This window comes from Budorcas taxicolor, chromosome 14 (genome assembly GCF_023091745.1).
Source record: "Budorcas taxicolor isolate Tak-1 chromosome 14, Takin1.1, whole genome shotgun sequence".
Lineage (NCBI taxonomy): Eukaryota > Metazoa > Chordata > Mammalia > Artiodactyla > Bovidae > Budorcas > Budorcas taxicolor.
The window spans coordinates 11,170,363-11,314,541 of NC_068923.1; the positions used below are offsets into that span (position 1 = coordinate 11,170,363).

Consider the following 144,179-nt stretch of genomic DNA (forward strand, 5'->3'; position numbering starts at 1 on the left):
CAACCTAGGGGTTGAACTCAGGCCTCCCACATTGCAGATGGATTCTTCACCAGCTGAGCCACAAGGGAAGCCCCGAAATCACAGTCAATTCTGGGGCCTGGAAAGACTTTGTGCAAGTGTTAGGTGCATTTAGACTCAGAGTGCTTAGAGCAGGACCTGGAGTGAAATTGTAGACTTTCTCTAACCCACAAGAAACCCCTCAACACAGGACAGACGCCTCACTGCCATAAGGGCGTTAAACACAACTTCTAAAGAAACGCTGACTGAACAGTTAGCTACTTTATCTCAGAGGTGACTCTTAAAGGAGCCAAACTTCAGAATAAAAGAACACTTATCCTCATCAATCTGGAAGACTGGGCCTAAGGCCCAAGGTGGCACCCTCCAAGGAGCCCTCAGAGAGAGAATCTCTGAGCTAATGATCTCTGAATGTGAGCCAAAAGTACTTAACTTCCCTGAGTTTCCAAATCACAAACACACTCAACAGTAAAAAGGTAAAAATCTAACTAGCTAAGAAGACTTAAGCACATTGTTTTCCCTCCAAAATTGTGCATGCCTTATCCTTACATCCCAGAGACAATCTCTAGGTAGCTCAGCTAAAAGATAATAGCAAGCAGAAAACAACATGAGCAGGTACATCACTGCAGAGAAAATATATTTCACATAATTAATTTAAGCAAATCACCAAACAATTGCATCACCAGGCAGATAGGAATAATAGAGGTGGGATATATATTGAGGAGTTACAACATACTATCTAAGTCATCCAAATTACAGCCACAAATATAAGAGATGTAAAGACAATAAAGAAGTTACCCATATACAGGAAAAAAAAAAAACAACAATGGAAGCAGATGGTGGGTTAAGCCCACAAAGACTTCAAAACAGCTATTATAAATCTCTTCAAAGACTAATGAAACCAACATTAAATAATTCAAGAAAGACATGATGACAATTTTTCACCAAACAGAGAATATCAATGAGAGATAGATACTATAAAAAAAGACTCAATGGGAATTCTGTAGCTGTAAAGCTTAATGATTGGAATGAAAAATTCGCTAGAGAGTTTGAACAGTACTGACACAGGATGCAATATGGCTCAGTCCTGAAACCATGAAGCTACATGTGAGAGAAAAGTCGCAACACCACATAGTGTGATTTCATTTATCTGAACTATCCAGAACAAGCAGATGCATAGAGGCAGAAAGTAGATTAGTGGTTGCCTAGGACTTTGATGTGTGTAATTGAATTTTTCCTTCCCAAACTTCAAATTTCACTTCTAAATCCTAACCCTTGGTATTTCAGAATGTGCCCTTGTTTGGAAACAAGGCAGAGTAGCATTCTCGGTGGGATACTAAGAAGGGCATTAGGTAAATACTAAGTAAAACTGAATAAGATATGAATTTTAACAATAATGCATTAATATTATTTCATTGGCTGAGATATGAGGAAACTGGCTGTGGGTGTACATATGAACTCAACTATTTTTACAACTTTTCAGTAATTCTAAAAATATTCAGAAATTAAATTTTATTTTAAAAATGGGTTTGGGATGGAAATGGTGGTAGATAAACCTGAACATTTGGGGGGTATGTAAAGAAATTTAAGGGCTTCTGGGTGGTGCTAGTGATAAAGATCTCTCCTGCTAATGCAGGAGACATAAGAGACACAGGTTCAATCCCTGGGTGGGTAAGATCCCCTGGCATAGGAAATGGCAACCCACTTCAGTACTCTTGCCTGGAGAATACCATGGACAGAAGAGCCTAGAGGGCTACAGTCCATAAGGTTGCAACAAGTAAGGATGACGGAAGTGATTTAGGATACATATACACACAGGAATTTAAACTTTAAGAAATTTGGAAAATAAAAAGATTAAATTGTAATAAAGTAACATAATCAGTTTTTAGCTCACTCATCCAGAGAGGGGATATCCATGGTATATAGGAACATAAATAAATAAAATCTCTCCAGAAATTATTTTAAAAATGAGAGGGTGATATGTATGGAAAGAGTAACATGAAAACTTACAGTACCATATGTAAAATAGATAGCCAATGGGAATGTGCTGTATGGCTCAGAAACTCAAACAAAGGCTCTGTATCAACCTAGAGGGGTGAGATGGGGAGGGAGATGGGGAGAGGTTCAAAAGGGAGGGGATATTTGTATACCTGTGGCTAATTCATATTGAGGTTTGACAGAAAGCAGAAAAATTCTGTAAAGCAATTATCCTTCAATAATAAATAAATAAATTTAAAAAATATCATAACTGCTAACTTTAAGGAAAACAAAGTTATTTGACACCACAAATCAAAATACAGCAAATTAAAATGTCACCATTTCAATGATTAATATGAGTGTCCGAAAAAAAAAAAAAAAAAGTAATTGAAACAAGGTGAAGTTTATGTTAGACTACCTGGACTAAAATCAAGTTGTCCCATTCACTGGAAGCATGCATTAAAACTTCACCTGTCAGCAGTATTAAAGCAATCCCCTGTGGATGTATCAGTTATCCTCTTCTTGCAGAAACTGCTTAGGATTTCACATCTTTATTCAAACAAGAGAAACAGATTTGGACTATTTCAGTAATAATATGGGCTTCCCTGGTAGATCAGATGATAAAGAATCTGTCTGCAATGCAAGAGACCCTAGTTCGATCCCTGGGTGGGGAGGATCTCCTGGAGAAGAGAATGGCAGCTTACTCCAGTGTTCTTCCCTGGAAAATCCCATGAAATGAGGAGCCTGCAGGGCTACAGGCCAGGCAGTGGCAAAGGGTTGGCCATGACTGAGTGAAAAACACACACAGTGATACTATAACTCCTCTTCATGAATCTTCTACCCATCTATGCAAAAATGGTAGTTTCAAGGCACAATTTTTACTATTTTTCTTGCCTGTTTTTCCTTCTAGTCTATGATGTAGACATTTATTTACATTTTGAATTTAGCTCAGGTACTCACTTACCTCTTAAGCCTTTATTCATTGCTTGTCCTACTAATAAATGTAATTTATTATATTTAACTGATTTATGTTTTTAAAGAATTGGATAAGAGCAAAAACAAATCAGGCACATTTTGAAATATTCATACGTAGAAATCTTAACAGTTGCTATAGGAAGTGAAAAATATTCCAACGTGTATTATATAACTCAGGCTGCCATAACAAAATACAGCAGGTTGGGTGCCTTGAACAAAAGGAACTCACATCTTTGAAGTCCTGGGAGGTGGAAATCTGAGATCGAAGAACCAGCACAGCTTGGCTGTGGTGAGAGCTCTCTTCCTGGCCTATAGCCCCATGCCTTGCTTTATGTCCTTACCTGGACTTTCATGAGAGAGAGAGAGCTCTTCTTTTTCCCTCTTTTTCTAAGGCCAGAAATCCTATTGGATTAATGCCACAACTTTGTGTTTATTTTCATCTTAGGTAATTCCTAAAAGCCTTACCTCCAAATACTGTCTTAGTGGGGTGAGTTAGGGCTTCAGCATATTAATTTGAGGAGGGGAAATTTCAGTCTGTAACTCATTTTACATATTAGATTTTGTGGTCTTCTACATCTTCCTTGTGTTTTTGCCTTTTCCTTTCACTGCAAAGCATGCAGGATCTTAGTTCACTAACCTGGGGGTAGAAACTGGTGCCCCTTGCAGTAAAAGTATGGATTCTTAACCACTAGATCACCAGGTCCTCCCTTCCTGTTTCTAAATCAGCAGCATGCTATGATTGCTTTTATACCGGGACTAATTAACACTTCTCCATCTGATCACTACTTGCTTTGCCTGTCTTGTGACTCAAGTTGGTGAACTTATAACACATGATTTCATCTGCCTAGGCTTCCTCAGAGGCCAGGTTACTCTTTGATTTAGCTTCTCCTACTCACTTGATCTATAATGTGTTCCTCTGTCAGACACTTCTTATTTGCCTACTCGAAGTTCTGCAGAAGGGTCACCTTGTCCCAAAATGAAAGACAAGTCTTTTTGACAAGTCTTCTGGTTCTGTCATAGACAACTCTGCTCACTATACTGAAAAGAACCACCCCCATTTCTGTTTTATTGTTCTGAGCATTCTGTCAATATATATTGGTCTGCTTAAAACCTCACAGTTAATTTCTCCAATAGTGTGATCACTGCTTTGTTTTTATGCATTTGAGGTTTAATACCATCCTTCTATGCTTTTGGCTGAAATATACAATGTTGGAGGCACAGACAGAGTGTTTTGGCAGGGTTTTTTTTAAAAGATTATGAAACCTCTCCTATATTGTTAGTAATATTTCAATGAATTTTACACTTCATATATTAAATATACTTAGTCATTTTTATGTCTGGTGTTTCTTAATTCACAAGCAATAGTTATCAAGTGGCACAATGGCAAATAATTCACCTGTCAATGCAGAAGGTAAGAGATGAGGATTAAACCCCTGAGCTGAGATGATACCCTGAAGTAGGAGATGAGAACCCATTCCAATATTCCTGCTTGGAGAATGTCATGGACAGAGACCAGGGGGCTCCAGTCCATGGGGTGGCAAAGAGTTGGACATGACTGATAGACTGAGAAAACACACAAAATATAACTTTATTTTAAGCTATCATTATCTCGTAGAAATATTTTTTAAATCAAGAATTCTTCCTGGATTTACTATACTAGAAACCATCTTTGCTTATCTAGTGACTTTGTTACCCATTTTTTTTTTAAATAAAAAAGTTCACAATAAAGATTTATGTTTTAATTTGGAGTAAATTTATAATTTATATTTAGTTCTAGATTTGTATTTTATTTCATATTTGTTATGATGAGCAATTTTACATGTCAAATTAGCTGGACTATAACGACCAGATTTAGTCAGATATTATTCTTTCTTTTTTGATGTTTTTAGATGAGTATTTGTTTTTTTTTTAATTTAAATTTATTTATTTTAATTGGAGGCTAGTTACTTTACAATATTGTATTGGTTCTGGCACACATCAACATGAATCTGCCATGGTCGTACATGTGTTCCCCATCATGAACTCCCCTTCCACAGCCCTCCCCGAACCATCCCTCCGGGTCATCCCAGTGCACGAACCCCAAGGATCCTGTATTCAAACTGGACCAGTGATTGGTTTCTTAAATGATATTATACATGTTTCCATGCCATTCCCCCAAATCATCCCACCTTTTCCCTCTCCCATAGAGTCCAAAAGACTGTTCTATACATCTGTGTCTCTTTTGCTGTCTTGCATACAGGGTTATCATTACCATCTTTCTAAATTCCATAAATATGAGTTCAGTTCAGTTCAGTTCAGTTCAGTCACTCAGTGGTGTCTAATCCTTTTTGACCCCATTAATTGCAGCATGCCAGGCCTCCCTGTCCATCACCATCTCGTGGAGTTCACTCAAATTCACGTCCATCGAGTCAGTGATGCCATCCAACCATCTCATTCTCTGTCACCCTGTTCTCTTCCTGCCCCCAATCCCTCCCAGCATCAGAGTCTTTTCCAATGAGTCAACTCGTTGCATGAGGTGGCCAAAATACTGGAGTTTCAGCTTTAGCGTAATTCCTTCCAAAGAACACCCAGGGCTGATCTCCTTTAGAATGGACTGGTTGGATCTCCTTGTAGTCCAAGGGACTCTCAAGAGTCTTCTCCAACACTGCAGTTCAAAAGCCTCAATTCTTTGGTGCTCAGGTTTTTCACAGTCCAACTCTTGCATCCATACATGACCACTGGAAAAACTAAAGCTTTGACTAGATGAACATTTGTTGGCAGAGTAATGTCTCTGCTTTTCAATATGCTATCTAAGTTGGTCATAACTTTTCTTCCAAGGAGTAAGCGTCTTATAATTTCATGGCTGCAGTCATCATATATGCGTTAGTATACTGTATTGATGTTTTTCTTTCTGGCTTACTTCACTCTGTATAATAGGCTCCAGTTTCATCCACCTCATTAGAAATGATTCAAAAGTATTATTTTTAATGGCTGAGTAATATACCACTGCTTTCTTATCCATTCATCTGCTGATGGACATCTAGGTTGCTTCTGTGTTCTGGCTATTATAAACAGTGCAGCGATGAACATTGGGGTACACATGTCTCTTTCAATTCTTGTTTCCTCAGTGTGTATGCCCAGCAGTGGGACTGCTGGGTCATAAGGTAATTCTATTTCCAGTTTTTTAAGGAATCTCCACACTGTTCTCCATAGTGGCTGTACCAGTTGGCATTCCCACCAACAGTGTAAGAGGGTTCCCACTTCTGTACACCCTTTCCAGAATTTATTGCTTGTAGACTTTTGGATAGCAGCATTTCTGACTGGCGTGAAATCGTACCTCATTGTGGTTTTGATTTGCATTTCTTTGATAATGAGTGATACTGAGCCTCTTTTCATGTGTTTGTTAGCCATCTGTATGTCTTCTTTGGAGAAATGTCTGTTCAGTTCTTTGGCCCATTTTTGATTGGGTCGTTTATTTTTCTGGAATTGAGCTGCATGAGTTGCTTGTATATTTTTGAGATTAGTTCTTTGTCAATGGCTACATTTGCTATTATTTTCTCCCATTCTGAAGACTCACTTTTCACCTTTCTTATAGTTTCCTTTGTTGTGCAGAAGCTTTTAATTTTAATAAGGTCACATTTATTTATTTTTTTTATTTTATTTCCAATATTCTGGGAGGTGGGTCATAAAGGATCCTGCTGTGATTTATGTCGGAGAGAGTTTTGTCGATATTCTCCTCTAAGAGTTTTATAGTTTCTGGTCTTACGTTTAGATCTTTAATCCATTTTGAGTTTATTTTTGTGTACGTTGTTAGAAAATGTCCTTGTTTCATTCTTGTACAAGTGTTTGATCAGTTTTCCCAGCACCACTTGTTAAAGAGTTTGTGTTTAATCCATTGTATATTCTTGCATCCTTTGTCAAAGATAAGGTGTCCATAGGTGCATGGATTTATCTCTGGGATTTATACTTTGTTTCACTGATCCATATTTCTGTCTGTGTGCCAGTACCATACTGTGTTGATGACTGTGGCTTTGTATATATCCTGAAGTCAGGCAGGTTGATTCTTCCAGTTCCATTCTTCTTTCTCAAGATTGCTTTGGCTATTCGAGGTTTTTTGTATTTCCATACAAATTGTGAAATTATTTGTTCTAGCTCTGCAAAAAAAACCGTTCGTAGCTTGATAGGGAATGCATTGAATATATAGGTTGCTTTGGGTATTATATTCATTTTCAATATATTGACTCTTCCAATCCATGAACATGGTATATTTCTCCATCTATTAGTGTTCTTGTTCTCTTTGATTACTTTCACCAGGGTTTTATATTTTTCTATATATAGGTCTTTAGTTTCTTTAGGTAGATATGTTCCTAAGTATTTTATTCTTTTCGTTGCATTGGTGAATGGAAATATTTCCTTAATTTATCTTTCTATTTTCTCATTATTAGTGTATAAGAATACAAAGGATTTCTGTGTGTATATTTTATATCCTGCAACTTTACTATATTCATGGATTAGCTCTAGTAATTTTCTGGTGGAGTCTTTAGGGTTTTCTATGTAGAGGATCATGTCATCTGCAAACAGTGAGAGTTTTACTTCTTCTTTTTCAATTTGGATTCTTTTTATTTCTTTTTCTGCTCTGATTGCTGTGGCCAAAAACTTCCAAACCTGTGTTGAATAGTAGTAGTGAAAGTGGGCACCCTTGTCTTGTTCCTGACTTTAGGGGAAATACTTTCAATTTTTCACCATTGAGGATAATGTTTGCTGTGGATTTGTCATATATTGCTTTTATTATGTTGAGGTATTTTCCTTCTATACCTGCTTTCTGGAGAGTATTTATTATAAATGGATGTTTAATTTTGTCAAAGGCTTTCTCTGCATTTATTGAGATAATCATACCACTTTTATTTTTCAATTTGTTAATGTAGTATATTACTTTGATTTGTGGATATTGAAGAATCCTTGCATCCCTGGGATAAAGCCCACTTGGTCATGGTGTATGATCTTTTTAATATGCTGTTGGATTCTGTTTGCTAGAATTTTGTTAAGGATTTTTGCATCTATGTTCGTCAGTGATATTGGCCTGTAGTTTTCTTTTTTTTTTTTTTTTTTGTGGCATCTTTGTCAGGTTGTGGTATTAGGGTGATGGTGGCCTCGTAAAATGTGTTTGGAAGTTTACCTTCCTCTGAAATTTTCTGGAAGTGTTTGAGTAGGATAGGTTTTAGCTCTTCTCTAAATTTTTGGTAGAATTAAGCTGTGAAGCCGTCTGGACCTGGGCTTTTGTTTGCTGGAAGATTTCTGATTACAGTTTCAATTTCCGTGCTTGTGATGGGTTTGTTAAGATTTTCTATTTCTTCCTGGTTCAGTTTTGAAAACTTGTACTTTTAGAAGAATTTGTCCATTTCTTCCATGTTGTCCATTTTATTGGCACATAATTACTAACAGTAATCTCTAATGATCCTTTGTATTTCTGTGTTGTCTGTTGTGATATCTCCATTTTCATTTCTAATTTTATTCATTTAATTTTTCTCCCTTTGTTTCTTGATGAGTCTGGCTAATGGTTTGTTAATTTTATTTATCCTTTCAAAGAAACAGCTTTTGGCTTTGTTAATTTTTGCTATGGTCTCTTTTATTTCTTTTGCATTGATTTCTGCCTTAATTTTTAAGATTTATTTCCTTCTACTAACCCTGGGGTTCTTCATTTCTTCCTTTTCTAGTTGCTTTAGGTGTAGAGTTGTGTTATTTATTTTACTTTTTTCTTGTTTCTTGAGGTATGCCTGTATTGCTATGAACTTTCCTCTTAGCACTGCTTTTACAGTATCCCATAGGCTTTGGGTTGTTTTGTTCTCATTTTCTTTTGCCTCTATGCATATTTCGATTTCTTCTGCGATTTGTTGGTTATTCAGCAGCGTGTTATTCAACCTCCATATGTTGCAATTTTTAATAGTTTTTCTCATGTAATTGAGTTCTAATATTACTGCATTGTGGTCAGAAAAGATACTTGGAATGATTTCAGTTGTTTTGAATTTACCAAGGCTAGATTTATGGCCCAGGATGTGATCCATCCTGGAGAAGGTTCCATGTGTGCTTGAGAAAAAGGTGAAATTTACTGTTTTTTGGTGAAATGTCCTATAGATATCAGTTAGTTCTAGCTGGTTTATTGTATCATTTAAAGTATGTGTTTCCTTGTTAATTTTCTGTTTAGTTGATCTATCTATAGGTGTGAGTGAGGTATTAAAATATCCCACTATTATTGTGTTATTGTTAATTTCCCCTTTCATACTCGTTAGCATTTGTCTTACATATTGTGGTGTTCCTATGTTGGGTGAATATATATTTATAATTGTTGATCTTGGGTGAATATATATTTATAATTGTTGATCTTGAATTGATCCTTTCATCAATATGTAGTGTTCTTCTTCGTCTCTTTTCATAGCCTTTGTTTTAAAGTCTATTTTATCTGATATGAGTATTACTGCTTCTGCTTTCTTTTGGTCTCTATTTGCATGGAATATCTTTTTCAAGCCCTTCACTTTCAGTCTGTATGTGTCCCCTGTTTTGAGGTGCATATCTTGTAGACAACGTATATAAGGGTCTTGTTTTTGCATCCATTCAGCCAGTCTTCGTCTTTTGGTTGGGGTATTCAATCCATTTACATTTAAGGTAATTATTAATAAGTATGATCCTGTTGCCATTTACTTTATTGTTTTGGGTTCTGGTTTATACACCCTTTCTGTGTTTCCTGTCTAGAGAAGATCCTTTAGCATTTGTTGGAGAGCTGATTTGATGGTGCTGAATTCTCTCAGCTTTTGCTTGTCTGTAAAGCTTTTGATTTCTCCTTCATATTTGTATGAGATCCTTGCTGGGTACAGTGATCTGGGCTGTAGGTTGTTTTCTTTCATCACTTTATGTCCTGCTATTCCCTCCTGGCCTGAAGAGTTTCCATTGAAAAATCAGCTGTTATTCTTATAGGAATCCTCTTGTGTGTTATTTGTTGTTTTCCCCTTGCTGATTTTAATATTTGTTCTCTGTGTTTGATCTTTGTTAATTTGATTAATATGTGTCTTGGGGTGTTTTGCCTTGGGTTTATCTTTTTTGGACTCTCTGGATTTCTTGGACTTGGGTGATTATTCCCTTCCCCATTTTAGAGAAGTTTTCAATTATTATCTCCTCAAGTATTTTTTCATGGTCTTTCTTTTTGTCTTCTTCTTCTGGGAATCCTATGATTCGAATGTTGGGGCATTTAATATTGTTCTGGAGATCTCTGAGATTATCCTCATTTACGTCAATTCATTTTTCTTTTTTCCTCTCTGATTCATTTATTTTTACCATTCTGTCTTCTACTTCACTAGTCCTATCTTCTGGCTCCATTCTATTTGTTGTCTTCAGAATGTTTTTGATCTCATTCTTTGCATTATTCATTATATATTGACTCTTTTTTATTTCTTTTAGGTCCTTGTTAAACCTTTCTTGCATCTTCTCAATCCTTGTCTCCAGGCTATTTATCTGTGATTCCATTTTGGTTTCAAGAATTTGGATCATTTTCACTATCATTATCCCTATTTCTTTATCAGTAGATTTCTTATCTCTTCCTCTTTTGTTTGATTTGGTGGGCATTTATGCTTTTCCTTTACCTGCTGTGTATTCCTCTGTCTTGTTTATATTGCTGGGTTAGGGGTGGCCTTTCTGTATTCTGGCAGTTTGTGGAGTTCTCTTTAGAGTGGAGTTTCCTCATGGTGGGTGGGGTTGTACAAGTGGTTTGTCAAGGTTTCCTGGTTAGGGAAGCTTGTGTCCCTGTTCTGGTGGGTGGAGCTGGATTTCTGATCTCTGGAGTGAGCTAGAGGCAAAGGGCAGCAGCTGGGAGGAGACACCCACACCTGAGGCCAGGGCCAGCAGCCAATAGGAGCATCCCTGGGAGCAGTGGTTGGGCAGGCACAGGAAGGCCTAGAGGAGCTATCCCACAAAGAAGGTCAGGACAGCAGTGGTAAGGAGATACCCCTCATCGAAGGTAAGGAGCAGTGACTGTGCTTTGCTGGAGCAGCTATGAAGAGACACCACATGCCCAAGGTAACAGAAACGCAAGTAAGATGGTAGGTGTTGCAAGAAGATATCAGAGGGCAGACACACTGAAACCATACTCACAGAAAACTAGTCAATCTAATCACACTAGGACCACAGCCTTGTATAACTCAATGAAACCAAGCCATGTCTGCATGGCAAAACAAGACGGGCAGTTCATGGTGGAGAGGTCTGACAGAATGTGGTCCACTGGAGAAGGGAATGGCAAGACACTTCAGTATTTTTTCCGTGAGAACACCATGAACAGTATGAGAAGGCAAAATGATAGGATACCAAAAGAGGAACTCTCCAGGTCATTAGGTGCCCAATATGCTACTGGAGATCAGTGGAGAAATAACTCCAGAAAGAATGAAGGGATGGAGCCAAAGCAAAAACAATACCCAGTTGAGGATGTGACTGGTGATAGAAGCAAGATCCGATGCTGTAAAGATCAATATTCCATAGGAACATGGAATTTCAGGTCCATGAATCAAGGCAAATTGGAAGTGGTCAAACAAGCGATGGCAAGGTTGAACGTTGACTTTCTAGGAATCCCTGAACTAAAATAAACTGGAATGGGGAATTTAACTCAGATGACCATTATATCTACTACTGTGGGCAGGAATCCATCAGAAGAAACGGAGTGGCCATTATGGTCAACAAGAGTCCAAAATGCAGTACTTGGATGCAATCTCAAAAACGACGGAATGATCTCTGTTTGTCTCCAAGGCAAATCATTCAATATTACAGTTATCAAAGTCTATGCCCCAACAAGTAATGCTGAAGAAACTGAAGTTGAACGGTTCTATGAAGACCAACAAGACCTTTTAGAACTAACACCCAAAAAAGATGTCCTTTTCATTATAGGGGACTGGAATGCAAAAGTAGGAAGTCAAGAAACACCTGCGGTAACAGGGAAATTTGGCCTTGGAATGTGGATTGAAGCAGAGCAAAGACTAATAGAATTTTGCCAAGAAAATGCACTGGTCATAGCAAACACCCTCTTCCAACAACACAAGAGAAGACTCTCCACATGGACATCACCAGGTGGTCAACACTGAAATCAGATTGATGATATTCTTTGCAGCCAAAGATGGAGAAGCTCTATACAGTCAACAAAAACAAGACCAGGAGCTGACTTGGTTCAGATCATGAACACTTTATTGCCAAATTCAGACTTAAATTGAAGAAAGTAGGGAAAACCACTAGACCATTCAGGTATGACTTATATCAAATCCCTAATGATTATACAGTGCAAGTGAGAAATAGATTTAAGGGCCTAGATCTGATAGATAGAGTGCCTGGTGAACTATGGAATGAGGTTCGTGACATTGTACAATAGACAGGGATCAAGACCATCCCCATGGAAAAGAAATGCAAAAAAGCAACATGGTTGTCTGTGGAGGCCTTGAAAACAGCTGTGAAAAGAAGAGAGGTGAAAAGCAAAGAGAAACGGAAAGATATAAGCATCTGAATGCAGAGTTCCACAGAATAGCAAGAAGAGATAAGAAAGCCTTCTTCAGCCATCAATGCAAAGAAATAGAGGAAAACAACAGAATGGGAAAGACTAGAGATCTCGTCAAGAAAATTAGAGATACCAAGGGAACATTTCATGCAAAGATGGGCTCAATAAAGGACATGCATGGTATGGATCTAACAGAAGCAGAAGATATTAAGAAGAGGTGGCAAGAATACACAGAAAAACTGTACAAAAAAGATGTTCAGGACCCAGATAATCATGATGATGTGATTACTAATCTAGAGCCAGACATCTTGGAAAGTGAAGTCAAGTGGGCCTTAGAAAGCATCACTATGAACAAAGCTAGTGGAGGTGATGGAATTCCAGTTGGGCTGTTTCAAATCCTGGAAGATGATGCTGTGAAAGTGCTGCACTCAATATGCCAGCAATTTTGGAAAGCTCAGCATTGGCCACAGGATTGGAAAGATCAGTTTTCATCCCAATTCCAAAGGCAATGCCAAAGAATGCTCAAACTACCGCACAATTGCACTCATCTCACATGCTAGTAAAGTAATGCTCAAAATTCTCCAAGCCAGGCTTCAGCAATATGTGAACCGTGAACTCCCTGATGTTCGAGCTGGTTTTAGAAAAGGCAGAGAAACCAGAGATCAAATTGCCAACATCCATTGGATCATGTAAAAAGCAAAAGAGTTCCAGAAAACTTCTATTTCTGCTTTATTGACTATGCCAAAGCCTTTGACTGTGTGGATCACAATAAACTGTGGAAAATTCTTCAAGAGATGGGGATACCACACCACCTAACCTGCCTCTTGAGAAATCTGTATGCAGGTCAGGAAGCAACAGTTAGAACTGGAGATGGAACAACAGACTGGTTCCAAATAGGAAAAGGAGTATGTCAAGGCTGTATATTGTCACCCTGCTTATTTAACTTCTGTGCAGAGTACATCATGAGAAACGATGGACTGGAAGAAACACAAGCTGGAATCAAGATTGCCAGAAGAAATATCAATAACCACAGATATGCAGATGACACCGCCCTTATGGCAGAAAGTGAAGAGGAGCTAAAAAGTCTCTTGATGAAAGTGAAAGAGAAGAGTCAAAAAGTTGGCTTAAAACTCAACATTCAGAAAACGAACATCATGGCATCTGGTGCCATCACTTCATGGGACATAGATGGGGAAACAGTGGAAACAGTGTCAGACTTTGTTTTTTGGGGCTCCAAAATCACTGCAGATTATGATTGCAGCCATGAAATTAAAGACGCTTACTTCTTGGAAGAAAAGTGATGACCAACCTAGATAGCATATTCAAAAGCAGAATGATTACTTTGCCAACTAAGGTCCGTCTAGTCAAGGCTACGGGTTTTCCTGTGGTCATGTACGGATGTGAGAGTTGGACTGTGAAGAAGGCTGAGCACAGAAGAATTGATGCTTTTGAACTGTGGTGTTGGAGAAGACTCTTGAGAGTCCCTTGGACTGCAAGGGGATCCAACCCGTCCATTCTGAAGGAGATCTGCCCTGGGATTTCTTTGGAAGAAATGATGCTAAAGCTAAAAGTCCAGTACTTTGGCCACCTCATGCGAAGAGTGGAGTCATTGGAAAAGACTTTGATGCTGCGAGGGATTGAGGGCAGGAGGAGAAGAGGACGACTGAGGATGAAATGGCTTGATGGCATCACAGACTCGATGGAAGTGAGTCTGAGTGAACTCTGGGAGATGGTGATGAACAGGGAGGCCTGGCATGCTGGGATTCATGGGGTTGCAAAGAGTCAGACACGACTGAGAGACTGAACTGAACTGAACTGAACTGAACTGGAGTGCAACGAAGTGTCCAGTAATGAGTCATGAGATGTCAATGATTTGGAGTAACTTTGGGCAGCCTGTATATTGAAGCTCAGAGCTGTGTTCCTGTGTTGCTGGGGAATTTGTGTCGTTTTTCTTGCTCTGGAACTTGTTGGCCCTTGGGTGGTCCTTGGTTTCAGTGTAGGTATGGATGCATTTGATGAGCTCCTGTTGATTAATGTTCCCTGGAGTCAGGAGTTCTCTGGTGTTCTCAGGATTTGTACGTAAGCCACCTGCTTCTGGTTTTCAGTCTTATTTTTACAGTAGTCTCAAGACTTCTCCATCTATACAGCAACATTGATAGAAAATCTAGGTTAAAGATGGAAAGTTTCTCCACAGTGAGGGGCACCCAGAGAGGTACACAGAGTTACATGGAGAAGAGAAGAGGGAGAATGGTGTTAGAGATGACCTGAATGAGATGAGGTGGAATCAAAAGAGGAGAGAGCAAGCTAGCCAGTAATCACTTCCTTATGTTCACTCCACAGTCTGGACTGCTCAGAGATGTTCACAGATTTATGCAGAGAAGAGAAGAGGGAAGAATGAGACTGAGGTTGCCAGGAGGATAAAGGAGGGAATCAAAAGGAGAGAGACTGATCCAGCTAATAATCAGTTCCTTAAGTGTTCTCCATCATCTGGAACACACAGAGATTCACAGAGTTGGGTAGAGAATAGAAGATGGAGGGAGGAGATTGAGGCAACCTGGTGGAGAAAAGGAGAATCCAAAGGGGGAGAGAGCAGTCAAGTCAGTAATCTCACTCCCAGGTAAAACTGGGTACTGAAGATTGGATTCTTAAAGGTACAAAATTGATAACAAATACCAAAAAGCAAAGATTAAAAATCTACAGTAGAGGTTGGATTTTCAAAAATACAATATTAAAGAAAAAAAAAAAAAGTCACAAAAATTATATGTATATATATATATATATATATATATATATATATATGAAGTTTTCTTTAAAAAATAGGGTCACTTTTTTTTGCAAAGTAATAGTAGGTTATAAAAATGAAAATTAAAAGAGTAATAGAGGACTTAAAATTAAAAAAAAAAGAATGATAGCAAAAATAGTAAAAATATATCTAGGACTTTCTCTGGTGTTGTTGTGGGCAGTGTGGGGTCAGTTCATTTTTGGACAGTTCCTTGGCCAGGCTTATATTTCTCAAGATCTGTAGGCCCCTTCCTATGTAGTCGGTACTAAATACATGGTTTTAATCTATTGCACCTATCTCTTCCAAGGCAGTTCCCTCTGTTTCTGCTTCTTCTGTTTTCTGGTCTCTTCAGTGTCTGATTTCTGCCCTGAAACATGGGGGTGGTGGTGGACACTTTTTTAGGCTCACTTGTTCAGTAGCGCAATGGGGAGGGAGGGACACTGCAAACAAATAACACTGGCATGTGCTCAAAGTGTCTGAGCCACATTAGGCCTGCCCCCGCTCATGGCACGAGTGCCCTCCCTGCCCACACTGCCCAGGCTCTAGGTTGCTCCACCAGGAACTATCTGAGGCCGGCCCTGGGCTGCATGCACCTCCCAGGTCTAAGCCACTCATGTTCAGGCACTCAGGTAGTTCGCAGAGGTGCAAATTCGGTTGGGCCTGCGTTTTGTGACCTTCCCAGGTCCGAGCAGCTCAGGTGATGATGTGTTTGGCGAGCACAGTCGCTGCGACTTATGCCCTCCCCTGTCCCTCCCGCTCGGTTTTCTGGGTGTACAACCAGTGCACCTTCTCAGGTGGATGTTGACCATCCAGAACCCCAAGAAGTCTTATTTAGCAAAGAAGCCTGCTTGCAGTTTGGTAGATAATGTCTCTCTGGGGCTGTGATTGCCCCCTTCTGGCTCTGGCTACCTGTCACCAGAGGGCGATGGTCTGCAGTGGGCTAGCTCTGTTCAGTCCTTTGTTCTGTGAGCAGGCCTGGAGGTGTCTTAGGTTAGGGCTTTTTGTGTGGGAACTATCCCACAGTCTGGTTTGCTAGCCCAGGTTAATTCCCTCAGATTGCCCTTGGGGCATTCAGGCCCGGTCCCTACTCTAAGCAGTGCAGCCCGCGTCTCCCTGCTCAGCCCCTGCTTGCTAGTGGCGGGTGCAGGTGTCTGCCCTGTTTCTCTGTGAGGGAGTTACCGTTGGGCACGTAATCTGTCAGGTTTAATTGTTTATTTATTTTCCCTCCCAGTTATGTTGCCCTCTGTGGTTCCAAGGCTTGCCACAGACTCGGCAGTGAAAGTTTCTTGGTGTTTGAAAACTTCTCTCTTGTTAAGACTTCCTTTCCATGATGGAGCTCAGTCTCTACCTCCTTTGTCTCTTTTTTTTGTCTTTTATATTTTTTCCTAACTCCTTTCAAAGACACTGGGCTGCTTTTCTGGGTGGCTGATGTCCTCTGCTGGCATTCAGAAGTTGTTTTGTGGAATTTACTCAGCGTTTAAATGTTCTTTTGATGAATTTGTGAGGGAGAAAGTGGTCTCCCCATCCTATTCCTCTAGCATCTTAGGACCGCCTCCCTAGATGAGTAGCTTTTCTATGAGTGAATTATAATTGATGTGTCCTTCTGATGGAATAAACATTGATTAGCAATAACTATGCATAAACTGCCTATTCTTTCATTAACACTTATGAATGTTAATTATTAGCTCTATCTATACTTCCAAAATAAATAATTATAAATTTTATATAAATGATACATACATATAAAATACATATTTTAGGATATAACTGGGTAATTAATAATACTTAAAAATATGGCAGTATATTATATGCTAGAGCTTTCCTGGTGGCAAAGTGATAAAAGAATTCGCCTGCCAATGCATGAGACAGAAGAGATGTGGGTTCAACCACTGGGTTGGAAGATCCCCTGGAGAAGAGCATGGCAATACACTCCAGTATTCTTGCCTGTAGAATCCCATGAACTGAGGGTCCTGGCAGGCTATGGTCCATAGCATCACAAAGAATCCTATACGACTGAAGGAGCTTAGAATGCACTGCACACATGTGCTTCATTTTAACAAAGGGTATTAGAGACATCAGATTTTACTTCCATAAGCCATTGCATCCACAACATGGCATTGTTTTTGCTTTGGCTCAGCCTCTTCATTCCTTCTGGAGCTATTTCTCTGCTGTTTTTAGTAGGTCATCGGGCAGCTACCGACCTAAGGAGTTTATCTTTCAGTGTCATATTTTTTGCCTTTCATACGATTCATGGGGTTCTCAAGGCAAGAATATTGAAGTGGTTTGCCATTCCCTTCTCCAGTGAACCATGTTTTGTCAGAGCTCTCCACCATGCCTTGTCCATCTTGGATGGCCCTACACGTCATGACTCATAGTTTCACTGAGTTAAAACAAGGCTGTGATTCACATGATCAGTTTGGTTAATTTTCTGTGATTGTGGTGTTCATTCTGTCTCCCCTCTGATGGAGAAGGACAAGCAGTTTGTGTAAGCTTTCTGATGGGAGGGACTGGCTGTGGAGGAATTGGTCTTGATCAGATGGGCGGGCTATGCCCAGTAAATCTTTAATCCAATTTTCTGTTGATGGGTGGGCTGTATTTCTTCCCTGTAGTTTGGCCTCAGGTCAAACTATGGTAGGGGTAATGGTGGAAATGGTGACCTTCAAAAGGACTGTTGTAGGCAGTGCCTGATCCCACAGCAACACACTGTCAATCCAAGCCTCTGCCAGAGATTTCTGGACCAGTCTGTCTCAATCTCTTGTGGAGTAACTGTTCCTTTCTCCTGTGTCCTGGTGCCCACAAATTTTTGTTTGTGTCATCCAAACGTCTGGTTTCCAGTCCTGCAGAAGTTCTGTAATCAAATCCCACTGGCCTTCAAAGTCAAATTCACTGGAGGTTCTCAGTCCCTTTGCCAGATATCCAGGTTGGGGAATCTGTTGTGGGTCCTAGAACTTTTGCAACAGTGTGAGAACTTCTTCGATAGAATTGTTCTCCAGTTTGTGGTTTGTCTTCTCTGCAGCTCTATGGTGATCTCCTCAAGGAGGATTTATGTCGCATGCCACACTTCCTAGGTCTGCTGCAGCCAGAGCACCTGTGCCTGCAGTAGGCCACTGCAGAAGCATGCCTCCACTGGAGACACTGAGACACTCAAAGGCAGGTCTCACTTAGTCTCTGCAGGGTCTCTGTGTCCTGGCGCACACAGGGATTTGTTTGAGCCCTCTGGGCATCTCTGGCAGATATGGGGTTTGATTCTAAATGTGATTTCACCCCTCCTACAGTATTTTTGGAACTTGTCCTTTGCTCTTGGAGTGGGGTATCTTTTTTTGGTAAGATACAGCATTCTCCTGTTGATGGTGGTTTAGCAGAGAGTTGCAATTTTGGAGTTCTCACAGGAAAAGATGAGCACACATCCTTCTACTCTGCTATCTTGATATGAATAGAAAAAACATCTACTTCTGCTTTATTGACTACAACAAAGTCTTTGACAGCATGGATCACAAAAACCGGTGGAAAATTTTTAGAGATGGGAATACCAGATTATCTCACCTGCTTCTTGAGAAATCTATCTGCCAGTCAAGAAGCAACAGTTAGAACCAGATATGGAACAATGAACTGGTTCAAAACTGGGAAAGGAGTGGATAAAGGTGTATATTGTCACCCTGCTTATTTAACTTATATGCATAGTACATCATGTGAAATGCAGGGCTGGATGAAGCACAAGTTGGAATCAAGATTTTTGAGAGAAATATCAATAACCTCAGATATGCAGATAGCACCCTTATGGCAGAAAGTGAAGACGAACTAAAGAGTCTCTTGATGAAAGTGAAAGAGGTGAGTGAAACGCTGTCTTAAAACTCAACATTAGAAAAACTATGATCATGATATATAGCCAAATCATTTCATGGCAAATATATTGGAAAACAATGGAAACAATGAGAGAGTTCTTTCTTTTATTTGTTTTTGCTCCAAATTCACTGAAGATGGTGATTGATGGCAGCAATGAAATTAAAAGATGGTTGCTCCTTGGAAGAAAAGCTATGACCAACCAACATCAGTTCAGTTCAGTTCAGTTCAGTCGCTCAGTCGTGTCCGACTCCTTGCAACCCCATGAATCGCAGCAAGCCAGGCTCCCTGTCCATCACCATCTCTCGGAGTTCACACCAGACTCACGTCCATCGAGTCCATGATACCATCAGGTCATCTCATCCTCTGTTGTCCCCTTCTCATTCTGCCTCCAATTCCTTCCAGCATCAGAGTCTTTTCCAGTGAGTCAACTCTTTGCATGAGGTGGCCAAAGTACTGGAGTTTCAGCTTTAGCATTATTCCTTCCAAAGAAATCTCAGGGCTGATCTCTTTCAGAATGGACTGGTTGGATCTCCTTGCAGGCCAAGGGACTCTCAAGATTCGTCTCCAACACCACAGTTCAAAAGCATCAATTCTTCAGCGCTCAGCCTTCTTCACAGTCCAACTCTCACATCCATACATGACCACTGGAAAAACCATAGCCTTGAGTAGAAGGACCTTTGTCGGCAAAGTAATGTCTCTACTTTTGAATATACTATCTAGATTGGTCATAACTTTTCTTCCAAGGAGTAAGCGTCTTTTAATTTCGTGGCTGCAGTCACCATCTGCAGTGATTTTGGAGCCCAAAACAATAAAGTCTTACACTATTTCTATGGTTTCCCCATCTATTTTCCATGAAGTGATGGCACCGGATGCCATGATCTTCATTTTCTAAATGTTGAGCTTTAAGCCAACTTTTTGACTCTTCTCTTTCACTTTCATCAACAGACTTTTTTAGCTCCTCTTCACTTTCTGCCATAAGGGTGGTGTCATCTGCATATCTGAGGTTATTGATATTTCTCCTGGCAATCTTGATTCCAGCTTGTGCTTCTTCCAGCCCAGCGTCTCTCATGATGTACTCTGCATAGAAGTTAAATAAGCAGGGTGACAATATACAGCCTTGACATACTCCTTTTCCTATTTGGAACCAGTCTGTTGTTCCATCTCCAGTTCTAACTGTTGCTTCCTGACCTGCATACAGATTTCTCAAGAGGCAGGTTAGGTGGTTTGGTATTCCCATCTCTTGAAGAATTTTCCACAGTTTATTGTGATCCACACAGTCAAAGGCTTTGGCATAGTCAATAAAGCAGAAATAGATGTTTTTCTGGAACTCTCTTGCTTTTTCCATGATTCAGCGGATATTGACAATTTGATCTCTGGTTTCTCTGCCTTTTCTAAAACCAGCTTGAACATCGGGGAGTTCACGGTTCACGTATTGCTGAAGCCTGGCTTGGAGAATTTTGAGCATTACTTTACTAGCATGTGAGATGAGTGCAATTGTGCGGTACTTTCAGCCTTCTTTGGCATTGCCATTCTTTGGAATTGGAATGAAAACTGACCTCTTCCAATCCTGTGGCCACTGCTGAGTTTTCCAATTTTGCTGGCATATTGAGTGCAGCACTTTCACAGCATCATCTTTTAGTATTTGAAACAGCTCAACTGGATTTCTATCACCTCCACTAGCTTTGTTCATAGTGATGCTTTCTAAGGCCCACTTGACTTCACTTTCCAAGATATCTGGCTCTAGATTAGAGATCACATTATCATGATTATCAGGGTCATGAAGATCTTTTTTGTAAAATTCTTCTGTGTATTATTGCCACCTCTTCTTAATATCTTCTGCTTCTGTTAGATCCATACCATGCATGTCCTTTATTGAGCCCATCTTTGCATGAAATGTTCCCTTGGTATCTGTAATTTTCTTGACGAGATCTCTAGTCTTTCCGATTCTGTTCTTTTCCTCAATTTTGTTGCGTTGGTGGCTGAGTAAGGCTTTCTTATCTCTTCTTACTATTCTTTGGAACTCTGCATTCAAACACTTATATCTTTCCTTTTCTCCTTTGCTTTTCCTCTCTCTTTTCACAGCTATTTGTAAGGACTCCACAGATAGCCATTTAGCTTTTTTTCATTTCTATTCCGTGGGGATGGTCTTGATCCCGGTCTCCTGTACAATATCAAGAACCTCATTCCATAGTTCATCAGGCACTCTATCTCTCAGATCTAAGCCCTTAAATCTATTTCTCACTCCCACTGTATAATCATAAGGGATTTGATTTAGGTCATACCTGAATGGTCTAGCAGTTTTCCCTACTTTCTTCAATTTGAGTCTAAATTTAGTAATAAGGAGTTCATGATCTGAACCACAGTCAGTTCCTGGCCTTATTTTTGTTGAGTTTATATAGCTTTTCCATCTTTGGCTGCAAAGAATATAATCAGTCTGATTTCCGTGTTGACCATCTGGTGATGTCCATGTGTAGACTCTTCCCGAGTGTGGTTTCTTGACAAAACTCTATTAGTTTTTGCCCTGCTTTATTCCGCATACCAAGGCCAAATTTGTCTGTTACTCCAGGTGTTTCTTGACTTCCTACTTTTGCATTCCAGTCCCCTATAATGAAAAGGACATCTCTTTTTGGGTGTTAGTTTTAAAAGGTCTTGTAGGTCTTCATAAAACCGTTCAACTACAGTTTCTTCAGCGTTACTGGTTGGGTCACAGACTTGGATTATTGTGATGTTGAATGGTTTACCTTGGAGACGAACAGAGATCATTCTGTCATTTTTGAGATTGCATCCAAGTACTGCATTTTGGACTCTCCTGTTGACCTAGATTGTCACTCCATTTCTTCTGAGGGATTCCTGCCCACAGTAGTAGACATAATGGTCATCTGAGTTAAATTTACCCATTCCAGTCCATTTTAGTTTACTGATTCCTAGAAAGTCAACGTTCACCCTTGCCATCTCTTGTTTGACCACTTCCAATTTGCCTTGATTCATGGACCTAACATTCCAGGTTCCTATGCAATATTGCTCTTTACAGCATCAGGTCTTTCTTCTATCAGCAGTCACATCCACAACTGGGTATTGTTTTTGCTTTGACTCCATCCTTTTATTCTTTCTGTAGTTATTTCTCCACTGATCTCCAGTAGCATATTGGGCACCTAATGACCTGGAGAGTTCCTCTTTTGGTATCCTATAATTTTGCCTTTTCATACTGTTCATGGGGTTCTCAAGGCAAGAATACCAAAGTGGCTTTCCATTCCCTTCTCCAGGGAATCACATTCTGTCAGACCTCTCCACCATGACCTGCCTGTCTTGGGTTGCCCCACAGGCATGGCTTGGTTTCATTGAGTTAAACAAGGCTGTGGTCCTGGTGTGATTAGATTGACTAGTTTTCTGTGACTATGGTTTCAGTGTGTCTGCTCTCTGATATCCTCTTGCAACACCTACCATCTTACTTGGGTTTCTGTTACCTTGGGCATGTGGTATCTCTTCACAGCTGCTCCAGCAAAGCACAGCCACTGCTCCTTACCTTGGATGAAGGGTATATCCCTACTGCCTCTGTTTCTGACCTTCAATGTGGGATAGATCCTCCTGGCCCTCCTGTGCCTGCGCAGCCACCACTCGTCTGGTTGCTCCTCCTGGCCGCTGCCCATGGCCTCGGGCTCGGGGTGGCTCCTCAGGGTCACCACCCCTGATCTTGGACATGGAGTTTCTCCTCCCGGCCACCACTGACCTGCGAGCCGGTGTACTAAGTACAGGCGGCTGTGAGATGGCACACTAAGCGAGCCAGCAACCTACATATTATATTGAAAATAAATAAATAAATGAAAAGCAGAGATGTTACATTGCTAACATATGTCTGTATAATTAAAGTTATCGTTTTCCTGGAAGCATGTATGGTTGTGAGAGGTGGACCATAAAGAAAGCTGAACACTGAAGAATTGCTGCTTTTGTTCTGTGGTGTTGGAGAAGACTCTTGAAAGTCTCTTGGACTACAAGGAGATCAAACCAGTAAATCGTCAAGGAAATCAGTTCTGAATTTGTGTTGGAAGGACTGATGCTGAAGCTGAATCTCCAATACTTTAGCCCATTAATGCAAAGAAATGACATATTGAAAAAGACCCTGATTCTAATAAAGATTGAAGACAGGAGGGGAAATGGATGACAATGGATTCGATGGTAGGATGGCATCACCAACTTTATAGACATGAGTTTGAACAAACTCTGGTTATTAGTGATGTTAAAAGAAGCCTGGTGTGCTGCAGTTCATGGAGTTTCAGAGAGTCAGACACAACTGAACAACTCAACTGATCAAACTACCACCATATTTTTCACAGAACTAGAATAAGTGATTTCACAGTTAGTATGGAATCAAAAAAAAAAAAAAAAAAACAACTAAAAACTAAATAGCCAAAGCAGTCTTGAGAAAAAATAATGGAACTAGAGGAAAAAAACTTCCTGACATCAGACTATACTACAAAGCCACAGTCATTAAGACAGTATGGCTTGACACAAAGACAGAAATATAGATCAGTGGTACAAAAGAGAAAGTCTGGAGATAAATCCATACATGTACGGACACCGTATCTTTGACAAAAATATACAGTGGTAGAAAGACGATCTCTTCCAACAAGTGGTGCTGATAAATTTCATCAACTAAACTAGAACACTCAGTCATGTCTGACTCTTTGTGACCCCATGGACTGTAGTCCACAGGCTGGCTGTTCTGTCCATGGAATTATCCAGGCAAGAATACTTGAGTGGGTTGCCATTTTCTTCTCCCATGGATTTTTCCTGACCCAGGGATTGAATCTGGTTTCCCATATTGCAGGCAGATTCTCTACCATCTGAGCCACCAGGGAAGCTCAAAAATAAAATAAAAATGGATTAAAGGCTTAAATGTAAGACCAGAAAATATAAACTCTTAGAAGAAAACATAGGCAGACATGTCTGACATAAATCACAGCAAGATTCTCTATAACCTACTTCCCAGAGTAATGGAAATAAAACACAAATAAACAAATGGGACCAAATTAAATTTAAACACTTTTGTACAATGAAGAAAAGTATAAGCAAGGGGAAAAGACAGCCTTCAGAATGGGATAATATTATAATAGCAAATGAAATAAATGACAAATAATTAATCTCCAAAATATACAAACAGTTCATACAGCTCAATACCAGAAAAATGAATATCATTTAAAAAAAAAAAACAAAACAGATGTATAGAACAGTCTTCTGGACACTGTGAGAGAAGGCAAGGGTGGGAAGATCTGAGAGAACAGCAATGAAACATTTTTATATATGAAACATTTTCATATTTTCATATATGAATCAGATCACCAGTCCAGGTTTGATGCAAGAGGTAGGGTGCTCAGGGCTGGTGCACTGGGATGGTCCAGAGGGATAAGATGGGGAGGCAGGTGGGAGGGAACTTCAGAATGGGGAACACATGTAAACCCATGGCTGATTCATATCAAAGTATGGCAAAAACCACTAAAATGTTGTAAAGTAATTGCCCTCCAACTAAAATTAAAAAAAAAAAAAATGTGGGCAGAATATCTAGACATCTAGACAGACATTTCTCCAAAGGAGACATGCTGCTGCTGCTGCTGCTAAGTCACTTCAGTTATGTCCGAGTCTGTGTGACCCTGTAGACAGCAGCCCACCAGGCTTCCCCGTCCCTGGGATTCTCCAGGCAAGAACACTGGAGAGGGTTGTAATTTCCTTCTCCAAAGGAGACATACAGATGGCTAATAAACACATAAAAAGATGCTCAACATCACTCATTATTAGAGAAATACAAGTCAAAACCACAATGAAGTATCATCTGATACTAGTCAGAATAGCCATTGTCAAAAAATCTTGAAACAATAAATGCTGGAGAGGGTATGGAGAAAAGGGAACCCTCTTACACTGTTGGTGAAAGTGCAAGCTGAAACAACCACTATGGAGAACAGTACGGAGATTCATTAAAAAATGAGGAAAGCTTCCATATGACCCTGCAGTCCCACTACTGGTTATATATCGTGAGGACACTTGAATTCAAAAATTCATGTACCCCACTGTTCATTGCATCACCATTCACAATAGCTAGGACATGGAAGCAGTCTAGATGTCCACTGGCAGTTGAATGGATAAAGAAGTTGTGGTACATATACACGTTGGAACATTACTTATCTTTAGAAAGAAACACATTTGAGTCAGTCCTACTGAGGTGGATGAACCTAAAGTCTATTATACAAAGAGAAGTAAAAACAAACAACAAAAAAAGAAAGACAAATACAATCTATTAATGCATGTATATGGAATCTAGAAAGAAGATGATGATGATCCTACATGAAAGGCATCAAAAGAGACACAGATGTAAAGAACAGACTTTTGAACTCAGTGGGAGGAGAGGATGGGATGATTTGAGGGAATAGCATTGAAACCTGTATATTACAATATGTGAAATAAGCAGTGCAGGTTTAATGTCCGAAGCAGGGCACCCATAGCTGGTACTCTGTGACAACCTGGAGGGGTAGGGTGGGAAGGAGTTGGATTCAGGATGCAGAGGATAAATGTATGCCTATGGCTGATATGTATTGATGTATGGCAAAAATTATCATAATATTGTAAAGTAATTATTCTCCAATTAAAATAAATTAAGAAAAATAAAAGAACAAAGCAAGGTGACAAGATACAACCTTCATGTACTACTTTCCCAATTTTTAACCAGTCCATTGTTTCATGTCAGGTTCTAACTGTTGCTTCTTGGCCTTCATACACGTTTCTCAGGAGACAGGTAACTTGGCCTGATATTCCCATTTCTTTGAGAATTTTCCACAGTTTGTTGTGATTCACATAGTAAGAGGCTTTAACATAATCAATGAAGCAGAAATAGATGAATTTCTGGAATTCCTTTGCTTTTTCTGTTGTCCAACAAATGTTGGCAACTTGATATCTAGGTCTTCTACCTTTTCTAAACCCAGCTTGTACATCTGGAAGTTCTTGTTTCATGTACTGCTAAAGCCTACCTTTAAGGATTTTCAGCATTACCTTGATAACATGTGAAATGAGCACAATTGCATGGTAGTTTGAACATTGCTTGACATTGCTCTTCTTTGGGATTGGAATGAAAACTGACCTGTTCCAGTCTTTTGGTTACTGCTGAGATTTCCAAATTTGCTGACATATTGAGTGCAGCCCTTTAACAGCATCATCTTTTAGAATTGGAAATAGCTCGTCTGGAATTTCATCACCTCCACTAACATTGTTCATAGTAATGCTTATTAACATCCACTGGACTTTACAGTTCAGGATGTCTGGCTCTAGGTGAGTGACCACACCATCATTTGTATATGGGTCATTAAGGCTTTATATATATAGAGATAGATAGATAGACAGATATAGATATATAGTTTTTCCATGTATTCTTGCTATCTCTTCTTAATATCTCATGCTTCTGTTGGGTCCTTACGGTTTCTGTCCTTTATTGTGCCCATCCTTGCGTGAAATGTCCCTTTGATAACTTAAATTTTCTCAAAGAGGTTTCTAGGGTTTGCAATTCTATTGTTTTTTCTCTGTTTCTTAGCTTTATTTACTTAAGAAAAATTTCTTATCTCTCCTTGCTAATTTTTGATACTCTGCGTTCAGTTGGGTATAATTTTTCTTTTCTCTTTTGCCTTTTCATTTTTCTTTTCTCAGTCTTTTATAAGGCCTCCTCAGAAAACCACTTTGCATTTTTCCATTTCCTTTTCTTTGGGACGGTTTTGGGCACAACCTCCTGTTTAATATTATGAACCTCTGTCCATAGTTCTTCAGGCTCTCTGTTAACCAGATCGAATCCTTTGAATCTACTCATCACTTCCACTACATAATCATAAGATTTGATTCAGGTCATACCTTAATGGTCTTGCGTTTTTCCCTATTTTCTTCAATTTAAGTCTGAATTTTACAATAAGGAGATCATGACTTAAGCCACAATCAGCTCCACGTCTCCTTTTTACTAACTACATAAAATTACTCCATTTTCAGCTGCAAAGAATGTAATCAATCTGGTTTGCATATTGACCATTTAATGATGGTCATGTGTAGAGCTATCTCTTGTGGCACTGGAAAACAGTGTTTGCCATGATGAAGTGCTTTCTTCACAAAACCCTGTTATCCTTCCCCTGCTTCTTTTTGTACTCCAAGGATAAACTTGCCTGTTACTCCAGGTATCTCTTGACTTATTTCTGCATTCCAATTCTCTATGATGAAACAGACATATTTTTTGGTGCTATTTCTAGAAGGTCTTTAAGGTCTTCATAGAACTGGTTTACTTTAACTTCTTTGGCATTAAGTATTGGGGCATAGACTTGGACTACTGTGATTTTGGATGGTTTGCCTTAGGAAAAAAAAGAAAAAGATATTCTGCCAATTTTAGAGATTGTACCCAAGTGCACTTCAGACTTTTGTTAACTATGAGGGCCACTCCATTGCCTCTAAGGGGTATTCTTGCCCACAGTAGTAGATATAATGGTCATCTGAATTAAATTTTCCCATTCCCGTCACTTTTAGTTCACTGATTCCTAAGATGTCAATATTCACTCTTGCAATCTCATCATTAATCACAACAAATTTACCTTGATTCATGAACTAACATTCCAGATTCTTATGCAATATTGTTCTTTAAAGCATCAGACTTTACTTTTATCATCAGATACATCCAAAATTGAGCATCATTTCTGCTTTTGCCCAGACACTTCATTCTTTTTGGAGCTATTCTTAATCACTTTCTACTTTTCCTGAATAGCATATTGAATATCTCTCTGGCCTGGGGTGTTAATCTTCTGATGTCTTTTTTTTTTTTTTTTCCCCATTCATACTGTTCATGGGGTTCTTGTGGCAAGGATACTGGTGTGGTTTGCCATTCCCTCTTCCAGTGCACCACATTTTGTCTGAACTCTCCACTATGATCCATTCATCTGGAGTGACCCTGCATGGCATGGCTCATAGCTTCATTGAGTTATGCAGGCCCCTTCACCACAACAAGGCTGTGATCTATGAAGGGGGGAAACATGACTAATTGGAATAGTAAGTTTATCTTATTAAATGGTTGCTAAATCCATGTAGATTATTTTTGTTATTTAGCTTTGTTATTCACCAAATATTTGTATTTTTCCATTTTGGCTTTAAAATCTATCCAAATATGGAACAAGATACAGGAGCACAATGAAATTAATCTAGGAGAAAATTATATGAGATTAATGCAAAGGAAAGAACTGTGACTCATTCTGTCAAGAAACTGATCACTTAATTTGTCTCAATTAGATCACTTATTTAGATTGCTTCTATTGTGTTATGAGAAGAACAGATGTTTAAACTGCAAGTAACCTATGATGCATTCTACCCCTTATTACTCAAATGACTGGTATACAAATATTCTCTTTTCATAGTTCATTGACCCCCATTTTTCCAACCAACTCATCAACCTTTCCTTTATTCTCATTTCTCCTCATGACTTAGACTACATGATTGATGATTTTAAGAATACTCCTCTAAGACTCTTTGATAATTTACATATGTGTCTCAGATCTCTGGCAAATTCCAACTGTCTAGTTTTTTTCTGTGCCTTCAACTGGAAACTTATATAAGCTTTATTATTTCAGAATAAAGTAGAATTCTCTTAGAATAAATTTATGATTCTCAATATAAAATGGACCTGACAAACTACTAGGATAACATACTAGACTTCTTAGATTTACTAGTCAGTTTCTAAAATAATTCTGTTCACTTTTCGATACTTTCCTCTAATTTCTGCTATTTGTCACCCAGCTCCAATCTTAGAAAGAAAGGAAAACCATTGTCCGTTAATTGTTTCCTCTTTTTTCCATCAGGGTATATATTATAATATCTACCTCCACAATAAGGTGATTGGAGCAGTTATGATTCAGGCCAAGGATTGTTTTCCAGGTTATTCCATGTTTCTTTCATTTAAGAACCAATGAATACCCAGACATTTTCTTAAGGCAAATGGAAGAAACAAAAAAATGTTGAGTTGTAGTACTTAAAGCTTCTTAAGACCTGAACTCAGAACTGGCACTTGTCATCTCCATTCATATTTTGTTTGGTAAAACAAGCCATATGCCCAAATTCCAAATCATCCATTTCATAATTAAACTCTTACCTCAGTGGTATCAGTAAATTAGGGAAAGAGAGAATATGAGTATCAAAAATGTCTCATGTCATCTATATGTCAATATAAAAAAGTATTTTCCTCCCATTTATTTCTTTAAGGGTAAGTTTCACAGATCACATTTGATACTTCTCAGTAATTATTTTATCAGATAAACACGCGATGCCAGAAATAAAACAATGATGCTTCACCACTATCTCATATTTTTGCTTGCATTTATCCTGTTAGTTCAGTTCAGTCGCTCAGTTATGTCTGACTCTTTGTGACCCCATGAACCGCAGCACGCCAGGCCTCCCTGTCCATCACGAACTCCCGGAGTCCACCCAAACCCATGTCCATCGAGTTGGTGATGCCATCCAACCATCTCATCCTCTGTCGTCCCTTTTTCCTCCTGCCTTCTCCTCCTCCTCTTCCTTCTGTTAGTACATTTATATTTTTTCACTCAAAAACTGAAGGACAAAAACAAAGGAATTTTATCAATGCATTTTTCTTACTGTTTTAAGTACCAATAAATATTTTCAACACCTGCTTCTAAAACCTAGTTTATTGTTTTAAAATTTGCTCTCATGCTATTAATTTTCTCCAATTTATCTTTCATTGTTAAGGGTGCCAATATCTCTCAACTGAGACAATGAAATTTATCTCACAGCTGATCTCCATGCTTCCAATCATCCCAGATCATCCATCGTCCATATAAGAGTCAAAGTATTCTTAATGTGTATTTAAATCAGATTAAGTTATTAAACTAGGGGGAACTCAGTACTTCTGCATGGCATCTAGACATCCTACCATGGTCCACAAAATTCTAAGTGTTCTTTCCTTGGCTTATTTTCCAGCTTAGCTTTATTTCTCTGTCTACCCTTCACCCACTTGTTAATGAAGATCATTTACATTCTTTACTCTAAAGCACAGAAGACGTTTGCGTAATCATTTTCATGTGCTTTCTTGCTCATTAGCTAGCTGATAACTGAATTATCATATTCTCAAAAATACCTTCTAGGACTTTCCTAACTAAAGGAGCCCCCTTCCTTTGAGGTTGCTACTGTATATTACATCACCAAGTCCCAGGTCTGCTTTGATCACCACCAAAAATAAACAATTAGAGGCAGTTGTTGTAAATAATTATGACATTTAAAAATAATTATCTTAATAATATTTCATGTTATTAAATACATGAAAGAAACATATATGTACATATATATCTATATATATATATATATATATAGTTTTTCTCACATTTGGCAATTTTATAGTAAAACATTTAAAACATTATTAATAGTTATAGTACAAATTTTAACATTTTAGATTTACCACATTTTTTTAAAGAGACTTTGCTTTCCATGATATCCCTATATTCACGGAATGAAATGACAATGCTGTTGTTCAGCCACTAAGTCAGGTCTGACTCTTTGAGACCCCATGGACTGTAGCACACTAGGCTTTCTGTCCTTCACTATCTCCCAGAATTTGCTCAAACTCAAATCCATCGAGTTGATGATGTCAATCATCTCCTCCTCTGTTACCCCTTTCTTCTCTTGCTCTCAAACTTTCTGAGCATCAGGGACTTTTCCAATGAATTGGGTCTTCCCAACCAGTGGCCAAATTACTGGAGCTTCAATTTTAGCATCAATACTTACAATGAATATTCAGGATTGACTGAACATCTAGGATTGACTGAACGTCTAGGATTGACTGGTTTGATCTCCTTTCTGTCCAAGGAACTCAAGAGTTTTCTTCAGTACCACAATTTGAAAGCATAAATTGTTCAGCACTCAGCCTTCTTTATGGCCCAACTCTCACATCCTTGCATGACTACTGGAAAAGCCATAGCTTTGATTATATGGAGCTTTTTCAACAAAGTGATATCTGCTTTTTAATACACTATCTGCTATCTAGATTTGTCAGATATTAGATTTAAACAGTTGTTTAAAATTGATGCAGTCAATTTATGCATGTAAAAATGATCAAGAAATTAAAACATGTCTACTTTAGATTCTAGATGACCATCACAAGGGCACAACATACTGTGAGATGGACCCCAGATAATCTCCTATTTCTCTTGTGTATTTGTGTGTGTGTGTGTGTGTGTGTGTGTGTATGTTGGGGGGGAGGGGTGTGTTAGTCGCTCAGTCATGTTCTACTCTTGGTGACTCCATGGACTGTAGCCCACCAGGCTCCCCTGTCCATGAAATTCTCCACACAAGAATGTTGGAGTGGGTTGCCATTTCCCTCTCTAGGGGAATCTTCCCAACCCAGAGATTGAGCCCAGGCCTCCTGCATTGCAGGTAGATTCTTTACCAAATGAAGTAATAGGGAAGCCCCCTATTCCTCCTAATTATATGAAATATTAAGTCATTTTGATTGCCTTGCTAATCTAGTTCTGCTTCAGTTCAGTCAGTTCAGTTGCTCAGTCATGTATGACTCCTTACAACCCATTGACTACGCAACACCAGGCTTCCTTGTCCATCACCAACTCTCAGAGATTGCTCAAATGCATGTCCATCACTCGATGGTGATGCCATCCAACTATCTCATCCTCTGTTGTCCCCATCTCCTCCCAAATTCAATCTTTGCATGCATCACTGTCTTTTTCACATCTGGTGGCTAAAGTTAAGTATTAAGCAGCATTTCTGAGGGTCATACACTCAATTAACCAAAGATTGATTGGTTGATTAATTGATTTTGTGATCCAGCAATTAGTTTGTAAATGTAAATTAAATTTAAATAAGAATTTGCTTACAATGCAGGAGACCTGAGTTTGATCCCTGGGTAGGGAAGATCCTCTGGAGAAGGAAATGGCAACCCACTCCAGTACTCTTGCCTGGAAAATCCCATGGACAGAGGAGCATGGTGGGCTACAGTCCACGGGGTCACAAAAAGTCAGACATGACTAAGCGACTTCACTTCACTAATTTTGAGATAAATAGATAGATATACTGAATCCTAGGCAAATTGGAAAATTATTTTGTCCTTTATTTGTCATAACATAGAGTCTATAAAAATGTCATCAAAAATAAATTATTAGAAAAAATCTTGATAATTATAATTAATATATGTGTTAGGATTATAGAATATATTAGAGTCAAAAATTTTTGCAGTTAAAAATATATTTTGTATTATATATTTACTGAGTACTATTGAGTATTGATCATAAAATAGCTTTGACACTCCTGGTTTTGTGTTTTATATTGAATTTCATAACACTTGTTTATACTATGTACTTATTCCATTTTTGACATTGTATTATTTTTAGTTAAAATATTTTAATATTAAAAAATGCCTTCATGACTATAACAGAGTGATAGTTATATTATATTTTGAAGTTTACACAAAACAAAACAAATGTTACTTAACTTTGACCTATGTTTGCTGGCAAATTTAATGTATTTGTCTATATTAATTTTACATGTTAATAAAACAATTTATATGGGATTACCTGGTAGCCAAGACTGTAAAGAATTCCCCTGAAGGGCAGAAGACCCAGGTTCAATCCCCGAATCTGAAAGATTCCCTGGTGAAGGGAATGGCGACCCACTCCAGTATTCTTGCCTAGGGAATCCCATGGACAAGCAGGGTCTGCTGGGTTATAGTACATGAGGTTGCAGAGTCAGACACAACTGAGCAACTAAGCATGACACCCAACACAATTTATATTCCTTTTGCAGAATTTTATAATTTTATGCAAATTATTATTTCATGATACAAACACATATTAACACTTTATGATGGGTTTCCTAGGTGACTCAGTGCATGAGACACATATTCAGTCCTGGAGTTGGGAAGATTCTATAGAGGAGGAAATGAAAAATCACTCCAGTATTCTTGCCTGAAAATCCTTTGGACAGTGGAGTCTGGTGGGCTATAATATATAAACTCACAAAGAGTTGGACAGGACTGAGTTACTGAGAAGTCACATCTTTATATTAATACTAACAATTTGTACATATGAGTGATGTATTTGTCTATATTATGTACATATGTATGTACATATGATGTATTTTGATGTTTTAGTGCCTAGATACATGTGAAGAGATATACACTCTTCATTTGTATAAATGTGTTCTACTTATTTAAACCAAACTTCTTAATAAATTACTGCATAATATAAAACATATATAAAAGTAAACATAAACTAAAAATTTAATATAAGTATATAATCTTTGGGGCTTCCCTAGTGGCTCAGACAGTAAAGAATCCCCTGAAATGCAGGAAACTGAGGTTTGGTCCTGGGTCATGAAGATCATGAGATGAAAATGTATACCTACTCCATGTTCTTGCCTGGAGCATCTCATGAACAGAGGAGACTGGCAAGCTATAGTCCCTGAGGATGCAAAGAGTTGGACAGGTTTGAGCACGCACATGCACACACCATATCTTTTGGCCTTTTCATACTGTTCATGGGGTTCTCAAGGCAAGAATGCTGAAATGGTTCACCATGTGTTTTGTCAGAACTCTCCACCAAGATGGGCTCATCTTGGGTGGCCCTATATGGCATGGCTTATTAACTTACACAAAGCTGTGATCCATGTGGTCATTTTGCTTAGTTTTCTGTGATTGTGGTTTTCATTCTGTCTGTGCTCTGATGGATGAGGATAAGAGGCTTATGCAAGCTTCCTGATGGGAGGGGCTGGCTATGGGAAATACTGGGTCTTGCTCTGGTGGGCAAGGTCATGTTCAGTAAATCTTTAATCCAATTTTCTGCTGAGGAGTCGGGCTGTGTTCCCTCTCTGTAGTTTCAACTCCAGCCAAACTACAGTAGGGGTAATTGTGACCTCCTCCAAAAGGACTTATGCCAGCAAGCCTCACCTCCCAGGACTGCTGCTGTCAGCAGGACCATGTCCCTGACCCTACCGCAGGCCACTGTAAACCCATGCCTCAGCTAGAGACTCCCAAATACTCACAGGTGAATCTAGCTTAAAACTCAACATTCAAAAAAACTAAGATAATGACATCCAATCTCATCCCAAATAGATGGAGAATAAATGGAAACTGACAGACTTTGTTTTATTGGATTCCAAAATCACTGCAGGCAGTGACTGCAGCCATGAAATTAAAAGATGCTTGTTCCTTGGAAGAAAATCCATGACAAACCTAGGCAGCATATTAAAAAGCAGCAGCATCACATTGCTGACAAAAGTCTATATAGTCAAGGCTATGGTTTTTCCAGTAGTCATGTTCAAATGCGAGAGTTGGACCATAAAGAAGCCTGGGCTTCAAATAATTGATGCTTATGAACTGTGGTGTTGGAGAAGACTCTTGAGAGTCCCTTGGACAGCAAGGAGATAAAAGCAGTCATTCCTAAGGAAAACTGATGCTGAAGCTGAAACTCCAATGATTTGGCCACCTGATGCAAAGAACTTACTCAGTGGAAAAGATCTTGACTGCTGGTAAACATTGAAGGCAGGAGGACAAAGGGGCAACAGAAGATGAAATTGTTGGATTACATCACTGATTCAATGGACATGAGTTTGACCAAACTCTGGAAGATAGTGAAGGATAGGGAAACCTGATATGCTGCAGTCCATGGACTTGTAAAGAGCTGGATGTGACCGAGCAACTGAACAACAACAGGGACTATCATATGACAAACTTCATAAGATATAAAAGAGTAGGATGAAATGTTTTGAGTTTTTTTAGCTGTAATTAAAATGCTGCATTGAGTTGTATAGATTCAAAATGCTATTTTCTTCTTAAACAAAAGTGTCTTTTGATTATTTCTTCCCTTTCAATTCTTACTTTAAATTCGTCCTGTAAATAACTTATAACTCACTTTTACCTGCATGTGTTTTTTTTCCAAATATCATCTTATCACACATCACTTATGCTGAGTTTTTGGATACAACTCAAATTTTCCACATAATGGATAAAATGTCCTATCTACAATTTAATAGCATCATATTGCAATATCATCCCCATTTTTTCCTACTGTATCTTTCTGTTCCATTGCAGATATTTGTTGATATTTTTATTCTTAATCTGTCATAGAAATATTTTCCTCCAGGAGTCTTCATGACTAGGTTACCTCTTCCTTGATTTTTAATAAACCCAGTGGTTGATTTACTACTCTCTTGTCCATAAACAAGGCACCAGTATCCACCATGACTTGATCGTAGCCAAAGACTGCACATGCTAATGATATTTTAGCCTTTTCTGAGTTTCCACTGAGTGATAATTGAGGCTATTATCATATAGACTAGGAAATAGATTAATACCCAGTGCTCCTAGCCAAGTTTTCTGGAAAACCAAGCATTCATTTAAATGTAGTTCTCTATATTGTGCAAGACCTAACTCCTTCCAGAATCTATGCTTTAGTGGCATGGGATACACACATAAAATCACAATCCCATGTTTGAATTGCTATCTGGGCTATTCTTGCCTCTTCTTTTCCTACATACATCCATATCTGTTTGTGTTTACAAGTACACAATTCTTAACAGCAAGCCATACTCCACTTTCCCGTCACTCTAATTTCTGGTCGTTTCCCTACCTAAATGGATATGGTTAAATGTAAAAGTATTTGGGTGAGATTAAGATCATAAAGTCTATAAAAACAGTTTTCTGTGCCTATAAGTGTAATGGGACAGTCAGAACAACCTAAAGTCTCTAGGATATATATATATATATATTTTTTTTCATTAAAAATTCCCCTTCAGTTAAGTTCAGTTCAGTTACTCAGTCATGTCTGACTCTTTACGACCCCATGAATCACAGCACGCCAGGCCTCCCTGTCCATCACCAACTCCCGGAGTTCACTCAGACTCATGTCCACCGAGTCCGTTATGCCATCCAGCCATCTCATCCTCTATTGTCCCCTTCTCCTCATGCCCCCAATCCCTCCCAGCATCAGAGTCTTTTCCAATGAGTCAACTCTTTGCATGAGGTGGCCAAAGTACTGGAGTTTCAGCTTCAGCAGCATCATTCCTTCCAAAGAAATCCCAGGGCAGATCTCCTTCAGAATGGACTGGTTGGATCTCCTTGCAGACCAAGGGACTCTCAAGCGTTTTCTCCAACATCATAATTCAAAAGCATCAATTCTTTGGCGCTCAGCTTTCTTCACAGTCCAACACTCACATCCATACATGACCACTGGAAAAACCAGAGCCTTCGCTAGATGGACCTTTGTTGGCAAAGTAATGTCTCTGCTTTTAAATATGCTACCTAGGTTGGTGATAACTTTTCTTCTTAGGAGTAAGCGTCTTTTAATTTCACAGCTGCAGTCACCATCTGCAGTGATTTGGGAGGCCAATAAATAAAGTCTGACACTGTTCCCACGGTTTCCCCATCTATTTCCCATGAAGTGATGGGACCAGATGCCATGACCATTGTTTTCTGAATGTTGAGCTTTAAGTCAACTTTTTCACTCTCCTCTTACACTTTCATCAAGAGGATTTTCAGTTCCTCTTCACTTTCTGCCATAAGGGTGGTGTCTTCTGCGTATCTGAGGTTATTGATATTTCTCCCAGCAATCTTGATTCCAGCTTGTGTTTCTTCTAGCCCAGAGTTTCTCATGATGTACTCTGCATAGAAGTTAAATAAGCAGGGTGACAATATACAGCCTTGTCATACTCCTTTTCTTATTTGGAACCAGTCTGTTGTTCCATGTCCAGTTCTAAGTGTTTTTTCCTTACCTGCATATAGGCTTCTCAAGAGGCAGGTCAGGTGGTCTGGTATTCCTATCTCTTTCAAAACTTTCCATAGTTTATTGTGATCCACACAGTCAAAGGCTTTGGCATAGTCAATAAATCAGAAATATATTGCCAATAAGTTGTATTCCAGTGTTTTGTCTGTAACTTCTCAGAAACAAGATCAGTTTTATAGACCTTTTCTTTGATTGTTGTGGGGCTTTGTAAGCTGCATTTTCTAGATTACTTTACTAATAGATATTCTATTAGTATCTAGAAATAAACAGAATACTCAAAGGTACCAGCTGAAGCTACTCAAGCCCTCCCCTTGAGGTCTGACTATTTATTATTCTATGAGATTCTTCTGTGATTTAAAATTCTGGTAATCACACAGGTTTCTCATGTTCCCCTCTCCTTAGGATTAGTAACTACTCTTAAAGATACTACCATTATTTAACCTCAGGGTTACATTATTCTTTAGTCTCTCTGAAATCTGTGTAACAGATTCCCAAGTTCAAATTCACTTGGGATGACCTAGTGTAGTGTCTGTATTCCCAATTAGTCATTGATTGATATAGTTACCTCTCAGACTTCAGGGATCCTCTGTGCTTTGTGGTGTATGTGTGTGTATTTGAGTTTCCTACAAGACTATAGGAAAAACTAAGTTTAGGGCTTGTTAGGCAATGCCTTTGTAATCAAGAAGTACAAACTGTTTTAAAATACATACTTAAAAGGATGATTTGGGAGAATGGCATTGAAACATGCATAATATCATATGTGAAATAAATCACCAGTCCAGGTTCGATGCATGATACAGGGGCTGATGAACTGGGATGACCCAGAGGGATGGTATGGAGAGGGAGGTGGGAGGGGGGTTCAGGATGTGGAACAGTGTACACCTGTGGAGGATTCATGTTGATCTATGGCAAAACCAATATAATATTATAAAGTAGTTTCCAATTAAAATAAATAAATTTATATTAAAAAAAGAGACATGATTAAAGGGTTGCCTTTTGAACCACTGGGGGGAAAAACCCTCTTTTGATAAATACAAACTCTCATTGAAATATGCAAGAAAAATTTTACCAAAATTTATATTGTTCATTCTACAAATAATTTTCCATTTTCACAACTGTCAGTTATATTTAAATTTGTATACATTGTTAGCTTTTTACTCATGCTTCCTTTCACATGTTTTTTCTTCTGCCAAACACTGTTATTTATTGTCTCTGCTTCCATATATTTACAAACCGGCTTACTTCTTCATGTTTCCTATATCTGAGATCCATGCCTATTGATTTTATGAAAGCATTCTCCAGTGTACTCATAACTGCAGTTTCTCTTTATATTAAAAAAAATCCTCTAGATCTTAAGTTAAATTATTAAATGTGATCATTAAATATAATTAATTACACCAGATATTAGGTCTATGTACATAAATAGAAAGATAATTTAGTTACTATGTCACATTTCCTGTATTCTCTTATTATTTAAAAACCTTTAAAGGAGAAGAGACAAGTAGGATTCCAAAGGGAAAATTCACATAAAATCACTCCAAATAAACATTTTGTTCCGCAAGGACCTGGAACAGTATGCCAATGAAACTTTCATGAGAGTAGGTGAGAGATTATGCATATAATTATTAGTATTACCTCATTTGTCAATTCTAAAGCACTTACAAAATTTAGGAACTCAATCCGGCGCCTGTGTTTATATTCTTATGTTTGAAATATTTATTATTTGGTAGCATATCTTACTCTGCTGTATTTTCAGTTGTCATTAGCCTTATTCCTCCCTCTATTAATTTAGGGTTTGGTTTCTCAAATCCAAAGTCCCTACTAAAGTTTACAGTGGCCCAAGTGCTTTGAGCACTTACTTTCTGCTCTTCCTGTTTGCTCATTGTGTTCAAATCTTACTGGCTTTCTCACTTTCCCTACATCTTCATGTGGCTGCTTCCTTTAACTTTATTCCATTCTCTGCTCAATTACTAGCTCTCCAGAAATGTGACCCCTGACCACAGTGTACATAATTCTCTAGTCCTTTCCTTGCATGTATCTCTACCAAAAGGTAGAATATGTTATATGTTTTGGATTCTGTGTCATCTTCACTAGCATGTAAACTCCATCAGGCAGGTTCAAAACTTTTTCTATCCAATTACCACTGTATGCCCCATACCTGAAATGCAATCGAAATTAGGTAAATCAATATTGATGGGTTAATAAATACGTAGCATTTAATAAGGTCAGCAACCAAGCTTAGGACTCTGGGCAATAAAAGTAAATGGGACTTTTCCTGTCTTCTCCCATACCTCTCTTCTATATTAGAGAAGCAGTGTTGTTGGCAAGGGTGGTGTGGTGGGTGGTGGTGGCTGTTATGAGGAAAAGGAGAAGGATAATATGAACAAAACCTAAATGATTAGAGCAAGCATCAATGTCTGTTTCATTTTCACAAGCCCTGTTATCTAACTCTGGTGAAATCTGGGGGTATTTTTCAGTATTATTCTTGGCTTAATTTACTGAGAATCAAGTAATAAATGGAGCTAAGGAAGTAAAAATTAAGAAGAAAATCTCTACACATTGAGTTTTGCTGCTTATGACAACCTCCTTACTATTCACTGATTCATTTCACATAAGCTCCTCCTGAAAAAAAAACAAAATTATTATTCATTATTTACAGATTAAAAATCAAATCTTACATGGGATAAGTTACCAATGGAAATGAAAGTAAGGCCTCATTTCAGAAGCCCTGATGCACTTTAGTAAGACATTGACCCACAACTTAATTGTGGGTCATTATCTTATTTGTAAATATTTCCAGCCTGTTGGTGCTAATGTTTTACTTTTAAGTCCTACCTTTCTGAGGTATTGTGAATAATTTATCTGACACTAGGAATTAGCTAACTACTGAAAACTGACCAAAATATTTCAAGTTAGCAGTTATGAGTCAACACAGAGCACAGACCAAGAGTCAGAGCCTTTCTTTATCACACTGTATCCTTGGACACATGTGTTTCTTATTGAAGACTGAGTTAACAAATCAGTCTACACTGTTATTTGCCTATAGACAGCCCTTTGTCATTCAGAGCACCAGCCCATCAGCCAGAGATGTATTCAAACTGATTCTCTTTTGGCAAGTCACACTTTTATCTCTCTCCCAATGCTCTGATGCATGCGTAACTTTTATTGTGGTTTAGTTGATTGCCTGAAATTATTTTCCATTTTATGTAAATTTCCAAATGTCTTTGTGTGATTGGTGTTCACAGTTGAAAGAACATAAATTATTCCCATTTCAGAAGGTGATATGTGAACATATTTCCCTGAGTTCCTTGAAACAAAGGCAGTTTTTGGGAAATCAAGTAATTGCTATCTATGTTTCTAGAGGTAGGTTTTACTGTGGTCTAAAATATCAACCTCATTTTGTGTATACTTGCATAACAAAACCTGTCGTCATTAGGTCAAATTATGTTTAACCTATTTGATATTCTTATCATATTTTAGAATTTTCCTAGGAGGTAAGTGTTAGTTTGGTAAGCTTAAGCATATACACTTAACATAAATTCAGATGGTCAGTTTAATTCAGAAAAAGTGAGGCAGGAATTGTAAGAAACCAAAATTATGGATTATTTAAGAAAAATGCTTAGCTTGCTGCATTGTTTCAGTATGAAGTCTAATTTTTCAGGATTTTCCAGTTTAACTAACTTATCTATGCCATGGCACACTGATGGAGAATTTTACTAAGTTCAATGTTCCCGAGTCACTTCTATCAGGGAAACTGTGTAGAGCACATATGAGCTGTCATTTACCATTATCAGTTCTTCGTTTATACCTTACAAGATGATGTGGCAGTTTTGGAATTTTTCTATGAGTGATGTTCCTGCACACATGTGTTATTGTGCATGCCTTGGCTTGACTAATAGTGTCATTTCCATTGTTCACTTATCTTGTTGAGAAATGATACATGCAAATTATATAATATTTTCATTTAATACTCATTATTTTCAATATAATTGAAGACACTGTAAATAAAATAGGAAAATAGACTTCATAGCATTCATCGTTATCTTAGTGCTTATATTCATTAATAAATAATTCTGAGTCCATTCATACTGTGAATTTTAATTGATTAGTTTTCTTGCCTGGAGAATCCAATGGACGGAGGAACCTGGTGAGCCACAGCTCATAGGGATGCACAGAGTCAGACACAACTGCAATTTCTTAGCACAGCACATTAATAGTTATGAATACCAGGGATAATTTTTCCACCAGATATAGTAAGTGTAGTTGCCTAAAGCTCACCCATGATAATTTTATGAGCTTGTGAAAACGTTTTAATTTTAAACTATTTTTAGAAAACAAAGGAAAATATACATGATAATAATGAATAATAGTATTACAAATGTGTATAGCCTGGATTATATTATGTAATGTACATTATCTATGAGTTGCTATCTATATGTATATGTATCTATATCTATCTATCCAGCTATCTAGATAGAGAGAAGCAGAGAGACCCACAAAGGCAAAAGTATCTGGATCAATAATAGACCTAATATGACAAAAAGCCACTATTTTTAGAACATTAATACTTACTTCATTTATTTTCATCCCCATCGTTACAGCTGCTTTGGATATCGTGGCCCTTCGTTTACATTATGTGCACATGATTTTATTGTATTCACCTGCCTTTTCCCCTTAAACTGGAACTTTAGTAAAAGATCATGCAACATACTAAGGAATATCATCCTGACAAAGTTGGCAATAATAGTGCAGTCCATCTGCATATGGGCATCTCCCACATGACTCCTGTTACCATTGACAGAAACACATTCACCATCTCATTCAAATTTGCTAAGATGCTCTCAAGTAAATGCATCACCAAAAGCAGAAATAGTTCTTACCACTTCTATACAAAAATATCTTGAGTTGTCTATATAAGGAACCCCATGTGCCCAAAACTGTCCCATGAACCATTTTCACCTCTGAATGCAGGAGCTGTGGCCTCTGATGTCAGCTGTCCCAGTGCGTCTGGTCCTTGTGTTTTGGAATAACAGGGGCTACTGTATCTGGCCTGAATGAAAGTAGCACAGGGATTTTTTTGGTTTTTTTTTTTTTTTTTTTTTTTTTTTTAAAACTCGTCTGCAGCTACTTTCAACTTGTCCTTTCTATGCTTTGGTTGCTGGTTTGTTTTTTGGTTTTTTTTTACTTTCATGGTAAACATTCACTTTCCTTCAAAGAGTCATGAAAAATAACATGTTTTTAATCATTATACGTATTCATCCAAATTTTTTGGCTCCTAGTTCTCTTCTTTCATGCTTCAAGCCAAAAATGGTGAGTTTGTACACTGCATCACTCTGACCTCCTCTTCGGTTTCCTTCCACTTTTGGGGAGTGATTATATTGAATCTTTAGTTAATCCAGGATAGTACAATTCAATCAAGATCATTTGGTTAGGCCTTTAATTTTATCTAAATCCTCTTTGTCCTTTATATTCATATGTATTTAATTTACATGTTCTGGAGGTTAGTATGTAACCATTTATGTTTGAAGGCCACTATTCTGACTACAATAGAGATGCATTGTAAAGTGTTTTCCTTGGATGAACTAAGGCTACTGAGTACTTCAATTAAACATATATTTTGGATAATACCCTTTATTTTGTTTACAGTACAAAACTGTTTTTATGGAAATAGAAGAGAGATGAATAAAGTGACTTTTAACTTTTAAAAACTAATATCATAGATACTATAATACATGAAGATTTTATGAATCAATATTATGCTTCAATTACATTAAATTATATAGTTTATATCACGATGGGCAGATAACTAACATTTTTCCCAGTGAAGATTATTATCTTCCAATACAACTGAGAGCAGAAACAAACAACAACAACAACAAAATTCCTAGAACTAAGTTCATGTGAATTGAGGAACCTGTGATATATTTGATGGGCCTTCTATAGTGTTTCAAATAAGATTGATACACATCTACTTAAATTAAATATTTACTAGGATTAATTTTCAGAATTGTGAAAGCATCTATTTTGAGTACAAAGTAGAGGTAGTAGGAAAGATAGGACTTCTTGAAGAAAAGTTCTAGAAGAAAACACAGACACTGCATTATATGACATCAGTCTCAGCAATAGATTTTCAGAACTGTGTCTGTAGGCAAAGGCAACAGAAACAAAAGTAAACAAATAAGACTATATTATACCAAAAGGCTTTTGAACAGTGAAGGAAACTATCAACAAAAGAAAACACAGCCTGCTGGTTGATAAAACATTTGCAAGCAATATAGGAATTAACATTGTTATAATAGTAGATTTTAATGTTCAAAATATGCAAAGTACTCATATAATTCAATATCAAAAGAACAAATAACTCAGTGGAAAAGTGGACAAAAGAAGACGTCCCAGGTGGCTCAGTGGCTAAAACTCCACATATCTTATGCAGGGGATGTCGGTTCAATATCTGGTCAAAGAAATAAGATCCCACATTCCATGGAGTGTAGCAAAAATAAAAGTTGGCAAAGGATCTGAATATTTTACCAAAGATGACATACAGATGGCCAGCAGGTACATGAAAAGATGCTCAACATCACTGATCATCAGGGAGTGCAAATCAAGGTCAGAATATAATATCACCTGACACCTGTCACAATGACTATTATCAAAAAGACCACAAATAACAAAAGTTAGAATGGATGTAGACAAAAGAGAGCACTCATACACTGTTGAAATTTAAATTGCTACAGCAACTATGGTGTACAATATGTAGGTACGTCAAAAGTTAAAAATAGAATTGCTGTATGATTCAGCAATTCCACTCTTGGATATTTATCTGAAGAAAATGAAAACATTAATTTGAAAATATATATACAACCCAATATTTGTGGCACCACTATTTACAAGAGTCATGATATAGAAGCTACTAGACAAATGGATAAAGATGGTGATAAATGATGATGATGATGATGATGTATGTGTGTCCACACACACAAAAGAATATTACTCAGGCATAAAGGAAATGAAAATTTGCCATTTGCAACAAGATGAGTGAATATAGGGCATATTGTATTAGGTAAAATAAGTCAAACAGAGGTAGACAGATACTCTATGGCTTGCATATATGTGGCTCTAAAAAATCCAAACAAATAAGTGGTAATAAAAAAACAGAAAAAGAGTCATGGGTGATACATGGAATAAATAAGTGGTTGTCAGAGAGAAGAGCGATGGACTGATGAGAGAAATCGGTAAAGGAGATTGAGGAACAAACTTTTAGTACAAAATAGATGAATCACAGGTATGAAATCTTCAATGTGGGGAATATAGTCAATAACAGTGTAATTTATTTGTATGCTAACATATAGTAACTAGAATTATTGTGATGATAATTATGAAATGTATAGAAGTACTGAATTATTATTCCATGTAATAGGAACTAAAGTGTTGTAGATAAGTTGCATTTCAAAAAGAAACAAATAAAAAAATTCACAGGAAAATATTCAGATTTGTGGTCAGCAGAGGTGGGAGTTTGGGGAAAGTGGATTGGATGTAGACAATCAAAAGATAAAAAAGTACAGTTATAAGATAAATGAATACTGGGGATGTAATGGAAAAAATTATAAATATAATTAAAAATATTGTATGTTACATATAAAAAATGTTGAGAGTAAATCCTAAGCTTTCTTTAAAAAAAGAAAAAAAATCTTTTTGAACTCTGAAAAACTAGAGTATGACATTAAAATTGATATGATTTTACATGAAGTTTAAAATAAAAAAAGATAGATTTCTGTTGAGAAGAAAAATATTTTAATTTCTTAAGATTAAATATGTGCAGGATAAAATTCAATTTAACCCTGAAAATAAATACAAAAATTATTTGTTACACATAAGAATAGTAAATCAGAAGATAGAACATGTGGTTTTATTCACTTTCAAGTGTTTTTAGATAAACGTCAAAGCCAAAAATTAATTTGTGAAAAATAAAATCTGCAATATCTTTACAAGAATGCACTCATTTCCAACAGATTTTCAAAATAAATGGTAGTCATCATTATCAAATGGATTTTTAAGTTTGGAAAAGCTCTTCCTCACTAGACATATCTCTTGACTATGGAGATTTTTTTCTTTCAAACTGATTTTGTCTTATTCTTTTTACCCAGGCTTCAAAGTACAGGACGTTGCATTTGTTTAACCTACTTAACTGACAATATTGTATAAAATACATAGCAAGCACAAAACAGCAACTGAATAAGACATTACCACACAACAGAATTGAAAACTGCATAAAAGAGTTGGAATTATTCATATTTTGGCAAGAAATGTCTGTCACTCTGCCTATACTATTATTTTCTTTCCTATTCTATACCTTTAAAATGACATGTTGACATGAGTTATTTTTACCAGTAACAACTGAAGCTAGAACGTATTGGAAAACATTTTGTATGTTATTTTAATACTTGACATAAAAACTGTAAGTTGAAATCATGAAATTGTTGTATTACCTCTATCTTTTGATCCTACCCTCCCCTCATCCATTTGGGATTGCTTTATTCCTTATTTGAAGGTCCCAAGCTATCATATGCATTCTATTTGTAAATTGAATATTGCATGGGATTTCGTATTGCTCAGAATAAATGCAATGCAGTTCTAATTTATAAAAAAATATATATTTAAATGACACTTTAAAAGAATCCAAATATGTAATGTGGCCGTACTGCTGACTTTTAAACATTAGTATACAATCTCAAATAGTGTCCCCACTTAGAGCCTGTTTGAATCTGTTCAACCCTGAAGGTGATATACTCTTACTGTAAAAATGAAGGTAGCTTTTTAGATATGAAAATTTAAAAAAAAAGAAAAAAGGGCTACTTCTTCCTCAGTATACTTTCAATAGAACTAAAAGTTTGGTTTGGGGAGAAAAATGTGACTAATTGATCTGATATCATTAAGAAGTGTAAGACTATGTCAAAATTTAAAGTTTCATGAGACAAACTAACACCCTCAGTACACATTTTTTTTGCCCATTTGGTAAAAAATGCTGTCAGGAACCCTGATGTTATACTATAATCACACAGTTGAGACCCTATCCTGAATTGTCTTAACAACAGTCTCTTAGAGGAGGTAAATGATTTCCATGAGACTCCATGTTTTTAAGTAGATAGCTGTGAATCCCTCTGTCCATGGGAGTTCCTGGCAAGAATACTGGAGTGTATTGTTATTTCCTTCTCCATGGGATCTTCCCAACCCAAAGATCAAACCACCGTCTCCTGCATTGGCAAGCAGATTCTTTACCACTAAGATCACTGAGAAGCCCTATGAACTTTACTGATCTTTAATTTTTAATGAATGCTGTCACCTTACTTCCAAAGTGTCTTTGTCAGCACGATTTCATCTATGTCATCATTTTATTTGGAATTCCTTCTCTCCTGTACAGTATTGTGTGCAGAGTTCATTCCCCGATGTAATGAACTGGACTCAGTAGACTTAGTTACAACTATGAATTCAAAAGCAACCCAAGTACAGAGTAAAATCAACCAGTCTCCTAAGACATAACATAACCTTCCAGTTATTATCCTAACATACTGATACCTTGTTCTGATTTCTGCATATGTGAAGAGTATTTTGTTTCTCTCAAGAAATTGTGCAACAAAATAATATAGTGTATCCCCATGTGAATTGTGATTCTTCTCATATTTTACTTTCAAAAATTGCCAGGAACACAGCACACATCTCTAAAAAGCACCACAAAGTTTCCTATGATATTTATTGAAATAAATTTCACTAAAAAGAATTTGATGATTGAAGTTGATAGATATTAAGTTACCTAAGGCATCTCTAACAAGCAATAAACTTTAACCATCAAGATAAAAATGCAATTAATTACCTGTCATACCAGAAAGCAAGCTAGTTCCTTAGAGGTTTACTTACATAGAAGTTTCTTCTATAGGAATTGTAAAGCACTGACACAGAAGGGGAAATAATGTGTGAGGAGTATGTGTGTGCTTAGTCACTCAGAAAATACTATATTTCCTTCAAATTACTTTGAAATAGTAAGGGCTATACTTTCAAACATTTGTATGAATATGCTGAAGTTACAAATAAAATTCTAAGAAAGTACATTGGGAATTGAAGAACTTCAAATCAAATTATAAAATAAATAGTTTAAAAGTTTTGGAGATAAAAGGATAATATATCACACAAATCATATAATACTTAATGAAAATTATTCAGTATAAATTCATTTATTTTAATTGGAGGATAATTACTTTACAATATTGTATTGGTTTTGCCATAGATCAACATGAATCCGCCACAGGTATACACGTGTTCCCCATCCTGAACCCCCTTCCCACCTCCCACCCCATACCGTCCCTCTGGATCATCAGAATGCACCAGCCCCAAGCATCCTGTTTCATGAATCAAACCTGAACTGGAGATTCATTTCACATATGATATTATACATGTTTCAATGCCATTCTCACAAATCATTGCACCCTAGCCCTCTCCCACAGAGTCCAAAGGATTGTTCTATATATCTGTGTTTCTTTTGCTGTCTCAAATACAGGGTTATCATTACCATCTTTCTAAATTCCATATATATGCGTTCAGTTCAGTTCAGTTGCTCAGTCATGTCCGACTCTTTGTGACCCCATGAATTGCAGCACGCCAGGTCTCCCTGTACACACCAACTCCTGGAGTTCACTCAAACTTGTGTCCATTGAGATGGTGAGCCATCCAGCCATCTCATCCTCTGTCGTCCCCTTTTACTCCTGCCCCCAATTCCTCCAAGTATCAGAGATTTTTCCAATGAGTCAACCTTGCCATGAGGTGGCCAAAGTACTGGAGATTCAGCTTTAGCAGCATTCCTTCCAAAGAAAACCCAGGACAGATCTCCTTCAGAATGGACTGGTTGGATCTCCTTGCAGTCCAAGGGACTCTGAAGAGTCTTCTTCAACAGCACTGTTTAAAAGCATCTGTTCTTTGGCACTCAGCTTTCTTCACAGTCCAACTCTCACATCCATACACGACCACTGGGAAGTCCAGAGCTTTGACTAGATGGACCTTTGTTGTCAAAGTAATTTCTCTGCTTTGAATATGCTATCTAGGTTGGTCATAACTTTCCATCTAATGAATAAGTGTCTTTTAATTTCATGGCTGCAGTCACCATCTGCAGTGATTTTTGAGCCCCCCAAAATAAAGTCTGACAATGTTTCCACTGTTTCCCCATCTATTTACTATGAAGAGATGGGACCAGATGCCATGATCTTCGTTTTCTAAATGTTGAGCTTTAAGCCAACTTTTTTCCTCTCCTCTTTCACTTTCATCAAGAAGCTTTTGAGTTCCTTTTCACTTTCTGCCATAAGTATGGTGTCATCTACGTATATGAGGTAACTGATATTTCTCCCGGCAATCTTGATTCCAGCTTGTGCTTCTTCCAGCCCAGCATTTGCATGATGTACTCTGCATATATGTTAAATAAGCAGGGTGACAATATACACACGGTCAACCCCAAAATCGGATTGATTATATTTTTTCCAGCCAAAGATGGAGAAGCTCTATACAGTCAGCAGAAACAAGACCGGGAGCTGACTGTGGCTCAGATCATGAACTCCTCACTGCCAAATTCAGACTTAAATTGAAGAAAGTAGGGAAAACTGCTAGACCATTCAGGTATGACCTAAATCAAATCTTTATGACTATACAGTGGAAATGGGAAATCGATTTAAAGGACTAGATCTGAAAGATACGGTGCCTGATGAACTATGGACTGAAATTCATGACATTATACAAGAGACAGGGATCAAGACTATCCCCATGGAACAGAAATGCAAAAAAGCAAAATGGCTGTCTAGGGAGGCCTTACAAATAGCTGTGAAAATAAGAGAAACAAAAAGCAAAAGAGAAAAGGAAAGATATAAGCATCTGAATGCAGAGTTCCAAAGAATAGCAAGGAGAGGTAAGAAAACCTTCCTCAGTGATCAATGCAATGAAATAGAGGCAAACAACAGAATGGGAAAGACTAGAGATCTCTTCAACAAAATTAGAGGTACCAAGGGACCACTTCATGGAAAGATGGGCTTGATAAACGACAGAAATTGTATAGACCTAACAGAAGCAGAAGATATTAAGAAGAAGTGGCAAAAATACACATAACTGTGCAAAAAGATCTTCACCACCAAGATAACCAAAAAGGTGTGATCACTCTCCTAGAGCCATACATCCTGGAATGTGAAGTTAAGTGGGCCTTAGAAACCATCACTATGAAGAAAGTTAGTGGATGTGATGAAATTCCAGTTGAGCTATCTCTTTTTTTTAACATAAATTTATTTATTTTAACTGGAGGTTAATTACTTTACAATATTGTATTGGTTTTGCCATACATCAACATGAATCCTCCACAGGTATACACGTGTTCCCCATCCTGAACCCCCCTCCCTCCTCCCTCCCTGTACCGTCCCTCTGGGTTGTCCCAGTGCACCAGCCCCAAGCATCCAGTATCATGCACCAAACCTGGACTGGCGATTCTATTTCAAATCCTGAAAGATGATGCTGTGAAAGTGCTGCACTCAATATGCCAGCAAATTTAGAAACCTCAGCAGTGGCCACAGGACTGGAAAAGGTCCGTTTTCATCCCAATCCCAAAGAAAGGCAATGCCAAAGAATGCTCAAACTACCACACAATTGCACTCATCTCACATGCTAGTAAAGTAATGCTCAAAATTCTCCAAGCCAGGCTTCAGTAATACATGAACCGTGAACTTCCAGATGTTCAAGATAGTTTTAGAAGAGGCAGAGGAACCAGAGATCAAATTGCCAACATCTGCTGGATCATGGAAAAAGCAAGAGAGTTCCAGAAAACTTCTTTTTCTGCTTTAGTGAGTATGCCAAAGCCTTTGACTGTGTGGATCACAATAAACTGTGGAAAATTCTGAAAGAGATGGGCATACCAGACCACCTGACTTGCCTCTTGCGAAACCTATGTGCAGGTCAGGAAGCAACAGTTAGAACTGGAGATGGAACAACAGACTGGTTCCAAATAGGAAAAGGAGTACATCAAGGCTGTATATATATATATATGTGTGTGTGTTAATATACTGTACTGGTGTTTTTCTTTCTGGCTTTCTTCACTCTGTATAATAGGCTCCAGTTTCATCCACCTTAATGAGATTGTTTAAACATAATAAATTCACAATACAATGAACATATAAAAATATTATATGAAATTTGATATCTCAGAAACATGCTCAAAATAAGAAAATATCATATTACAATAAGGAGATAAGACACAACTCTTCAATACATTTTCATGGAACAACTGAGTATATAGAAAAATATTATGCTTCATCTCCCAACATTTAGACATTAAATTGTTAAATGATTCAAATTTTAAATATAAATGAAACAATAAAATACGTAAAATATTGAATAGTTAGTGATCTGAGATTTATCAAGGAAAGTTGCTTACAAACCATAAAAGCAGGAGAAGCTAGAAAAGATGGATATAACTGACTATACAAAATTACGATATATATCTATCACAAAAAGAGAACCACAAACAAAACTGGGACTCACAGATACTTAAGATGGCATCTAAAACACAAAAGAGTGTATGTTTTCATAATGTACAGGAAAACTATTCTAAACATGCTGTAAAGTGCAAAATCAGTGAAGGAAAAGTGTGCTAAGGCAATTACCTAAAACAAAACATCTGTATGGAAATACATTAAAATTCAAAATATATATTCATTAATAGGCAAATTAAAGCCAATAAACAATATCACTTGGATGAATTTTCAACTTTTACAAGATAATTTCTTAATCATTTATTCACTTAATTCTCAAGATCTTTGCAATAGTAATTACTAGTCCCCAGTCTGTAGATGAAACACTGAGGACCAAGTTGCTGAAATAACTTCTTTAATTTTCACACAGTAAGCAAGAGGTAAAGAAACTTAATCCAGGATTTTATCTGGAAAAAAACTGTAAGCTGACATAGACAAAGCTCTTCTTTTGGGTAATAAATATATGGGTTATCATTTCAATATATTGTTTTAAAATCTTAAATAAAATATTACATAAAATAAAAAAAAATATTTTGAATCTTGGCACTTTTCACTAAACCATTTTGCCATTTCTGTTACAATCTCTTATTTTCACCTGGGTAGTCAACATATAGTTACTCAACATAGAGGAGTTTTCCCGGGGGCTCAGAGGGTGAAGAATCTACCCAGAGTGCAGAAGACCTGGCTTTGATCCCTGGGTCAGAAAGATCCCCTAGAGAAAGGAATGGACAGAGGAGCCTGGCAGGCTACAGTCAAAGGAATCAAAAAGATTCAGGCATGTCTGAGTGACAAACATACACAGTCAACATAAATTGCCTATTCCATTTAATAAACTTTTCAGGAAAATGGTTGCAAGGAGCAGAGTCGCTCCTCCAATCATACAAGACTCTACAGCCTTCAAGTTTAGAGGTGAGGTGTACTATAACCAGGACAACTGGCTTTGAACAGTCTTTAGTAACCAGCACATGTAGCTCAGGTGCACTTGTTCTGTGTGTAAGTTCACAAATTCTGTAAAGGTTACAGTATGTGTCTGTTGACTCAACTCAGTCTGTCCATTTTAATAAATAAGGGTGCTTTCTCACACACAATTTTCCCTTCCAAGTCATTCTTCATCATTGAAGCTGTTTCATCACACATAAATTATGTTAAAGTTTCCTGATCATAATCTTCAGCTTCATATATAATTTGAAATTCAAGTATCTGACACCTGATCAGCCATATTTGCTTCTTATTTGCAGTTTCAGTGAGAAATCCATTACTGATTCACCTTCTAGCCATTCACAACCATGAATAATGTTCTCATTCTTTATTTTTTTTTCATTTTTTTTTTTATTCTTTTTTAGACCACGATTGATTACAGTGTTCTCTAACCATTCTCTTGTTCCTCATATCACTTAAATATAAGATCTGCTCAAATGTCCTTCCTTACCCTTTTTCTATTTCTCCATTTTTGTCTTACCTACTTACCTTACCTATTTTGCAAATCTAACTATGACCTTTACAGTGTATACACTTTAGAAATGCAAAACCAATACAATATTGTAATTAGCTTCCAATTAAAATAAATAAATAAATTTAAATTTAAAAAAAGAAAAAATAAACCTTTAAAATGACACACACACAAAAAAAACGAAATGCAAAATACTATTGCATTTCTAAATGGTAGATAACAACAGGTAACAATGTTCTATCAATGCTTCATATTTAGAATAGGCAAATTCAGTCAATGTCTTATATTCAGTTCAGTTCAGTCCCTCAGTCATGTCTGAGTGACACCATGAAAAGTAGCACGCCAGGCCTCTCTGTACATCACCATCTTCCAGAGTTCATTCAAACCCATGTCCATCGAGTCGGTGATGCCATCCAGCCATCTCATCCTCTGTTGTACACTTTTCCTCCTGCCCCCAATCCCTCCCAGCATCAGAGTCTTTTCCAATGAGTCAGCTCTTCACAAGAGGTGGCCAAAGTACTGGAGTTTCAGCTTTAGCATCATTCCTTCCAAAGAAATCCCAGGGCTGATCTCTTTCAGAATGGACTGGTTGGATCTCCTTGAAGACCAAGGGACTCTCAAGAGTCTTCTCCAACACCACAGTTCAAAAGCATCAATTCTTCGGCGCTCAGCCTTCTTCACAGTCCAACGCTCACATCCATACATGACCACAGGATAAACCATAACCTTGACTAGACGGACCTTAGTTGGCAAAGTAATGTCTCTGCTTTTGAATACACTATCTAGGTTGGTCATAACTTTCCTGCCAAGGAGTATGTGTCTTTTAATTTCATGGCTGGAATCACCATCTGCAGTGATTTTGGAGCCCCCCAAAATAAAGTCTGACACTGTTTCTACTGTTTCCCCATCTATTTCCCATGAAATGATGGGACCAGAGGCCATGATCTTCGTTTTCTGAATGTTGAGCTTTAAGCCAACTTTTTCAAGCTCCATTTTCTCTTTCACTTTCAAGAGACTTTTTAGTTCCTCTTCACTTTCTGCCATAAGGGTGGTGTCTTCTGCGTATCTGAGATTATTGATATTTCTCCCAGCAATCTTGATTCCAGCTTGTGTTTCTTCCAGTCCAGCATTTCTCATGATGTGCTCTGTATATAAGTTAAATAAGCAGGGTGACAATATACTGCCTTGACGTACTCCTTTTCCTATTTGGAACCAGTCTATTCTTCCATGTCCAGTTCTAACTGTTGCTTCCAGTACGGCCAATAAATATTTCAAAAAATGAAACACTGGCTACAGTCAGGCATTATTCCAGATGCAGGCACTGCTGCAATCAAGGAGGCATATATGGCTTTGCCTGCATGGGATTTGCAATCTGGTGGGGAAAAACAGCTGTAAACAAATAACGCCGCTGGGCATTGTGTGCTGTGAAACAAGCACAGGATGCTGTGGAAACAAAGCACTCTGTTCTTAACCTGGTCTGGAATGACAGCAGGATTTAGCTGAGTAAATGGTGGTGACTTAAAAATAGTCACAACCTAAAAAAATTGAGTTACGTTTTATTTGGTGGGAATTTTTACAGCTTCAGGCCTGGGAGACAGCATCTTAAGCGACCCTGAAAGAACTGCTCCAAGGATGCGGGGATTAGGAGAAAGAATCAGGTTATATTGAAGTTTGCAACAAAGGGCAGTTAGTCTGAGCATCAAAAGCATTTTTGTAGGGCTTCTCTGGTGGCTCAATAATAAAGAATCTGCCTGCCAATGCAGGAGACACAGGCTCTGTCTCTGATCCGGGAAGATCCCACATGTCGCAGAGCAACTAAGATGGTGCACCACAACTACTCAGCCTGTGCTCTAGAGCCCGAGAGCCATGACTACTGAGTCCACAGGCTGCAACGACTGAAGTCAATGCTCCTAGGGTCTGTGCTCTGCAACAAGAGAAGCTACCGCAGTGAGTAACCCTTGCACCACAACTAGAAAGTCAATTCAGTTCAGTCGCTAAGTGGTGTCTGACTCTTTGCGACCCCATGGACGACCACAGGCCTCCCTGTCCATCACCAGGTCCCGGAGTTTACTCAAACTCATGTCCATTGAGTGGGTGATACCATCCAACTGTCTCATTCTCTGTTGTCCCCTTCTCCTCCCACCTTCAATCTTTCCCAGCATCAGGATCTTTTCCAATGATTCACCTGTTTGCATCAGGTGGCCAAAATATTGGAGTTTCACCTTCAACATCAGTCCTTCCAATGAACATTCAGGACTGGTTTCCTTTAGGATGGACTGGTTGGGTCTCCTTGCAGTCCAAGGAACTCTGAAGAGTCTTCTCCAACTCAACAGTTCAAAAGCATCATTTCTTCAGCGTTCAGTTTTCTTTATAGTCCTACTATCACATCCTTACATGACTACTGAAAAAAAATCATAGCCTTGATTAGACACACCTTTGTTGGCAAAGAATTGTCTCTAGTTTTTAATATGCTGTCTTTGTTAGTCATATTTTTTCTTCCAAGGAGCAAGCACCTTTTAATTTCATGGCTGCAATCACCATCTGCAGTGATTTGAGAGCCCCAAAATTAGTTTTCAAAACTCCTTTCCTTAGTAGTCTTTTAATTGTGCTGTTTGGCTTTTTTAAAACTAATCAAACTCTTCATAAAGATAAATTTTACAGTTGTTGTTTATTTAGATTTCAACACTTGAAGGGGGGAAAAAAAACACAAAACTTAAGAAAAAAGATATATTATTGATATTAACTAGTATTTAACTTTAAAATTTCCGAAATTGAATAAAATATCTTGTCACTGTTAAGTTGCAAATAGGATATCTATAATACATTTCTGTAGATGTCAAAATAAATTTTCACTCTTTATGCATTTTAATTGCTCCACTTAAACGGGTTGAAACAATTTTATGTATTAGTCAAGACTACAGAATTTAGGGAAAAAAATGTTTGCAAGGAAGAAAATCAGTTCTTTTCTCTGTCTTTTATATTCATCAGATGAAACTTTGAAACATCAAATTTTAATTTGTCTTTTGACAGATTTTGTTATTTGTCTGATCCACAACACTTTTCAAATTATGTTGACATATTACTCTAGATAGCGTATTGAAAAGCAGAGACATTACTTTGCTAACAAAGGTCCCTCTAGTCAAGGTTATGGTTTTTCCAGTGGTCAAGTATGGATGCCAGAGTTGGATTGTGAAGAAACCTGAGCTTGGAAGAATTGATGCTTTTTGAACTGTGGTGTTGGAGAAGACTCTTGAGATCCCTTGGACTCAAGGAGATCCAACCAGTCCATTTTGAAGATCAGCCCTGGAATTTACCATCTGTCTGTTTGAGGTAGGTTTTAGCATCTAAAATTCACCCAAACTTTGTTCCCATAATAGTGGTTTTGTTTTGCAGCTTTTATTGTTTCGTACAGTGTGTGGGTGTGTCCTCTTTCCCATATTATTATCCAATCTCTGTGAAGTGAGGATTCATGTGTTATCCTTAAAAAGAGTGTTTTAAATTCATTGTAACTGAAGTATATAGTTAAGATATGGATGAAATTTTAGTTATAATATTTTTATGTGTCAACATTATTACAGCACATTATTTCAAGCTTTGGCCTTGTGGAACTGAATCTTAACTATTACTTTGATTGCAATATAATTAATTCAAGAATGGAATACAAAAGTTTTCTTCTTGCAAATTTATTATATATAATTTTGTCAATAGAAACTTAAGCTTTATTTCATGTCAGCCAATGTTAAATCTGCGGGCAATATTCATTAATGTCTTTAACAAAATTTTAAAAAGCTAACCAAAATTGTTTATTTTCTCATACAAAAAATGAAAAAAGATAATTTTATGACTTATCAAAGTATTTTATAATAATTGCTTGAAACAGATTTTTTATATAAAATATTTCAGAGCATATAATATTTTAACAAATATAATACCAGTATTATAAGTCAGAGAAGAATTACAGATGTTAAATAGTATATGATATTTTTGTAACACTTGATTTGATGTATCTCCTGCTCTATCTTGGTGTGTATTCTATTCTTCTGATTTATATTTTGGAATCAGTAGTAGATTTACAGTGAAGGAACAAGAAGTTCTCCCTGTCTCATTCACTGCCGCTAAATATTTTACAGTTCTACAAAACATAATCTATAAACCATCATCTTTTTCAGGAAGCATGTTCCAAAAGAACCAAAGACATGAGAAAATCAATGAAGTTTAACATTTTCTATAACATAACAAGCAGTATGTCTCACAGCATCAAAGTATTTTAAAATAGGATGAAATTATCTATTCTAGCCTATAAATCAGCATGATAAAATCTATGAGAACATTTGCAAGTGAATTTCTCTGTTCTCCTTTATTATTCCCATCATAAAGGTGTAAATTTCTGTGGGGTAAATTTCAATTCAAATCAATTTCCCTTATACAAAGCTATGGCTCAGATGGTAAAGGATCTTCATGAAATGTGGGAGAATCATATTCAACCCTAGGGTCAGGGAAATCCCCTGGAGAAGGGGATGATGACCCACTCCAGTATTCTTACCTGGAGAATTCCATGGACAGAGGAGCCTGGTGGGCTACACTCTATGGGTTCTCAAAGAGTGAGATATGACTGAGTGTGTGTGTGTGTGTGTGCGTGCGTTTTGGCTTTCTTGCTGTGCATTGCTCAGTCATGTCTGACTCTTTGCAACCCATGGACTGTAGCACACCAGGCTTCCCTGTCCTTCTGCATCTCTGGGAGTTTACTCAAACTCTTGTCCATTGAGTCAGTGATGCCACTGAACCACCTCATCTTCTGTCATCCTTCTCCTCCTGCTTTCTATCTTTCTCTGTATCTGGGTCTTTTCCAATGAGTCAGCTCTTCACACCAGATGGCCAAAGTATTGGAGCTTCAGCTTCAGCTTCAGCATCAGTCCTTTCATTGAATATTCAGGGCTGATTTCCTTTAGGACTGACTGGTTTGATTTCCTTGAAGTCTAAAAAACCCTCAAGAGTCTTCTTCAACATCACAGTTCAAAGGCATCAATTCCTCCAAACACAGACTTTTTATGGTCCATTTCTCACTGACTACTGGAAAAACCACAGCTTTGACTATAGGGATCATTGTAAGCAAATAATGTCTCTGCTTTTTAATATGCTCTGTAGATTTGTTATAGCTTTTCTTACAGGGATAAACCATCTTTTGGTTTCATGGTTGCAGTCACCATCCTCAGTGTTCTGGACTTATATTATTTTCTTAAACAAAGTGAAAATGTTAGTTGCTCAGTCGTGTCTGACTCTTGCAATTCCATTGACTGTAGCCTACCAGGATCCTCTGTCCATGGAATTCTCCAGGCAAGCATACTGGACTTGGCTTTCATTCCCTTCTCCAGGGGATCTTCCTGACCCAGGCATCAAGCTGATGTCACACACATTGCAGGCAGATTATTTACTGACGTAGCCAAATTTAATTCTTTGACCTCATTGTATTAATACTTTTTCTTATGTTCTCATGGCATATATAATACATTCTATGTCTTGAAAATCATCATGGTGATATTAAAGACATTATACACTTTTAATTTAAGTTCATACATTTATTTATTTATTTTTATTTTCTAGCCACATCACAAGACTTGCAGGATCTTAGTTCCCTGACAAGAGATCGAATCCAAGATTGGCAATGAAAACCTGAAATCCTAAACACTGGAAGGCCAGGGAACCATGTTTAGCATACTTTTAAGATTTTTTTTTTTTCTGAAGGTCACTATTACCTACTTTACACATACGTTTATTTAATTTGTCCTGAATAAATTATTAAAGACCAAAATTGGAAGCTATAGTCAAAGTAGTGTGACTTACATTGTTGGCAACAGAAAATTAGTCTTCTCAATAATAACTAGGTTCAAATCAGTTCAGTTCAATAGCTCAATTGTGTCCGACTCTTTGCAAGCCCATGAACTGAAGCACTCCAGGCCTCCCTGTCCATCACCAACTCCCGGAGTTCACTCAAGCTCACGTCCATCGAGTTCGTGATGCCATCCAGCCATCTCATCCTCTGTCGTCCCGTTCTACTCCTGCCCCAAATCCCTCCCAGCATCAGAGTATTTTCCTATGAGTTTTCTCTTCACATGAGGTGGCCAAAGTACTGGAGTTTCAGCTTTTGCACCATTCCTTCCAAAGAATATGCAGGACTTATCTCCTTGAGAATGGACTGGTTGGATCTCCTTGCAGTCCATGGGACTCTCAAGGGTCTTCTCCAACACCACAGTTCAAAAGCATGAACTCTTCAGCGCTCAGCCTTCTTCACAGTCCAACTCTCACATCCATACATGACTACTGGAAAAAATATAGCTTTGACTAGATGGACTTTGGTGGCAAAGTAATGTCTCTGCTTTTGAATATGCTATCTAAGTTGGTCAAAACTTTTCATCCAAGGAGTAAGAGTATTTTAATTTCATGGTTGCAATCACATTTGCCATGATTTTGGAGCCCCCCAAAATAATGTCTGACACTGTTTCCCCATCTGTTTCCCATGAAGTGATGGCACCAGATGCCATAATCATAGTTTATTGAATATTGAGGTTTAAGCCAAATTTTTCACTATCTACTTTCATTTTCATCAAGAGGCTTTTTAGTTTCTCTTCATTTTCTGCCATAAGGGTGGTGTCATCTGCATATCTGAGGTTATTGATATTTCTCCCTCCAAACTTAATTCCAACATGTGCTTCTTCCAGCCCAGCATTTCTCATGATGTACTCTGTATATAAGTTAAATAAGGAGGGTGACAATATACAGCCTTGACATATTCCTTTTCCTATTTGGAACCAGTCTGTAGTTCCATGTCAAGTTCTAACTGTTGCTTCCTGACCTGCATATAAGTTTCTCCAGAGGCAGGTCAGGTGGTCTGGTATTCCAATTGCTTTCAGAATTTTCCACAGTTGATTGTGATCGACACAGTCAAAGGCTTTGGTATAGTCAATAAAGCAGAAATAGAAGTTTTTCTGGAACTCTCTTGCTTTTTCCATGATCCTGTGGATGTTGGTAATTTGATGTCTGGTTCCTCTGCCTTTTTTAAAACCAGCTTGAACATCTGGAAACTTATGGATCACTTATGGCTGAAGCCTCGCTTGGAGAATTTTGAGCATTACATTACTGGCGTGTGAGATGAGTGCAACTGTGCAGTAGTTTGAGCATCCTTTGGCATTGCTTTTCTTTGGGATTGAAATGAAAATGAAAACTGACCTTTTCCAGTCCTGTGGCCACTGCTGAGTTTTCCAAATTTGCTGACATATTGAGTACAGCACTTTCACAGCATCATTTTTAGGATTTGAAGTAGCTCAACTGGAATTCCATCACCTCCACTAGCTTTGTTCATAGTGATGCATTCTAGGGCCCACTTGACTTCACATTCCAGGATGTCAACCTCTAGGTGAGTGATCACACCATCATGATTATCTTGGTCATGAAGATTTTTTTGTACAGTACTTCTGAGTATTCTTGCTACCTCTTCTTAATACCTTCTGCTTCTGTTAGGTCCATACCATTTATATACTTTATTGACCCCACCTTTGTAAGAAATGTTCCCTTGGTATCTCTAATTTTCTTGAAGAGATCTCTAGTCTTTCCCATTCTGTTTTTTTTTTTTTTTTTTTTTTTAAATTTATTTCTTTGCATTGATTGCTGAAGAAGGCTTTATATTCTTCTTGCTATTCTTTGGAACTCTGCATTCAGATGCTTATATCTTTCCTCTTCTCCTTTGCTTTTCACTCCTCTTCTTTTCATAGCTATTTGTAAGGCCTCGTCAGACAGCCATTTTGTTTTTTGTATTTCTTTTCCATGGGGATGGTCTTGATCCCTCTCCTGTACAATATCATGAACTTCTGTCAATAGTTCATCAGGCACTCCATCTATCAGATTCCCTTAAATCTATTTCTCACTTCCACTGTATAATCAAAAGGGATTTGATTTAGGTCATACCTGAACGGTCTATAGGTTGTCCCTACTTTCTTCAATTTAAGTCTCAATTTGGCAATAAGGTGTTCACGAACTGAGCCAGTCAGCACCCGGTCTTGTTTTTGCTAACTGCATAGAGCTTCTCCATCTTTGGCTGCAAAGAATATAATCAATCTGATTTTGGTGTTGACCACCTGGTGATGTCCACATGTAGAGTCTTCTCTTGTGTTGTTGGAAGATGGTATTTGCTATGACCAGTGCGTTCTCTTGGCAAAACTCTATTATCCTTTGCCCTGCCTTATTCTATATTCCAGGGCCAAATATGCCTGTTACTCCAGGTGTTTCTTGACTTCCTGGAAATCTTTTATGGGTGTTAGTTCTAAAAGATCTTGTAGGTCTTCATAGAACCATTCAACTCCAGCTTCTTCACCATTACTGGTTGAGGAATAGACTTGGATTACTGTGGTATTGAATGGTTTGCCTTGGAAACGATCAGAGATCTTTCTGTCATTTCCAGATTGCATCCAAGTATTGCATTTCAGACTCTTTTGTTGACCATGTTGGCTACTCCATTTCTTCTAAGGCATCCCTGAATGCAGTAGGAGATATAATGGTCATCTGAGTTAAATTAACCCATCCCAGTCCATTTTAGTTCACTGATTCCTAGAATGTTGATGTTCACTCTTGCAATTTCCTGTTTGACCACTTCCAACTTGCCTTGATTCATGGACCTGACATTCCAGGTTCCTATGCAATATTGCTCTTTACAGCACTGGACCTTACTTTTATCACCAGTCACATACACAATTGTGTATTGTTTTCACTTTGGCTCCATCCCTTCATTCTTTCTGGAGTTATTTCTTCACTGATCTCCAGTAAAATATTTGACACCTACTGAACTGTGGAGTTCCTCTTTCATTATCCTGTCATTTTACTTTATCTTACTGCTCATTTTGCTTCTTCATACAGCTCTAAAAAGCAAAAATAATGAAGTGGTTTGACATTCCCTTCTCCAGTGGACCACATGATGTCAGACCTCTCTACCATGAATCACCTCTCTTGGGTGGCTCCACAGGACATGGCTTAGTTTCACTGAGTTAGACAAGGCTGTGTTCCTAGCAAAAACCCTCCTCCAACAAAACAAGAAAAGACTCTACACATGGACATCAGCAGGTGGTCAACATCCAAATCAGATTGATCATATTCTTTGTAGACAAAATGGAGAAGCTTTATACCATCAGCAGACCAGGAGCTGACTGTGGCTCAGATCATGAACTCCTTACTGCCAAATTCAGATTTAAATTGAAAAAAGTAGGGAAAACCACAAGACCATTCAGGTATGACTTAAATCAAATCCTTTATGATTACAGAGTGGAAGTGAAAAATAGATTTAAGGAACTAGATCCGATAGATAAAGTGCCTCATGAACTATGGACTGAGGTTCATGACATTGTACAGGAGAGGGATCAAGACCATCCAAATGGAAAAGAAATACAAAAAACAAAATGGCTGTCTGGGGAGGCCTTACAAAGAGCTATGAAAAGAAGAGGAGTGAAAAGCAAAGGACAAGAGGAAAGATATAAGCATCTGAATGCAGAGTTCCACAGAATAGCAAGAAGAGATAAGAAAGCCTTACTCAGCAATCAATAGAACGAAATAGAGGAAAACAACAGAATGGGAAAGACTAGAGATCTCTTCAAGAAAATTAGAGATACAAAGGGAACATTTCTTACAAAGGTGGGGTTGATAAAGGACAGAAATGGTATGGACCGAAATGAAGCAGAAGAGATTAAGAAGAGGTGGCAAGAATACACAGAAGAACTATACAAAAAAGATCTTCATGACCAAGATAATTATAATAGTATGATCACTCACCTAGAGTCAGACATCCTGGAATGTGAAGTCAAGTGGACCTTAGAAAGCATCACTATGAACAAAGCTACTGGAGGTGATGAAATTCCAGTGGAGCTATTTCAACTCCTGAAAGATGATGCTGTGAAAGTGCTGCACTTAATATGCCAATAAATTTGGAAAACTCAGCAGTGGCCACAAGACTGGAAAAGGTCGGTTTTCATTCCAATCACAAAGAAAGGCAATGCCAAAGAATGCTCAAACTACTGCACAATTGCACTCATCTCACACACTAGTAAAGTAATGCTCAAAATTCTCCAAGCCAGGCTTCAGCAATACATGGACCGTGAAGTTCCAGATGTTCAAGCTGGTTTTAAAAAAGGCAGAAGAACCAGAGATCTAGTTGCCAACATCCCTTGGATCATGGAAAAAGCAAGGGAGTTCCAGAAAAACTTCCATTTCTTCTTTATTGACTATACCAAAGCCTTTGACTGTGTGGATATCAATCAACTGTGGAAAATTCTGAAAGAAATGGGAATACCAGACCACTTGACCTGCCTCTTGAGAAACCTATATGCAGGTTAGGAAGAAACAGTTAGAAGTGGACATGGAACTACAGACTGGTTCCAAACAGGAAAAGGAGTATGTCAAGGCTGTATATTGTCACCTTGCTTATTTAACTTCTGTGCAGTGTACATCATGAGAAACGCTGGACTTGAAGAAGCACAAACTGGAATCAAGTTTGCCGAGAGAAATATCAGTAACCTCAGATATGCAGATTGTACCACCCTTATGGCAGAAAGTGAAGAGAAACTAAAAATCCTCTTGATGAAAGTGAAAGAAGAGAGTGAAAAAGCTGGCTTAAAGCTCAACATTCAGAAAACGGTGATTATGGCATCTGGTCCCATCACTTCATGAGAAATAGATTGGGAAACAGTGGAAACAGTGTCAGACTTTATTATTTTCGGGCTCCAAAATCACTGCAAATGTTGACTTCTGCCATGAAATTAAAAGACACTTACTCCTTAGAAGGAAAGTTATGACCAATCTAGACAGCATATTCAAAAGCAGAGACGTTGCTTTGCCAACAAAGGTCCATCTAGTCAAGGCTATGGTTTTTCCTGTGATCATGTATGGATGTAAGAGTTAGACTGTGAAGAAGGCTGAGCGCTGAAGAATTGATGCTTTTGAACTGTGGTGTTGGAGAAGACTCTTGAGAGTCTTTTGGGCTGCAAGGAATTCCAACCAGTCCATTCTGAAGGACATCATTCTTGGGTGTTGTTTGGAAGGAGTGATGCTAAAGCTGAAACTCCAGTCCTTTGGCTACCTTATGCAAATAGTTGATTCATTGGAAAAGGCTATGATGCTGGGAGGGATTTGGGGACAGAAGAGAATGAGACAACAGAGGATGAGATGGCTGGATGGCATCTCCGACTCGATGGACATGAGTTTGAGTGAACTCCAAGAGATGGTAATGGACAGGGAGGCCTGGCGTGCTGTGATTCATGGGGTCACAAAGAGTTGGACGTGACTGAGTGACTGAACTGAACTGCACTGAACTGTGTTCCTAGTGTGATTAGATTGACTAGGTTTCTGTGATTATATTTTCAGTGTTCTACCCTCTGATGCCCTCTCTCAACACGTACCATCTTACTTGGGTTTCTCTTACCTTGGTCTTGTGGTATCTCTTCACAGCTGTACAGCAAAGTGCAGCCGCTGCTCCTACCTTGGATGAGGGGTATCTCTTTATTGTCACCCCTCCTAGTCAGTGACAAACCTCAGAGATTCAACATATAAAGTATTATCTTTTCCAAAATGTTCTGATTGTATTCAATTATATTGCTCAATTGAGTAAAATGTATTATTTTTGTCCTAATGAGGATTCAGCTATATCCTTCTCTACTTGATTTGCTGTTTAGTTGCTCCGTCATTTCTTACTCATTTTGACCTCATGGACTGCAACACACCAGGCTCCTTGTCCTTCACCATCATCATCAGTGTGTTCAAACTCATGTCCATTGAGTCGGTGATGCCATCCAACCATCTTGTCCTCTGTCATCCCCTTCCCCTCCTGTTCTCTATCTTTCTGAGCATCAGCGTCTTTTCCAATGAATTTTTTTAATAGTTTTTTTTATTTTTTTAATTTTAAAATCTTTAATTCTTACATGTGTTCCCAAACATGAATTGACTCTCCACATAGGATGGCCAAAATTTTGGAGCTTCAGCTTCACCATCAGTCTGTTCAATGAATATTCAGTGTTATTTCTTTAAAGATTGACTGGTTTGTTAGAAATATAAAATGATGCATGTCATAATAGACATATGGAACATGCTTAAGTCTTAAGGAAAATGTACGATTTATACATGTTGTTTTAGCAATTCAAATATATATAGCATTAAAAAGTAGGCATAACTTCTCATTTATTTTCTCCTTTACAAATAGTAGAATGGTCGATAGAATGGGCTTTGAGTGGGTGATAAGTTGCTTCAGTCACATATGACTCTTTGTAACCCTATGGATTGTAGCCACCCTCCACCCCCCGGCCAGGCTCCTCTGTCCATAGGATTTTCTAGGCAAGAATACTAGAGTGGGTGACCATTTCTTCCTCTAGGGGATCTTTCTGATCCATGGATTAAACCCACATCTCTTAAATCTCCTGCATTGGCAGGCAGTTTCTTTACCACGAATGCCACCTGGGAAGCCCATGGGCTTTGGGAATATTCAAATAATATTTTGTTAGGTAATATGTATGTGCATGTATATTCACTCATTAATTCATTCAATTACTTTTTAATTGAAGTAGTTAGCATTCTTATTAGCATATATCTGTCCCATTGTGTAAGTCTTAGGCTGAAAACTCAGAATAGAACTAAAGAAAATTTCAGAGGGATTAGTGAGTCCATCTTTTCTATGTCAGCTTACTTCAAGCAGGGTTTTCAGAGCACTATTGTTCCTATTAGCGACACAGCCATACAGAGCAAATGTATGGACACCAAGGAGGAAAAGGGGATAGGATGGGTGAGATGAACTGGAAGATTAAGTTCAACATATATACTGATAATATGTATAAAGTAGATAAATAATGAGAATATTCTGTGTAGGTCAAGGAACTCTGTTCAAGACTCTGTGGTGACCTAAATGGGAAGGAACTACCGAAAAAGAGGAGATGCTTGTAGAGCTGACTCACTTTTCTGTACAGTAGAATCTAACACAACATTGCAAAACAACTATACTCCAATAAAAACTAATTTAAAATATTTTAAAAAAGAAATAAAAGGCTGAGTCTGAACAAATATTTTCCCAATTACCTTCTATGAGTTATCAGATTTATTTTTTAATTATTTTAGTAAAAACTACAACATTCTAACAAATAAATGATCAAACAAATTGTGATGCTTAAGGAGAAATTCCATGATTATTCAGCTTTTATTTGAGAGCAAGATAGGTCATTAAAATCAGTTTGCCTTTAGTTTCTTCTATGAGATTTATAGCAAAAAGATAAGCTGAACTTTGGAGATTATGACTAATTTCTATCAACATATAGCTTTCTGACATTTTATTATTACTTTCCAAGTTGACATAATTCAATCACTGCACAATGTTCATGGTGTATAATACTGTCTTATAAAGCAAATGTGAAGTAAAAAAACTTGTTATCATAATGATAAAACTCTAAAAGTAATCGAGTAATTTTTCACTATATCCTTTAAAAAATACTTGCAGTTATGCATACAATTACAGTCTCAAGAACTATTTTTAAGGAAATTTTGTTTAGCTTGACATGGTGAAATTTTTCATATTGCAAACATTTGTGAGAAATGCATCTGTTAATGAGGGGGAAAGATCCCTTTCACTCTTGCCCTGGAGGGTTGGTGAAAAGATTTTTTTTTTTTTTTTTAATTTGCTTTCATGCATATGAGACTGTTTCATTTTTGGTACCAGAGATTGCTTCATGAAAAACTATGGAATTTTCCAGGTAAAAGTCCTGGAGTGGATTGCCATTTCCTTCTCCAGGGGATCTTCCCAACCCAGGGATCGAAGCTGGGTCTCCTGCACTGCAGGCAGACACTTTACCGTCTGAGCCACCACGGAATTCCCATGAAAAACTAAGGTAGTATAATCAGTGAACGGTTTTACCAAATACATACGAATACACAGTCAGCACTGTAGAATCTTATATTTGAAATACTTTTGGTTTCTGCTTCACTTCAATATCATGGATAACATACTAGATTTTTGTGATGAATAGTTTTAAATTAAAACGTTGAAACCACTATGGTAGGATAACTCACCTAGAGCCAGACATCCTGGCATGTGAAGTGTGAAGTCAAGTGGGTCTTGGGAAGCATTGCTATGAACAAAACTAGTGGGGTAATGACATTCCAGGTGAGCTGGATTTAGGATTTTAAAATCCTAAAATATGATGCTCTTCAAGAGTTGCACTCGACATGGCAGCAAATTTTGAAAACTCAGCAGTGGTCACAGGACTGCAAAATGTCAGTTTTCATTCCAATTCCCAAAAAGGGTCGTGCCAAAGAAATTTCAAACTACAACACTATTCCTTTCCTTTCACATGCTAGCAAGATAATGCCCCAAGTCCTTCAAGCTCAGCTTCAAAACTTCTTGAACCAAGAACTTCCAGATGTACAAGATAGATTTAGAAAAATCAGAGAAACCAGAGATCAAATCACCAAAATTCATTGGATCACAGAAAAACACTTACTTCTGCTTCATTGATTATGCTAAAGCCTTCCACAATGTGGGTCACAAAAAACTGCCAAAAATTTGTAAAGAGAAGGGAATGCCAGGTCACCCTACCTTCCTCCTGAGAAACATGCACGCAAGACTAGAAGGAAAGAGATATAAACAAGACATGCAACAATGGACTGATTCAAAATTTGTAAAAGAGTACATCAAGGTTGTAGATTGTCACTCTGCTCATTTAACTTATATGCAGAGTATATCATGTGAAATGCTGGACTGTGTGAAGCTCAAGCTGGAATCAAGATTGCCAGGAGAAATATCAATAACATCAGATATGCAGATGACACCACCCTCAAGCCAGGAGTGAAGAAGAACTAAAAAGCCATTTGATGAAGGTGAAAGAGAAGAGTGAAAAAGCTGGCTTAAAACTCAATTAAAAAAAAAAAATAAAACAACAAAACAAACTAAAATCATGGAACACAGTCACATCACTTCATGGCAAATAGATGGGGAGAAAATAGAAACCATGGCAGACTTTATCTTCTTAGGCGCCACAATCACTGCAGACAGTGACTACAGTGATGAAATTAGAAGATGCTTGCTCCTTGAAAGAAAGCTATGACATACCTAGGGAGCATATTTAAAAACACCAGAGACATCACTTTGCTGGCAAAGGTCCTTATTTGTCAAAATTACTTTTTTATTTTTTTTTCCAGTAGGCATGTAAACATGTGTTCAGTTCAGTCTCTCAGTCATGTCCAACTCTTTGCGACCCCATGAACCTCATCATGCCAGGCCTCCCTGTCCATCACCAACTCCCAGAGTCCACCCAAACCCATGTCCATCGAGAAGGTGATGCCGTCCAACCATCTCACCCTCTATCTTCCCCTTCTCCTCCTGCCCTCAATCTTTCCCAGCATCAGGGTCTTTTCAAATTAGTCAGCTCTTCTCATCAGGTGGCCAAACTATTGGAGTTCCAGCCTCAACATCACTCCCTTAAATGGACAACTAGGACTGATCTCCTTTAGAATGGACTGGTTGGACCCCCTTGCAGTTCAAGGGACTCTCAAGAGTCTTCTCCAACACCATAGTTGAAAAGCATCAATTCTTCAGTGTTCAGATTTCTTTAGTCCAACTCTCACATCCATATATGACCACTGAAAAAACCATAGCCTTGACTAGATGGACCTTTGTTGGCAAAGTAATGTCTGATTTTTCTGCCTAGGTTGGTCATAACTTTCCTTCCAAGGAGCAAGAGTCTTTTAGTTTCATGGCTGAAATCACCAACTTCAGTGATTTTGGAGCCCAGAAAAATAGTCAGCCACTGTGTCCACTGTTTCACCATCTATTTGCAATGAAGGGACCAGATGCCATGATTTTCATTTTCTGAATGTTGAGCTTTAAGCCAAATTTTTCACTCTCCTTTTTCACTTTCACCAAGAGGCTCTTTAGTTCTTCCTCACTTTCTGCTACAAGGGTGGTGTCATCTGCATATCTGAGGTTATTGATATTTCTCCCAGCAATGTTGATTCCAGCTTGTGCCTCTTCCAGCCTAGAGTTTCTCATGATGTACTCTGCATATAAGTTAAATAAGCAGGGTGACAATATACAGCCTTGACGTACTCCTTTTCCTATTGGGAATCAGTCTGTTGTTCCATGTCCAGTTCTAACTGTTGCTTCCTGACCTGCATACAGATTTCTCAAGAAGTAGGTCAGGTGGTGTGGTATTCCCATCACTTGAAGAATCTTCCACAGTTTATTGTGATCCACACAGTCAAAGGCTTTGGCATAGTCAATAAAGCAGAAATAGATGTTTGTTTGTTTGTTGTTGTTTTTTTTTTTTTTTTTTTTTTTTTCTGAAACTCTCTTGCTGTTTCATTGACCCAGAGGATGTTGGCAATTTGATGTCTGGTTCCTCTGCCTTTTCTTAAACTAGCTTGAACATCTGGGAATTCATGGTTCACATATTGCTGAGGCCTCGCTTGGAGAATTTTGAGCATTACTTTACTAATGTGTGAGATGAGTGCAATTGTGTGGCAGTTTGAACATTCTTTGGCATTGCCTTTCTATGTGATTGAAATGAAAATTGACCCTTTCCAGTCCTGTGGCCACTGCTGAGTTTTCCATATTTGCTGGCACATTACATGCAGCACTTTCACAGTGTCATCATTCAGAATTTGAGTGTTTGAGAAAAAGAAGGTTGAGCACTGAAGAATTTATGATTTCACACTGTGGTGCTGGAGAAGCCTCTTGAGAATCCCTTGGACAGCAAGATTAAACCAGTCAATCCTAAAGGAAATCAACCCTCAATATTCATTGGACAGACTGATGCTGAAGTTGAAGCTGTAATACTTTGGTCACCTAATGTGAAGAGCCTACTCATCGGAAAAGCTCCTCATGTTGGGAAAGACTGACAGCAGGAAGAGAAGGGGGCAACAGAGGATGAGATGGTTGGATGGTATCACCAACTGGATGGATTCAAGTTTGAACAAACTCTGTGATCTAATAAAGGACAGGGAAGCCTGGTGTGCTGCAGTCCATGGGATCACTGAGTCAGACACAACTGAGCAACATTTTTATCTGTGTTTTCAATTCTTATCAGTTTGATTGCTATGTGTCTCAGTGTTTTTCTCCTTAATTTTATTCTGCCTGGGACTCTCTATGCTTCATGTGCCTGGTTGATTATTTTCCTTCCCATGTTAGGGAATTTTTCAGCTTTTATCTCTTCAAATATTTTCTCAGGTCTTTCCCTCTCTCTTCTCCTTCTGGGACCCACCCCTATAATGTGAATGTTCATGCATATCCCCAGAGGTCTCTGAGACAGTCTTCATTTCATTTCTTTCTTTCTTTTCTTTCCTTTTTTTTTTTTTTTATTCTGTTCTGTGGCAATAATTACAAACATTCTGTTCTCCAAGTAATTTATCTATTCTTCTTTCTCATTTATCCTGCTATGTATTGTGTTGCATGTATTATTCATCTCTGTTTGTTTGTTCTCTCATTTTTTCTAGGTTTTTGGTAAAATTTCTTGCATCTTCAGCTTCCCTGGTGGCTCAGATGGTAAAGTGTCTACCTGCAATGTGGGAGAGGTGGGTTCACTTTTTTCCTTTCCTTGAATCTTCTCAACTTTTCCCTCTATTCTTTTTCCAAGATCCTGAATTATGTTCACTATCATTGTTCTGGATTCTTTTTCCTGGTAGGTTGCCTATCTCTACTACGTTTAGTGATTTTTCTGAGGTTTTATCTTGTCCCTTCATCTGAGACATGTTTCTTCTTTTTTATGCTGTTTAACATTTGAATATGTGGTTTTACTTTAGTCTCTGTGGGATTGCAGTTCTTCTTTCTTCTTCTGTCTGCCCTCTGGTAGAGGAGGCTAAGCTTGTGCAAATTTCCTGATGGAAGGCACTGGTGGTGGGAAAAACTGGGCCTTACTCTATTGGGCAAGGCCTTGCTCAGTAAAGCTTTAATCCAATTATCTCTACCCTGGTAGTTGTTTGCCCTGAGGTGAACCAGCCCTTGGGTATATGGACTCTATGGTTGGTTATTGGTAACTTCCAAGAGGGTTTTCTTCCCTGGTGGCTCATACGGTAAAGCATCTGCCTGAAATGTGGGAGACCCAGGTTCAATTCCTGGGTTGAGAAGATCCCCTGGAGAAGGAAATGGCAACCCACTCCAGCACTCTTGCCTGGAAAATCCCATGGATGGAGGAGCCTGATAGGCTACAGTCCATGGGGTTGCAAAGAGTCGGACATGACTGAGAGACTTCACTTTCACTTTCAAGAGGGTTTGCACCAAGGGGGTCATTCTTGGCCTGATCCTGCCAGGGTCCATCCCTGTTGTGAGCCCCTGCCAACCCACACCACCTCAGGAAAACCACCAGTGCTAGCAGGTATTTTTGGTTAAGTCTCCTGAGGAGTCACTGGTACTTTCCTCTGAGTCTTGGTGCATGGAAGGTTTTGTTTGTTCCCTGGTGGCTCAAACAGTAAAGTGTCTGCCTACAATGTGGGAGACCTGGGTTCAGTCCCTGGGTCGGGAAGATTCCCTGGAAAAGAAGATGGCAACCCATTCCAATATTCTTACCTGGAGAATCACATGGACATAGGAGCCTCGTGGGCTACAGTCCATGGGGATGCAAGAGTCAGACACGACTGAGTGACTTCACACACACACACACACACACACACACACACACAAATGTGTGGTTTCTGTATCTCTCAGTCCTCTGATGTCTTGTAATCAAATCCCTCTGGCCTTAAGTCATATTCCCTGGGGATTCCCAGTCACTTCTTTGGATCACCAGGTTGGGAAACCTTATGTGGAGTTGTGAACACTCTCAACAGTTGAAGAATTTCTTTCTTTTTATTTGTTTATATAAATTTATTTATTTTAATTGGAAGGTAATTACTTTACAATGTTGTTTTGGTTTTGTCATACCTCTACATGAATCTGCCATGGGTGTAAGCGTGTTCCCCATCCTGAACCCCTCTCCCACTTCCTCCGCATACCATCTCTCTGGGTCATCCCAGTGCACGAGCCCTGAGCATCCTGTATCATTCATTGAACCTGGACTGGGGATTCATTTCACATATGGTATTAAATATGTTTCAGTGTCATTCTCCTAAATCATCCCACCCTCGCCCTCTCCCACAGAGTCCAAAAGGTTGTTCTATACATCTGTGTATCTTTTGCTGTCTCATATACAGGGCTATCATTACCATCTCTCTAAATTCCATATATATGCATTAGTATACCACATTGGTGTTTTTCTTTCTGGCTTGTTTCATTCTGTATAATAGGCTCCAGTTTCATCCAACTTATTAGAACGGATGCAAATGTATTATTTTTAATGGCTGAGGAATAATCCATTTTTTATATGTACCACTGCTTTCTTATCTATTCATCTGCTGATGGACATCTAGGTTGCTTCCATGTCCTAGCTATTATAAACAGTGCTGCAATGAACATTGGGGTGCCCGTGTCTCTTTCAATTCTGGTTCCCTCAGTGTGTATGCCCAGCAGTGGGACTGCTGGGTCATATGGCAATTCTATTTCCAGTTTTTTAAGGAATCTCCACAATGTTCTTCATAGTGTCTGTACTAGTTTGCATTCCCACTAACAGGGTAAGAGGGTTCCCACTTCTCCGCACCCTCTCCAGAATTTATTGCTTGTAGACTTTTGGGTAGCAGCCATTCTGACTGGTGTGAAATGATACCTCATTGTGGTTTTGATTTGCATTTCTTTGATGAGTGATGTTGAGCATCTTTATATGTGTTTTTTAGCCATCTGTATGTCTTCTTTAGAGAAATGTCTGTTTAGTTCTTTGGCCCATTTTTTGATTAGGTTGTTTATTTTTCTTGAATTGAGCTGCAGGAGTTGAATATATATTTTTGAGATTAATTATTTGTCAGTCACTTCATTTGCTATTATCTTCTCCCATTCTGAAGGGTGTCTTTTCACCTTGCTTATAGTTTTCTTTGTTATGCAGAAACTTTTAATTAGGTCCCATTTATTTATTTTTGCTTTTATTTCTAATAGTCTTGGAGGTGGGTCATAGAGGATCCTGCTGTGATTTATGTCGGAGACAGTTTTGCCTATGTTCTCCTCTAGGAGTTTTATAATTTCTGGTCTTACATTTAGATCTTTAATCCATTTTGAGTTTATTTTTGTGTGTGGTGTTAGAAAGTGTTCTAGTTTCATTCTTTTACAAGTGGTTGACCATTTTTCCCAGCACCACTAGTTAAAGAGATTGTCTTTAATCCATTGTATATTCTTGCCTCCTTTGTCAAAGATAAGGTGTCCATAGGTGCATGGATTTATCTCTGGGCTTTCTATTTTGTTCCATTGACCTATATTTCTGTCTTTGTGCCAGTACCATACTGTCTTGATGACTGTGGCTTTGTAGTAGAGCCTGAAGTCAGGCAGGTTGATTCCTCCAGTTCCATTCTTCTTTCTCAAGATTGCTTTGGCTATTTGAGATTTTTTTTTTTCCTATTTCCATACAAATTGTGAAATTATTTGTTCTAGCTCTTTGAAAAATACCCTTGGTAGCTTGATAGGGATTACATTGAATCTATAGATTGCTTTGGGTAGTATCCTCATTTTTACTATATTGATCCTTCTGATCCATAACATGGCATATTTCTCCATTAGTGTCCTCTTTGATTTCTTTCACCAGTGTTTTATAGTTTTCTATATACAGGTCTTTAGTTTCTTTAGGTAGATTTACTCTTAAGTATTTTATTCTTTCCATTGCAATGGTGAATGGATTTTTCCCTTAATTTCTCTTTCTATTTTCTCATTATTATTGTATAAGAATGCAAGGGATTTCTGTGTGTTGATTTTATATCCTGCAACTTTAATATATTCATTTATTAGCTCTAGTAATTTTCTGGTGGAGTCTTTAGGGTTTTCTATGTAGAGGATGATGTCATCTGCAAAGAGTGAGAGTTTTATTTCTTCTTTTCCAATATCAGGGCTAATACAGACCAATATCACTGATGAACATAGATGTAAAAATCTTTAATAAAATTCTAACAAACAGAATCCAATAACACATTAAAAAGACTATACACCATGACCAAGTGGGCTTTATCCCAGGGATGCAAGGATTCTTCAATATCCACAAATCAATCAATGTAATACACCACATTAACAAATTGAAAAATAAAAACCATATGATTATCTGAATAGATGCAGAGACAGCCTTTGACAAAATTCAACATCCATTTATGATAAAAACTCTCCAGAAACAGGAATAGAAGGGACATACCTCAACATATTGAAAGCTATATGTGACAAACCCACAGCAAACATTATCCTCAATAGTGAAAAATTGAAAGCATTTTCCCTAAATTCAGGAACAAGACAAGGGTGCCCACTTTCAGTACTACTATTCAACATAGTTTTGGAAGTTTTGGCCACAGTAATCAGAGCAGGGAAAAAAAAACAAAAACAAAAAATAGAAGGAATCCAGATGGGAAAAGAAGAAATAAAACTCTCACTCTTTGCAGATGACATGATCCTCTCCATAGAAAACCCTAAAGACTCCACCAGAAAATTACTAGAGCTAATCAATGAATATAGCAAATTTGCAAGATATAAAATCAACACACAGAAATCCCTTGCATTCCTATGCACTTAAAATGAGAAAATAGAAAGGTAAATTAAGGGAATAATTACATTTACCATTTTGCCTTTCTAAAGTCACAATTTATCTTTTAAAGTTCCATTAATTTTTATGATTTTTTTGGTACTATTAGCTCAATAAGTTCTTTTAGTATGGTAAGAAGTAGTTATACTTGAGAGACACATCATATAATGAATAATTTCTTCTGGGAAAAGAAATACTGCAAGTAAATTAAATCTATTCTCTTTTTTTTCTCTCTTTGTTCTCATACATTCTACTAAAATTTAAACATTTGAAATAGACTGCAATAAATACATACATTTATATTTGTATCTGTAAACATTTAAAAATAAAAGCTAAATGTCCACATATAATATTTATCTTTACCACTATCAATCCTAAAAGATGATGCTGTTAAGTTGCTACACTCAGTATGCCAGCAAATTTGGAAAACTCTGCAGTGGACCCAGGATTGGAAATGTCAGTTTTAATTCCGATACCAAAGAAAGCAAAAGCCAAAGAATGGTTACACGACCACACAATTGCATTCATTTCACATGCTAGCAAGTAGTGCTCAAAATTCTCCAAGCTAGGCTACAACTCTATGTGAAACAAAAACGTCTGGATGTTCAAGCAGGATTGAGAAAAGGCAGAGGAATCAGAGATCAAATCGCCATGTACTGGATCATAGAAAAAGGAAAAGAGTTATAGAAAAACATCTACTTTTGCTTTATTCACTATGCCAAAACCTTTGACTGTGTGGATTACAACAAACTGTGGAAAATTCTTCAAGAGATGGGAATTCCGGGCCACCTTACCTGTCTCTTGGGAAACCCGTATACAGGTCAAAAGCAACAGTTAGAACTGGACATGGAACAATTGACTGGTGCACATTCCAGTCTGTTGGTGCTCAGAGTGTGGCTGGGCAGCTTGGACTGAGCAGGGTTTTTCTTTCCCGTGAATCATGTAGAGTACATTTCCAGTCTCTTGTCTTCTCGTCACCATAGCTTCTTCTGATATCCAAGTGAAGGAATTGGAGAAACACGCCTCTGGCCAGGCTTTTGAGCTGATTCTCAGCCCTCAATCAAAAGAATCTCTCCCAGAATTTCCCCTTTCCTCTCCTAAGAACAAGGATCTTTCCCTGGAGGAAATTCAGAAGAAATTAGAAGCTGCAGAAGAAAGACACAAGCCCCATGAAGCTGAGGTCTTGAAGCAGCTCCGTGAGAAATGGGAGTGTGAGAAAGAAGATCTTCAGAAATTTATAGAGAAGAACAACAACGTCAGTAAAATGGTGGAAAAGAAGCTGACCCACAAGATGGAAGTCAACAAAGACAACCCAGACGCACATACGTCTGCCAAACTGGACCGTTTATGAGAGAAAGACAAGCACATTGAAGAAGTGTGGAAAAACAAAGAATTCAAAGTTCCTGCTGATGAGACTGAAGCCAACTAATTTGTTCTGAGAACTGACTTTCTCCCCCTCCCCTTCAGAAATATCCTAAGACTGTACTGGCCAGTGTCATTTTACTTTTTCCCCCCTGACAAATATTCTAGAAGCTGATGTAGGACTGTATAGGTAGATTCAGACCATATGGTGTTGATTTAGGGGAAAAGGGAAGAAATAAAAAATGTATTACTCTTTTTATAAAGTGTTGAAGTCTTTCTAATGTAGCTATTTTTCTTGTTGCATTTTTTTCTACTTCAGTACACCTGGTGTGCTGGGTTAATGGCTAGTACTGTATTGGTTCCATGAAAACATGCCTGTAAAAATAGGATGTATAGGCTTCTTTCAAATTATTAGATGCTGAATATTGTTGTCTTTTAAATACTAATTATGTTCCAATCTTACAGATGCTACAGTACTTGAATGGTTAATAAAACTGCACAGTGCTGTTAAAAAAAAAAAGAAAAAAGAAAAAGAACAATCTGTTTCAAAGTTAGCAAAAGAGTATTACAATACTATATATTGTCGCCCTGCTTGTTTAACTTATATGCAGAATACAACATGTGAAATGCCAGACTGGATGAAGCACAAGGTGGAATCAAGATTGCTGGGAGAATTATCAACAGTCTCAGATATGCAGATGATAAAAAGAGAAACTAAAATGCCTCGTAATGAAAGTGAAAGACGAGAGTGAAAAAGTTGGCTTAAAACTCAATCCTCAAAAAGCTAAGACTGTGGCATCCAGTCCCATCACTTCATGGCAAATAGATGGGGAAACAGTGACAGACTATTTTTCTTGGACTCCAAAATCACTGCAGATGATGACTACCACTGTGAAATTAAAGGACCCTTGCTCCTTGGAAGAAAAGCTATGATAAACCTAATTAGTTCAGTCATTCAGTTGTGTCTGACTCTTTGCAACCCAAGGAACTGCAATATACCAGACTTCCCTGCCCGAGATCAACTCCTGGAGCTTCCTGAAACTCATGTCCATCTAGCTGGTGATGTCATCCAACCATCTCATCCTCTGCGATCCCTTTCTCCTCTGGCTTTCAATATTTCCCAGCATCAGAGTCTTTTCTAATGAGTTAGCCGTTCATATCAGTTGGCCATAGTATTGGAACTCCAGGTTCAGCATCAATCCTTTCAATGAATATTCAGGGTTTATTTCTTTAGGATTGACTGGTTTGATTTCCTGATAAATTTAGACAACATATTAAGAAACAGAGACATAACTTTGCCAAAAAAGGTCCGTATAGTCAAAGCTATGTGTTTTTTTCAACTACTCATGTATAGAGGATGTGAGAGTTGGACCATAAAGAAGGCTGAGTGCTGAAGAATTGATACTTTTGAACTGTAGTACTGGAGACAACTCCTGAGAGTTCCTTTGACTACAAGGATATCAAACCTGTCAACCTAATGGAAATTAGTTCTGAATATTCTTTGGAAGGAATGAAGCTAAAACTCCAATAAATTAGACACCTGATGCAAAGAACTGAATCATTGAAAAAGACCATGATGCTGGAAAAGATTGAATGTAGGAACAAAAAGGGATGGCAGAGGATGAGGTGTCTTGATGGCCTTGCCGCCTCAATGGACATGAGTTTGAGAAAGCTCTGGGAGATGGTGAAGGACAGGGAAGCCTGGAATGCTACAGTCCTTGCTGTCACAAAGAGCTGGCACAACTGGGTGAGTAAACGACAGCAGCAACATCAACTTTGCTATGTACTGTGTACAACATGGAAGTTATACTTAATCTGACTGATACGCAGATACAGTGTACTTACCCAACTCCTGAAAACTTCCAATGTTATCTCAATAAGAATAAGATTATTGACTATTCAAAAATTTTAGAATGTATTTTTCAATGTATAAGACTAAATTCAGAAAATAATAGAAAGATCATACATGAATTAAAAATTCTTTCTTAAACTCAATTTCATAGCAATTACGTATCACTTCAGTTCAGTTCGGACTTCCCTGGTGGCTCAGATGGTAAAATATCTGCCTACAATGTGGGAGATCTGGGTTCGATCCCTGGTTAGGAAGTGCCTGGAACCAGCGTGAGGAGTCCCACCCATGACAAGGTCACGTGGCAGAGATCTGATGGGCAAGGCGAGTCAAATCTCAGGGCTTCCCCCTGGTATTTCCTGAGCATGTACCCCAAAAAACCAAAGTGTGCCGGCTTTTGTACTTTGCTTTTCCACTCTTCTGACACACTCTGGAAAAAGTCCTCTCGAGGCTTTAGTCTTCTGCATTTGAAAGGGTGTTTCAATCCAAAAACCCCTCTGATGGCTTTCTAGCCTGCTTGCAGGACTCATACAGCTGTGCATGTGATTGTTTGAGGCCTCCCGACTGTGGGAGGCACAGGAAGCTTAAAACATCCTAAGAATGTAGGGGCTTCTGAGGAGTCAAAATCATTAGAATAGGACTGATTAAAAGTTTCATTTGTTGAGCCAATACTTGCTGACAAATTTTCATATCTTTTATTTGTAAAGATAGTTGGTATATAGAAAAACAGGTAGTAGACTTGGTATTAGCAACATTAGATCTTTGAGTTAAGTACTTTCTTTGTTATAACCCACTGCACCTTTGTTCTACAGGAATGTAACTTTATTTAGTACTTTGAGGGTGATGCAGCGTAAAGAAAAAACACTTCTAGGGAAAAGAAGTTTTCTGGTTGATAGACAGTTATCCAGGAAGAGAGCAATAAAAATGTCAACAGGCCTCTAGGCCAGAAGATAATGTAAACTACCTGAGACCTTTTGAATACAGGAGGGTATACAAAAAGAAAGTCTGGTCTCAGTGAGGGTCAGGACTGCTGCCCCTGCATAACTCTGCATATTCCATTATTTCTTTATGTACAACTTGGAGTATATAAGCTGATTTTAAAAAATAAAGTTTTTCGAGTCTTGCACAATGCTGGGTTTCCCTATGTCGGTCTTTTCTCCCCCTTTTCGGCTGAATTCCCATCTGGAGTGGGGAGGCTCACCATGTCTACTTTCTTGCCCTGGCTGCTAAGATCAACGTGAAAGGGAGCCTAAGGTGGGGCACCCTTCAATAGTCAAGTGGGCACCAGTGGCCTAACGTAGATGGTGCAAACCTCTTGTCTCGGTTTTCCCTGTAAACCAAGTTATTTAGCCTCTTTTTCTCCACGTAAATTTCCTACTATACTATTTCTTCCTAATCTAATCTTATATCTCTAAATAAATAAGTTTTCCTCGCCTATCTATCTCCCCTTCAAATCACCCTGGATCCACCGGGACTGGACCCCGGCAGGGAAGATTTCCTGGAGAAGGAAATGGCAACCCACTCCAGTACTCTTGCCTGGAAAATCCCATGGACTGAGGACCTTGGTGCAGGCTACTGTCCATGGGGTCATAAAGAGTTGGGCACTACTGAGAGACGTTACTTTCAGTTCAGATCAGTTGTTCAGTCATGTCTAACACTTTGAGACCCCATGAATCGCAGGATGCCAGACCTCCTTGTCCAACACCATCTCCCCGAGTTCACACAAACTCATGTCCATCGAGTCGAAGATGCCATCCAGCCATCTCATCCTCTGTCGTCCGCTTTTCCTCCTGCCCCCAATCCCTTTCAGCATCAGAGTCTTTTCCAATGAGTCAACTCTTTGCATGAGGTGGAAAAGTACTGGAGTTTCAGCTTTAGCATCATTCCTTCCAAAGAACACCCAGGACTGATCTCCTTTAGAATGGACTGGTTGGATCTCCTTGCAGTCCAAGGGATTCTCAAGAGTCTTTTCCAACACCACAGTTCAAAAGCATCAATCTTTTGGCACTCAGCCTTCTTTGCAGTCCAACTCTCACATCGATCCATGACCACAGGAAAAATCAGAGCCTTCACTGAACAGACATTTGCTGTCACAGTAATGTCTCTGCTTTTGAATATGCTATCTAGGTTAGTCATAACTTTTCTTCCAAGGACTAAGGGTCTTTTAATTTCATGGCTACAATCACCATCTGCAGTGATTTTGGAGCTCCTGCCGGAAAAAAACAAAAAACAAAACAAAACAAAAAAAAACACATCTGACACTGTTTCCATAGTTTCCCCATTTATTTCCCATGAAATGATAGGACCAGATGCCATGATCTTCGTTTTCTGAAAGTTGAGCTTTAAACCAACTTTTTCACTCTCCTCTTTCACTTTAATCAAGAGGCTCTTTAGTTCCTCTTCAATTTCTGCCATAAGGGTGGTGTCATCTGCATATCTGAGGTTATTGATATTTCTCCTGGCAATCTTGATTCCAGCTTGTGCTTCTTCCAGCCTAGCGTTTCTCATGATGTACTCTGCATAGAAGTTAAATAAGCAGAGTGACAATATACAGCCTTGACATACTCTTTTCCTATTTGGAACCAGTCTGTTGTTCCATGTCCAGTACAAACTGTTACTTCCTGACCTGCATATAGGTTTCTCAAGAGGCAGGTCAGGTCCTCTGGTATTCCCATCTCTTTTGGAATTTTCCAGTTTATTTTGAACCACACAGTTGAAGGCTTTGGCATAGTCAATAAAGCAGAAATAGATGTTTTCTTCTGGGACTCTCTTGCTTTTTCCATGATCCAGTGGATGTTGGCAATTTGATTTCTGGTTCTTCTGCCTTTTCTAAAACCATCTTTAACATCTGGAAGTTCAAAGTTCACGTACTGCTGAAGCCTGGCTTGGAGAATTTTGAGCATTACTTTACTAGCATTGTGAGATGAATTCAATTGTGCGGTAGTTTGAGCATTCTTTGGCATTGCCTTTGTTTGGGATGGGAATGAAAACTGATCTTTTCCAGTCCTGTGGCCACTGCTGAGTTTTCTAAATTTGCTAGCATATTGAGTGCAGCACTTTCACAGCATTGTCTTTTGGGATTTGAAATAGCTCCACTGGAATTCGGTCACCTCCGCTAGCTTTGTTCATAGTGATGCTTCCTAAGGCCCACTTGACTTCAAATTCCAGGATATCTAGCTCTAGGTGAGTGATCATACCATCGTGATTATCTTGGTCATGAAGAACTTTTTTGTACAGTTCTGTGTCTTCTTACCATCTCTTCTTATAAATTCTGCTTCTCTTAGGTCCATGCCATTGCTGTCCTTTATTGAGCCCATCTTTGCATAAAATGTTCCCTTGGTGTCCCTAATTTTCTTGAAGAGATCTCTAGTCTTTCCCATTCTGTTCTTTTCTTCTATTTCTGTGCATTGATCGCTGAGGAAGGCTTCCTTATCTCTTCTTGCTATTCTTTGGAACTCTGCATTCAGATGCTTATATCTTTCCTTTTCTCCTTTGATTTTCTCTTCTCTTCTTTTCACAGCTATTTGTAAGGCCTCCCCAGACAGTCATTATGGTTTTTCGCATTTCTTTTCCATGAGGATGGTCTTGATCCCTGTCTCCTGTACAATGTAATGAACATCAGACACTGTATATATAAGATCTAGTCCGTTAAATCTATTTCTCCCTTCCACTGTATAATCAAAAGAGATTTGATTTAGGTCATACCTGAATGATCTGGTGGTTTTCCCTACTTTCTTCAATTTAAGTCTGAACTGGGCAATAAGGAGCACATGATCTGGGCCACAGTCAGCTCCCAGTCTTGTTTTTGTTGACTGTATAGAGCTTCTCCATCTTTGGCTTCAAACAATCAATCTGATTTCAGTGTTGACCATCTTTTGATGGCCATGTGTAGAGTTTTCTCTTGTGTTGTTGGAAAAGTGTGTTTGCTATTAACAGTGTGTTCTCTTGGCAAAATTCTATTATACTTTTCCCTGCTTCATTCCATATTCCAAGGCCAAATTTGCCTTTTATTGCAGGTGTTTCTTGACTTCCTACTTTTGCATTCCAATCCCTTATAATGAAAAGGACATCTTTTTTGGGTGTTAGTTCTAAAAGATTTTGTTGGTCTTCATAGAACCATTCAACTTCAGCTTCTTCAGCATTACCAGTTAGGGCATAGACTTCAATTACTCTGATGTTGGATGGTTTGCCTTGGAAATGAACATAGATCATTCTGTTGTTTTTGAGATTGCATCCAAGTACTGCATTCTGGACTCTTTTGTGGACCACAATGGCTACTCCATTTCTTCTAAGGGATTCCTGCCCGCAATAGTAGATATAATGGTCATCTGAGTAAATTCACCCATCCCAGTCCATTTCAGTTCACTGATTCCTAGAATGTTGATGTTCACCTTTGCCATCTCCTGTTTGACCACTTCCAATTTGCCTTGATTCATGGACCTAACATTTCAGGGTCCTATGCATTACTGTTCTTACAGCATTGGATCTTGCTTCTTTCACCAGTCACATCCACAGGTGGGTATTGATTTTGCTTTTGCTCCATCCCTTCATTCTTTCTGAAGTTATTTCTTCACTGATCTCCAGTAGCATATTGGGCACCTACTCACCTGGGGAGTTCCTCTTTCAATATTCTATCATTTTGCCTTTTCATACTGTTCATGGGGTTCTCAAGGCAAGAATACTGAAGTGGTTTGCCATTCTCTTCTCCAGTGGACCACATTCTGTCAGATCTCTCCTCCATGACCCGCCCATCTTGGGTGGTCCCACAGGGCATGGCTTTGTTTCATTGAATTAGACAAGTCTGTGGTTGTAGTGTGATTAGATTGACTAGTTTTCTGTGATTATGACTTCAGTGTGTGTTTCCTCTGATGCCCTCTTACAACACCTACTGTCTTACTTGGATTTCTCTTACCTTGGGCGTGGGGTATCTCTTCATGTCTGCTCCAGGAAAGCACAGCTGCTTCTCCTTTCCTTGGATGAGGGGTATCTCCTCACTGCCACCTCTCCTGATCTTGAACGTGTTGTAGCTCCTCTAGGCCCTCCTATCCCATGCAGCCACCGCTCCTTGGACATGGGGTTGCTCCTCTTGGCTGCCGCCCCTGACCTCAGGTGTGGGGTAGCTCCTCTAGCCTGCTCCTGTGCTGTCACAGCCTGGCACTCTCGGCCGCCACCCCTGACCTTGGACACGGGTAGCTCCACTTGGCCACCACCCCTGACCTCGGGCTCAGGGTAGCTTCTCTCATCTGCTGCCCCTGACCTCAGACGTGGGATAGCTCCTCTTGGCCACTGCCCCCGGGCTAGTGTCCTCCTGGCTTCTGCCTTTGACCTCGGACGTGGGGTAGCTCCTCTCGGCATGCTTGGGCACCGTCCCAGCTGCCAGAGCAATTAGGTATACTAGTACATAAATTTATGTTTAATGATGAATGATGTTTATTCCAGAAATAATTTTAAAGCCAAAAAAAAAAAAAATGAAATATTTATCAGAAGTCTGTGGTTGAACACACAGTGAGACACACACATCATAGGCTACTGTGAGACAGACATATTGGAATAAGATCAACTGAGTTGGATAGACTGTAGAGATAAAAAGGTCCTGTGGGTAGCAGGATTCTATTCTCATGAAACTGAAATTGTGATAGTTTCACTCTCAACAGAAAAAAATCCACTTTTTAGGAATAAGAGACTGCTTGTAGATCAACTTTATTTAGAACATTTCAAAAAATCTGAGAAAAAGAAAAAAAAGTTCATTTTAAACTTGTGAGTAGTATTTTTCTCCAAAGCAAGGTATAGAGCAAGACAGATACACAGAGCGATAAATCATGGCATGCACTTGGTGCATTTGCCAGTTTAATATATATATATATATATATATACTCATAAGGCTAAGAAACTCAACAGCACTTAGGCCAGCTTCACAGGGCTAAACAGGAAAAGTCACCATGTGGTATTTAATTAAAATAGGCTGCATGATAAAATTCTTTGTTTAAGTGGACTGAAAGCTCAAAGGGAAAGCAGCTTAGATAAAGAGTGATTTGGAAATAGGCAAAAATATAGACAGACTTGGATTATAGTCCCTTTCTCACTTCAGTCACTTCAGTCACTCAGTTGTGTCCAACTCTTTGCGACCCCATGAATTGCAGCACACCAGGCCTCCCTGTCCATTACCAATTCCCGGAGTTCACTCAAACTCATGTCCATCGACTCAGAGATGCCATCCAGCCATCTCATCCTCTGTCGTCCCCTTCTCCTCCTGCCCCCAAACCCTCCCAGCATCAGAGTCTTTTCCAATCAGTCAACTCTTCACATGAGGTGCCCAAAGTACTGGAGTTTCAGTTTTAGCATCATTCCTTCCAAAGAACAGCCAGGACTGACCTCCTTTAGAATGGACTGGTTGGATCTCCTTGTAGTCCAAGGGATCTCAAGAGTCTTTTCCAAAACCACAGTTCAAAAGCATCAATTCCTCGGTGCTCAGCTTTCTTCACAGTCCAACTGTCACATCCATACATGACCACTGGGAAAACTATAGCCTTGACTAGACGGACCTTTGTTGGCAAAATAATGTCTCTGCTTTTGAATATGCTATCTACTGGTTGGCTAGGTTGGTCATAACTTTCCTTCCAAGGAGTAAACATCTTTTAATTTCATGGCTGCAGTCACCATCTGCAGTGATTTTGGAGCTCCCCCCCCCCCCAAAAAAAATGAAGTCTGACACTGTTTCCACTGTTTCCCCCTCTTATTTCCCATGAAGTGATGGGACGAGATGCCATGATCTTAGTTTTCTGAATGTTGAGCTTTAAGCCAACTTTCTCACTCTCCTCTTTCACTTTCATCGAGTGGCTTTTGAGTTCCTCTTCACTTTCTGCCATAAGAGTGGTGTCATCTGCATATCTGAATTTATTAATATTTCTCCCAGGAATCTTGATTCCAGCTTGTGCTTCTTCCAGCTCAGAGTTTCGTATGATGTATTCTGCATATAAGTTAAATAAACAGGATGACAATATACAGCCCTGACGTACTCCTTTTCCTCTTTGCAACCAGTCTGTTGTTCCATATTCAATTCTAAGTGTTGCTTCCTGACCTGCATATAGGTTTCTCAAGAGGCCTGTCAGGTGGTATGTTATTTCCATCACTTGAAGAATTTCCAGTTTATTGTGATCCACACAGTCAAAGGCTTTGGCATAGTCAATAAAGCAGAAATAAATGTTTTTCTGGAACTCTCTTTCTTTTTCATTTTAAGCAATCTCAGTTCTTGAAATTGGTTCTAGTGATACTCAATAACCAGTGTTTTGCCTGGATTTAAAGAAGCAAATGTATGAAATTAGAAAAAAAAAATGCATTTACTCTCATATCTCATATGAGAGTGTTATTTTTCTTATTCTTGAAATTTTCTACAAGCAATTTTGAAAATGTAATAGCAAAAGATACATAAATAACCATAGACACAAGGAGAAAAGTCAACTTGCTATTGAACAATAACAAAATAGAGATAGCAATGATCCCCAGAGGTTTGAAATATATGGATTAGCCTTTAAATTAGTATGATTTCTCTGTTCACAGGAATAATGAAAAGATGAATAAGCTTTAGAACATTGAGTAAAATTTCTAAAACTGAAAAAAGTAGTAATCAAGTAAAAACTAAATATTGAAGTATAACACCAAATAAACACAGATGAACACAGAGGTGTGTGTGTGCTCAGTCATTTCAGTCATGTCTGACCCTGTGACCCTATGGAATGAAGCCCACTAGACTCCTCTGTCCATGAGAATCTCCAGGCAAAAATACTGGAATGAGATATCATTTCCTCCTCCACAATAGCCAAACAGAGAAGTATAATAATTTGTTATATGTAATATAGAATGAAACTCAAAAGTTGAATGAGTGGAAAATATATGAGATAGTGTGAGTGTTATAGAGAATAAAATAATGTGTAAGAAGCAGGAATTTGGAATCCCAAAAGGAAAGTTCTAAAAGCAATATTAGCAGGGATAATATACAATGATTATGCACAAAGGATAAGCAATATCAAAAAAGTTTCAAAAATGTCTTAACACAAAGGCAAATTTTAAAATTTCTACATTTATCTCTATTCTTCTGTCTCTTTACCATCTATTCATTTCTGTGTCTGTGTATCTACAACATGTATCTACTTATATTATCTATTTATAAACTGCTTGGCATTTCACAGCAAAACTGATGAAAAATAATAAGGAAATGAAATTGTTTTTAGAAAAAAAATATTTTTCTTAAAATATAATTTACATACCATAATATTTATTCTTTTAAACTATACAATAAAGTCATTCAAAGCAAGTTCAAAATGTCTCACATTCTTCATTATTAATTACAGAACACTTTCGTTACTCCCAATTTTTCTTCCCCTAAGCCTCTGGCAAGCATTGATCTATTTTCTGTCTCTAAAGATTTACTCATTCTGGATATTTCCTATAAGTGAAATGATAAAATGCACAATATTTTGTGCCTGACAGTTTTCAGTGAGCATAATGTTCTCAAGATTCATTCATGCTGTAGTGTGTATCAACAGTACAACCTTTTCTTATTCTTGAAGACTATTCTATTGCATGATGTATAACATTTATTTATACAATTGATTTGGGCTATGACAGTTAATGTGTAAGTTTTTGTGTAGATATATCTTTATTTTCTTTCAATATATTCCTAGAAATTAAGTTGCAGTGTTAATGCCATTTGAGTTTTATGTAATTTTAATGTGTCAGAAGTAGTATTCTTTTTTTTTTTTTCTTCAACCATTTGAAAATGTAAAAATAATTCTTAGCTCATGGACAGTGATAAAATAAACAGCAAGCAGTATCTGGTACAAATGCAATGATGAATCAATCTTTACACTACATTTCTGGAGGAGAAGAGCTACTCTGCAGCTCCTCTTAGGCAGCAAACCATGTCCTCTATGTTCACTTCACACCACCGTAAACCTGCCCAGGCCTTCCATCCTTGATTTTTTTTTTTTTTTTTCTTTCTTTAACTAAGAAGATCGAACTATAATTTTTGCACATGGGAAACAAATCAACAACTGTATCTGTTTAATTTCATCCTAGAGTCATTAATATTATGAAAAAAGAGATAATCAACTTTGTTTTAGGGAATGCAAAAGTAGGAAGTCAAGAAACACCTGGGGTAACAGGCAAATTTGGCATTGGAATATGGAATGAATCAGGTCAAAGGCTAATAGAGTTTTGTCAAGAAAATGCACTGGTCATAGAAAAAACCCTCTTCCAACAACACAGGAGAAGACTCTACACATGGACATCACCAGATGGTCAACATCGAAATTTGATTGATTATATTCTTTGCAGCCAAAGATGGAGAAGCTCTATACAGTTAGCAAAAACAATACCGGGAGCTGACTGTGGCTCAGATCATGAACTCTTTATTGCCAAATTCAGACTTAAATTGAAAAAAGTAGGGAAAACCACTAGACCGTTCACATATGACCTAAATCAAATTCCTTATGATTATACAGTGAAAGTGAGAAATAGATTTAAGGGACTAAATCTGATAAATAGAGTGCCTGATGAACTATGGAATGAGGTTTGTGACATTGTAGAGGAGACCAGGGTCAAGAACATCCCCATGGAAAAGAAATGCAAAAAAGCAAAATGGGTGTCTGAGGAAGCCTTAAAAATAGCTGTGAAAAGAAGAGAAGTGAAAAGCAAGGGAGAAAAGGAAAGATATAAGCATCTGAATGCAGAGTTCCAAAGAATAGCAAGAGGAGATAAGAAAGCCTTCCTCAGCAATCAGTGCAATGAAATAGAGGAAAACAACAGAATGGGAAAGACTAGAGATCTCTTCAAGAAAATTAGAGATACTAAAGGAACGTTTCATGCAAAGATGGGCTTGATAAAAGACAGAAATGTTATGGACCTAACAGAAGCAGAAAACATTAAGAAGAGGTGGCAAGAATACACAGAACTGTACAAAAAAGATCTTCACGACGCAGATAATCACAATGGTGTGATCACTCACCTAGAGCCAGATATCCTGGAATGTGAAGTCAAGCGGGCCTTAGAAAGCATCACTACAAATAAAGCTAATGAAGGTGTTGGAATTCCAGTTGAACTATTTCAAATCCTGAAAGAGGATGCTGTAAAAGTGCTGCACTCAATAAGCCAGCAAATTTGGAAAACTCAACAGTGGTCACAGACCTGGAAAAGGTCAGTTTTCATTCCATTACCCAAGAAACACAATACCAAAGAGTGCTCAAACTACCGTACAATTGCACTGATCTCACTTGCTAGTAAAGTAATGCTTAAAATTCTCCAAGCCAAGCTTCAGCAATACGTGAACCGTGAACTTCCAGATGTTTAAGCTGGTTTTAGAAAAGGCAGAAGAAGCATAGACCAAATTGCCAACATCCGCTGTATCATGGAAAAAGTAAGAGAGTTCCAGAAAAACATCTATTATTAACTATTTTAACTATTTTATTAACTATGCCAAAGCCTTTGACTGTGTGGATCACAATAAACTGGAAATTTTGGAAAGAGATGGGCATACCAGACCACCTGACCTGCCTCTTGAGAAACTTATATGCAGGTCAGGAAACAACAGTCAGAACTGGAGATGGAACAACAATCTGGTTGCAAAGAGGAAAAGGAGTATGTCTAGGCTGTATATTGTCACCCTGTTTATTTAACTTATATGTAGAGTTCATAATGAGAAACACTGGGTGGAAGAAGCACAAGCTGGAATCAAGATTGCCAGGAAAAATGTCAATAACCTCAGATATGCAGATGACATCACCCTTATGGCAGAAATTGAAGAGGAACTAAAGAGCCTCTTGATGAAAGTGAAAGAGGAGAGTGAAAAAGTTGGCTTAAAGCTCAACTTACAGAAAATAAAGATCATGGCATGTCGTACCATCACTTCATGGGAAATAGATGGGGAAACAGTGGAAAGTTTCAGACTTTATATTTTGGGGCTAAAAAATCACTGCAGGTGGTGATTGCAGCCATGAAATTAAAAGACGCTTACTCCTTGGAAGAAAAGTTATAACCAACCTAGCCAACCAATAGATAGCATATTTAAAGCAGAGACATTACTTTGACAACAGAGGTCCATCTAGTCAAGTCTATGGCTTTTCCATTGGTCATGTATAGATGTGAGAGTTGGACTGTGAAGAAGGCTGAGTGCCAAAGAATTGATGCTTTTGAACTGTGGTGTTGGAGAAGACTCTTGAGAGTCCCTTGGACTGCAAGGAGACCCAACCAATTCATTCTAAAGGAGTTCATTTTGAGTGTTCATTGGAAGGACTGATGCTAAAGATGAAACTCCAGTACTTTGGTTATCTCATGCGAAGAGTTGACTCATTGGAGAAGACTCTGATGCTGGGAGGGATTTGGGGCGGGAGGAGAAGGGGATGACAGAGGATGAGATGGCTGGATGATATCACTGACTGTATGGACATGATTTTGGGCGAACTGCAGGAGTTAGTGATGGGCAGGGTGGTCTGACGTGCTGCAATTCATGGGGTCACAAAAAGTCAGACACGACTGAGTGACTGAACTGAACTGAACAGATAAAATAAATTATGTTGACTGTAGATGCTTTAAACTCTACACAAGGTATACTCAAAAAAAAAAGAGAACTTATCATTTTTTTTTGAAAGTAAAATTGTAAATGCATAGAAAGTTAAAAAAAAAAAACCTGGTAAAACAATTAAGATTGCTTAAAAATAAAATAAAGACAGAAAAAATAACTCAAATAATTGAGACCTCAAGAAGTGCAAAATAAAGTTTGAAAATCAGAGTTGAGAAACAGCAATGAGATATTTGGAGTCAGAAATAGCTGTGGTAATGACACAGAATCCTGAACTTTAAATTATGTGGTTCAGTTTGGAAGGGATTAGATTGCAGACAACATAATATTAATTGAAAAAAAAATAGATTGCATACAGAATGAAATAAAATATGTGTTAGAATGGAAAGAACAGAATGCTAATATAGGAGGAGATTGCATTACAGTGAAGAGAGAAGAGAGTTGAGGGTTTTAGTGCAGAGGTCATGGTAGATTAGCAATTTCCAGATGCTACCTAGCTTCAGGAAGAGGTAACTCATTTAAAATTCAAATTCTCATCTGAAAATTTACCTATAGGGCTCAGGACACCTCAGTACCTAAGTAAACAATCTTAAAAAAGAATAAATAAAATCATCACTCACCTCTCCTTGACAGTAGGACTATTCTAGAGAATAAAAATATAAAGAATATAAAGTATTCATATAGTAGTATTAATAATCTATTAACTGAGAAAGGGAATTGTGAAGCAGTATATCCTTATTATGTGTATCTAATATATGTGTCTGTGTTTGTCAATGTGAAAGATGAATTGAAATTTGTACAGACCTACTAACATGAGCTTGAAGACAAATAGAGATGGTCTTTCCCACGATACCTCAGTTGGTAAAGAATCTGCTCGCAAGGCAGAAGACCCCAGTTCGATTTCTGGGTCGGGAAGATCCTCTGGACAAGGGATAGGTTACCCATTCCAGTATTATTGGTCTTCCCTGGTGGCTCAGCTGGTAAAGAATTCCCCTGCAATGCAGGAGACTTGGGTTCAATCCCTGGGTTGGCAGGATCCCCTGAAGAAGGGAATAACTACCCACTCCAGTATTCTTGCCTGGAAAATTACATGGACTGTATCCTTCATAGGGCCACAAAGAGTCAAACATGACTGAGCAACTTTCTCATTTCCAAAGACCTTGAACCATGCCTTGTCAAAGAGTTACCAAGGTTTCCAAGTGTATTTCACAAAACAACTTTTTTCCTACATTTCAAACTCAAGAAGATAAAACCTTAAGCTTCAACTACTGTAAGCTTCATTGATTTTCGAAACTGTCACACAGATTATCTTATTTGTTCCATACAATCTGGAGAAATGACAGTGTTAGGTGAGCTAATGCACTTTGTGAAAATATTCACATAAGTATTAAGAGAATAAAAGACAGTTTTCATTTACTTTCTAAGGGATTAAAGAGTCTGGCACATAGAGTACTCTTGGTCTGGAAGGGTGGGGGTTTGATTCTTTGTCAAGTTTCAAAGGGCAATATTCTGGAAAGAGGGGACACCCCAGAGATACATCTGGGCTTACTGCACTTCTATAGGAAGCAATTTTTCTAAGCTAAAAATCTAAAAATCTTCAGTGATTTTCCAGAACTTAGATGTCTGAAAGAGACTTGATAGTGGCACTTGTCAGGCAGTATTATTTTAAATAATGTAAGATGGATTTACATATAGGACATTTAGTACCATTTCTACTTATACATGAAAAAATTTAAACACAAAATTTTGTAGTCAAATACATAATTGGAAAACAAAAGAATGGGAAAGATGAGAGATATCTTCAAGAAAATTGGAAGTATCAAGTGAATATTTGAGGTAAGGATGCACACAAGAAAGAACAAAAATGGTAAAGACCTAACAGAAGTAGAAGAGATTAAGAGGTGGCAAGAATACAGAGAAGAATTATACAAGAAAGATCTTAATGACTCAAATAACCACAATGATGTGGTCACTCACCTGCACCAGACATTCTGGGGTGTGAATTCAAGTGCGCCCTAGGAAAAATTTACTATGAACAAAGCTAGTGGAGGTGATGGAATTCCAGCTTTGCTATTTCAAATCCTAAAAGATGATGCTGTTAAAATGCTGTGCTCAATATGTCCGCAAATTTGGAAAACTCAGTAGTGACCACAGAACTAGAAAAGTTCAAATTTCATTCCAGTCCCAAAGAAAGATAATGGAAAAAAATGTTCAAACTACCATACAATTGTGTTCATTTCACATGTTAGCAAAGTTATGCTAAAAATTTCTTCATAATAGACTTCAGCAGTATGTGAACCTAGAACTTCCAGATGTACTTGCTGGATTTTGAATATGTAGAAGAACTAGAAATTGCCTAAAATTTTGCATCATGGAGAAATCAAGGGAATTACAGGAAAATATATATCTACATCTGCTTCACTGGCTATGCTAAACCCTTTGGTTGTGTGGATTACAGCATTGGAAATTCCTTAAAGAGATGGGAGTACCAGATTGCCTTACCTATCCCCTGAGAAATCTGTATGTCAGACAAGAAGTGACAGTTAGAACCAGATATGAAACAACTGGCTGGTTCCAAATTGGGAAAGGAGTGCAATAAAGATGTATATTATCACCCTGCTTATTTGACTTATATGCTGAGCGCATCATACTAAATTCCAGGCTTGCGAATCACAAGCTGGGAACAAGATTTCCAGGACAAATATCAACAACCTCAGATATTCAGATGACAGCAGTCTAATAGGAGAAAGTGAAGAGGAACTAAAGAGCCTCTTGATGAGGGTGGAAAAGGAAGGTGAAAAAGGTGGGTTGAAAATCAACTTTAAAACAACAAAGATTATGGCATCTGGTTCCATCACTCATGGCAAATAGAAGGGGAAGAAGGGGAAGCCATGACAGAGTTTTTTCTGCACCGCCCCCCCCCCCCCCAACCCCCGCCTTTGGTTCCAAAATTACTGCAGATGGTGACTGCAGCCATGAAATTAAAATACACTTGTTTTTTGGAAAAAAAGATATGACAAACCTAGACGGTATATTAAAAAGCAGAGACATCATTTTGCTGACAAATGTTCATATAGTCAAAGCTTTGTTTTTTCCAGTAGTCATGTATGGATATGAAAGTTTGACTATAAAGAAAGCTGAGCACTGAAAAGCAGATGTTTTTGAATTGTTTCTGGAAAAGACTTCTAAGTGTCTCTTGGACTGCATGGACACCAAACCAGTCAACCCTAAGGGAAATCAACCCTGAATATTCAGTAAGAATACTGCTGCTGAAGCTGAAGGTCCAGTACTTCATTCACCTGATGAGAAGAACCAACTCATTGGAAAAGACTCCGTTGCTGGAAAAGATTGAAGGCAAAAAGAGAAGGGGGTGGTAGAGGATGAGATGGTTAGATAGTATCATCAGCTCAATGGACATGAATTTGGGCAACTTTGTCCTCCAGGAAATAGTGGAAGACAGAAGTGTCTAGTGTGCTGCAGTCCAAGGTGTCACAAAGAGTTGGACACAACTTAGCAACTGAACAACAACACATAATAAATATCGAGATATTTGGATCAGATTTCCTGGAAATATCGGAGAGATGGACTTTAAAATTTCATCTCTTGGGCATTTCATAGGACTATGGGAAATAATTTTTAATTTAGAATATAGAGGCATATGAGACAGTTAAAGAAAAAGAGTCAAGTTTAAGTTAAGAAAAACAGAAGTCTGAATAAAGAACCTAGATATTAACATTTAATAGTAAATGTCAAGATGTCTACAAAAAATATTAAGAAGAAATGACCATGAATAAGGTAACAGAATTCACATAGTGCCAGTCAGCACTGCCAGAGAGTCAGCAAATAAAAAGAGCAGGTTTTTGACATGGAACCTCGGCAGGTTACTGGTCTAATTATCTGCAGTTGTGAAGTTTTATGGCCTTGGACATGCTCTGTGTCAGATTCTTAGGTAAAAAATAGGGAAAATAGTGTTGCAACATTAATGTTTCAAAGAAACTAACCTAAAAACAATGCAAAGTATCTGGAACAGGTTCGATGCATGATACTGGATGCTTGGGGCTGTTGCACTCGGATGACCCAGAGGGATGGTATGGGGAGGGAGGAGGGAGGGGGGTTCAGGATAGGGAACACATGTATACCTGTGGTGGATTCATGTTGATGTATGGCAAAACGAATACAATACTGTAAAGTAATTAAACTCCAATTAAAATAAATAAATTTATTTAATAAAAAATACAAAAAATATTTATTGGTAGGTGATACTTACATATTTTGGACATCAACCTCTTGTCTGAAACATGGTTTAAAATATTTTCTCTCAATCTATTGGTTGCCTTTTCACTTTGTTGATTTTTACCCTTGCAGCACAGAGCTTTCTAGTTGAAAAAGGTCACATTTGTCTGTTTTTCATGTTGTTGCCTGTGCATTGGTGTCAAATTCAAGAAACCAGTTTTAAGACCACTGTCAAAAAGTTTCCTCTGCATGCTTTCTTTGAGGATTTTTATAGTTTTCAGTGTTACATTTAAGTCATTAATACACTTTTGAATTGCTTTTGTGTGTCTGTTATGTGAGAGGAATCCAATTTCATTCCTTTGCATATGGATATTCAGTTTTCCCAACACAGTCTTTTGAAAACATTATGCTTTCTCTATGTTGTATTCTTGGCAACTTGCCACAAATACATTGAGTTTATAATAATAAATTTATTTCTAAGTTTTGTTCTGTTCTGTTGGTCTATGTGTGTATCTTTATTCCAGTACTGTACCATTTTAATTACTATAATTTTGTGATATATTTTGAAATCAAGAAGAATGCTGCCTCCAGCTTTGTTCTTCTTTATCAAATTTTCTTTGGCTATTTAGTGCCTTTAATTATTTCACATGAATTTTAGAATTATTTTTCTATTTCCATAAAATATTGTGATCTTGATAAGGATTGCATTGAATACAAAAATGTCTTCCATTTATTAGTGTGTGCCTTAATTTATTTCATTAGTGTTTAATATTTTTCACGTACAAGTCACTTAATTCCTTGCTGAAGTATATTCTGAGAATTTTATTCTTTTTTGCTATTATTTTAAATATAATCATTTCCTTAATTTCCTTTTGTTTTTACACGGAAACACCATTGATTACTATATGTTTATTTTGTATTCTATTTATTAGTTCTAACAGTTCATTGTTGCTGTTATTGGCTGTGAAGTTTTTAGAGTTTTCTATATGTAAAATCATGTCATCTGCACTTTGAATGCAAACACAAGGAACTGAAACAAGGGCAGTAACTAGTATGGCATACATAGAGCTCTCTTCTTGCATTCATGTGAGAATACCCAACTAAGTCACTGGATATGTCTTATCTAAGGAAACTGTAAAAGTTCAGAATCAAAAAGCCTACAGATTTTGATAATAGTTCAGTTCAGTTCAGTCGCTGAGTCGTGTCCGACCTTTGCGACCCCATGAATAGCAGCAAGCCAGGCCTCCCTGTCCATCACCAACTCCCGGAGTTCACTCAGACTTACCTCCATCGAGTCTGTGATGTCATCCAGCCATCTCATCCTCTGTCATCCCGTTCTCCTCCTGCCCCCAATCCTTCCCAGCATCAGAGTCTTTTCCAGTGAGTCAACTCTTCTCAACTCTTCTCATGAGCCAAAGTACTGGAGTTTCAGCTTTAGCATCATTCCTTCCAAAGAAATCCCAGGGCTAATCTCCTTTAGAATGGATTGTTTGAATCTCCTTGCAGTCCAAGAGACTCTCAAGGTGTTCTCCAACACCACAGTTCAAAAGCATCAATTCTTCGGCACTCAGCCTTCTTCACAGTCCAACTCTCACATCCATACATGACCACAGGAAAAACTGTAGCCTTGACTAGATGGACCTGAGTCGTCAAAGTAGAGGTCCTCATATACTGTTTGACTTTTTTATGTGTGTGTGATCAAAATAGTAACACAGATTTTATTTTATTTTTTGTATTCCTTTTCTCCTTCTAATTTTTTTTTAAATTTTATTTTTACTTTATTTTACTGTACAATACTGTATTGGTTTTGCCATACATTGACATGAATCCACCACGGGTGTAGCAGAAATAAAACTCAAAAATTAATGAATTTTTCTGAGTCATAGAGTTCTCTCAAAAGGCTTTTTGTGACTTATACTGAAATTGAAGAGAGGGGCAAGGATCATGTGGTATGTGATGAGGATTTTCAATCTGAAGGGGAGATCCCAAAGTAGAGAGCTAAAAAGAACTCAGAACCAAGAATATTCAATGAGACTTCTTGACTCTTTAAAATACCAACAGATATTAACAATTCTCCTAGGACAAACTTAAAAATTACCTAATTTCAAGGTTTGCCATTAGGAAACAAAATACTCAGTAGGTAAGTTCCTTCTATAGTTTGTCAAGAGTTTTTATCATGAAAATGTGTTGAATTCTGTCAGATGTTTTTTAGCACTTATTGACATGATCATGTGATTTTTAATCTGTTATTCTGTTATTGTGATGTATCAGATTGATTGATTTGTGTATACTGAACTATCCTTGCATGCTTTATGATTCTACTAATGTGCTGTAGAATACAGTTTTATTGTGAATTTTTGCACCAACGTTCATTGTTGCTTTTCAGTCACCCAGTAGAGTCTGACTCTTCATGACCCCGTGGACTGCAGCACAATATTGTAGTTTTTCTTTCCTTGTAGTGTCTTTTTCTGTTATGCTGGCTTCAAAAATGTATTTGAAATATTTTCTTCTCATTTTTTGGAGGAGTTTGAGGAGGATTGGCATTAATTCTTTTTCAAATGTTTGATAGAAGCTGGTCTTGAAATTTTAATTACTTACTCAATCTCCTTATTCATTTTTTTAATCTGTTCAGATTTTCAATTTCACAGTGATTCAGTTTTTGCAGTTTGTATATTTCCAGAAATGCATGTATTTCTCCTATATTATCTAACTTGTCTGATAATTATTCCTAATAATCTTTTATGATGATTTCTAAAAGATATTTCTGTTTTATGAGTTGTCAAGAAGATACTACTAAGTGAAATAAGCCAGTCTCAGAAAGACAAATATTTCATGAATCCACTTATATGAGGTATCTAAACTGTTCAAAGTCATAGAAGCGAAGAGTAGAATGGTGGTTGCCAGGGGCTGTGTGGAGAGGGAATAGAGAAGTTGCTGTTTAACAGATACAGAGGTCCAATAATTGTAAGATGAGCAAGTTCTAGAGATACATACAACATTCTGCCTGCAGTTAAAATTACTGCATTTTGCCCTTAAACCTTTGTTAGGGATGTAGATTTCATGCTAAATGCCATTGCCACAATAAAAAATGCTTTAGAGACACTTCATTGTTAGAATAGAATAATGAATCATTGCTTCTAAATTAGAAACAATTCCATAATGCAAATTTATAAAAGTGAAAAGAGCATTGTATTATGCATAGAATACATATTTTGTGTTGAAAATAAAATTAAAAGTAAAAATAGAAACCATTCTTATGATTTTAACTGGGGTAAAAATTTGAGAACTTTTTTTTTTTTTCATAAATCACAATACCCTCCTCTGGAAATATCCAGGTTATGAACAATTTTTAGGAAGTTTTAAATCCCATTATGTTTATGTTCCACTAAATAGAGCATATTTGAATTGAGTTAAGACAATATTATTCAACTATTTTTTAAAAACGAAGTCATCTACAAATGTTGACATTTTTTTTTTTATGAACATCAGTCTGTATATACAAAGGACAAAACATTAATAGTAGGCCAAGACTTGGCAGCTGAGAGCCTTAGTGGCTAATACCATCTACATTTCTTTTAAATTATAAAATAATATGACAAGGACAATTTTTCAATATTTGCATTTACTATTAACTAAATAATTTTGAAATAAATATTTTGGCTTCTACTTTCACATTTCTCAAACATGCTGTGGATCTAAGCAGACATAGTAAAGGCAAGAGCTTCTAATTGATTCAGAGAAGCATGTGTCAGTTCAGTTCAGTTCAGTTCAGTTCAGTCGCTCAGTCGTGTCCGACTCTTTGCGACCCCATGAATCGCAGCACGCCAGGCCTCCCTGTCCATCATCAACTCACGGAGTTCACACAGACTCACGTCCATCGAGTCCGTGATGCCATCCAGCCATCTCATCCTCTGTCGTCCCCTTCTCCTCTTGCTCCCAATCCCTCCCAGCATCAGAGTCTATTCCAATGAGTCAACACTTCGTATGAGCTGGCCAAACTACAGGAGTTTCAGCTTTAGCATCATTTCTTCCAAAGAAATCCCAGGGCTGATCTCCTTCAGAATGGACTAGTTGAATCTCTTTGCAGTCTAAGGGACTCTCAAGAGTCTTCTCCAACACCACAGTTCAAAAGCATCAATTCTTTGGTGCTCAGCCTTCTTCACAGTCCAACTCTCTCATCCATACATGACCACAGGAAAAACCATAGCCTTGACTAGATGGACCTTAGTCGGCAAAGTAATGTCTCCGCTTTTGAATATACTGTCTAGGTTGGTCATAACTTTTCTTCCAAGGAGTAAGTGTCCTTTAATTTCATGGCATCAGTCACCATCTGCAGTGATTTTGGAGCCCCCCAAAATAAAGTCTGACACTGTTTCTACTGTTTCCCCATCTATTTCCCATGAAGTGATGGGACCAGATGCCATGATCATTTTGTGAATGTTGAGCTTTAACCCAACTTTTTTGCTCTCCTTTTTCACTTTAATCAAGAGGCTTTTTAGCTCCTCTTCACTTTCTGCCATAAGGATGGTGTCATCTGCATATCTGAGGTTATTGATATTTCTCAGGGTAATCTTGATTCCAGCTTGTGTTTCTTCCAGTCCAGCATTTCTCATGATGTACTCTGCATAGAAGTTAAATAAGCAGGGTGACAATATACAGCCTTGACGTACTCCTTTTCCTATTTGGAACCAGTCTGTTGTTCCATGTCCAGTTCTAACTGTTGCTTCCTGACCTGCATACAGATTTCTCAAGAGGCAAGTTAGGTGGCTTGGTATTCCCATCTGTTTCAGAATTTTCCACAGTTCATTGTGATCCACACAAAGTCTTTGGCATAGTCAATAAAGCAGAAATAGACGTTTTTCTGGAACTCTCTTGCTTTTTCCATGATCCAGTGGATGTTGATAATTTGATCTCTGGTTCCTCTGCCTTTTCTAAAACCAGCTTGAACATCAGGGAGTTCACCATTTATGTATTGCTGAAGCCTGGCTTGGAGAATTTTGAGCATTACTTTACTAGCATGTGAGATAAGCGTAATTGTGCAGAAGTTTGAGCATTCTTTGGCATTGCCTTTCTTTCGAATTGGAATGAAAATGGACTTTTTCCAGTCCTGTTGCCACTGCTGAGTTTTCCAAATTTGCTGGAATATTGAATGCAGCACTTTCACAGAACCATCTGCCAGGATTTGAAACAGCTCAGCTGGAATTCCATCACTTCCACCAGCTTTGTTCGTAGTGATGCTTTCTAAGGCCCACTTGACTTCACATTCCAAGATGTCTGGCTCTAGATGAGTGATCACATCATCATGATTATCTGGGTCGTGAAGATCTTTTTTGTACAGTTCTTCCGTGTATTCTTGCCACCTCTTCTTTATACCTTCTGCTTCTGTGAGGTCCATACCATTTCTGTCCTTTATAGAGTCCATCTTTGCATGAAATGTTCCCTTGGTATCTCTAATTTTCTTGAAGTGATCTCTAGTCTTTCCCATTCTGTTGTTTTCCTCTATTTCTTTCCATTGATCCCTGAAGAAGGCTTTCTTATCGCTTCTTGCTATTCTATATATCCCATATAATGCTTCTTCTTCCCAAATTTTGCTTACTTTTGCTTTATGCAGGTATCAAATTAGGGTTTTACAGATTTATCAATGAGTTCTTAAAGAGTGAAAATTCAACTAAAGCAATACTCAGCAATGATGATGAAGTTAAATTGGTTAACTATGGGATGAAATTTAAGAGAACAGAGTGGAAAACTTTGGGGATGAAAGTAATGGAAAGAGGTTGAAACTGGAAAGAGGAAATCCTAAAAAATATGGGAATAGGAGTATATTAGGGAATACTAGAGACTAGGAATATATGAGAGAATTAGAGTTATACATTTGGGGCAGAGACTTAGTATTATGAACATATAAGGTATAATTAAATGAGACAAAATTTGGCTACTGAGCCAGTCAGTAGTAGTTTGTAGGAATTCTCTCTCTGATCTTTGAGGATTTGATTATTCTGGAATACAATTTTATCCTAAGGTAAAATTAGCATCTGGAGTACTGTTATTCCATTATTTTTATTATTTAAATGAGTCTTCCATTTCTGTAATTAAGTTTAAATAAGCAGTGTATGTGTGTGTGTGTGTGTGTGTGTGTGTGTGTGTGTGTTAGTTGCTCAGTTGTGTTTGACTCTTTGTGACCCCATAGACCATAGCCTGCTAGGCTCCTCTGTCCATGGAATTCTCCAGGCAAGAATATATTGCAGGCAGATTCTTTACCATCTGAGCCATCAGAGAGGCCTGTAATTAGGTATTAAGTCCCGTTAATTGCATCTCTTTCATCTCTAGTCTCTCTCTTCTCTCACCATTTTTCTGCCACTGGTTTAGCTTAAAAAGGTGAAGCTAAGAATAACTAAAAATCATCATATAAATGCTTGGTTGGTTTTTCTAACACCCAAATCTTCAAAGTTGTTTTCTTGCTGAACTTGTTTCTTACTGTCAATGAAATATCTAGACATTTCATATAAGCAATGTTTATGATCTGGAAAGGTTCTAGCATCATTTCCTGTTATATTCATTAAAGCAAGGTTTTGATACTACCAAACTCAGCAATTCTCAACAATGTAATGCAGTCCCCAAGCCCTAATGCCTTTGCTCAAAGTTCTGTCTACTTCTCTCTAACTTTGATCATGCCATGTAGATTTAGGCTCACTCTTTAAGATGTAACAATTTTATTCTACATATTTGTTTACTTATCTTTCTTTCCTATTCCATGAGCTCATTGACAGTTTATTGTCCTTTCTTAATTTTTATCTACAATCCTGTTCCTATTAAACAGTTGATGAATAACTCTCTGTTGAGTCAATAATTGAATAACATGATCTTTATAGAACTTTGTCATTGAAAAATCTGAGGACAATTTTTGCAAATGTTTTAAATGATCAAAGAAATCAATTACCTTACAAAAATGATTTGTATAGAGTTAACAATATATATTATAGACAATATCTGCAAAGCTAGGCAACAAAATTGATCCATGAATTTTAATAAGTGCTTCTAATATCCATTTAATCCATTTGGAAGGAAAGAACTCAGGACAAAATTCTACTGATCCATTTGGCATTCTCAGTAATAGTAATCACTTCAAGATTGTAGGTGGTGAACCTGCCTGTTCAATGTCAAATTTGAAAGCTCTGGAGGAAACAATGATACATGTTAGGTGTGGGCAGGACAATCATTCCTTTGTCTTTTCATCATTTCCATTAGAATCAGGCACTACATGTCAGGATAGCAGCTTTGATGAAAGAGTTATGTTAAGGCTTAATCTAGATAAAGGACAGATAATACTGAACTGTCAGTGGAAACAGAGATTGTGAACTGAAATAAAGCCATCATTCCTCTGAAAAGACATGGTAACTTCCTGCAATTCTGAAGACGTGGAATGATTTTTATTTCCTCAGACCATTTGCTTGTGAAATGACAGCATATATACTTTGAAAATCAAACACACCTATGCTGTACTGTTCATGTTTCAAGATGTAATGTTTGCAATTGTTTTGATTTATAAACCCATGTATCAATTACTCATGGCACCTCCATTTTTCCTGTTTTGAAATAATATTGTATTTTTTTGCTAACATGACCTCTTTAATTCCTTATGAACTATTAATTTTGGTTGCATGACTTATCTCATTTAAATACAAAAATAAATCACGCTGAAAGTGACTATTTTATTAATCAGTAAAATTATATACTGTGATGCAAATCTTAAACTCTGATGTCCTGTTTTTTTAAATATTTCTTTTGGATAAAATAATCTGCTCTTGTTATCAACTATTGGGAATGCTTAATGGGTATAATTAAATAGTACTTAGTTAAGGGACTACTCAAAAGCTATCCTGACTATGAAAAATTCTTCTGTTCTCCTCATTCCTCCTTTGTTCAAATACTATTGCAATTTAGAAGAGATATGTCAATAATCAGTGAGTAACAGGTCCTATAATATGATCTTTAAATGTATTAAATGCATAATTATAAAATTGATCTTTATATAAAGTCAATGAAGTTATTCAATTAAAAAAAATACTTCACAGATGGCCTGCTTTAGAATTAACTATAATAAACCAATAATTTCAATGTAGAAGATAAAATTATTAAGCCATAATTTTTCCTTCTATTGCCACTTCTTTCTTCTTCCCTTCCATCCTTCCTTTAGGCCTTACTTCCTCCTTTCCTTTGTATATTTTTCTTTAATATTTCCCACATTTGCTTGACATTTACAAACATTTTTTTCCCCTTTTACCTTCCATTACATGGTTTTCTATTTTCTCCTTCAAAATGAAACTGTCTTAGGATTTCTGAAAATAATAGATTATTAAATACTAATTATGTAATCACACTTCCCTGATTGCTCAGTGATGAAAAGAATGTGCCTGCAATGCAGGAGAGGTGAGTTCAATCCCTGGGTCAGGAAAAGCCCCTGGAGAAGGAAATGCTAGCCTACTCCAGCAACTTGGCTGTGAAATCTAGTGGCCAAAATAGCCTGGCGGGCTACAGTCCATGGAGTCACAAAGACGTGGACAAGACTTAGAAATTAAGGAACAACAATTATGTGATCACACAAGGGGATCATTTACTTAGGTACACCTTTATAATCGTTGGCACTATGAAATTTGAAAGAAATATAGAACTTAAACCCTTTATTTGAGTTTATATTATGAACTTATATACTAGTAAGCAATTAAGATACACAAACGTGTAGGTGCAGCTTCAAGCAATCTGTGATGGACACAAGTGGCACAAAGTGCAGTTAGTATTAATGCAAGAGATCTCTTTAGGCTGTCATTCTGATGGGTTAGATGCAAAATTAATAGAAACATTCTGAACAATATCAGAAGATAACATATATTTTAATGATGTGACGGTCATTTGTGGGATGAAGAAAAGACCATAATAGTTTCATCTATTTAACACTCACATTTAAAAGTCAGAGAGTACAACGTTTCATATAATTAACACTATAAACATTCTTTTTTATGAATACACTGTGCTTAAATATAACCCAGAATTATTCTCCTCAATTTGTTTATTGGATTTTAAACAGAAATATCACTAATGATCACTCTTGCCATTTTACACTGTGTGTAGCAATTGAATGCAGAAAGCTGTATATTAGAAATCTAATCAATACTGTTGTTAAAAACATGGTAGCATCAAGAATATCTTTTATAAGAAAAGGAATTTTCTCTGGATTAAAGTAAGATAAAAGAGCAGCCATTTTTTTGGCCATCAAGGCAGAGAGAGTTAAAAGGAGATACTCATCTGGATAGTTGTACAGTTGTGTACTCATTGTACTCATTTCACTCACTATCAAAGTAACTGATACACAATTGCACTAGCTCATACACTAGCAAAAAAATGCTCAGAATTTTCTAAGGCAGGCTTCAACAGTATATGAACTGTGAACTTCCATATGTTCAAGCTGAATTTAGAAAAGGCAGAGGAACCAAAGATCAAATTGCCAACATCTATTGGATCATTGGTGGAGAAGGCAATGACAAGCCACTCTAGTGTGTATATATATATATATATATATATATATATATATATATATATATATATTTAAATTTTATTTTTTTACTTTACAATACTGTATTGGTTTTGCCATACATTGACATGAATCCACCACAGGTGTACATGAGTTCCCAACCCTGAACTCCCTTTCCACCACTGTTCCCATATCATCTCTCTAGTGTTCTTGCCTGGAGCATCTCAGGGACGGAGGAGCCTGGTGAGATGCCATCTATGGGGTTGCACAGAGTCAGGCAAGACTGAAGAGACTTAGCAAAAGCAGCAGCAGCATTGGATCATTGAAAAAGCAAGAAAGATCCAGAAAAACATCTACTTCTGATCTATTGACTATGCCAAAGCCTTTCAGTGTGTGGATCACAACAAACTATGGAAAATTCTTCAAGAGACAGGAATACCAGGTCACCTTACCTGCCTCATGATAAATCTGTATGCAGGTCAATAGTAACAGAACTGGTGATGGAACAACAGACTGGTTCCAAATTTGGAAAGCAGTATGTCAAAGGTGTATATTGTCACCCTGCTTATTTAACTTATATAAAGAGTTCATTATGAAAAATGCCCAGCTGGATGAAGCAGAAGTTGGAATCAAGATTGCCAGGTGAAATATCAATAACCTGAGATATGCAGATGACATCATCCTTAAGGCAGAAAGCAAAGAAGATCTAAAGAGGCTTTTGATTAAAGTGAAAGAGGAGAGTGAAAATGTTGGTAAAACTCAACATTCAAGAACTTAATATCATGGCATCTAGTCCCATCACTATATGGCAAATACAAGGGGAGACAATGGAAACTATGACAGATTTTATTTTGGGGGGCTCTAAACACTGCAATTGTGACTGCAGCCAAGAAATTAAAAGACTTTTGTATCTTGGAAGGAAAGTTATGACCAATCTAGACAACATATTAAAAAGCAGAGACCTTACTTTGCCAACTTAGGTCCATCCAGTCAAAGCTATATTTTTTCCAGTAGTAATGTATGGATATGAGAGTTGGACTATAAAGAAAGCTGAGAGCCCAAGAATTGATGCTTTTTAACTGTGGTGTTGGAGGAGAATCTTGAGTACCCTTGGACTGCAAGGAGATCAAACCAGTCAATCCAAAAGCAAATCAGTCCTGAATATTTGTTGGAAGGACTAATGCTGAAGCTGAAGCTCCAATACTCAGGCCACCTGATGGAAAGCGTTGATGCACTGGAAAAGACCGTGATGCTGGGAAACATTGGAGGCAGGAAGAGAAGGGGACAACAGAGGATGAGATGGTTGGATGGGATCACCAACTCGATGGACTTGAGTTTGAGGAAGCTCCTGGAATTGGTTATGGACAAGGAAGCCCGGTGTGCTGCAGTCCATGGGGTCACAAAGAGTCAGATATGACTGAGCAACTGAACTAACTGAACTGACTCAGATAAAATACTTAGCAAACAACCTTATATAATACATGAAGACAGGCATTGTATTTGTTATGTACTGGTACATGATGATGTTACCACATATTTAGTGATTAAAAACAATACACATTTATAACTTTACACTTTCTGTGGGTAAAAAGTTCATGGAACAGCTCAAATGAGTCCTCAGTTTAGGGTATGACTGGATCAAGTTGTTGGCTGGGCTGTGACCTCATTCAAGTCTCAATTCTAGTTCCAATCTCCCTTAGGTTGTTGGCAGAATTCAGTTCTTTCCAGGCTGCTGAACTAGGGACATCTATTCTTATTTGGCTGGTTCTCTCTGCACATTCGTTCACAACATGGCAGTTGCCTTCTCCAGAGCCATCAGACTAGAGTCATAAAAACCTTCATGTTACAACCTTATGTGATATTATTATATATATATATTATATATATTATATATATATATATATATAATCACATACATCTTTTCATCTTTGCTTTATTACTGGTGAGGTCCTATCCATACATCTAGTGTAGAAATGTAGTTTCAATGCAGGAGATGCAGGTTACATCCATGGGTTGGGAAGACCCTTGGAATACGAAATGGCAACCCACTCCAATATTCTTGCCTGGAAACCCCCATGGACAGAGGAACCTGGTAAGCTACAGGCCATTGAGTCAAAAAGAGTCTGATAAAACTGAAAAACTGAACACACTTTTACTCTTACTTACAAAAAAGTAAAAGGGATCATGCAAGTCTGTGAACATCAGGAGACTGGGGCTCTAAAGCCCACCTTAAAGTTTATACCCCACAGACATTATAAATCAGTTATAACCAAAACAAACAAACAAAGAAAAAAACCAAAATGCTTGTGCATGAATATTATTTGATTCAGTTCAATAAGAGGTCAATAATCGCCCAGAATTATTGGACATTATGGGAAGTAGCTATTTGTAAGGCCTCCCCAGACAGCCATTTTGCTTTTTTGCATTTATTTTCCATGGGGATGGTCTTGATCCCTGTCTCCTCTACAATGTCACGAACCTCATTCTATAGTTCATCAGGTACTCTATCTATCAGACTAGGCATTTAAATATATTTCTCACTTCCACTGTATAATCATAAGGGATTTGATTTAGGTCATACCTGAATGGTCTAGTGGTTTTCCCTACTTTCTTCAATTTAAGTCTGAATTTGGCAATAAGGAGGTCATGATCTGAGCCACAGTAAGCTCCTTGTCTCGTTTTTGTTGACTGTATAGAGCTTCTCCATCTTGGGCTGCAAAGAATATAATCAATCTGATTTTGGTGTTGACCATCTGGTGATGATCATGTGTAGAGTCTTCTCTTGTGTTGTTGGAAGAGGGTGTTTGCTATGACCAGTGCATTTTCTTGGCAAAACTCTATTAGCATTTGCCCTGCTTCATTCCACATTCCAAGGCCAAATTTGCCTGTTACTCCAGGTGTTTCTTGACTTCCTACTTTTGCATTCCAGTCCCCTAGAATGAAAGCACATCTTTTTTGCGTGTTAGTTCTAAAAGATCTTGTAGGTCTTCATAAAATCGTTCAACTTCAGTTTCTTCAGTGTTACTGGTTGGGGCATAGACTTGGATAACTGTGATATTGAATGGTTTGCCTTGGAGACGAACAGAGATCATTCTGTCGTTTTTGAGATTGCGTCCAAGTACTGCATTTCAGACTCTTTTGTTGACCATGATGGCTACTCCATTTCTTCTGAGAGATTCCTACCTGCAGTAGTAGATATAATGGTCATCTGAGTAAATTCATCCATTCCAGTCCATTTTGGTTCTGATTTCTAGAATGTCGACGTTCACACTAGCCATCTCCTGTTTGACCACTTCCAATTTGCCTTGATTCATGGACCTGACATTCCAAGTTCCTATGCAATATTGCTCTTTACAGCATTGGATCTTGCTTCTATCACCAGTCACATCCACAGCTGGGTATTGTTTTTGCTTTGGCTCCATCCTTCCATTCTTTCTGGAGTTATTTCTTCACTGATCTCCAGTAGCATATTGGGCACCTAATGACCTGGTGAGTTCCTCTTTGGGTATCCTATCATTTTGCCTTTTCACACTCTTCATGGGGTTCTCAAGGCAAGAATACTGAAGTGGCTTGCCATTCCCTTCTCCAGTGGACCACATTCTGTCAGATCTTTCCACCATGACCCACCCATCTTGGGTTGCCCCATGCACATGGCTTGGTTTCATTGAGTTAGACAAGGCTGTGGTCCTAGTCTGATTAGAATGACTAGTTTTCTGTGAGAATGGTTTGAGTGTGTCTGCCCTCTGATATCCTCTTGCAGCACCTACCATCTTATTTGGGTTTCTCTTACCTTGGGCGTGGGGTATCTGTTCACGGCTGCTCCAGAAAAGCACAGCCACGGCTCCTTGCCTTGGCCGAGGAGTATCTCCTTACTGCCGCCATTCCTGACCTTAAACGAAATAGCTGTGAAAAAAAGAAAGGAGAAGAGCAAAGGAGAAAAGGAGAGATATAAGCATCTGAATGCAGAGTTCCAAAGAATAACAAGAAGGGATAAGAAAGCCTTCTTCAGGCATCAATGCAAAGAAATAGAAGAAAACAATAGAATGGGAAAGACTAGAGATCTTTTCAAGAAAATTAGAGATATCAAGGGAACATTTCATGCAAAGATGGACTCTATAAAGGACAGAAATGGTATGGACCTCACAGAAGCAGAAGATATTAAGAAGAGGTGGCAAGAATACACGGAAGAACTGTACAAAAAAGATCTTCACGACCCAGATAATCATGATGATGTGATCACTCATCTAGAGCCAGACATCTTGGAATGTGAAGTCAAGTGGGCCTTAGAAAGCATCACTATGAACAAAGCTAGTGGAGGTGATGGAATTCCCTTTGAGCTATTTCAAATCCTGAAAGATGATGCTGTGAAAGTGCTGCACTCAATATGCCAGCAAATTTGAAAAACTCAGCAGTGGCCATAGGACTGAAAAAGGCCCGTTTTCATTCAATTCCCAAAGAAAGGCAATGCCAAAGAATGGTCAAAGTACTGCACAATTGCACTCATCTCACATGCTAGTAAAGTAATGCTCAAAATTCTCCAAGCCAGGCTTTAGCAATACATGAATGGTGAACTCCCTGATGTTCAAGCTGGTTTTAGAAAAGGCAGAGGAACCAGAGATCAAATTGCCAACATCCACTGGATCATTGAAAAAGCAAGAGAGTTCCAGAAAAACATCTATTTCTGCTTTATTGACTATGCCAAACACTTTGACTGTATGGATCACAATCAATTGTGGAAAATTCTGAAAGAGATGGGAATACCAGACCACCTAACTTGCCTCTTGAGAAATCTGTATGCAGGCCAGGAAGCAACAGTTAGAACTGGAGATGGAACAACAGACTGGTTCCAAATAGGAAAAGGAGTATGTCAAGGCTGTATATTGTCACCCTGCTTATTTAACTTCTATGCAGAGTACATCATGAGAAACGCTGGACTGGAAGAAACACAAGCTGGAATCAAGATTGCCAGGAAAAATATCAGTAACCTCAGATATGCAGAAGACACCACCTTAATCGCAGAAAGTGAAGAGGCGCTAAAAAACCTCTTGACGAAAGTGAAAGAGGAGAGAGAAAAAGTTGGCTTAAAGCTCAACATTCAGAAAATGAAGATCATGGCATCGGATCCCATCACTTCATGGGAAATAGATGGGGAAACAGTGGAAACAGTGTCAGACTTTATTTTGGGGGGCTCCAAAATCACTGCAGATGGTTTTTTCAGCCATGAAATTTAAAGACTCTTACTCCTTGGAAGAAAAGTTTTGACTAACCTAGATAGCATATTCAAAAGCAGAGACTTGACTTTGCCGACAAATGTCCATCTAGTCAAGGCTATGTTTTTTTCCTGTGGTCATGTATGGATGTAAGAGTTGGACTGTGAAGAAGGCTGAGCACTGAAGAATTGATGCTTTTGAACTGTGGTGTTGGAGAAGACTCTTGAGAGTCCCTTGGACTGCCAGGAGATCCAACTGGTCCATTCTGAAGGAGATCAACCCTGAGATTTCTTTGAAAGGAATGATGCTAAAGCTGAAGCTCCAGTACTTTGGCCACCTCATGTGAAGAGTTGACTCATTGCAAAAGACTCTGATGCTGGGAGGGATTAGGGGCAGGAGGAGAAGGGGACGACAGAGGATGAGATGGCTGGATGGCATCACCGACAAAATGGACGTGAGTCTGAGTGAACTCTGGGAGATGGTGATGGACAGGGAGGCCTGGAGTGCTGCGATTCATGGGGTCACAAAGAGTTGGACACAACTGAACGACTGAACTGAACTGATGGGAAGTAGATGGGGAAACAATGGAAGCAGTCAGACCTTATTTTGGGGGGCTCCAAAATCACTGCAGATACTGCTTGCAGCCATGAAATTAAAAGACACTTACTCCTTGGAAGGAAAGTTAGGACCAACCTAGATAGCATATTTAAAACAGAGACATATCTTTGCCAACAAAGGTCTGTCTAGTCAGGTCTATGGTTTTTTTCCAGTGGTCATGTATGAATGTGAGATTTGGACTGTGAAGAATGCCGAGAACTGAAGAATTGATGCTTTTGAACTGTGGTGTTGGAGAAGACTCTGTGAGTCCCTTGGTCTGCAAGGAGATCCAACCAGTCCATACTAAAGAAGATCAGTCCTGACTGTTCATTGGAAGGACTGATGCTAAAGCTGAAACTCCAATACTTTGGCCACCTCATGCGAAGAGTTGACTTATTGTAAAAGACTCTGATGCTGGGAGGGATTGGGGGCACGAGGAGAAGGGGACGACAGAGGATGAGATGGCTAGATGGCATCACTGACTCGATGGACATGAGTTTGAGTAAACTCCAGGAGTTTGTGATGGACAGGGAGGCCTGGCATGATGTTATTCATGGTGTCACAAAGAGTTGGAGACAACTGAGTAACTGAACTGAACTGAACTGATATTAAATAATAGTTTTACCAATTGACCGATTTGTCAATAGTTTACTTTAGAATTGCTTATAAACGATTCCCATAATTATCTCTAACATGGAAAAAACAGCAAATATGAAGTAGTAATCACATTCAACCTGGAGAATCCACAGAGAGAGTCTTCAACTGTATGTTTTCACTTAGTATGGATATGTAAATTGATTGGATAGTACATAGGTAGTTTGAAAATAGTTTTCCCAAAATGAATCCTCTTCTATATTTATAGAATTGATAACCTTGAACTCTCATTTTTCAGTGAGGTAATGCCAATAATTATTTGCAGTTCCATTTTTGTACTCTATATTATACTTGGAAATATCAATTTAATTTTTGGGAAAGAATCAAATATAGAATAAAAGGAGAATATGAACATCAAAATATCAGATGATAAGAAAAGATGCTTTAAAAATTATAATCACAGCTTTTGTTTCATTTACTTTGCTTAGTTTTGTTTCATTTTTCAGACAACTGTTACCTGATAGTAAATGATTTGTATTAAAAAGAAAAAGAAAGTTTACTCAGCTTATGTATTACGAATTTTATGTTTAAATTAGTATAAATATTTTTACCAAGGAATTTCAGAGTTTTTTCAGGATAAATTGGATAATTATATAAATATCAACCCAGAGAAAACTTATAGTGATACTTCAATTGTTTCTCACTGAAAACTGTTAAGTGTGAAGAGATGGTCATTCAGAATTTTACTAAACATTTTCTCTTGTGATTTGGAACTCATGATTTTTCTTGACAAGTTGTCTACTTGAGAAAACAGTAATGATCAATAAGCATTTCTTTATGTGGTTTTATTTTCATATATAACTTCCAAAGAGTTTTTAACCTTTTGTCACGTAACACCATTTTTAGTTTTCAGTTTAACTGGCCTCCCTGGAATGCTGTCTAGTTTTCACAATTCCATGTAAACTTATAAGTATCTGTCATATTCATTCTCCATGAGATATGGAGTGCAAAAGTCAGTCTACATTATTACTTTTAATATAACCTAGCATTACATATGCTTTTAAGCAGCATTTCATTTATATTGGATTTTTGTCAACCAAAAGTTTCTCTTTTTTTCACATAAACTGTTGCCAGTCCAAATATTCCCATTTTATGTAATTGGCATATGAATGCTTCAAAAAGAAGTTATGATTCATCTTTGCTAAACTTCAATCCACTGGTTCAATATTGTTTTGCTTTAGATTTTTTAACTCAGCTGTTGTCTAGCACCTTAACTTCTCCAGGGTGACAATAAATACTGACTCCTTTATTACTAGGTATACTGCAAACAACTAAATATCTACCAACTGAATGGAAAAGGAAACCCATCACACTGAAGATCCATCTGGTCAATGACATCAGTTCTGTTCAGTCACTCAGTCATGTCTGAGTCTTTACGAAACCATGGACAACAGCATGCCAGGCTTCCCTGTCCATCAGCAACTCCTGGAGTTTGCTCAAGCTCTTGTACATCAAGTCAGTGAGGCCATATAACCATCTCATCCTCTGTCATCCCCTTCTCCTCCTGCCTTCAATATTTCCCAGCATTGGGGTCTTTTCCAATAAGTCAGCTCTTCATATCAGGTGGCCAAATTATTGGAGCTTCATCTTCAGAATCATTCCTTTCAATGAATATTCAGGACCTGATTTTCTTTAGGATTGATGGTTTGATATCTCTACAATTCAAAGGATGCTCAAGAATGTTCTCCAACACCACAGTTCAAAAGCATCAATTATTCAGTGCTCAGTTTTCTTTATAGCCCAACTCTCACATCCATATCTGACTACTGGAAGAAAACATACTTTGACTAGGTGGAACTTTGTCAGCAAATGATGCTTCTGCTTTTTAATATTTTGTCTAGATTGGTCATAGCTTTTCTTCCAAAGAACTAGCATCTTTTAATTTCATGGCTGCGGAAACCATCTGCAGTGATTCTGGAGCCCAAGAAAATAAAATATCTCAATGTTTCCATTGTTTCCCCATCTATTTGACATGAAGAGATGGGGCCAGATGCTATGATCTTAGTTTTATGAATGTTGAGTTTTAAGCCAGCTTTTATGCTCTTCATTTTCAGTTTCATCAAGAGGCTCTTTAGTTCCTCTTTGCTTTCTGCCATAAAAGTGGTGTCATCTGCATATCTGAGGCTGTTGATATTTCTCTCAGCAATCTTGATTCCAGCTTTTGCTTATTCAGCCTTGCATTTTACATGATGTCCTCTGCATATAAGTCAAATAAGCAGGGTAACAATATAGGAGAGGAAATTTGCAGAGTATAGAGGTGGACAGAAAATTAATATTGATGATATTATTGAATTAAATACTGGTTCCTTAAACCTAAGCTCACCTAACTTTGTACTTTAAATTTCTGACGTGATTTGTTTCTTAAATATGTATGTCAGCTGGTAATGAGTTTTCTCTGAATTCCAGCTCAGCTCCATGACTCAGGAGGCTAAGCATAGGTTAACTGGGACCTTGTTTCAGCGTTTCACAAACTATACTAACATATAAGCTGGGAGTACAGTCTCATCTGAGACTCAAGGGACTCTCTGAAGAAATTAACTTCTTATGATTGTAGCAATAAGGTTCACACTATCTTGCTAGCTCATGTAAGAACCACTCTCAACTCTGAGAGACTTCCTTCAGGTCCTGACTACAGGTCTCTTCTACAGAGATTCTCACAGCACCGCATTAACTTCAGAAAAATCCCTTCTGATATTGACAAGTCCATCCAAGGTGTCTCTGGAACTCAAAGTTAAATGATTAAAAACCTTACTTATATCTTCAAAATTATTTCCTCATTTCTGTGTATATTTTAATAATGTAGCATCCTGTATATTTATAGGCTCTATTGGCTCTCAATGGAAGGAGACTATATAGGGATGAAAGCTTAAAGACGGTAATCTTAAAGCCATTTAAAATTCTGTCTACCACAAGATTATTTTGAGCATAATTTTATTAACTTGATCTACAAAAGTGTGAACATGAGTTGATTAAAATTTTATTCCTAGGGTAATTTGCTACTTAATAGATATAAATCATACAACTGACTACAAAAGGAATGCTTTTAACTAGTACTTAAGCAGCATGAAATATCCTGAGCTTTCTATTTTGCAAAAACTCATGTTCTACTGATTGTATCTTTTACTGTACATGTTATATTTGGTATATTTGGTTAAGCAGAGACATTTCATATAAGATCTGATCTGAAATGTCTTCTCATTGGCCAGAATGAAAGACAACATGAAAACTGTTATAATCAATAATACTTGTCACTGTTCATGGATTATTCACTACGTACTCTTAATATTGAATAGGCTATACTAACAATTTTCTTTCATTGTCTTCTGAAGTTTTTCCTTGGACTCCATTCCAAAAGATTTAGGTTGATAGAAATTAGCATACAATGGCACATGTCTGGGTGGTGGTGGTGGTGGTTTACTCACTAAATCATTTCCAACTCTTGAGACCCCATGATGGTAGCCCACCAGGCTCCTCTATCCATGAGATTTCCAAGGAAAGAATATTAGAGTGGGCTGCCATTTCCTTCTCCAGGGGAACTTCCTGACCCAGGGGTCAAATCTACATCTCTTGCAATGCAGGGAGACTCTTCTGAGTTGAGCCAAAAGGAATCCCCATATGTCTGAGAATACTGATACTAACCACAGATCCCTCTTTCTGAGCAAATTCATCTATCAAAAATTAAATTCTTAATGTACTTGCTTTCAATAGATATATAAGAACAAGCTATACATCAACACTAAGAATTAAATGTACTAATAGTTTGTTTTACAGTTGTTCTTCATGGTATAAGATTCGGCAGGCAGTATGCATAAATCAATACACAAAAATATATAATCTAAAAACTTTAGAAAAATGTTTAATGTTTAAAACTATATCTTTGTTAGATTAATAGTATAAACTTGAAAAAATCCTAAATTATTTATACTTACATATTGAATTAATTTTGCCAGTTTACGTAGTTTATTGCTTAAAATACAAAAAGGCAAAATGGTTTTCTGTGGAAGCCTTACAAATAGCTGAGAAAAGAAGAGAAACTAAAGGCAAAGGAGAAAAAGAAAAATGTACCTATCTGAATGCAGAGTTCCAAAGAATAGCAAGGTGGGATAAGAAAGCCTTCCTAAATGATTAAAGTAAAGAAACAGAGTAAAACAATAGAATGGGAAACACTAGTGATCTCTTCAAGAAAATTAGAGATATCAAGGGAACATCTTGTGCAAAGATGGGCATAATAAAGGGCAGAAATTTTATGGATCTAACAGAAGCAGATGATTTTAAGAAATGGTGGTAAGAATACACGGAAGAACTATACAACAAAATCTTAATGACCCAGATAACAATGATTGTATGAACACCACCCTATGGCAGAAATTGAAGAGGAACTAAAAAGCCTCGTGATGAAAGTGAAAGAGGAGTTGAAAAAGTTGGCTTAAAGTTCAACATTTAGAAAACTAAGATCATGGCATCTGGTCCCATCACTTCATGGCAGATAGATAGGAAAACAGTGGAAACAATATGCAATTTTATTTTGGAGGGCTCCAAAAGTAGTGCAGATGGCGATTGCACCCATGAAATTAAAAGATTCTTACTCCTTGGAAGAAAAATTATGATCAACCTAGATAGCATATTCAAAAGCAGAGACATTACTTTGACAACAAAAGTCTGTCTAGTCAAGGCTATGGTTTTCCAATGGTCATGTATGGATGTGAGAGGCGGACTGTGAAGAAAGCTGAGCACTGAAAAGTTGATGGTTTTGAACTGAGGTTTTGGAGAAGACTCTTGAGAATCCCTTGGACTGCAAGGAGATCCAACCAGTCCATCCTAAAAGAGATCAGTCCTGGGTGTTCATTGGAAAAACTGATGCTGAAGCTGAAACTCCAGTAATTTGGCTACCTCATGCGAAGAGTTGACTCATTGGAAAAGATCCTGATGTTGGGAGGGATTGGGGGCAGGAGGAGAAGGGAACGACAGAGGATGAGTTGGCTGGATGACATCAGCGACTTGATGGACATGAGTTTGAGTAAACTCCGAGAGTTGATGATGGACAGGGAGGCCTGGTATGCTGAAATTCATGGGGTTGCAAAGTGTCAGATATGACTGAGCCACTGAACTGAGCAGATGATCACTCACCTAAAGCCAGGCATTGGAGTCAGAAGTCAAGTGGGCCTTAGGTAACATCACTATGAACAAAGTTAGTGAAGGTGATGTAATTCTAGCTGAGCTATTTCAAGTCCTAAAAAATTTCAAGTCCTGATAAAATGTTGCATCAATATGCCAGCACATTTCAAAAACTCAACAGAAGCTACAGGAGTGGAAAAGTTCAGTTTTCATTTCAATCTCAAAAAATGGGAATGCCAAAGAATGTTCAAACTTCTGCACATTTGGACTCATCTCACACATTAGCAGAGTAATTCTCAAAATTCATTAAGCCAGGCTTCAACAGTACATTATCAAAGAACTTCCAGATGCTCAAGTTGGATTTAGAAAATGAAGAGGAATCAGAGATTAAATTGCCACCACCCGTTTGGATAATAGAAAAAAGCAAGAGAGTTCCAGAAAAAAAAAAAAAAAATCTACTTCTGCTTTGTTGACTATGCCAATGCCTTTAACTGTGTGGATCACAACAAACTGTGGAAAATTCTTCAAGAGATGTGAATACCAGACCATCTGACCTGCCTCCTGAAAAATTTATATGCAGGTCAAGAAGCAATAGTTAAACCAAACATGGAACAATGGGCTGTTTCTAAAATAGGAAAGGAGTACGAGGCTGTATACTGTCACTCTGTTTATTTCACTTATATGCAGAATACATCATGTGAAGTACTGGGCTGGATGAGGCACAACCTGGAATCAAGATTGCCAGGAGAAATATCAATAACTTCACATATATCAGATGATACCACCCTTATGGCAGAAAGCAAAGAGGAATTAAAGAACCTCTTGATGAAACTGAAAGAGGAGAGTGAAAAATCTGGCTTAAAACTCAACATTCAAAAAATTAGGATCATGGTATCTGGTCCCATAACTTCATGTCAAATAGACTGGGAAACAATGGAAACAGTGAGAGACTTTATTTTCTTCATTGCAGATGGTGATCTCAGCCATGAAATTAAAAGATGCTTGCTCCTTGGAAGAAAAGCTATGACACCTAGACAGCATATTAAAAAGCAAAGACATTACTTTGCCAACAATGGTCCATCTAGTCAAAGCTATGTTTTTTTTTTCCAGTAGTCATTTATGGATGTGAGATTTGGACCATAAAGAAGTCTGAGCATGGAACTATAGATGCTTTTAAATTGTGGTATTGGAGAAGACTCTTAAGAGTCCCTTGGACAGTGAAGAGATCAAACCAGTCAATCCTAAAGGAAATCAGTCCTGAATATTCTTTGGAAGGTCTGATGCTGAAGCTAAAGTGCCTATACTTTGTCCACCTGATGCAAAGTACAGACTCACTGGAAAAGAACTGGATGCTGGGAAAGATTGAATGTAGGAGGAGAATGGGATGAAATAGGATGAGATGGTTGGATAACATCACCAACTCAATGAACATGAGTTTGAGAAGGCTCTGGGAATTGATGATGGACATGGAAAACAGGCGTTCTGCAGTCCATGGGGTTACAAAGAGTTGGACATGACTGATCGCCTGAACTGACTGCCTAAAGCAAGGTAGTATTTTCATAATTTTTAAATAAGCTGGTAGACTCAAATTGTTTATAACATATGTTGTATGCCAAGTTGAAAATAGGAATTTCATTTTCCTCCTTATTACATGATCTATTCTTCAAACTTTCTTACAAAATATTCTACCATAAACATGATGGGAAAAAATATATAACTATGTCTAAATGTCTCTTTGAAATATGGAATAAAATGGTTAGTATGTCTACAGAATGGTAAAGAGGAGAATAATCTCGTACAAGTAAGTACATCCTTCCTCGTGAATGGTCATATAAAGTAGACTGTTGCATAATAATTGCCAAAGCAACAGCAAAGTAACTGTTATGTGAAATCTTAAAGCACAGTAAGACATTTATCACTAGTAAGCTGAGTGTTAATAATTTCATAAAAACAATTTAATGCTATGTGACTACTATTATCAATTTGATATCTTATTTTAGTTGAACAATTAAAGAAAATTTAAAAATATTTAAAAGAGCCTAAGTATAGCAGCAAGTAAGCATACTATTCATTTTGCTAGATATATTAGTTTACTCAAGCTGCCATAATAAAATTCTGCAGATTGGGTAGATTAAGCAAATACCTATTTTAAATTTTCACAATTCTGGAAGTTTTAAGTCCAAGATTAAGTTGGCAGCAGACATGGTTTCCTCTGAGGCCTCTCTCTTCAACATACATATGGCCCACTCTCTTAAGGACTTTTCACATGGCCCTTCCCTCTGTGCATTCAGGACACCTCTGCTTTCTCTCTGTGTATGTCCTAACAGGCTTTTCTCACAAACACTCAAGGCAAAATAGATTAATACCTGCCGCAGTTGCTTCCTTTTAATTTAGGTGTATACTTATGTCATCATGGAAAATTTAACTACAATTTGATAAACACTGCTAGGTAAATTTTAGAACTAAGGGAACTCAAAGGAAGCAAGAAAAGCTAGACCACCCCCTACTAATGTGTATGGAAAACAGTGAAAGAGATTCCCACATTAAATTCTGGAAACTCAGATGATGTCACCAACTTAGAACATAGAAGAAAAAAATCTCTACACTTATTTTGAGAAATTAAAAGTCATAAAAGAGAATTAATAAAAAATGAAATTTGCCTTAATAAATAAAACTCCTCAAATAATTAAAGGATAATGAAAAAAATATTTTGCTTTAAAAGACCTATCAGATAGACACATTCCATGGGAATCTAATTTAACAAAGGATAAAATGCACAAGTTGATCAGCATAAGAATACAAAGATAGACTGGCACACAGAAATGGAAGATAATAGGAACACTGACCACAGCAAATTTCATAGCCTAACAAAATAGATGATTTTCAAACAAAATACGAGAATTGATACCCAAATAAGTAGAACAATCATAATTATTGAGGAGTTTATGCTATCAGATAATCTCCTAGCAAGTATTCCCTGAAATATATATATGTAAATATATATTAAATACCTATAAATATATATTTTATATATTTATATAAGATGTGTAACATTGTGCACCGTTTATAAAAGAAAAAAAGCAAAATACTCATTTAGTATTGATTATTGTCTCCTGCACCGTTGCAGCCTGGCACTCTCAGTCACCACCCCTGATCTTGGGCATGGGGTAGCTCCTCTTGGCCGTGCTTCTGCCTAAAGACTATGCTAAAGCCTTTGATTGCATGGATCACAATAAACTGTGGAATATTCTGAAAGAGATGGAAATACCAGAGGACCTGACCTGCCTCTTGAGAAACCTATATGCAGGTCAGGAAGCAATAGTAAGTACTGGACTTGGAACAACAGACTAGTTCCAAATAGGAAAAGGAGTACGTCAAGGCTGTATATTGTCACCCTGCTTACTGAACTTATATGCAGAGTACATCATGAGAAATGCTAGGCTGGAAGAAGCACAAGCTGGAATCAAGATTGCTGGGAAAAATATCAATAAACTCAGATATGCAAATGATACCACCCTTATGGCAGAAAGTGAAGAGGAACTAAAAAGCCTCTTGAAGGAAGTGAAAGAGGAGAGTGAAAAAGTTGGCTTAAAGCTCAACATTCAAAAAACTAAGATTATGGCAACTGGCCCCATCTCTTCATGGGAAATAGATGGGGAAACACTGGAAACAGTGTCAGACTTTATTTTTGGGGGGCTCCAAAATCACTGCAAATGGTGTTTGCAGCCATGAAATTAAAAGACTCCTACTCCGTGGAAGGAAAATTATGACCAACCTAGATAGCATATTAAAAGCAGAGATATTGCTTTGTCAACAAAGGTCCATCTAGTCAAGGCTCTGTTTTTTCCAATGGTCATGTATGGATGCGAGAGTTGGACTGTGAAGAAGGCTGAGTGCCATAGAATTGATGCTCTTGAACCATGGTGTTGGAGAAGACTCTTGAGAGTCCCTTGGACTGCAAAGAGATCCAACTTATCCATCCTAAAGGAGATCAGACCTGTGTGTTCATTAGAAGGACTGATGCTGAAGCTGAAACTCTAATACTTTGGACCACCTCATGCAAAGAGTTGACTCATTGGAAAAGACCCTGATTCGGGGCGGGGGGGGGGCGGATTGGGGGAAGGAGGAGAAGGGGACAATAGAGGATGAGATGGCTGGATGGCATCACCAACTCAATGGACATGAGTTTGAGTAAACTCTGGGAGTTTGTGATGGACAGGAAGGCGTGGCCTGCTGCGATTCATGGGGCTGCAAAGAGTCGGACACGACTAAGCGACTGAACTGAACTGATTCTCTTTTGAAAGTATGAGAAAAAGTGACCAGCTTGTTTCCATATTGTCTTGTCACACATTTTTCATTTCCTCCCTTGTAATATTTTAAATATCACTTATTCCTAATTGCTCATGAGAAGAAATTCTCAAAGGACTAACATTATATATATATATATATATATATATATATATATATATATATATATATATATATAATGTCATTGGATTTCACTTCCAATGATAAGATGACTTTGCACTTTGGACTCAAACACTTGCTATTAATAATTCAGACATAAAGTAAAGAGTTCTATCTTTCGAGTAAAGTTCAGAAAGTATTTATGTTTCAAGTAGTGAATTTTGTTACGTGCTAAACTCAAAATGCCTAAGTGTTTTTAAAAGTCCTAAAATAAGGAAATAAATATAGTCAAAGTAGTCAAAATGTTTTTTCCCCATCAGCTTGAAGGTTTAATCAGGGACAAGTCTAGACTGACTTCCAAGTGATTAAATTATTGTGATAATTCTAGGATATAAAGGGAAAGAAATATGGGGGGGGGGGAATCAAATGGGTAAGAGTAATCAAAAAGAAACAAACAAAACATTCAAACTTAGTAGTATATTAATTCAATTTATCTTCCTTTATGAAATAAATTCATTTCAGTTACTCTGGCTATAAATTTCTAAATTTCTTCTGACATAATTTATGAAATCAGGGATGCTTTCCTGCAAAGGATAACTATTTGAAAAACTGGGAAAATTTGACAAGAAAGACCAAGGAATGGCATATACTCAAGAGGAAGCAGTGTTGTAGAATACCAATAGTGCAAACCTTCCTGGGAGATGTCACTCAATATTTAGGTTTTCATTTATACAAGTTTTAATGCTTTGCCATGGCATACTGATGATGAAACTTCTCTTTAGGCATCACCCAATCCCTGAACTAATTAGGTTATCTTACCAAATGCAGTAAAGCAGTATCTTCTAAAGTAAATGTTTTTAATCTCTATTTTCTTGAGACAAAGAAATTCCATAGCAGAAGCCACAAATTGTTTTCTCTCAGACTAGAACTTGAAAAGATTGTAATATGTTTGACATTGATATCAAGACGAGATATGAAATTGGAACGGTAGTAAGAAAAAACTGAAGATCTTCTCTAGATGTTGTGAAACTTTGAATGTTCAGTTCATGTTCCTGTTGTTGTGGTTATATGTTGTAAGTTGTGTCCGACCTTTTGCCACCCCATGGACTTAGCATGTCAGGCTCTTCTTTCATCCACAATTTCCTGGAGTTTGCTCAAATTCATGCCCATTGTAACAATGATGTTATCTAACCATCTCTTTCTCTGCTGCCCTCTTCTCTTTTCACCTTCATTCTTCCCCAGCATCAGGGTTTTTTCTAATGAGCTGACTTGTCATATCAGGTGGCCAAAGTGTTGGAGCTTCAGCTTCAGGAACAGTCCTTCCAATGAATATTCAGAGTTGATTTCCATACGGATTGACTAGTTTGATTTCCTTGCTGCCCAAGGAAATCTCAAGAGTCTGCTCCAGCACCACAATTTGAAAGAGTCAATTATTTGGAGCTCAGCCTTCTTTATGGTCCAACTCTCTCACATCCATACATGACTACTTGAAAAACCATAGCTTTGACCCTATGGATATTTGATGGCAATGTGATGCCTCTGCTTTTTAGCATGCTATCTAGGTTTTTAATATATTTCCTTCCAAGGAGCAAGTGTCTTTTAATTTCATGTTTCTAGATGACTACACAGGAGGACTTGGAGGGTGGGGCACATATTGTTCCTTTTAGATAAGACAAAAACTTCTCCAGTTTGATACATATTCAGAAATGTTTGGCTCATTCCATTTCAGTCATTGTTATTAACTGAACTCTCACTCCTTGGAAGAAAAGTTATGACCAACCTAGATAGCATATTCAAAAGCAGAGACATTACCTTGCCAACTAAGTTCTATCTAGTCAAGGCTACGGTTTTTCCTGTGGTCATATATGGATGTGACAGTTGCACTGTGAAGAAGGCTGATCACTGAAGAATTGATGCTTTTGAACTGTGGTGTTGGAGAAGACTTTTGAGAGTCCCTTGGAGTGCAAGGAGATCCAACCAGTCCATTCTAAAGGAGATCAGTGCTTGGTGTTCTTTGGAAGGAATGATGCTAAAGCTGAAACTCCAGTACTTTGGGCACCTCATGCGAAGAGTTGACTCATTGGAAAAGACTCTGATGCTAGGAGGGATTGAGGGCAGGAGGAGAAGGGGGTGACAGAGGATGAGATGGCTGGATGGAATCACTGACTCGATGGACATGAATCTGAGTGAACTCCAGGAGTTGGTGATGGACAGGGAGGCCAGGCCTGCTGCAATTCATGGGGTCACAAAGAGTCGGACATGACTGAGCAACTGAACTGAACTGGACTATTATTGTGTTAGTATCAACTTCTATCTCTATGTCCCTTAATACTTGATATATGTGTTTAGGTTCTCATGTTAGTTGTGCATATAATTAAAATTGCTATATCTTCTTCTTACATTTATTTTTTGATCATTATATATTGTCCTTTTGTCACTTATTACAATCTTAGTTTTAAAGTCTATTTTGTCTAATTTAAGTTAAAAACGTAAACATAGCTATCTTTTCTTTCTTTTCACTTTAAATGGCATAGAATACCTTTTTCTATTTCCTCACTTTCAGTCCATGTGTGTCTTTAGATGTGAAGTGACTCTCTTATAGGAAGCCTATATAGATAGGTCTTATTTTTGTATCTATCCAGCTAGACTATGTCTATTTATTATTGTTTTGTTTTGTTTTTTCATTTTACACTTACAGCAAATTTAATAGGTATGTATTGATTGCAATTTCAATTGTTTTGTATTTTTTTTAAGTTTATCCTTATATATTAAACTCTCTCCACTTGAGATTTTATGGCTATTGTTAGCGTTGTGTTATATTTCTTATTTTGTGTAAGAATGTCTGTATCTGTCATAGATTTCTTGATTGTGCTAACATGATTTTTATATAGCTACTACGTGTGGGCGTCCCTAGTGGCTCAGACAATGAAGAGCCTGCCTGCAATGCAGAAGACCTGGGTTTGAACCCTGGGTTTGGAAGGTCCTCTGGATAATGGAATGTCAACCCACTCCAGTATTCTTGCCTGGAGAATTCCATGGACAGAGGAGTCTGGTGGTCTACAGTCCATGAGGTCATAAAGCGTCAGACAAAATTGAGTGACTAGCACTTTCACACTTTCATATATATGAAAGTGAAAGAGGAGGGTAAAAAGGTTGGCTTAAAACTCAACATTCAGAAAATAAAGATCATGGCATCTGGCCCATCATTTCATGACAAATAGATGGGGAAACAGTCACAGACTTTATTTTCTCGGGCCCAAAAATCAGTGCAGATGGTGACTGCAGCCCTCAAATTAAAAGATGCTTGCTCCTGGGAAGAAAATTTATGGTCAACTTAGACACTCCAATATTCTTGCCTGGAGAATCCCATGGACAGAGGCGCTTGGTGGGCGAAAGTTCATGGGGTCGCTAAGAGTCAGACACGCCTGAGCAACTTCACTTTCACTTTTCACTTTCATGCATTGTAGAAGGAAATGGCAACCAGCTCTAGGATTCCTGCCTAGAGAATCCCAGGGACAGAGGAGCCTGGTGGGCTGCCGTCTATGGGGTCACAAAGAGTCGGACACGATTTAAATGACTCAGCAGCAGCAGCGCAGCAACAGGTAGCATATTAAAAAGAAGAGACATTACTTTGCCAACAAAGGTCCGTTTAGTCAAAGCTATGATTTTTTTCAGTAGTCTTGTATGGATGTGAGAGTTGGACTATAAAGAAAGCTGAGTGCCAAAGAATAGATGCTTTTGAACTGTGGTGTTGGAGAAGACTCTCGAGAGTCACGCGGAATGCAACCAGATTCAACAAGTCCATCCTAAAGGAAATTAACTCTGAATATTCACTGGAAGGACTGATGCTGAAGCTAAATCTCCAATAATTAGGCCAACTGATGCAAAAAACTGACTCATTGGAAAAGACCCTGATGGTGGGAAAGATTGAAGGCAGGAGGAGAAGGGGACAACAGAGGATGAGACAGTTGGATGGCATCACCGACTCAATGGAGATGAGTTTGAATAAACTCCTGGAGTTGACTATGGACAGGGAAGCCTGACGTGCTGCAGTCCATGGTGTCTCAAAGAGTCGGACATTACTGAGTGAGCTAATTGAACTGAATTGAGGTACGTAAAATGAACACAATCATTATAATTTGATGATCTCTTAAGTTAGAGAACATTCTAACAGTCCTGAAGTTTTACTCCTCAAACTCTCTCCACTTTTAATGCTTTCAACATTATGTTTTATAATGTGTTATTTTGTATATAACTTAACTAATTGTGGGTATAGATGATTTTACTAATTTTAGCTTTCCTACCAGCTTTATAAATGGTCATATACTGCCTTACTGCATATTTACCTTTTAAACAGGATATTACTTTTTTCATAATATCTGTATTTCTATTTGTAGTCTTTTTTATTCCACTTAGAAAATTTATCTCAATATTTCTTTTATAGTTGATTTTTTGGTCCTGAACTATTTTAGTCTTTGTCTTTAAGTCTCTCTCTCTCTCTTTTTTTTAAATCTTTGAATTAGAATGATAGTCTTGCCAAGTAGTATTCTTGGATATAGGAATTTTCTTCTCTTTTCTTCACTTTAATAAACTGTCCACATTCTTTTTTTTCTGTTCTTATTTCCACTATTTTGTCTTTCATCTTGCTCACCTAGTCCATCTTCATGATCTAAGGCAGCCAGGTAAGCTGTGGAGATGATAGGGCCTAAAGTTAGTTCAGCATACTGCTGGATAGGGCTGGGGCTCCTGGTGGAGCATAAGACTATGCCAATTCCATCCAGTGTATGTGTATTTCAGCTATTATGTTCTTGTACTCTATTTGGTACTTTTTTGTTGTTGTTGTTTTGTTTTGTAAAACTGTTAAATTTTTTACTCGATGGATTTGTTCTTCTCCAAAGTTTTGAATATAATTTTTGTGTGCCTTGAATTCTTTTTTTGGACGGATTGTTTATATCAATTTCACTTTGTTCTTCTTGGTTTTATTTTGTTCCTTCATTTGGAATGTATTATTATTATTTTTTTTTTTGGTCACCTAATATTTCCTAATTCTCCGTGTTTATTTGTATGTATTATGTAGATTAGTTAAATCTCCCAGTCTTGTAGAAGAAAGCTTATGTAGAAGATGTCCTATAGATCCCAGCAGCAAATCCTCTTTGGTTACCAGAGTCATGTGTTCTAAACAGTCCATTATATGGGCTGCATGAGACCTTCTGTTGTGGCCAGTCTGAGTATTGTGGGTTCATTATCGAGCACTTATAGCTCCTGGTCTATCTATTTGCCTGGCCTGCCTAATGTAGATGCTCCTAGCCTGCTGTTAGTCAGGGCTGGATCCAGCAGGCTTGCTGAATGACTCTTGTGCTCCTAGTTGTGTCTGACCCCACGTGAGTGACACCAGGTGTCTACACAACTGGATATATGACCTATGGGTTCTAGGCCTCGTCTTGACTGCTGGTGGATGCTGAGGCATTGGGTGGCTGACTGTGAGGCCCAGCGGTCTCTGTGTTGGTCTCAGACTACTGAATAGTGCTGTTGTGGGACTTGGTGAAACCTGAAGCTGGTGCCAGCTGACTGGTGGCACTAACAGTCTAGAAGGTGTTCAAAGTGATCCCTGCCTGCTCCAGTGTGCTTCTAGTAGAAGAAGCTCTACATCATGGCTATAGCTAGCATCTGTGCCCCAGTGGTCTCTTGACTTGCCAAGCAGCTACTTAAAGATAGGCAAGTGGATCTGAAACAGGGTGCTCTCAAATTACTGCTTCCATGATGGCTCTTCAGTGTGTGAGATTTTGCATATGCCCTTTAAGGGTAGATTCTCTGTGTCCTCTGACTCTCCTGTATACCATTCCAACTGGTCTTTAAAACCAGATGTTTTCTTTCTTTCTTTTTTTTTTTTAATTAGTTTTTAATTTAAATTTATTTATTTTTAATTGATGGATCATTTTTTTACAATATTGTGTTAGTTTCTGCCAAGCATAAACATGAATCAACATAGGTATACATATATCCCCTCCCTCTTGAACCTCAATAACTCATCTTTCTGGTGCAGGACACCAAGGCTGGGAAACACAGTAAGGGAATCTGACCAAGTATTCCTTGAGGAGGATCTCTATAATCATGATTATCTTCCTTTTTGTGGGTTTGCTTATCCAGGGGTGTGGATCCTGACTATATCATGTCTTTACCCCTCTTACCCAACTTGTGGTTCCTCTTTTGTATTATTTTTTGTTATGCAAAAGTCTTAGGCTAGTACTCAGGTATTTCTCCTCGATAATAGTTCCATGAATATTTAAAATTCTGATGTGCCTATAGGAAGAGGTAGGCTCAAGGTATACTTACTTCAACATTTTGGCCATTTCCCTGTAAATGTTTTTGTTTTTAATTTTTCTGTTAACACTTAGTATTCTCTAATGTGCTGTCTCTTACTCTCTCTTTGGACAAAATTTCTATGAACATACAAAATGTATATGTATATGAAAGAAAGTAAAAGTTGTTCAGTTGTTTCTGACTCTTTGTGACTCCATGGATTATACAGTCCATGGAATTCTCCAGGCCAGAATACTGGAGTAGGTAGTCTTTCCCTTCTCCAGGGGATCTTCCCATCGCAGAGATCAAACCCAGGTCTCCTGCATTGCAGGCAATTTCTTAACCAGCTGAGTTACAAAGGAAGCCCTATCTAAATGGAAAATATATTCTATTTGTTTTGAGGTAATTTTCTTGGTTGAATTAGATACATTCTTTATGTTGTTCAGTTGCTAGTGGTGTCTGACACTTTGCCACCGCATGGACTGAGCACACCAGAATCCTCTGTCTTTCATTATCTCCTGGAGTTTGTCTAAGCTCATGTTTATTGATTTGCTGATACCACCCAACCATCTAATTCTCTTTTACCCCTTCTCCTCCTGTTCTCGTGAACCTTAGACTTCCCTGGTGGTGCCATTGTTAAAGAACTCACTTGCCAATGCAGGAGACATAGGAGATACAGGTTTGATCTCTGGATTGGGAAGATCCCCTAGAGGAGGAAATGACAACCCATTCAAAGGCAAATATTCTTGCCTGGAAAATTCTATGAACAGAGGAGCCTGACAGGGTATAGCCTACAGTGTCACAAAGAGTCGGACATGACTGACGTGACTTAGTGTCCTGTGAACCTTTCTTAGTGGAACTAAACTTTATTCATTGACTAGTTTTACCCCACTAATTATTAGAGGCATTAGGGGCTTTAACATGTGGTGCCTAATTTCTAAATAATTATATGAGACATGCCATTAATCTTGTGTTATATAATTAGCAAGAGCAGTGCATATATTGAGATGGATAAAGGTGAAATTATTTAGTGTTCAATTTAAAGTTACACAAGGATTGAAAACATTGCATATGTTTACTATATTGATTATCTGCTCTCTTATGTGGTTTACTGATTTCATTTTCAGGCTACATTTAAAATTTAGCAGCTGCGTCAGAGGTTAGGTTTTTTTTTTTTGAAAATGCACAAATGGGAGAAAATTTTATGTTGATTAAAGGAGGATAATTTGTGGTCTTAATTTTATTCATATTATGTAAGTAAACACAAATATTATTACTGTGAATTCAAATATTCTCCTATAGTTAAAGTACTGCCTAGCTTATATACTCCTAATGCTGTTTTGTGAAAAATCTGTTAAATTATTGAATGTTATTTTCTGCTGAGTGACTAAAGTACCACTGTACTGAGCAGCTTTTCACATTTTCATACCTAACAGAATTTACTGATATTTTAATGGTTCTAGAACTAAGAATGATAGTATATAGCAACATTTGGAGGGAATTTCCCATTGTGTCAGACTTTCCCTGGCATAGTATTCCTTCTGTCAATTGCCAAGACCAGGGGCATAGCTAATAGCCTCAGATCAGCATTCCCCAGGGTGACAGATAGATTACAATTTATCCTCTTACTACAATCCAAAAGAGCCTTGGGACAGCCACTGTGGGTTGGGTGTCACCTGTTAGCCAAAAAGTGTGGGCTGAGAGTTCCCAACCCAGTTCGTGCAGGGGTTTCCTGAGCACCATCCCATCCCCAAGACTCTTTTCAGTGGAAGTGCTTTTTCATCAGTTGACATGCCAGGCTATAAAAGAGGAGAGAAAATTTGGCACAATTAGTGATAGTTTCCCATTCTAGAAGTCCTGAGATTCTGAACTATATGCATTACTAGTATTTCTATATTTGACTGAGTCCAAAGGAACCTTAAAGACATGCTTGCTTTTGTGGGTTAAACCCAATACTTATTGTGAAAAGGGCTAAGAAATCTTTGTTTTAATATTCCTCCTGCATTGCTGATGGGGTCAGCCAGACGCCAGCCCATTAACAAGCCCTTGGATGCTGAATACAACAAAGATGCATGGAAAATTCAAACAACCTACGGAGATCTCTCTCTAACTCTGGTTAGAAACTAGACAAATCTAGTAAAGATTGATATAAGAGATCAGGATTATATTTTTTGCTTATTATTGTTATTAATGACTTTCATATTTACCTACATTATATTTAAAGTGGAAACAAATTGAGTACATTGTGCCATAAGACTTATTGATAATAAAGACAGAAAGTTTGAAGCCACAGAGAAGAGTGTCAGAATAACTCTTAAATTGGAGCCATCATTTAGGGGGAAGAGTGTAAAATTTTGTTTCTCAAATTCTGGTATGCATAGTAGACTCGTAAGAATATATGAATATTTCAATGTCCCACTAGTCTGTCTGATTTCCAAACTTGAGTCAGGTATAGGAATCAATACTTTATCATTTCACTGAGTATTTCCTATGCATACTTTAAAATTAAAAAGCTATTGTAGAAAATCTGCAGATGCGAGATGGACCCCCACTCCCAAGCCAAATGTCATTCAAATGTAAAGACTGATGAAGCCACAAATATACCATGGGGCAAAAAGATCTCTTATTTACACAGTAGGGCTTTTCTGGGGAGAAAAGAACAGGTCTTCTAAGCAGGTTCAAAATATGACTTGAGAGAGGAAGAAAAGGAGACTGCTTGGGGGTCTCTTGTTGTTAGGGGTGGGGCTGGGGCTAGACTGCTTCTGTGCACAGGGAGGAGCTTGCATGGCTTGAGCTTCTCACATGTGTCAAAGGAAGGAGAAAGCAGGCCTCTTTATAAACTTATCAGATGTGAACAGAAGAGAGACAGAAAGGACAGAGACTTAAAAGCTGTCAACAATCTACCATCAAAAGCTGGAAATAAATCTTTATCATGAAAGTATCAGTCTATAATATTAATTTAAAATAAAAATACATTAGGAAAATTAAATGGATTTATACAATTAAGGTGCCCATCATTTTCACCTATTAATTCCTTAATCACATATGTATATACCCCTAGAACAATGACTATGCATCATTATTCTGTACAGAGGAAGCATTATGCTAAACAAGCACAGAATTGAGGGTAGGGAGTGGCCATGACATCTTAAGTCATTTGAAACAGATACAAAAGCAACTATTTTACTATGGTTATACCATAAACTATCTTTTTATAACTATACAGGTGGACTATCTACTTTGATCAACTATAACACCATTCGCTTTTCTTCATGTTTGTAACCATAATGCAATTTTCTACTTAAAAATATGAAGCATTTAAAGGTGGCTGGTAGGCCGCAAATGCGTTGTGTTTAAACAGTTAACTGTGACATTTTTGGAATACTTTCTATTACTTTAAAGCCAAGATTAATGCATTGCAAGAAATATTATGAACTTTCTGCACCTTAGGGTTTGCCCCATCTTAGGCAAATAACCTTCCACATTTTTCCAAAATGTTAATGCTTTTCTGCTACTAGTGGTGGAAAAGAGTGGACACACTGGTAACTGATTGACATCTTATTTTATGGTGTGCACATGCTTCATGAAGGCAAAGAAAGCAATGCACCCTTCACCATGACTATTTATTTGCTTTTTTAATTGGCTTGGACTAGTATTGTACAAGAAATCATTAAATTATAGTTAAAAACAAAGGAAATATGCAATGGTGGTGAGCATCTGTGTTGCTAATTTCTATGTAAATGCATTGCACCAACTCCAAAACTTAACAGAGCATTTACAGGAACAATTAAGCTCTTGGAGAGTGCTATCTTCTGCAGCTGTACAAGGTTTCTGTGATTCTGATTAACAAAATATTGTTTGTTTGGGCAAGATGTCCTTTACATTCAGTTATTATTTTAATATCAATGTCACTACTGTTAAACGTGGATTAGCCTGATTAACTGACTCATTGGAAAAGCCCCTGATGCTGGGAAAGATAGAAGGCAGGAGAAGAAGGGGATGACAGAGGATGACATGGTTGGATGACATGATCGACTCAATGGAAATGAGTTTGAGCATGCTCTGGGAGTTGGTGATGGACAGGAAAGCCTGGCCTGCCTCAATCTATGGAGTTACAAAGAGTCAGACATGACTGATTGACTGAAATTACTGACTGAACTGACTGACTGAACATAGCCAAGATAATAATATGAATGTTATATATCAGACATGTGGATATCTCAGTTATGATAAAAAAAGTTATAAAATCTCAAATACAAGTGCAAGTTACTTTTTTTTTTTTTATTAAATAGATATCTGTTGTTGTTGCTCAGTCACTGAGTCATAGCTGACTCTTTACAACCCCATGGGTGGCAGCACGGCAGACTTCCCTGTCATTCACTATCTTCTGGAACTTGCTCAAACTTTTGTCAATTGAGTCAGTGATGCCATCCAACTATCTCGTCTGTCAACACCTTCTCCTCTTGTCTTCAATCTTTGCCATAATCAGGGTATTTTCCAATGAGTCATTTCTTTGCATCAGGTGGCCAAATTACTGGAGCTGCAGCTTCAGCATTAGTCTTTCCAATGAATATGCAGGACTGGTTGGATCTCATTGCAGTCTAAGGGACTCTCAAGAGTCTTCTCCAAAATCACAGTTCAAAAGATTCAGTTCTTCAGCACTCAACTTCTTTATGCTGCAACTCTCACATCCCTACGTGACTATCTGAAAAACCATAGCTTTGATTATACAAACCTTTGTTGGCAAAGTAATGTCTCTGCTTTTTAATATGCTGTCTACATTGGTCATAACTTTTATTCCAAGGAGCAAGCGTCTTTTAATTTCATGGCTGAAGTCACCATCTACAGTGATTTTGGACCCCAAGAGAATAAAGTTTCTCACTGTTCCCCTTCTTTCCCCATCTATTTGCCATGAGGTGATAGGACTGGATGCCATGATATGTGCTTTTGAATGTTGACTTTTAAGCCAGGTTTTTCACTCTCCTCTTTCACTTTTATCAAGAGGCTCTTTAGTTTCTCTTTACTTTCTACCATAAGGGTTGTGTTATTTATATATCTGATGTTATTGAAATTTCTCCCAGTAATATTGATTCCAGCTTGTTCTTCAGGCAGCCCAGCATTTTGAATGATGTACTTTGCATATAAGTTAAATAAACAAGGTGACAATATACAGCCTTGGTGTACTCCTTTTATAGACATTAAATATTCACAATTATCCTGTGTGACAAATTTCTTAAACTATTGAGTCCAAATTACTTTCTCTCTTTAGTGTACCATAGTCTTTTTTTTTTTTTTTAAGATTTAATTGGAGATTAATTTATATCCTGGTCTCCTGCATTGCAGGTGAATTATTTACCAACCTAGCCACAAGGTAAGCCCACGAATACTGGAGTGGGTAAGCCTATCCCTTCTCAAGTGGATCTTCCTGACCCAGGAATCAAACTGGGGTCTTCTGCATTGCAGGTGGATTCTCCAACTGAGCTATCAGGAAAGCCCTGTATCAAATTATCCATCTACAAATAATGACTTATAAATTTTTGAATGTTACACATTGTAGGAACATCTATCTTTATCATAAATGCTTATATGTGTGCATGCAGAGATGGTTCATGAAGTCTCCTTTGCTCCCAATGTTAAATTTAACATTATGAACATGCTTCTGATAAAGCAGAAGTTTTCATTAGTTTAGAATTCAGGAAAAATCTACATCAAAGATCATGAGAAACTTCTTTCTCCTTGTCCTAATGAACCCATTGTGTATGTGTGTGTGTGTGTGTGTGTGTGTGTGTGTGTGAAAGAGAGACAGAGAGAGGGTGAAAGTTTTAATTCCATTTGTAAAACGTGAAGAAAACCAGAAGACAATCATTAATTACGAGCTTTTCACCAAAGCTTCTTCTGCTTTTTATAAGCCATAATATTAATGAATGGTGATTTTCCTACCCACTCTAGTTTGTCAATCTCCTGCTCGTATGTTATTCCCCTCCTCCCTCAGTTATTAACAGATTTGACAGCAAATTCATTCACAACCTGTCTTAGAGGACCAAACTGTGGAAAGGACTCTTCAGTTCTCTGCTTTATTGGAGAAATGTGAAGTGACTTTATACATCTATATGCCCAACTTAATTCAATTAGTTACATTTATTTATAACTTTTCTCAATAGGGCATTGTGAAGTAACCTTCTTTATTGTCTAATAGAGATATACTAAAATTCTGTTCAGTTCAGTTCAGTCCCTCAGTCGTGTCCGACTCTTTGCGCCTCCATGGACTGCAGCATGCCAGGCCTCCCTGTCCATCACCAACTACTTATTTACTCATAAATAAGTAAACTCATGTCCATTGAGTCGGTGATGCCATCCAACCGTCTCATCCTCTGTTGTCCCCTTCTCCTGCATTCAATCTTTCCCAGCATCAGGGTCTTTTCAAATGAGTCAACTCTACGCATCAGGTGGCCAAAATATTGGAGTTTCAGCTTCAGCATCAGTCCTTCCAATGAATATTCAGGACTGATTTCCTGAATATTCAGGATGGGGATCTTGTCTAATAGGGATATATTAAAATTAGCAAAATTAAATGTATGAAAATAAAGTCAAAATTGTTTTATAATATATACTATGATTTCATTCTTACCCTTTTGTAATATTTTTTAATCTCCTCAGATAAACAGTAGCTCATGTTTTGCATAATCATAGAACATTGGGAGATATAAATATTCAGCATTCCTTTGAGCCATGCGACTTTTTACTAAATGAAATAGACACGGCATAGTTGCAAGTAATCATAAAATAATCATTTTATACTTTTAAGAATTACAGTGAATTAAAGATCATCTTCATTTATTATATGTACATAATGTCTATAATTTATTACATATTTAAAATTTGACAAATGTTTGGTTGAATACTGTTTGCCAGATGTTTGAACTCAGTACTTCATTGTGCTGTTACTAATTTAATCCTTGTTAAATATGCAGGCAAAGTTTTGGAACTAAAGTTTACTGTTGCTAAAATGTAGAGATTTAACTGCTTAAAGATTTTATAACAAATGTTTTAAATGATTTATTCAAGATTAAATAGCAAGAAAAGAGAAGAAATCATTTTAGTTTGTGAAAGTTTGAATCAGAGATAGTTTTATTTATATTTTTCTCATTGGGTATAAGTCCAATAAATAACTTTAAAAAATTGTCTGCCTGTTATAATATCAAATTTTGGAATTAAAAAAATTAGTAGTGTTTCAGAACTGAAATCAACATAATATTCTTTTGTAATCATTGCTGGGGCAAAACACATTTTCTTTATCCATCATAAGCATCTCTTATTTCAAACCAAAATGAGGTAGTTACTTGTTTCTTTGAGATAATAGGGCATACAAACTAACATACTTACCAAAAAGAAATTATCGTATTTTTCTCTTTGATACTTGCTTTAATACTTTCACTGTTCTGTGTCTACAGTCTAAAGCTTTGAAGTCTTTGGTTTTGCCACGGTCCCTGCTTTGGAAGACCTACTTCAAAAGCATCCAGCAAAGGCCCTGCTATATTTTTATACTAGTATATATTAATATTTATTTTTGTCATACTTATATTAATATATAATAGTATATTTATATACTAAACATATCCTCCCCTGATTTTTCCCATTTGAGGCACTGCTAACACTTCGGCCAAGCAGAGACTTCCTGACTGCAATAACTCTAATAAGGTTAGCTTTATTTTCATCAGTAGGATTTTTATGGTGTTTCTAGAGGAGATTTGACAACTAGGGTGGAGACTAATATTAATTAGTGGGACTTTGTTCACACAAAAAGGAAAAAACAGGTGAAATCGGAGAATGATTATTTAAAAAATAGAATAAGAAAGACTAAAGAAGGTATGAAAGTTGCAGAGCATCCTCTAGTTAGATGTACACAAGAGAGTTACTGTAAATTAATTAGATATAAATTTTGATCTAGTCCCTTCTTCTGGCAACAAGAGTCAATCAAGGAACACAGTACTTCTCCTACTTATTTAAAATTTAAACTATTTCAAAATCAAATTGAGTAAAAATGGTAAACCAGTTATTGGATGGATCCTATCCCTTACAGCATTAAGAACAAATTCATTCAAAATGATGTATTTTATTGACTAAATAATGCTTCCCAATGTATTTATGTAAAAATAAAATTTTTGCTAAAATTATTATATTATATTAAATTATTTTCCAGTTCATATTTACCTAAGTTATTGACTACCCCACTTAGAAGAATAAAAATAAATATTTTAATACAGTCCATAATTGCTTATCATCAGTATACATAAATACAATTTTCTATAAAATAATATCAAACCAAACATACTTCCTTTTTCTTGTGTCAAAAATTATACAGAAGTAAATTAATCTCGGGGTTTTCCTGATGGTTCAGATGGTAAGAATCCACCTATAATGTAGAAGACCCAGGTTCAATCCCTGGATTGGGAGGATCTCCTGGAGAAAGGAATGGCTACCCTCAGTATTCTTGCCTGGAGGATTTCATGGACAGAGTAGCTTGTCAGGCTACAGACAATGGGGTCACAAAGAGTAGGGCACAACTGAGTGACTACCACTAACAAGGTAGTCTTATGAAAAATTACTATGAGCAAAGCTAGTGAAAGTGATGGAATTCCAGCTAAGCTATTCCAAATTTGCTACATTTGAAGTTCGGTGCTTTAACAGTATTATCTTTAAGGATTTGAAATAGCTTAACTGGAATTCAGTGGTCATAGGATTGGAAAAGGACAGTTTTCATTTCAATTTCAACAAAGGGCAATGCTAAAGAATCTTCAAGCTATCATACAATTGTGCTAATTTCACATGCTAGCAAGATAATGATCAAAATCCTTCTAGCTAGGCTTCAACAGTATGTGAACCAAGAACTTCCAGATGTATAAGTTGGGCTTATAAAAGGCAGAGGAACCAGAGATCAAATTGCCAACATTTGCTGAATCAATGAGAAAGCAAAGGGGTTCCAGAACAACATCAGCTTATGCTTCATTGACTACACTAAAGCCTTTGACTCTGTGGATCACAATAAACAATGGGCAATTCTTACAGAAGTGGGAGTACCATACTACATTACCCGCCTCCTAAGGAACCTGTAGGCAAGTCAAGAAGCAACAGTTAGAACTGGACATGGAACAATGGACAGTTTCACAACTGGGAAAAGAGTAATACAGGCTATATATTGTCACCTTGCTTTTTTAACTAATATGCAGGGTACGACATGCAAAATGCTGGAATGGATGAATCATAAGCTGAGTCAAGACTGCTGAGAGAAATATCAACATCCTCAGATATGAAGATGATTTCACTCTAATGGTAGAAACTGAAGAGGAACTGAAGAGCCTCGTTGATAAGGGTGACAGAGGAGAGAGAGAGAGAAAAAAAAGATCACTTAAAACTCAACTTTCACAAAAAGAAGATCATGGTCTCTAGTCTTGTTACTTGATAGGAAATAGAAACGGAGAGAGTGGAAACAGTGATGGATTTTCTTTTTTTGGATTCCGAAGTCACTCTGGATGGTGACTGCAGCCATGACATTAGAAGACACTTGCTCCTTGGAAAGAAAGCTATGACAAAGCATATTAAAAAAGCAGAGACATCACTTTTCTCACAAAGGTCCGTTTAGTCAAATCTATGGTTTTTCCAGGAGTCATGTATGGATGTGAGAGTTGGATCATAAAGAAGGATAAGCATCCAATAATTGATGCTTTTGAACTGTAGTGTTGGAGAGGACTCTTGAGAGTCCCTTGGACTGCAGAGCTCAAAGCAGTCAATCCTAAAGGAATGTTCATTGAAAGGATGGATGCTGAAGCCAAAGTTCCAGTAGTTTGGCCACCTGATGCAAAGAACAGATTCATGATGCTGGGAAAGATTGAGGGAAAGAGAAGCAGGGGACAACAGAGGACGAGCTAGTTAGATAGCATCAATGACTCAATATACTTGAGTTTGAGCAAACTCTGGTAGATAGTGAAGGATAGAGAAGCCTCATATGCTGCAGTCCATGGATTCACAGAGTCAGATATGATTTAGAGACTGAATAGCAATAAAAAAGTAGTCTTGACATGTTTAATGAAAAGTTATAGTTTTGTTAAAAAAAAAAGGTTTGTGCATTTCTGCTTTTCTTTAAGAAAATAAATACTATGCAATGTGAATCTCAATAAATCAAAGTATCAAGTTACTATTAATCATATTTAAATGTTCTTTATTAATGATTAAAAAAATAAATATCAACCATGTGATCAGCGGAAGGCTATGTAATATAGAAGATGTAATATAGAAGATCCAAATATGCACATAGAAAAAGATAAGATAGAAGCTTACATAGAAGGATCTAAAGTCTATTCACATCTAGTGTGTGTTCACTTTTCTAGGGAATTTCTTAATTTCAAGCCTCCTGTGAAGAACGCTGAGTTAATCATACCTCTCATTACATGGAACAGCAATTTCACTGATTAATATTTAACACTTTCTTGATTGTTAATTTTACTTTTACCTTCTTCACAGAAGGGGAAGGGAAGTTAAAATACTAAGAAATTCAATCCTATCCATGAGTATAAAATATTTACTGATTTATTCAACTCATCTCTATATCCTATAGGAGTTTCAATTTTTTTCTCATTGGCTCTTATATATTAAAACTTAATTCCTAGGTAATTTATAGTAGTGATTGCTGTTTCATAGGTCCATGTATGCACACAGAACTCTATAATTAAGCAACATAGATCTCATTCCATAAGAGATCTTGCAGCTGTGTCATAGAATGTCTTTCAAAGAGTAAAAACCAAAAGAAATAGTGGCGCCAAGAGAAAGGAGATAATGTAGAGTCTGGGAATCATAATAAGCCTCTAAGAAGCTAAGAGAAGAATTAAGTGGTGCATGTGGCTCTAATAAAACCAAAAATGTAAATAAAGTAAATAAGACAGTAGCATAGAAAAGAATCAAGGACTAGAAACCTGGTGACAAGAGAAATGGCATGAACAGTTTCTTCAAGTATGATGATCATCCTGTGATCTTGCATAAGCCAAGTTTGGACTAATTTTGAACTACTTACTTTTCTACTAAACACATTCCATACTATATTATTCCATATAAATATTCATTCAATTGTTTTACTTATTAAAACATTCTTTTTTTCTTTTCTTGGCTTACTGGCATTTTGATACCTGTACCAATTCAAGTCTGAATATTAGATGTCTTTAAAATAACTTTTAACTTCATATAAAAGATTATTTCAATTTTTTTTATGCCTGAAGTGTAGGAGGTTACTTTCCTTCTGAGGACATTTGTAGTGAGTAAATATTTTTAAGTGCATTAGGCATAAGGCATGATGCAAGAAGTTTTACTATTATTTTAAAATATAATTTTACTGATTTTAGAGTTGTTTTTTTTTTTTTTTTTTTTTTTCTCTTCTGAGGTTGCAAGCAAAGATAAAATAGCTAAATGGGCCAACTGGAAAGATTAATACATAGAAATGAGTAAAGGTGAAACCAAGCAGAAAGTGAAAATAATCTAAGTAAATTGTGCTCTGCTTTAAATTGTAGTTAGGGTCTTTGAGATGTATTTACCACAACCTGAATTGCTTCTCACATGACAAACCATCACAACAATTAATTATACACTTATTAATGCAAAGCTATAGAACATAGTGCAGTGGCGGGGGTGGGGTGGGATGGGGTGGGGAATGTACTAACAAACATGAAAGTCACTGTGGATTAAATCCTGGTAAAGACATTGTGCTCCTGAGCCGATTGCTTTTCAGTTCAGTTCAGTCACTCAGTCTTGTCCGACTCTTTGCGACCCCACGAACCGCAGCACGCCAGGCCTCCCTGTCCATCACCATCTCCCGGAGTTCACTCAGACTCACGTCCATCGAGTCCATGATGCCATCCAGCCATCTCACCCACGGCTATCCCCTTCTCCTCCTTCGCCCAATCCCTCCCAGCATCAGAGTCTTTTCCAATGAGTCAACTCTTCGCATGAGGTGCCCAAAGTACTGGAGTTTCAGCTTTAGCATCATTCCTTCCAAAGAAATCCCAGGGTTGATCTCTTTCAGTATGGACTGGTTGGATCTCCTTGCAGTCCAAGGGACTCTCAAGAGTCTTCTCCAACACCACAGTTCAAAAGCATCAATTCTTCAGTGCTCAGCCTTCTTCACAGTCCAACTCTCACATCCATGCATGACCACAGGAAAAACCATAGCCTTGACTAGACGGACCTTAGTCAGCACAGTAATATCTCTGCTTTTGAATATGCTATCTAGGTTGGTCATAACTTTTCTTCCAACTAGTAAGCATCTTTTAATTTCATGGCTGCAGTCACCATCTGCAGTGATTCTGGAGCCCCCCAGAAAATAAAGTCTGACACTGTTTCCACTGTTTCCCCATCTATTTTCCATGAAGTGATGGGACCAGATGCCATGATCTTTGTTTTCTGATTGCTGAGCTTTAAGCCAACTTTTTCTCTCTCCTCTTTCACTTTCATCAAGAGGCTTTTTAGTTCCTCTTCACTTTCTGCCATAAGGGTGGTGTCATCTGCGTATCTGAGGTTATTGATATTTCTCCTGGCAATCTTGATTCCAGCTTGTGTTTCTTCCAGTACAGTGTTTCTCATGATGTACTCTAAATATAAGTTAAATAAGCAGGCTTACAATATACAGCCTTGACGTACTCCTTTTCCCATTTGGAACCAGTCTGTTGTTCCATGTCCAGTTCTAACTGTTGCTTCCTCACCTGCATACAGATTTCTCAAGAGGCAGGTTAGGTGGTCTGGTATTCCCATCTCTTGAAGAATTTTCCACAGTTTATTGTGATCCACACAGTCAAAGTCTTTGACATAGTCAATAAAGCAGAAATAGGTTTTTTCTGGAACTCTCTTGCTTTTTCCATGATCCAGCGGATGTTGGCAATTTGATCTCTGGTTTCTCTGCCTTTTCTAAAACCAGCTTGAACATCAGGGAGTTCATGGTTCACGTTAGTGAACACATAAAACCACTCACTATAATCAGTCACTTCCTAAAAATAGCCTACTTATTCTGAACTTCTACCTTAAGATCATGTCTTGCTAGCATTGATACACTTTTCCAAAATTTTCTAAATTTCCAGTGAAACACCCATGAAAATACAGTAAGTGTTTAAAAAACACATGAGAACTTAGTAGTACATCCTCATACCATACCTGTATCAAGATTGTACCAGGATTGTATCAAGTTAAGTTAGACATTTAAGTAACAGACTACTTCATTTACGTTCAGTTGCTCAGCCGTGTCTGACTGATTGTGACTCCATAGACCACAGCACGCCAGGCCTCCCTATCCATCATCAAACATCCCGGAGTTTACCCAAACTCATGTCCATTGAGTCAGTGATGCCATCCAACCATCTCATCCTCTGTCGTCCCCTTTTCCTCCCACCTTCAATCCTTCCCAGCATCAGGATCTTTTCAAATGAGTCAGCTTTTCACATCAGGTCACCAAATTATTGGAGTTTCAGCTTCAAAATCAGTCCTTTCTTCCAATGAACACTCAGGATTGATCTTCTTTAGGATGGACTGGTTTGATCCATCCTTACTCTCATCCTAATGAAAGCAGACATAAACATTCCCCACTCTTTATCTACATTTGTTTCTTGCTTCAAGAAAATACGCCCCACACCAGTCTCCAAACAGAAGATGTTTCTTTACTGAACATGCGCAATTGCAGAGTCGGTCAGGTTTGATGTGCACAGGTATTCTGGTCCCTGACAAGAATCGTAGAAAATATACTCAGTGGTTATTAGTCAGACTGCTTACCATAGGGACCAGATGGGATCACTCACTCCCTTGCCTCTACTATTCATCAAGAATGAAAAGAGTGGAAATGAATCTGTAAGGGGGATTATGAGAAAGCTCATTGCTCAAGGTCTTGATGAATTCAAAGAATAATGGCATGAACATACAAATCAAGAGAGGTGCAATAGTATCGAGATATAAGGTGTTACAACAAAAGGGCAGAAAGTGAGAGGCAAATATTTAAAATTGAGATATGACCCATAGTCTTTTATAATGGAAAAGGTACAGAGCATCACTAAAAGTAAGATGATGAAGACATAAAGAGTCAAGGTTGACTTTACTTCACTAATAGAGAGATTGCTATTATTAGGACCAATGGAAGGAGAAGGGGAAAAATGAAACTCTATGAGCCAGAGACTAAAATGTCCTAAGAAAAAATGGGAGAGAGAACAGGTAAGTCAGCACTAGAGAGGATGTTGCCAGATGTGCCCTATGGATCAGCAAGCTCTGGAGTCCCTGCCAGTTTTCACAAATGCAGAATCTCAGGCTCTATTTCAGACCTACTAACCTAAATAAAGACTTTATCATATTTTCACAAAAAGCTCTTAGGATTCATGTTAAAGTTTGAGGCACACTGGTATTGGGAAAGAGTAAGCACCTCAAAGAATGTAAGATTTTTTTTTCTTTTTACCCTTTCAAAGGAGAGAGAAGGAGTGATGTCTGGAAGCACTGATAAACAGCCAGGAGAACAGCACTCAGCATTCTGTCTCTGAGGTGAGCAACATGTCAGGGAAGGGCCTCAGCTTACAAGACTGCATGGGAAGCTTGTCCTTTGCAGAAAATTAGTTTTCTTTTAATGCTGTCTTCCTGGAAGCACCTTATATACACTTGAAGAGCTATAAAAATGCTAATATTCAGGCCTAACTCCTAGATTTTCCAGTTTCAACTGGTCTCCATGCAGAACAAAGATCAAGCTTTATTTGTTTGCTTGTTTCTTGTTATTTTCTTTGCAATTACAATGTGCATCTGAGGTTTAGAACAGCAGATTTAAGGGCAAATGCAAAGGTGAAAGGCTAAGAAATTGAGAATATAGGATTTTTCTTCTCAGCAGAAAGCAGATCTCAGGGAGCAGCCTGAAAGTGTGTGGGTGCCCTGTATTAACTGGAGGCCTCTGAGGATGAGGGGCTGTCTGTCTGAGTGACTGATAACATATAATATTTGCTAGTGACTCAGGTTTAACCAGAATTGAACCATCTTGACACAGTCACCAGGTTTGCTGCTGCCACTCCTCATGATGAAATTTGGAGCTGGTGGTTCCTTGTGTCTTTCACTAGAAGCAACTGAGATGTTTAGTTTTGAGTTTCCCCAGTTTTCTCCTAGTAGAAAGCATTCCCTTACAAACTGCCCCTCCTGAGACTCAAGTGGTATAGTCTGAGTTCATGGGCATGCAGCTAATTAAGATTTGCAATATTAATTTCTTAAATAGAGGGTTTAAATTTATAAATAAATATATTGTTAATATAGATAAATGACTATTATATTATTTATAACACACTTTTTATTTAATATTTTTAGATTCTACTAAATTTCTATCTTAGCACATCTTCTGGCATTTTTGTCTCAATGAAAACTTGTTCTTTTCTCTTAGAGACACTGAAAGATTTGATTATATGTAATCCTTTACCATAGCCTCTACATTAGTCACCCTGCTATGACTTTGTCTTCTAGTAATCCATTTATCACAAAGTAACCAGAATATTTCCACTAAAATATGGATGCATTTGTTAACCCCTAGCTATAAACTCAATAATAACTTTCAATGTGTCAAACAAAATATATACTACTACATTTAGCCTTGCTAGTCTATCAAAAGCTGGTTACCAAACTATGTGCAAGTGACACAATTCAAAGAGGTCATAGGTACAGAGATGCAGCTGTAGGAGGTGGATAGGAAAGACATCCAATTAGCTGGGAGAACTGAGAACACATGTGGTGCTAAATGCACTCAGACTCCTGCCACAGGTCAACACAGCCCAATAAATACTATTAAATGGTACAAAGTTGCATAGAGTTGGACTTGACTGAGCAGGTGTACTCACATAGAAAGAAAACTATAAGTGTTTCTTATTTATTAACACACCTAAATATTAAGATCTGTATTTAGCTTTACAAAATACACTTGAGTCTTTTGCAGTGATTTGGCTGGTAGACATTTCACAACTTGGTTGTTTCTCTAAATGAAACCTCATTGGACTCATCACATGACTGTCAGCATTTGTTGCAAAAGGGTCCCTGTTCACATCTCTCACATTATCTGTTACAATTACTTCCAAGTTCAGAGCACTCTGGGTGCACTAGAACATTTCCTCAAGTGAAACCAACTGATCTCAAGAGCAAAAACTTCACACAGTGAATTCTTCGTATCATTTGAATCTTAATGAACTTTTTGCCAGTCAGATGTCTTTCCAATTCACTCAGCCTTAATCACTCACAACCCCAACCCTTCTGCATTCTTTTTCATTAAAAGTTTCATTTTTATCTTGTAGTTATCATTGTCTGCAGTCATGGCTCATGATTTTGGTTTTGCTTGCCTTTTTAGCCATTGTTTCCTCACTCCAACTTCTCAATACCAGTCTCCAATCAATCTTGTCCCCCTAAATAAGTTTCATGGGATAGGAGAAAAGAGATCTGGTATTGCTCTGTCTACAACACTAATATTTGTGTCTGAAGATGAATAAGGCATTTAAAAGGTAATTTTGTTGCCAAACTCTTCCTTGAAATTCTATCCATTGCCCCCTTTTTTTATTTGCTTTCCCTATTTTTTTAATTAAATGGTGAATGCAGTTTTTTATCAATAAGCATAACATTACTTTTTTCTTGTTAAACACTCTTATATTAAATGGAGAGTAGCAGGAGAGAACAAGATGGTGGGGGAGCAGGTGGACATGGAATACCTCTCCCTCTGACAATACACCAGGAATACACCTTCAGAAACAGAAGTGCATGCAGAACACCAGTTGAAAGTGGACAGGAGTTTCTGACAATGGAAAATAAAATATAGAACCGTGCATAACTCGGTAAGACGAAGGAAATAGGGGGGAAAACAGGAATGTTACTAGGACTGGACCTGCCCTCTGTAGGTGTGCGAACTGAAGCAGGGTCCAATCCCCATAACTGGGGCAACTGTCTGAGTCAGAAGAGAAACATCTGACAGTGAAGGCTGACAGTGAAACAGCTGACCTGTGGCAACCTAAGTGGAATGAGAATCAGACAGTCCTTGCTGCAACCATATATACTCTGGATAGGAATGCAGGTCCTCTGGCAGGCACAGCAGCTGGGAGCTGGAGTTTAGGGACTGTGGAGCAATTCCAGGGTGAGGGCAGGTGTTTACTGTGGAGAGATGGACCGAGGGCATGTGAGAGAGGAGATCTTGATGGGAAATGCCTGTGGAGGAAAGCCAGGCAGCCATGGAAGTAAGGTAATACTGCTGAGTCATGCATAGGGGGTGGAGCATCACCATAGCCTCTCTCTCCCCACATGCCAGCATCCGCAGCTGAACAATATAATTCAGTTAAGTTCAGTCACTCAGTCTTGTCCAACTCTTTGCCACCCCGTGAATTGCAGCACGCCACGCCTCCCTGTCCATCACCAACTCCTGGAGTTCACGCAGACTCGCATCCATCGAGTCAGTGATGCCGTCCAGCCATATCATCCTCTGTCATCCCCTTGTCCTCCTGCCCCAATCCCTCCCAGCATCAAAGTCTTTTCCAATGAGTCAACTCTTCTCAGGAGGTGGCCAAAGTACTGGAGTTTCAGCTTTAGCATCATTCCTTCCAAAGAAATCCCAGGGTTGATCTCTTTCAGAAAGGACTGGTTGGATCTCCATGCAGTCCAAGGGACTCTCAAGAGTCTTCTCCAGCACCACAGTTCAAAAGCATCAATTTTTTGGTGCTCAGCCTTCTTCACAGTCCAACTCTCACTTCCATACATAATCACAGGAAAAACCATAGCCTTGAATAGGCAGACTTTAGTCAGCAAAGTAATGTCTCTGCTTTTGAATATGCTATCTAGGTTGGTCATAACTTTTCTTCTAAGGAGTAAGTGTCTTTTAATTTCATGGCTGCAGTCACCATCTGCAGTGATTTTGGAGCCCCAAAAAATAAAGTCTGACACTGTTTCCACTGTTTCCCCATCTATTTCCCATGAAGTGATGGGACCGGATGCCATGATCTTTGTTTTCTGAATGTTGAGTTTAAGTCAACTTTTTCACTTTCCTTTTTTACTTTCATCAAGAGGCTTTTTAGTTTCTCTTCACTTTCTGCCATAAGGGCGGTAATCTGAAGTTATTGATATTTCTCCCGGCAATCTTGATTCCAGCTTGTGTTTCTTCCAGTCCAGCGTTTCTCATGTTGTACTCTGCATATAAGTAGGCTGGCCCATCAAACACCTGATGTACTGAGCAACAGAGAAGGACTCCAGGGAACGGAGCCGTCTAAATGACTGAACACGTGGAGCTACAAAGAAAGACTGGCCAGAGGCCTTCTGATCGCCAGTTACCAGAGACTTGAAAAAAGACTCTGATAGGGCATTAACTTCTGCAGTGTAGGCAATCCATGTCTCTGCACATTTAGTGCAGCCATGGTCCCTAAAAGCCAAGCAGCTGCATCAACCTCATGCTCAACTCTTACTGGGACAGAGCAGCCACAAGCAAAAAATATCTTGTGTCTCTGCACACAGGGTGACTTGGGTCTTGTCCAACTCATTGTGACCCTGTAGACTGTGGCCTGCCGAGCTTCTCTGTCAGGAAGTGGGATACTTCAGGCAAGACTTCTGAAGTGTATTGGCCAATACTGGTTGCCATACCCTTCTAGAGCACTATATTTCCTGCTGCCCTAGCCACTAACTCCCTTGGGTACCTGGTGCTTCCAGAACCCCTATGATCCAAGCAGCTGCACCACCTCCACACCTGGCCCTCAGAGGGGTAGACCCAAGTTCGCCAGGGCAGTCTCAGGAGCAAATCCCAGTGGAAGACCTACATGTAGAGATGGAAATAAAACCACAATTGAAAACCAGGGGCAGTGTGTCTAAGGAAAAAGACCCAAAACCTTCCCACCAGCTATACAAGCTGCAGATTAAATCCACATGATCAACTAGAGAGACTCTGTGTCTGTGGATATATAAAAGGTCAGTGAGAGCTCCCACAAAAGAAAACACACTAGTCCTGAGATGAGAATATGAGCTGCCTCCACAGCCAGTCCAGAGATCAACAGAGTGTTGGAGGGCATTCTAGGGAGATAAGGTGGACTGTGTCTCCCAGCGAGGGAAAGACTCTGACAGTAGTGACTCAAGAAAAAAATTTATCATTCCTATGTTTTCACTTGTTTGTTAGATTCTTTTGATTTTTTTTTTCTTCCCCCTCACCCCAGTTGTAGTTGTCAATTTTATTGGCACTTTGAAATCCAATTAAGCTTTTGAGATTTTTTTTATTCTTTTTTCCCCTCAGTCACATTTTTGTTGCTGTTATGAACCTCTGCCTCTATGTTGGGCTTTTGCAATTCTGTGGAGCTTTTCTTTTTTTATTATTTCTTTCATTTTTTACTGTAATTTTAATTTATTAAACCTATTATTAATTTTTCTACATTTATTCCTTTGTTTGCTTTTACTACTGTTATTTTCCCTTTGAAGTTAATCTTTAATGTATATGAATCTTCTTTATCTACCTCCATTTAAATTTGCATATCTATTCTTTCTTTCTTTTCTTATTCCCCAGGTGGCACCTCTCTTTAATTTTGTTTTCTAGTTTGTGCTCTAGTTACTTTTGTTCTGGTAGATAAAATTTTTGGTTTCCTTTGTTCACCAGGTTATTCTATTGTACTTTATTTTGTTGGATGGTGTTTATTTTGCTTATGGATGAATATGTAAAAATGTATATTCATTCATAACTTTTATTGTCTTTATAAATCTCTGCCTCTATGTTGGGATTTTATAGTTCTGAGAAGTTTTCCTTTTTCTTTTTCTTTTTTTCTTTTTCTTCCTTTTTGCATTTTTTCTTTT

At 37.8% G+C, this 144,179-nt stretch overlaps 1 pseudogene; it reads left to right on the plus strand.

The window, feature by feature from the left end:
- The first annotated feature begins 4,347 nt into the window (after positions 1 to 4,347).
- On the plus strand, positions 4,348 to 74,950 carry LOC128059623 (stathmin-like; annotated as a pseudogene).
- The last annotated feature ends 69,229 nt before the right edge of the window (positions 74,951 to 144,179 follow it).